This window comes from Oryzias latipes, chromosome 21 (assembly GCF_053564925.1).
Source record: "Oryzias latipes strain Hd-rR chromosome 21, Olatipes_Hd-rR_3.1".
NCBI classification, from domain to species: domain Eukaryota; kingdom Metazoa; phylum Chordata; class Actinopteri; order Beloniformes; family Adrianichthyidae; genus Oryzias; species Oryzias latipes.
Window position 1 is genome coordinate 27,394,164 of NC_136257.1, and position 121,540 is coordinate 27,515,703.

Genomic DNA, 121,540 nt, shown 5'->3' on the forward strand with positions numbered 1-121,540 from the left:
CCAACTCCCAATGGTAAAGTGCCTAGGATAGCACAAGGGTTAACCAAGGTTTTCCTCCTTAGTGCGTGACATGACAACATGTTGCCTTGGTTTCCCAATACAATGTTTTGTAATCAACTTTTAAAAAACTATTTAATGTGTATTAACATATGGACTTTAGCTAGGTTGTCCAAAACAGTCATTTCTTATCTAATGTCTAGCGTTTAAGAAAGTGTGAAGGCCTACTGTGCCTGTATGAACTCCAGATGCTGCTACATTTAGGCAGATTCGTTTGTTGATTAATAAAGAAGACATGCCACTTTCAACATTTACCTAATAATGGTTATTTTAGCAGGTTTTAGCTGTTGCACTGAGAGGAAGGAAGATATTGCAACATTTCCTGAGTTTTGACTGACATTCAACTTTAGTTTAGGGAGTTTACAAAAAAGGGGGTTCTGGAAATATGGATAGTTCACACATTCAAAGAGGAAAAGGAGAGGAATTTATAAGTAATATTTTTGCAAACAATACTATCGTAAATATTAAAATGTTTTTCATTTATTTTTAAATTTGAAATTAACCCACAACGTGGATTTGTTATACTGACATGCTGATTTAAAAAACAACTAGTGTAAACCCAATGTTTGTTATGTTGCTTCCTCTTTCCCATGTCTCACTCTAATGCCCCAGCACTGAGGAAGTGCTTTTAAGTTTGACAGTTCTGCAGAACAAGTGCCTCATTTAACCCCCAAAATATAAAATGATTCCTGAAAAATAAAAGTCTGGAATGGAATTGTATTCTGTTAGGACAAATCAAAGTACTGAGACGGCCCTTTTAAAAATTTTAAATGATCTCAGAAATACTTATGACTCGCAGAAACTTTCTGTTCTAGTGCTGCTAGATCTTTGATACGGTGGATCACCAGATTTTACTTGACAGACTTAGGAGTCGGGTCGGCCTCTCAGGAACCCCTCTTAACTGGTTTCACTCCTATCTCACAGATCGCCATTTTTTTGTAAGTATGGATACTCGGTCCTCAGGAGTCCATGAAATAAGTTGTGGCGTTCCCCAGGGTTCAATCTTGGGTCCAATACTTTTTAACATGTACATGATGCCTCTTGGGGATGTCATCAAGACTTTCACAGCTATGCTGATGATACACAGCTTTACATTGCCGTGTCTCCTGATGACCTTGAACCTGTCAGCACTCTTTTAAACTGCATTTTAGATATAAAGTTGTGGATGGCAGAAAACTTCTTACAGCTCAACCAGGACAAAACTGAAGTTTTAATCATTGGTCCTGAAGACAAGAGAGAGATTATTTTACCCAAACTTAGGAATTTTAAATCTTCTCAATGTGTGAGAAACCTGGGCGTTCTTTTTGACTCTGAGCTGAATTTTATTCCTCACATCAGAAACATTGTGAAAACAGGATTTTATCATCTTAAAAACATTGCCAGAGTCCGCCCCTTCCTCTCTCTTGCCAGCACAGAAGTGCTGATGCATGCTTTTATTTTTAGTCGTTTAGATTATTGTAATGCCCTGCTCTCTGGTTTACCCAAAAAGTCAATCTCAAATCTGCAACTATTACAGAACTCTGCGGCACGAGTTCTGATGAGGACCAGAGGGCGGGAACACATTACACCTATTTTAAAGTCGCTGCATTGGCTCCCTGTGCATTTCAGGATTGATTTTAAAGTTCTTTTAATGGTTTACAAATGTTTTTATGGTCTTGGGCCTTCTTATTTAAATGATATTATTTTAAAATACGAACCCTCGCGGACCCTGAGGTCCTCTGGCACTGGACTCTTGGTTGTCCCTAAGGTAGACCAAAACAGACGGTGAGGCTTCGTTCTGCCATTACGGCCCTCGCCTGTCGAACGGCTTGCCGGAGGACCTCAGGGCTGCAGAGACTGTAGAGGTTTTTAAGAAGAGGCTCAAGACCCACCTTTTCAGTCTGGCTTTTACATGACTTTGATCATTTCCTATGTCTTTTTTTTTATCTATCTATTTATTAATTTATTTATTTATTTACGTATTTATTCATTTATTTATTTGTAAGGACTATTATTATCTCTGTTTCTAATATGCTATTCTTTTTATTGTTATTTTACCAATGATACGTAGGTTATGTTTTAATCAGTTTACGTATTTTATTTTTGCATTACTAAATGTGTTTAATCTTATTTTATTTTTTATCTTTTTTCTATTTTTAGTGTTGTTATTTTATGATCATTTTTATTCTGATGTTTTTAACTCCAGTGTTTCCTCTTGGGGATCCATTTTTCTGGGGCACCACCAGCCTGACCTGTAGGGGGTGCTATTGCTGCGGTGCCTGTTTTGGTTGGGCGGGCTGGGGTCCCGCTCTGTGGTCTAATAGCCATGGAGTGGGCCCTGGGCTGCTCTGAGCTGGGCGGGCGCTGTGGTGGTGACCCCTGTGGTCCGGCTGGGCCTTGGAATAAATGGATCCCAATCATATTGTTTCCTCACAGCAGAACCAGGCCAGACCTTTTTTTAGCTGCAGTTCTTTGTTTTTGTTCAGGGTTCTACTGGGGGAACTGGGTGGGTGGGGTGTGGGTGTGGGTGGCGTGGGGGGTGCTGAGGGAGGGGTCCCATCTTTGTGTGATTGTCCTTTGTTTGCTGTTTTTAACAATTTCCGGGGTTTTTTTGACTGTTTTATCTGCTTTTATGTTAAGCGCTTTGTGTTTTTAACTGAAATGAAAGGCGCTATATAAATAAATAAAGTTTGAGTTTTGAGTTTGAGATGAAGCTGAAACTGAGAGGAGCAGGGGGACAAAAAGTCAAAAACACTATTAAAACTATGAAGTAATTCCACAAATCTCATTAAAACACCACATTCAACTCCTTTTTTTTACTACATTCAACACCTTTAGGAAAGATTCAGTAAAATAAACGTGAAACACAGATGGGCGGAGAAAACGAGGCCACGCGGACACAAGAATCGTTCAACGGCTGGAAGCTGGGCGCATCTTTGGCATGAAAATTGTAAATTGTTTCTTTCCCTACTCTGTTAAACTCTGTGCTGGACTGATTTTTTATTTTATTTTATTAACTATAATCATAACAAACTCTCGCAGACACAACCACACAAAAACGTGTACATATGTAAAAGTATAGAAATCTTCATCATAAATTAAATTTTAAGGCAATTAACAATCTGGAAATCTTTTTCCCACTTTTTAATGAATCTGATGTTTTCCCCAAATCAGGAGGATGTTCACTAATTTTTTTGTCTCTTTTGACAACTTACCGTTATAAAACAAAATATCTTCTTCTGTGAATCATAAGAAGTTTTTTTTTTTTTTTTTTTTTACTAAGCCAGTTATGAAAATCTTGCCAGAATCTTTGGATCACTGGACATTAAAAAAGGTGTCTGGTTGTTTCTGGGGCTGTATGACAGAATCACAGGGATCAGCCTCAAAGCCAAATCTACTCCTCAACGTCTCTGCCGATGAGTAATAATTGTTTATAATTTTTAACTGCATTTCTTTAATCTAAGGAACCACTTTTATGAATTTCCATAGTTGAGCCCCCAATGTAACAGGTCCCTTAGTTATTTTATATTTACCTTTTCTGTTAAAGTAGAGATATAATTGACCTTTAAAGGATTTGTTTAGATACTTATTATCACATTTTTTCCCCGATTAGTTTTATTTCTCCTATTACTCAATTTGGTAGTTTAATTTGAACATTGGAAGACAATGTTGTATTTTTTATTAAATGTATTAAAGCAATTGGAATTGATCTGCAGGTTTTCTGAAATTCCTTGGTTGAACATTCAATATCTTATTTCCTTTTGAAGCTGCGTAATTGAAGAATTTCTCCATTCAAATCAAGAATTTCACTTACAAAAATAATCTTGTGGTCAAATATGGAAGCGATTATGTAGCATAAATAAAAAGCAAAGTCAAAACCAGAAATGCTTTTTCATTTTGAAAATGAAGCTGCATTTTTTGACTCAAAAATATAATGAAAAAGCAATCCACCAACTCGTTTGAAGATGTTTTTTGGAATATGAAACCACACTGAGTCAGGATTAATGAAAAAGTCTTTTAACCAATTATTCTGATTTAGCCAATGAGTTATATAAATTGTTGGATTTAGCATCCACAGTGACAGAAATGTAAAAGGGAAAATCTGATAATATTTAAAAATAAAATATTTTCAAAATAAAAGCTTGGTTAGACTAATAAAACCACAGGGAACTAAAAACCGCCAAATTGACGCGAACCCCGCCCAAAGCAAATTTTCTCCCCAAAATCAAAATCAAATCCACCAAATTGGGCGGAAAACAGCAGAATCTGGTAACACTGCTGGTAGATGCGCTTCCTTGTTTGGCTCCTCTCTGACACAGTGGCCATTGAGAGATTTTAAATAATTCAAATTACCCTTCCTCGTTATATGAAAATATATTTTGCAGAATTACAGCACGGCAGAAGCTAAAATGATCATAATCCTGTCCCTCACAAAGTGAAAGAAGTGACCTTTAAATTATTGAATGATTTTTACCCTTCCAATCATGTTTTCCATACTCTCTTTAACCGGTAGAGTGGTTTTTTGTCTTTAGTGGAAATTATGTAGAAACTGTGGAACATCTTTTCTTTGAATATTTGCATGTAAAATAGTTTTGGTCTTCCTTTCATATTTGGCTGGAAAAAAATCATCATAAACCCTGTGAATTGGAAATACCATTAAAATTCGATTACAATTAATTGATAAAAATCTGGACTTTCTGATTAATGTACTGATTGTGATTTCAAAGTATATTATACATAATTGTAAATTCTTAAAGGTTAAACCTCACATTTATGGATTACTTAACCTTCTCAAACTATTACCTAAATCTTTACATTACATGAATCACAGGAATGCCCAGACAATGATTGCATAATTTATTTGGTCTATTTAAACTTTGTAATAGTCTCTTTTTTAAGTTGTGTATTTCTTTTCATATTTGTTTTTGTCTACCTTTATCTCATCATTGACACTGATGTCATTGACAGACATGCTGTGATTGTTTGTTAAATACTTGCTTCAATTAAAAAAAACTAAGGCTCAGATTACAACCCATTTCCAAATGGAAAAAAGACACAGTGGCTGTATCGGTCACGTGACTTTTCCTGGATAGATACGCGCACCGACACTGGGTTTCACTTTCTATTCTCCACAGGTGAGTCGACGCGTCTGTGTTGCGGGACCAACCATCAGCATCTGTTTCATTGGAAACATGGCAGCGCAGGCTAGTGGCGGGGTTCCGTTGAGCACGGTCAGTTTCACTTTCTTTGGCTGATTAAAATATGAATTAAAACGTTTACTTCATAATGAAAAAAGGTCGATTTTACATTTGCGGTTGATAAAAAAAATCATAAACACTGCGGTGTTGGTGGTGTTTATCACCATCTAAATAACCCATTAATGTTTAGGATGTTGTTAACTACCCACAAACTAAAATGTTGTAAATTCGAGTTCTGATAATGCAGTTGCACATGAAAACGGCTGGTTACAATTTGGTTAATGCAAATAAATCTAGGCTGTGTTGGCCAGTCTTTACATAGTGTGTGTGTGTGTGGGGGGGGGGGGGGGGGGGGGTAATCCAGAAAGCAAGATTAACCTACCCTGACTTTAACTCTGAACTCTCATACTGGTGTCCGCCTGAACCTGCTTACTCTGTACAACACTTACGTACAACTGTAATTAAATTATTAAGAAAAAAATAAATTAACATAAATGGCTCATTATCTTTTCAAATGGTAGTTTTGCTTTCGATTTTCTTTTTAAATCCAAACATTGTGATGTTTTTTTATTTGTTGTTTAGAACCTCATAAAATTATTCTTCTGAATCCTTCATGCTGTAAAATACATGCTAGTTGACACTTGGGAATATCTTTAGAGTAACAGATCTTGTGTGTTTTCCTGGAACTTTGCTTTGCATTTAAAGACCCACCATGTCATGATAATCTTTTGATCTTTTGTAAAGCAGTTACAAACACACGTGAGAAAAATCACACATCTGTCTAGGAAAATTTTATATTTAACAGATTTTATCATTATGTTTTTCAAAGATACTGTCTCTCATTTGGAGTTAAAGTTTAACATCAAGTCAAACTAACTTGTTGTTGTTGCAGCTTGCACCCAAGTATCTCCACACCAACTCTACCAGCCACACCTGGCCCTTCGGCGCCATCGCTGAGCTCATAGGTGAGTCATCATCATCAAGTGTATTACCATGTAATCTATTATGGAAATCTAAATAGTAAGAAAAAAAAAGTAGGTGAATGTTTTTGTGATCGTTGCTAATCCCACTTTCCCAGACAATGCCTATGATCCAGATGTCAGCGCCAAACAGTTCTGGATCGATAAAACTATGATTAAAGAAAAACTGTGCCTCACCTTTATGGATAATGGAAATGGACTGGACCATGAAACTATGCATAAAATGCTCAGGTACAGATTATAATATGTTGTAGTTTTTTTAAAGTTATAGAAAATGAGTTCTGTCTTTAAACTTCTCTTTCCATTTCTGAAATGTAAAACAATATTCTTTCCTTCTTTACTTTTGTTTGAAATGCACACCACAGAGACAGATATTTAATTTCATTGCACAAGTACCAAAAACATATATATATTTTGTTCTTATTTTAGTTTTGGATACAGTGACAAGACTGCAAAAAAAGGACACGTGCCCATTGGGATGTATGGAAACGGCTTTAAGTCTGGATCTATGCGTCTGGGAAAAGACGCCATTGTCTTTTCCAGGTCAAAGAGTGGAATGTGTATTGGGATGCTTTCCCAGACCTACCTGGAATTGATTGGTGCCGATCAAATTCAAGTACCGATTGTTTGCATCACAGAGAGGAATTTGAGCAGCTATATCCTTTTTAACTGACAATCTTTCATTTATTCGTTCATCCTATCTGGACGATTGGCGGTTAACCTGTTCTGTGTAACCTGTTTGACTGTTCTGTTTGTCTGAGCTTTGAATTGATCACACATTGTTTTTCTATTTGTTCCAACATGTTCTTTGCCGTTTTCCTTCACTGTCTTCACTTTCGGTTAGAGAGGAGCACAGAGCCAGTCTTCAGGATATTCTGTGCTATTCTCTTTTCAAAACACGAGACGAACTGCTCGCTGAACTGGACGCCATCACCTCTTCCTTCTCACAAACAGGCACACGAATCATCATTTGGAATCTGCGCAGGTCTGTCTGTTAATGTCATTTGGTGTTTTTAATAGTCTTGATATACGGTTGCATCAATACCTCACAGCGAGGAGGTGCTGGTTCAAATCCCGGCAGGGTCCTCTTTGAGTGGAGTTTGCATGTTCTGCAAGAGATTACTCCGGGGACTCCTGCCTCTTTTTACAACCAAAGGTTTATTAGTGGCTCTAAATTTTCCACTTTGAAGTGAAAGCGGCTGGTCTCATAAAGTCGCTCAGTTTTAACAAAAATACCAGCTAAAGCTCCTCTTTAGCGGTGTGGCTTTCTACAGAATCTGGTATCAGACCGTGGAAAAAGTGTACAAAACTATGAAGCTCAGAGACGCTAGTCTTTCTGCGTTCGGCGGCTGTTCGCACTACATCTCCCATGATGCATTGGGTTAAAGTGACAGCATCTCAGCGCACAATAAGTCATCCTTGTTAAACGTCTTGAAACCACAACGAACACACATCAAACAGTTTTTAAATCTTCTAACTTAACTTTTATTGCATCTTTTAGAAAAAAACAGCTGCAGCTTCCAGCTTTTCTGCCACAATTATCATAAAAATGCATGTGAGATTGCAGAGGGGCTGTAGATCAATACAGACAATGAGTTTCTCCTTGTGTTTAAGTTTTGGATACTGGTGTGCCGCGGTATTTTTGTCAAGGTAAAAATGTGCCATGGCTCAAAAAAAGGTTGAAAAACACTGTGCTAAAAACCTGCCCCTCCCACCCACGAAAACGAGCGGGTTCTCACGTGCTGACATAGATAAGTGAGGAACCACCCTCTCCAGGAAGAGTCTGCACTGCCAGTACCGCCTCCAGACTAACACACACACACTTTCTTCACAAAGCCAGCAGTAATTGATAAAAACGCTTTTTGTTTGGATGTTGTTGTTTTTTGTGAGCAAAACTCCAACTCTGGTTGACGTCATGAAATTGGCGACACCCACAAGGAGTGAAAGCCGATGCCTCAGAGATCGAGTCATTTTATTTATTAGGTTGAAAAAGAACTCATTAAAATAACTGATATTTAATTTAAAAAAAATTATTTTGTGTACCAAAGGTGAAATATGATAATATACTTGGATATTGTTTGCTATAAAAGGCTAAAGAATGGCATGGTCTAGTCCAGGGGTGCTCATTACGTCGATTGCGATCGACCGGTCGATCTTCAAGGACATAAGGGTAGATTGCAGGCCAGCAAAGATAAATAAATAAATAAAAATGTACTCCTTAAAAATCCACCAGCCAATCAAAATCCTCACCGAGAAGTACAGGACTTGATTGACATGCAGAATGGCCAATCGGACATCCTCTGATACATACGTCACTGCAGACGCATGTTTAAATACACTGAGCGCAAATTCTGTCTGCCATCAGAAAGTCTCTTCTGCCCCGCGGCACGTCAAGTCCCCGGCAGAAGACCACTCCGGACAACCGGAGTGTTTATTGAAGCCGCCCCGTGTTTCTCTTCCTGCAATCAGCTCTGCAGTTCTCGCCCGATAAATACGTGCTCATTTAGGAAGCTGTTTTTGTCCGTGGCACGCGCTTCATACGGAGCCAGCAGCGCTTTGAAATGCCATGCTCCCGGCATTGAATGGTTTACAACAGAACATGACATATGATGGTCACTGCTTTCTGTCTTAAAACGTCTCATCTGTTAATACAGAAGTATCTCTGTGTAATCTCACTGTGTAGTTTTTAATCATCAGTACATAAAATAATGTTCAATTTTCAAATAAACATGTAACTAATAAATATAACTAACAAACATTTACTAATAGTATTATTAGTAATATCTAATATATATATATGTATATATGTATATATATATACAGCGGGGAAAATAAGTATTGAACACGTCAACATTTCTCTCAAAAAACATATTTCTAATCGAGCTATTGACATATGAAATATTCACCATATGTCGGCATCAACCCAAGTAATGCACACATTGAAAGAAATCCAAACATTTATGTCCATAAATAAAGTTATGTGTAATAAAGTGAAATGGCACAGGGTATAAGTATTGAACACATGAAGAAAAGGAGGGGTAAAAAGGTCTGGCAAGCCAAGAAAGCAGCTGGAGTTTGTCAGTATTCAGAAGGTTAACCTGCCCCCTATTAGTGCAAAGTAATATCAGCTGTTATAGTCCTGATTAATGCCTTTTAAAAAAAAGGTTTCTCACCAGCAAGGTGTTAGACAAGAAGCATTGCATGATGGGTAAAAGCAAAGAGCTGTCCAAAGACCTACGCAACCTTATTGTTGCAAAACACACTGAAGGCATTGGTTACAGGCGCATTTCTAAACTTCTGAAAGTTCCAGTGAGTACCATTGGGGTAAAAGGTAAATGGCGTATACTTACTTCTACCTTCTTACGAAGGCCCAAAGCACTTTACAGTCACAGTCCCATTCACCCATGCACACACACATTCACACACTGGCGCCAACCTCCCACCAGAGGCAAGGTGGAGTTCAGGTCTTGCCCAAGGACACTTCCACACATGGGCATGAAGGCGGGAATCGAACCTGCAATCTTATGATCATGGGTCGACCACCCTACCGCTGCACCATGGCCGCCCACACACACGGGCCATCATCCGGAAGTGGAAAGAACACGGCATTACCATAAACCTGCCACTGCCTCTGCCTCCTTAAATTTAGTGAATAAAACGTGTTTGACACGTAAACATATGCAAACATCTGCAGTAGGGATTCAAAGGTTCAATTTCCCCACAATTGGGTTGAAAGGTGTAAAGTGCAGTCCGGTTTTAAACCAAGAATTGTGGCATACCAAATACTTTCAAAACATAAATGTCTGGTAGCTCGTTATTCTTCCTGATGTGTTTTTTTAACAGAACGGATACAGATGTCCCAGAGTTTGACTTTGAGACGGATCGCTATGACATCCGAATTCCCTCTGAGGTCTATGAGGCAATCGGTGACCCTTCAAAAGTTTCAGACAGGATGACATCCCATATTCCTGAGACTGTTTACTCTCTACGGGTGAGAAGCAGAACACGTCCCCAGCTTTTGTTTAGTATAGAAGTTTGTCTTGGTTGTCTCGGTAGTGCTGTAGTTTGAGTTTGTCTGACTGGACGATGTGCATGAATGAACAAATTGCTCGTCTGCATTGATTAAAGTTACTGTGTTTATTGTGTGCAGGCATATTGCAGCATTCTGTACCTAAAACCTCGGATGCAGGTGGTGTTACGAAGTAAGACGGTCAAAACGGTGCTAATTGCTAAAAGCCTGGCCTGCATGAGAAAGGACTTTTACAAGCCCGTCTTCATGGTATCCTTGCATGGAGGTATCACTGCTGTACTTTTGTAAGTTTATTTTCCTGCTTTAGATGTTGTTTCCTTAAATGTTATTCTAGAACAAACGGATTCCCATACATTTTGGTTTCAACACCAAATCAAAAGATCAGTACGGTGTCATGATGTATCACAAAAATAGGCTGATCAAAGCTTATGAGCGTGTGGGCTGCCAGCTCAAGGTGAGTAGCGTCCACAAAAGACTTTTAACTCAGTATGACCCTCAGGGTTTGTAATGTTAGGATGTGCTGCATTTAACAGGCCAACAACATGGGTGTTGGCGTCATTGGGATCATAGAGTGCAACTTCCTGGATCCAACACACAACAAACAGAGCTTCATTGAGTCTGATAAGTACAGGTATGAACAGAAAATGTGGATTCACAGTTTGAATTGTGTTTTGAATTGTGTTCTTCTTTTCTGAATCAGAATCATGTTTATTGTCCTATGCAAAACTTACACTGATATACGAAATGTCGTTCCAGTACAACCTGAACAATAGTGATGGGTAGATGAGGCCTCGTGAATCGTTTCGACACATTGCCCAAACTGTCTTGATACTGTGTCGATACTGTGTCACTTAATACTGCCTCCTGCTGGACCAAAAATATCACTGCAGGCAACCCAGTTTTGAGAAATTCTGCTGATATACTTATTACATTTAATCTAAACACAATATTTGTCAACATAGTTCCTCGTTCCCATCTCTCGCACTAATGCCCCAGCATTGAGGAAGTGATTTTAAATTTCACAGTTCTGCAGAACAAATGCTACATTTAACCTCCAAAATATAAGATGATTTATTTCAAATAAGAGTCCGTTTGAAATGGATTTGTATTCTGTTGGATCAAGCGGAAACCAAGAGGAACGGGGGCCAAAAAGCCAAAAACACTATTAAAACTATTGAATAATTCTACGAACCTCATTAAACAACACATCCAACATAGGGGTGTTAGAAAAATCGTTTCGGCAATATATCGCGATAGTTCATTTGGCGATACTTGTATCGATTCACAATGCTGCTAGGACGATATTTATTTAATTATTTCTGAGCGTCCTTCAGTGTCTGACTCTTGTTTTCCACTTCCCCTCTGACCGCTATTTGGCAGTAGAGCACACGACGCATCTTTGAGCAGCAATACACCACACAAGACAACAGGAAGACAGTAGCTAGAGGCAGTTTGTTCTGTTGTTATGAGACATAAACTTCTTAGTTTTTACTTGGGATGAGCACTGAACTGAAACTCTGTGCCACGTTGTTGCCAGCAACATATGAACATGCGGATTGAGGTGCTTTTTAGCGGCTCAGATAAGAACGAGTGAAGCACTGCAGCTTCACGGTGGCTAATAGTCTAATGCACTTAGCATCAGCTAAAATTCTATTGGCAAAGTGGGCCAAAGTTCTGCAGAACCTCCAAGCAATGGATTCTAGTTTAGCGACCAGATCGATCAGAGTGATGTGTACAACGCTCTCAAAAAAAAGGGCAGCATTGTGGCGATGACCATTACTGGTTTACTTCCGTTTGTGTGAGAAAGCCTGGCTGCAGCTGCAGTGCAGGCCGTGATGTAAACAAAACATTTTTGACACATTAAGCGTCTCCTTCATCCTGTCATGCTGCTGCATCATCATCACACTTTATTGTTTCTTCAAAGAGTTAGCCCCCCCCCCCCCCCCCCCCCCCACTTCATTTTTTAAGGACCTGTTTTACGCTCTTTTTGAAAGTATTGGAGAAGCTACATTAAGCAATATTGAAAATAAACAGCACTTCATTTCCTTCATCACACTTTAAGATCTTTATTGGTTATGGCACATTCATTCCTTTTTTTTCTTATACTCAAATATATTTTGTTGTGGAAATCAGACAATGTTGACTGACTCCTACCTTTCTATACTATATCGGATAAACAAGATGGCGCCGTGAACGGACGCCTGTTGCCAAAGCTCCTGTAATCATGTTTGTAACATGTTGTAATCTTTTTTTTTTCTTTTTCCTTATTCTTCTCGCCCCAAAGCCGCTGTGTGAGCTGGCGGTCTGAGCTCTGCTCGGAGAAATAGTTCTACCGGGAGACACGGTTCTCCTGAGTCCGGCAGCTCGCTAACCCAGAGCGGCAGGACGTATTGCAGTTTGAAGCGTCCCACATGTAACAAAGCATCCTCCGCTCTCCTCAACTCAAAACTATAAGTCCGGCTGCTCTGCTCAGAGACACAGTCCGCTTGGTCCACCGGTAGCCGAGCCCGAACCGCACAGAGTCCGGACGTCAGAAGGCACTCCTCCCCGGCACCCCCCTCGCGAGCTCAGGGAGAGGCGAGGAGCCCACGGGGCGAGGGCAGAGCGCAGAGGAGTCCGCGCTTCGCACCGTGCATCCGCGGAGCAGCCGGTCGGTCCTGTTTGAGCTCAAAGCTTTCTCTGAAGCACCAAACCATCTATGCATGACATAAACCAGAGCAGTAGTGACACACGATCGGAATAACTGTTTACATGAACAACGGTCGGATCAAAAATCGGCATAACCCACCTATCTTGATCGGAAAGAAGTTTTGATCCTAACGAGTCTGACCGGGGCAGAATATTCCAAACGGCGTGTTTACATGACGCATTTTTCTTCCAATCAGGCATTCTTTCCGATTACTTTTGTCCATGTAAACGCAGCTAGTGGCTGCAAACATTGATGGAGAGGAGGTCACTGAACAAGCTCTTACCCATCATGGACAACCCGGCCGACCCTGTTCTGGACAAACAGTGGAGCTGCTTCTCTAGGATGCTCAGACAGCTCAGCTCCAAAACTGTCCGACACCGGAAATCCTTCCTACCAAATACGACAACACTTTACAGGGTAGCAGATAACTTTTGCACATTTTTGCACATCTTTGCTGGTGCTGTCTGTAAATAGCTCTTTAAATTATACAACCTTATGTGTTTACATTCATGTTAACATCTTTTGTTTTTTATATTCTATTTTCTCTTATGTCTGCTATACTTCTTTTACCGCTACGGTAACAAACAAATTTCCCACGTGTGGGATCAATAAAATATTTCTGATTCTGATTTTAAGTTATGAAAATAAAAGCTATTGGCAAAGCAGATTATCAAAATAAAAGCACTATGAATTTGCCTGGGTAAAAGCAAGTTATATATGAGATACAGTTGCATATGTACCGTATCGCCAGATTCCTGCCAATACATAACCCTAAATTAACACCTTATGTAAAGATTCGGTAAAAAAATTTAAATAAAAAAAGCCAAACACAGGTGGGCGAGGAAAACAGGGGCGCACGAGTTCGAGAATTTTTCAACAGCTGGAAGCTGGGCGCGCAACCGAGGCATCAAAAATGTTTTTTTCCTTCTACTCTGTTAAACTCACCGCTAGACTGATTTAGCGCACAAGTGACAGAAAAATAGCTTAAAGACTCATGATAAAACTAACTAAAACCCACCAAATTGACGCGGAAACTGACCAAATCAAATTTTCTCCGCAAAATCTACATCAAACCCACCCATTTGAGTGGAAGTATAATGTGGCAACACTGCTGGTAGACGCGCCTTCTTGTTTGGCTCCTCTGTGACACACAGACACAGTGGCTATATCTGTCACATGACCTCTCCTAAAGTGAATCTACTTTAGGAGCTCGACATGCAAGCTGACGCGTCGGTGTTGCTGGACCCATCACTACTGAACATCAGAGATACAACAGAAATACACACATACAGTTCAAAGTTGACTGAGGCACAGTCACGTTAGGTGCACCTTTTGTATTTACTCTTTATTAAACATTCCTGTAAGTTTAACCAGATTTACTTCTCTAAACAGAAGAACCACGAACAATTTAGCAATAAAACTTGATGAATACTGGAAGGAGATGCAGCACAGGAGGAAAAAAGAAAACCCAAACAACTCCATACCGGTGGAGGACACCATGTAGGTATAATCTGCTCTGACTGGCACCTTGTAATCATGGAAAGTAGTTGAACCAAACTGACTCTTCAGGAAGCGACCGGACCAGAACTGGGTGCAGTGTGATGGCTGCCTGAAGTGGCGCAGAGTCCCAGATGGGATTGATTGCAAGAAGCTGCCGGATGAATGGTTCTGCCGGATGAACCCGGACCCTCAGTTCAGGTAAAATGATGTTAGTCTTCTTGATTTTGGTTTGATACTTTGGAAATATTGAAAGTCTTACTTTTGGCCACTTGCTCCTAATTGAATTAGTTGTGTATAGTTAAGAAAACGCTCTTCAAAAAAAGGTCTCATGTTGAGTGACAACCAGGCTACATGGAGAAGATGCAAGAACTTTTCTTGACCTTAAGAAAAACAGCAACTCCCATTAATTAAGCTCCAGCTGACCCACGGCGAAGCACGGCTGTCATGCTGACCCAGCCGTCGCCCAGCGGGATCCTCGGTTCTCCTTCCTCCGCGGAGCTCGGCGGCTGGCTGCTGAGCGCTGGCATAGACCCAGCCGTCCCCCAGCACCTGGGTCCGCTCCAGCCGCGGGGAATGTGTTGATCTAATATATTTTTTCAAATGTTAACGCATATGATTTATAAAAAAGGTGCTCAATAGCCCTGGACCTATTGTCCTGCTACAACAAAGATGATTTTCCTGCCAACAGACCGTCAGCAGCCGTCTCGCTGCATGTCTGCATTTAAAGCACGAAGAGAACGTTTCTCATTAAAATGCAGAATAAAACAGAAACATTTTTCTTTAGAAATGCATTTGTAGTTCACTCTGTGTTAATATAAAACTTTTGTCACAATTGAACGTTTATCAGAAGAGTTATTGAAGCAGGAAGTCCGAATCTGTGAAGATCATTCTAACTTTACAAAGTCCTCTGAATCCTGCACTCTGGTTTTAGTTTTGACACAAGTGAATGTGTCAGAATTCAGAGCGCAGTTGTAGCGCACTTGTGATTTGCGCCAGCAGATTCGAGCACACGCAGAAGCACATTTGAGAAGTTGTAATCACAGATTTGAAGTCTTAACTCTAAATGAACACATGCAAATGGGAATTTGTTTGTTCACAGCAGAAGATTTTTACACACAGATGCAGATTTTTGGTGTGCAAGTTCTCACATTCTATATTACAAGTTCTCAGATCAAATCAACAAGTGCGTTCTTTTTGGAGCATATTTACCTTTATAACTGTGATTTGGACAGCAGAGAGCTTGTTCAGGAAATCAAGAACTTGCCTAACTTGCCATCAATGACTCTAAGTCTCCTTGAGCTCATCATTTCCATGTCTGATAAGGATCTATCAGAAATCTATTCTAACTTTTGGACTGCTCTCAGGATTGGACTCACCTTGCCAGTCACTGTGGCTCAAGCAGAGAGGAGCTTTTCAAAACTCAAGTTGACCAAGTCATACCTAAGGTCACCAATGTCTCAGGAGTGACTCGCTAACCTTGCCGTTGTTAGTATCAATCATTCAGTGGGGGAGCAGATTTTATGGGATGACGAGTTTGCATCAAGGAAGGCTAGAAAGGTTAGGTTTTAGTTAGTGTTTTCTGTTCTTAATGCAATGGTGCTGGGGTTGGACTCTCTACCACTCTGGAGTTGCTCATGGTGAAAGGCAGCAGGCTGGTGTGGGCTTACTTATGAGCCCCAATCTCAGCCGCCAAGTGTTGGAGTTCATCTCAGTGGACAAGAGGGTCATGTCCCCCGCCTCCGGTGGTTTCGGCTTACGGTCCAAACAGCAGTTTGAAGTAACCAGCCTTCTTGGCGTTTCTGGAAGGTGTACTGGAAAGTGCCCCAACAGGGGTCTCCATTGTCCTCCTGGGGGACTTCAATGCCCACATGGGCAATGACAGTGGCACCTTGAGGGGCGTGATTGCTGATCTGATCTCTGATCTGAACCCAAGTGGTGTTTTGTTATTGGATTTCTGTGCTTGTCATAGTTCCTCCATAACGAACACCATGTTCGAGAACAAGGGTGTCCATCAATACACCTGGCATCAGGACAACCTAGGCAGGAGGTCAAGGATCGACTTTGTAGTTGTTTCAGGTGACCGTCAGCCTTGTGTCCGGGAATGGATGAAGTCCGCCCTGAGTACCTCAAGTCTCTGGATGCTGTGGGAGTGTCTTGGCTGACACGTCTCTACAGCATCTCGTGGCAGTCGGGAAAAGTACCACTGGATTGGCAAACAGGGGTGGTGGATCCTCTCTTTAAGAAGAGGTACCGGAGGTTGTGTTCCAACTACCCCAGATCCAGGAACAACAGTGCGTTTTCCATCCTGGTCGTGGAACAGTGGACCAGCTCTAGGGTGCTGGAGGGTTTGTGGGAGCTTGCTCATCCAGTCCATATGTGTTTTGTGGATTTGGAGAAGGAGTTTGACAGCGTCCCCGTATCCTGTGGAGGGTGCTCTGGGAGTATGGGGTCCAGGGAGCCTTACTGAGGGCTGTCCGGTCTCTGTATGACTGGAGCAAGAGCTTGGTTTGCATTGCCGGTAGTAAGTCAGACCTGTTCCCAGTTCACGTTGGACTCTGGCAGGGCTGCCCTTTATCACCAGTTCTGTTCATAGTTTTCATGGACAGAATTTGCAGCAAGGGGCCGGAGGGGGGCTGGTTTGGGGACCACAGGATTTCCTCTCTGCTCTTTGCAGATGATGTTGTCCTGTTGGGTTCATTGAGCCAGGACCTCCAGCGTGCATTGGGGCGGTGTGCTGTCGAATGTGAAACGGCTAGAATGAGGGTCAGCACCGCTAAATCTGAGGCCATGGTTCAGGTTTGGTAGTGACGGATGGATGGCGTTCAGTTGAATTCACAGAAGTGTCATTGTTTGAAAATTGATGATGGAGTCTTTGACATATCAAAATACATCTGTGAAGGAAAAAGCCTGGAGCGAGATTTGTTATATTTGAACAATTTCAACATTTCACACAAAGCCTCTTGCAAATGTGAGTACATGGGCTAGTATCAGTTAGCAACAGGCCAGTGTGAACACTATATGTTAAAAGTGCATTCAAGAACCTGCGTTCAACGGGTTCTTGAATGGACCACACATGCTCATTGTGGACGTAGTATTAATGTTTCTCCTTTTTGCTCCTTCAGGAGCTGCAACGTAGAGGAGGAGCCAGAAGACTCAGATGATGAACAACCATCATATCGCAAAACCTACAAAGAACAGTGAGATCGGTTTCATTTTCAGGAGGGAAATATAAAAAAAATACTTGCATGAATTTTTAAACAACTTAATTTACTACAGGGAGAGGGAGGACAAGATGAAAAAAGAGAAAATACAACAGGTACACCATCTGCTACTGTGAAGCAGTTTTATTTAATTCTGTTATTTAAATGTTTTACTGCTAAAGTTAATATTCAATTCTTTAAATATTTTGAAATGTTTTCTGTTGTAAGGCTCGACAAATTCTTGAACAGCAGGAGAAGGAGCGTTTTGCTGCGATCGCGGCACAAAACAGCGCTCTCAAAAAGCAACATGACAAGCTGAGACGACAGCTGCGTCAAATGGTACATCTGCTTCATTGCTGAAACGCGACCTTTGCATATGCTTTGAATGTACGGTCACAAAAGATGCTTAGATCCGGTGGAAACAAGAACCATTGGCTGCAAAGTTCGACTGGGGTGAGTGTTGCCAGACAGCAGAGGGTAGAGGCGTGGAAGAGTTTAGCAGAGGTGGCTTTTGTGGTGATGGAGACACTGTCAAATGAGGTTAAACAGGACCATGATGTTTGCAGATGACACTGTGATCTTTAGTGGGAACAGGTGGAGGAACATCTAGAGGTGGAGCTTTGGGAAGGAGAAGAATGAAGGTCAGCTCCAGCAAGACAGCGTATTTGTGTGTAAAGGAACGCATCTCAAGTGGAATAATGAGGTTACAAGGAGCAGAGAGGCAGAAGGTGGAGAACTTTAAGTTCTTAAACTCAACAGATTATGGAAAAGAGGTGAAGAGTCGTTTGTAAAGTGATTGACAAGTGTCGGCAAGAATGAGAAGAAAAGCATAGAAGACTGGTGAAAGCAGCAATGTAGTTGGTGATTTAGAGACAGGAGGCTGAGCTGGAGGTGGCAGAGCTGTTAATGTTTAGGTTCTCTTTGGGATTGACAAGGATGGATACGAACAGGAATAATAGGATTTTATAAATTGAAAACGTTCAGGCTTTTAGTCGATTTCTATGGAAATGTTCTTCATCTTAAAATGCAATCTCACAGCATGCATAGAGTAAAGCTACATACCAGTAAATGTTTTACAGTTGTTTTTTGTGATTTATAACCAAGAATCATATTTAAAACTGTTATTTGAAAGGGATGCCAATAATAAGTGAAATAATATAGAAAAATAATATTGAAGAAAAATGAAAAAAAGAAAACCCTGAAAATAATTTCTGTCCAGGCTGCGGTCCAGCTTGGGATGCAACCATTTACTTTCCCAATGATTCGGTTCACAGTTTTTTTTCAGTCGATACGGTATATGATCTGTGTATTGCAAAGCAACAACATTCACTCATTCATTCAACTTAAAAAAACGTTTTTTCCCTTTGGGTTCAGGGGGCTCCTGGAGCCTATCCCGGCCACTCGTGGGCGAAGGCAGGGTACACTCTGGACAAGTCGCTAGTCTGTCGCAGGACCATAATCACACACCCATTCACACCTAGGGGCAATTTAGAGTAACCAATTAACCTTTGAAGCATGTTTTTGGACAGTGGGAGGAAGCCGGAGTCACCGGAGAGAACCCACGCAGGCACGGGGAGAACATGCAAACTCCACACAGAAAGGTCCCCCGTTGATATTCTGTTTCAGGTCCCGGGGGGCCTTCTTGCTGTGAGGCAAGACCGTTAACCATTGGGTGCAGCCAAAGCAAAAACAAAATATAAAATGTGTGTCGTGTGACACACATTTTGTGACGTGTGACGTAATAAAACAATAAATCCTTCTTAAATTTAGCAAAACGCCTGTTTAATACGTTCAATGTAAAGAGACTGGATTGCAGTATGGATGCAATAATTCACTTTCCCTTTGATTCGGTTCATTGCTGTAACATACAGTTCCGTTTTTGATCCAGAATTGAGTCATCCCCAAATCCAACAGGGTTTTTGTTTTTCAGAACACGCTAGAATTAATTCAGAATGTATCACAGAAATATGTTGGTTGGATTTACGGCTTACATCGATGACCAAACGTGTTTAAGATGATCAATAGTTCACAGGGACTCTGTCTCTTGTGCAGTCTCCTTCTACCTCCTCAAACGTGGGCAGCAGCTCCCTCCAGGAAGGTACTGTGAGGGCTGTGACCCCTCCCCTCAGAACTACTACTATTTCACAAGCGGGTAAGGAAAGCGCTCCTTGTTCAATCCTTTGATTTTTAAATAGTTTGAAATATTTTTTTTTCTTTGAGCAGCGATGAGTCCTTCCATGAACAACGGACTTCCAGTGGTTACTGTTGTGTCTTTGGTGTCTGCCAACCCCCCTGCTCTGTGAGTGACTCCTACACTGCAAAAAAAGAAAAGTTGGTAGAACTTAAAATTGTAAGGCAACAAACTTCGGTAAAATTTTGAGTTAAGGACCGAAACTCAATATTTTAAGTTTTGTGTTTTGGTTGTTTTCAAACTCATTTATCTAAGTTCTTCTAATTCAGTTGTAAGTTGTATGAACTCAAAAGTTCAAGTTGGATTAACTTTGAATCGTAATTTTGAGCAACTCAGATTTAAGTTACAGTGACCTAAAATGTCACGTCATCCTAGTTCTGAATCTTAATTTTTCACAACTCATGCTTAAATGTACAAACTTAATTTTTTAGGCTGTAACAACCGTAAATTCCGATTATTGATGGCTTCTCCAAAGGTTGAAATAACTTAAATTTGAGTTTTGAGAGCACCTCTGTTTTTGACTTTGAATACAGCTTCATAATTACACATAGTTTTTACCCTGCCACATTTCCATATTTCTTTATACAACCTAGATCTTTTCAAGATCATTCGGGCACAGGTGAGTAGTTACTGCTCACCTGCATGTGTGCAGTGGGACAAATATTTAAATTTGTCCATACCCTATGACTACAACAACATGAGGGTCACTTCTCTTCATAGCTCTCTAACTCAAGGTGTGGGAATCAACACTTCCCATGAGTCTTAGTTGCCATGGGCGGGGCTAAGGCCCGGTTCACCAAAGCATTGTTTACAAAATGGCTGAAGCCCTGGGGGTGTTCCAGAAAGAAGGTTATAGTTACAACGGTAAGTTTGTGGCTAAGGACGTTGATAACCTAAGCTTTCAGTTCCAGTGTTTCAGGATATGCCAAGTTGCCATAGCAACTCATGCTCTGAACATAACCTGGTCTGGAGCAGGTTTAGTTGAAGGTTAGTTTGTTTACAGAGAGGTGAAGCAGCATGGTGTGTCCATTTGAAGATGATTTAGTGGATGAAGAAGCTCAGATAATACTTTTTCCACCATGAGAGGGTGATAAAACCACATATGGATGTTGGAAAGATAAACTTTTTTACTTTGATCTAACGTAATTATTTGCTTCAGTTAAGATAAATATATTTTTTTGTGTAGTCATCTTAAAAATAACATGTAGTTATCAGACAGTTATTTTACTTTCATTCAAATTAATTCAATTAAGTAGGTGTAACTTTGATGCTGCTGTTAGATCGGCACCGCAAGGAATTGTGGGATACAACGTACTTTATGTACTTGCTAATACTTATGTCATTAAATAAGAGTTAAAACTTCTGCAGACACTTCTTAACAAACCACTCAATCAGTGGACATTGCCAACTCCAAAAGTTGGCATTCCCGCATTTCACAATTAAAAAAGATAAGTTCACAGAACTTTATCACACTGTAATGAAATACAACTTAGATATATAAGTACAGACAACTCAATAAATAATGTTGAACTGTACGACTACCTTAACTTGCTGAACTGACTTAAATTGTTGAATTGATTAGTAGAACTTAGATTATATAGTTATTACAACATAAAAGATTTTGTTAAGTCAAAAAATTTAAGTTGGATTTATTACAGTGTAAGACTGAAGTGTTGATTATGCAGAATATATCTGGATTCCATCTACTGTTTTTGCCCTGTTGGTGCCAATATTTTGTCCTCTTTTAGAATTTTAAAATCCAGTTTTATGCAGTTATATCAATAGATTTTTTTCCTTTTCTTTTTTGCTCACCTTTCTTGCGTTCGAATTTTCTCACTACTCACTACTTAGAGCAATATATAGTGTGCTCGCCATTTTTTTAGGCTGTTCAAATCTACAATTCTAACATTTAATGCCCTGATAGTTTCCCAGAAGTCTCTGCAACAAAACTATTTTCCATTGATGGTCACTAGATTGGCAAATCTAAAAATACACCAAAATGCATTGCGTTTGGATGATTTACTGTTTGAAATTAATGTATTTAAATGTATTTTTTATAAATCATTTAACTTTCAGGATACAGTGGATTTGTAGTCTTCATAAAAGGTTCATATTTATTATTTTTTTTACATCTGCAAATGGATGAGCTGAGCGTAATTCTACGTTCACACCGACTGTAACTGACTTATTAAATTTGTGTCTGCTGCCTCTTTTTCGATGCTCCTCAAATTTGCTGCTCAATACTTCTGTTACTGCAGGGGTTTTGGGAAGCACCCAGGTGCAGAGAGGAGGAGCCAGAAGGTTCCAGGAACACAGGTCTTTAAGAACTGATGAGTCCAAAAATACTAAACAAAATCACTGCAGCAGGCAGGCAAACTTGAAACTCGAAAACACTTTAAGGACAGAGGAACTCGGGAGCATCAAACAACATCAAAACTATGGATCAGCACAGGAGGAAGGGAAAGACAGGATTTAAATACATACAGAACAGACGAGACACAGGTGGAAACAATGAGAGCCGATGGGGACTAAAAGTACAACACGAAACAACAGCAAAACAGAAAGCCTATCAAAATTAAACAGGAACTGAACTCAAAACTATGACAGAAACAAAAGAGAACCAGAACACAAAAGCAAGGAAACTAAAACTGTGACAACTTCTCCAAAAAATTATTTATAAACCTGAGGCTCCAGTTGCAAGTGGGAGGAGCTACTATTATGTTTAAGCATTGACTGTATATCTCATTTCCAATGCCCAGAAGACACAGATGATGTTGAGAGTTCAGGTTTATTTATTTTAAAAAGAGCTTTTTCAAAAGTATTGATACGCACATTTCCATGTCTGAGTTCATGAGGTCATTTAAAGTCTTTTTTTTCACCTTCTACTCCAAGAGCTGCATCTGAATGACGTCACTTTCAGCAGAGCTTCTGTGTCTCTGTAACCCGGTTTGGTAACTTGCTGCCCCAAGGACAGAAAAAATAAAAACAAAAATCATAATCTCTCAATGCAAATTAAAAAAATTATCATGAAGACCCACTCCAAACATCTTCTGATCTATTTTAAAGATCAGTGGCAGGACGGAGAGCATATCTATGTTTGCCATGAATGACATATGACGTGAATAATTAATTCATTCACATAAATTAATTATTGCGTAGGAACAAGATATTGTTTTGTGGGAACGAGATATTATTTCGTTCGCACAACTAAATTATTGCGTGGTGGGAACTAGGGACCGGTATCGTTAAGGCTTTAACGGTACTACTACTCTTATTGGTACTGCTTATCGATCCGGTATTCTAACAAAACTTTTATCGATACTTTTTGTGGATGAAAAATAAATAAATAAATAACAAATTAAGAACAAAGTGTTTTATTTCCTCGTTATGCAACAACATTGTTTTCTTTTAACAAAACAATTTACTTTATACATGATAATGTAACAATACAAACCTGGTGGGCGTGTGGATGTGCTAGACCAGGGGTCGGCAAACTGGACCTCTCAAAGAAAAATTTTGATCAGTTTCCCACTGAGATGAAAGCAGAGAGGGAGCCGCAACACTAGGTGTGTTAGAAAAAGGTTTTTGCCGATATCTAGTGATAGTTCATTTGGCCATACTTGTATTGATTCGAAATGCTGTCAGGATATTTATTTCCTAATTTATTTTAATTATTTTTATTCTTTATGAGCGTGATGTTTCCTTTGATCTTTTGTCCATTTTCCACAACCTTGAACAGACATTTCCATCTGTCAAACACCCAGAGTTAAGATGAATGAGATGATGGAAACAAATTCACTTTGATGCAGAGTCCTTTTTATTTTTTGTTTTATTTAAATCCAGTAAACCCAATAAATTATATTAATTTTTTGAATGATAACTATTTTTTATTAGTAAGCAGCTGTTAGTTTGTCTGGAATCATAAGCGGTGAGTCTAAGCCCCGCCCCCGCCTCTCTACCTGTTCGTTGTTTCCCCCACATGGAACCCACCCTCCAGTGTGTTCAACATACGGTCATCATAGGAGCACGGTGACAAGATAGTAGGGGCGCCCTGACACAAATTTAATTCATTTTACGCAGAAATGGGTGGTCTTAGTCCAGGGGGATAAAAGGATTATTTGGGGGGGGGGGGGGGGGGGGGGGCGCTCATGTGTCCCTACGATATCGCCACTGACTGTCTTTGTAGAAGAACTTTACATCCCATAACAGACTCTGTAGACACACCCACTCCGTGCGTTCACGCTGCTCTCTTCCTCCTGCTTACTCGCTCTACCTGACAGTGTTAAAGGCACCATGACAATCTGAGAGCATGATAGTTATTTTACAAAACCCCAGAGAACCGCAGCACAAGGAGGAAAGAGCCGCATTTTGGAGCGTTTAGCTCTTTCCGCCATCGTATATCTTTGGTAGCGTTGTGTCCACGTCCTTGTCGGGTCTGTGCGCACGCCGCGTACTGTCTGAACAACAGCCCCGCCCTCCGTGCACACAAATAGCCAGACAGACCCCTCCTCTTCAGCTAAAATAGCTAAATTAATATAATCATTAATTAACGGAAAATTGACTGAACTGGTGAGTTCAATATGGCAGATAGCGTTATTTTGTGGGACACACAAAAAAAAGCGACTTCTCCAGTACCGATATCAGAACCGTTGAGATCAGATCTTAACGATACTGCGGTCTTGAAGAATGTTGCCCCAGGGCTCGTTCAATACCGGGGCTCCGTACCCATCCCTAGAGGGAACGAGATATTCTTTTGTGGGAACAAAATATTTATTGTTTTACCGATGTCATTTCATGGGCTCAGTACACCTCGATATCAATAAAGAAATACGCAATTTGAAGCTTAATCTTCTGAACATTTCCCCTCATCATGAAAGAAATGTTACAAGAACATGTTAAATACACCCAAACCACCATTTTCATTAGAGTAGGAATTTACATTTTATGAGGAGAACGATCAGGTTCTCCTCCATGTTTGTTTTGGACAAAATAACGAATATATTAGCATATATTTAATATTTTAATATCACATAAAAGTCACACCTGAGTATGTGGCATCCCTGGCAAAAACATGCAAAAAAAACAACAAACATCACTTTACTCCAAAAAATACGGTATATAGTCTTTTAAGGTTTGGGCAGTGATTGACTTTGTCTGCTTCTTTTTTAACGATGATCCTAAGTTTGTTGTTTTTGCTTTTCAACAGAAAAAGAACACAGCCTTCTCCTCTAAGTACACCAAAAAGGCCCAGAGTGAATCTCCCACACAGGATCTCTGGAACATTGGCAGAAAGGGACACACGCTCTCCATCTGTGCCCCCTCATATGGAGGATTTAGACGACACCACCACCATTAACTACATTTCCATTTTGGAGTCTAGTAGCACTCCAATGCCAGCAAAGCCTGTTGATGATGTAACCAAAGTGCAAAAGGAGCAGACAGAAGAGGGCGTAAATGGTGTCAGCATGCTGTTGGATTGCACTGACGACGCTGCCGTGGAGTCCCCCTCGGAAAAAAACACTGCAGAAACGGGACGTCCCACAGTCACCGTCAGTGGGACGGAGGAGAGCCAAAGTCTAGCTGAAGGGAATCAAACTGTTGAATCAAACAGAGAGACACATGTTGAGAAGAGTACTACTGAGGTACAGAAGCAGCAGGATGATCTGTTGGAGCTTCTCCAAGACGCCATCCAGGAGAGAGACGGCTTCAAAGAGGAGCTGCAGAAAGTCACCTGCCAGCTGCAGGAAATGCAAAAAAAACTGTCTGAGGCGAGCCAGAAGACGAGCTCCAAGCAGTCATTCCAGGCGGAGAAAAGTGAAGAAAGGGACTACAAGGCTTTGTTTGAGAGGGTCAAGCAGAAAGTGCAGGATCTGATGAAAGATAAACAGGCTTTAATAGCAGCTGCAAGAAGAGAAACTAAGCTTAGTGCTGAAGAAAAAGACATTGATGAGATTTCACTTCAAGTTGGATGTTTGGTGCAGGAGCTGGATAAAAGAAACCAGGAGCTGGACGAGCTCCGTTTACAGGTGGGTAACTCAGTTTCTAATGTTCACATGTCTTGATAAAACATTTCTTACTTGAACACTAACATAGACTGACTCTGAAAGGCTGCAGTTGTTTTAGTATCAATTGATTGTAAAACTAAAGGGTGGGATGAGGGTCAGAACCATCAAGTCCAAGCCCGTGGAACTTGATCAGAGGAAGGTAGTTTGTCTTCTCCAGGTGGGTAGAGAACTCCCGCCCCTGGTGGAAGAGTTTAAGTATCTCGGGTTCGTGAGAGAGGGAAGATCGGAGCGTGATATTGACCGGTGGATTGGAGCTGCGTCTGCTGTTATGCCGTCACTGCACCAGTTCGTTGTGGTGAATAGAGAGCTGAGCCAGTTGGCGTCTAGCTGCCAGGGCTTGGAAAACGTTAAAACCATAAGTGTCACAGTGATGAATAAAAAGCAAATGAAATGTAAACGATAATATTATTGATTTAAGCAGCTCATTTCGTATTTTGGTTTCATCAACATGCTCTAAACCTGTTACTGTTCTCCATTGGTGTTCACCATCAGCTCAACAGCCTGGAAGAGGAAAGATTAAGGCTGGCTGCTGAGTGTGCAGAGAAACCAGGAGGATCAGCAGAACCTGATGAAGCCAGGAGGAGGTTTGTCTGTTGATAAATCATTCTACTATATTGAGAGTTAAATGACTAACAATCACCTCTAAAACTGTTTTTTGTTTTGTCCCTTTAGTTTGATTGAACTGCGTCAAAACGTCGGGCGGCTTCTTGTCTCCTCCATGCCGGCTCTTGAATTGGATCAAGTGAATTATGAATGTAACGTCATCGATGAAATCCTGGAGCAATACCTGTCCGGCATAGATTCCAACTGATGCCCCCCCCAAAATAAAGACATATTTTACAGATGAAAAAGGTGGAACGCTCATCATGATGGTCCTGCATAAACCTGGACTGATGAAAATGTCCCTTTCAATCACAAAAACAATCCTTTGGGTCTGGGAAGAACTTTCTTAAAAACGCTTGTAAAGCCATTTCTTTCTTTTCAGTGTTAATACTGTCTGTTATTTTTCACTCATTTCAAACCCTGTTTAATGTTTTCTTTTTTATACTCAAGCAAAAAAAATACAAATAAAAGAACTGCATATGTTTTTAAACTGTTTTATTACATTTATTGTTATTATATATTTGCTTTGCTTCTCACTCCTATATAGATCATGAGATGAATTCTTGTGTGACCATCTATGGTAGTATGGATGCTCGAACTGTTTTGTTGTAAGAGTTTTCTTTCCCGGAAGCAAATTCAGACACAGTGACATTTCACACGCAGGAGTGCGACACCAGCTTTAAACTGTTGTTTTTAAGATGCTGTGTAGACGTTTTTTTCTCTTTTGCAGCTGTGTGATTTTCTGCTCTTTTCAATCCTTTAGAGCTGCCAAAGAAATTGTAATCTATGGGCCGCCCTAAATTCAATAAATGCGGAAGGCAGACATTTGGGAACTCAGAGCTGATTTGGAGATTTGCATGAGTAAATGTTCTGTCTGTCTCTCCTCAAGAAAGGCATCTAGTGAGTCTGTGTCCTTCCTTTCTTCATGCATATATTTGGGAAATGTTGGTTTATCTCTAAATTCAACAATATGAAAAACCCAATAATTGAAACATTATTTGCAAAAGCTATTTTTTTGTGATTAATATACACACAAGTACTGGTACACACATACAGTGCACAGCATAAATGAGTACACTCCACTACATTTATCAGAAAACCTTTACTGTCCCTTCAAAATCAAGATTTTCTGTGAAATACTAGGCTACAAAATACACCTACAAAGGTGCGCCATTGATTGCAAACAAAATATGTTCATTTGTGCACACAAGTGATTTTTCTAGCAAATTAATTTAAGCCCATGTGGCAAAAAGGAGTACACCCCAGTCCTAGTCTTAGGAGGAAAGCCGAACTTAAGACCACAACATTCTAATTAACAGGCATTCAACCACAAGTGAGTTTAGTGATTCATTTAAGAGGTGTCCAGCACACAGATGACTAGAAAAGGGCATTTCTTAACAAAGAAAAGCCCCTCCCATTTCATGCTGTCAGTAATGGCTCTCCATGGAAAAGAAATGTCACAAAATCGGAGAAGGGAAATCATTTCTTTGCAGAAAAAAGGTGAGGGGTACAAGAAGTTTAGCTAAGCTTTACATGTCAGTCAAAACACTATCACAAAAGTAATCCAAAAATTTAAGAAAGATGGAAGTGCAACCATCTAACAGAGACATTCATGGGAGCTAACAATGAGTTTTATTGCTAGAGGAGACAAGCCCGCTTGGAAAGCCTGGCGGACAGTGGCGGACTGCGACGCCATCTTGGTGAGGTCGTCGGCGCCCACATGACAATGCTTTCTATATGCCTTTGGTGGCATCTAAGTATCATTTGTGTATATATATATATATATATATATATATAATTTATAAATATAAACATAATATGTTGTTATTAAACATCACCACAGGAGCGTCTTCTGATGAGAAGGAAAAAATCACCACGCAAGTTCACTTGAGTGACCGTTTCCCGTGACGCTATACGTCTAAGGGGCCGTTCGAATGGCTGAAAGCGAGCACGCCTGCTTTACTGATGAGTTTGATTGACAGATTCATTAGCCAATGTTAACATTAGTTGACCTGCAGTGTGAAGAGAGTCGCAATATTCACTGCAGAGAAATCTCTCACAAATGTGGGGAGTGGGAGCGGGTTTGTGAATGCACATTCTAAAATTCGCACAATCTGTGAGTTCAAATTACAAGTGTACCTAAAAATCATGTTTGTGAAGCATCTGTTGTGCATTTCTGAAAAATGTATTGTGTATTTCTGAAAAATATATTGTGATTTTGTGAAACACAGCATGCACATTTGTGAGAAACACTTATTGTGCATGTGTGAAACAGAACGTGTGGATTTCCAAATTTTATAATGCACGTTTGAGTAAAATTACAGTTGTGAATCAGAGCGTGTGTATTTGTAAAACAAGTTGTGTGCATTTCTGATTATTGAGACTGAATTAATTATATAGTGTGGACTTCAGGGTGTGTGTGAATCCCCATGTTTCTACAAAATGATTTAACTCTTTTGATCCGTAGCATGGTCCGTTGTCATTGTCACTTATGACAATCTCTGGAATGCCGTGTCTTCCCATTGCTGCTTTGAGTGTACAACTGTAAAGTCTTTCTAGCTCAAAATACCTGCTTAGGTAGTCCACTATGACAATGTAGTCTCTTGAGTTCCACCTAAACAGGTCAGTCCCTAGCACTTGCCATGGTCTTTGAGGAATAGCATGTGATAGTAAAGGTTCTCTGGACACATGGATTAACTGATAACATTTTTACATTCAGTGTTTTTCATGTTCCTTTCTTACGACGGAGTTTTAGGGCCACGGTGAGGAAAAAAAATTCTGGCCAACATGACGAGATTAAAGTCGTCATGTCGACTTTAATCTCGTCATGACGAGAAAAAACTCGACACAAAGTTTCGAGAAAAAACTCGTCGTGTCGACATAAAAGTTGAAATAAATGTGACCGAACGCCCTCTTACATTTGTTAACCCAAATGGAGACTGGATTTGATAGGTTAAAAACATATAATTTATTAAAAACTTGACACAGATTCCATAAAAGAGAAAGTTAAAATGGACTCAGACAGTTGGACCGCACTCCAACACTGCATGAGGGCGGCTGCCTCCAAGATCGCCTCAGCCCCACTGCACTGGCGGGTAGCCACAAACACCACCAAGGGAGATACCTGATCCAACTCCCACCAGGAGTACCTGCTCAGGGTCCAAATACACACAAAAACACACCACAACCCAAACAGTGATTAAAAGAAAATACAAAACAGAAGAGGTGCACCTGAGCAGGTCACCACTAATTTATGGGCTGAAAACAGGGGGGTCCCCCTTACACAATACCATATATGGCACCCACCAGCTACCATAAGGATAAAAGGAGGAGGCAGCTACCCTCAGCCAGGTCCAGACACCAAGATACTAAAAATGAGCACAACAGTTTAAAAAAAAATGGATAAAAGCAAGGGTGTCAAGCTTGATTAAAACATTAAAAACAATGACTAAAAACACTAAGCAAAACAGCAGTGGCAACTCTGCTGGAAAAAGAAAAATAAGTTAGTTCTCCCCTGGGACAAACACATGCTTTACAAACCCTTATATTACCTCTCATGCCCCAGGGTCAGAACTCATGCCACCACCTGTTAATATAAATAGAATTTAAAATGTTGCAAACTCAAATGCTAAAAACTTTAGTAAAAGGACTCAAATGATTAAAAGCTTTAGTAAAAACGGTCCACATGTCAAGCTCACCTACCAAGGCCAAACCAGGAAACCAGCATCTAGATTGAACTCCCACTGCTGCTATTTATCAGCCTTGTGAGCCAATCACAGCTCAACAGACAGGTGCTGGCCATGAATGCTAAACTATGGAACACCATGAGGGACAAACCACCACCCACAGCTCTGTCTGTCACATTTTACCCCCCCTTTTTTTTGTATCCGTGCCCCACGGATACAAAAACAAAAAAACAAATCTACCTACTCAACACCATGGTCGAAAATAGGCAGTAATGCAACCCTCTAGCTCAGCTACCTGGGAGTTCGTAGCCCCATCTGCCTGATTTAACACTGATGCTGGGAGGTGATGCAGGTTTCTATGTCGTCCTGCTGTGGCGCGTGTAGACCTCCTCGGACCTTCTGCATCAGACCCAGGGGGTAACACAGGAGCTTGGAAAGGTTCTGTAGCAGGGACGCACTCTTCCTGAGGTGTAACATTGTCCACAAGGTCACCTTGAAGGAGGGTTTGTGCATAGAATGGTTCAGGTTGGCCACCTCTGGGGTCAAGCATGACCCATGCACCCTGGTCATCCTCCTCACCACCCGACTGCATTCCGGTTACCTGAGGCACTTCCTGCATGTGAGGCAGCTCTGAGGCCCGATCCACATTGGCTGCCTTCATCATGGTTCGGTGGACTTGACGAATCCTACCCAGATCTTGAACGGGTGCAACTGAGTATACAACTCCATCTGGTTTAGGGGCCTGTATTACCTTATGTAAAACAGGACTCCAGGCATCTTGAATCCTGGTGCGACCGCGCATGGTGCAGTTTTTCAGGTACACTAGCTGCCCCTCTGCCAATGGATCACAGAGGGTTTGGCGGTCATGCCGGTCTTTGCGTTTTAGGGCAGCTGCCTGTAGACGTTCCCTGGCGCCATGGAAGGCCACTGCAAGGCGGCGCTGATGTTCTCGCACCCAGTCAGTCACTTGCCCCCGTTCTGGCTCTTCAATCCTGCCCAGAAGGAAATCGACCGGCAGTTGAGGTTCTTGGCCAAACATCAAGTAGTACGGTGACTCACTTGTTGACTGATGAGTAGTGGTATTGTAACAGAACACCAATTGAGGCAGGTATTCTGGCCAGTGTCTTTTCCTCTCTGCTGGCAGTGACCGCAACAGGTCATGCATTGTCCGATTGAACCGCTCACACTGCCCATTTCCCTGGGGGTGGTATGGTGTAGTCCGGGATTTCTGCACTCCGTACAGGTTACACAGCTGACCGACAACAGCATTTTCAAAGCTGCGTCCTTGGTCGGAGTGGAGGCGAGCGGGAACACCAAAACGGAAGAACCACTCCCGAACAAGGGCGCTGGCCACCGTTGCGGCTTTCTGGTCTCTGGTAGGCACCGCCTGTGTGAATTTAGAAAACACATCCGTCATTATCAAGACATGCTCTCTCCCGTCAGTAGCTGGCTCCAGAAGGGTAAAGTCCACTGCTAATATTTGGTTTGGGCGGGAAGCCAACAAATGCCCCATGGGTGCACTGAGTTTGGGCTGAGAGGTCTTTGCCAGGATACATCGTGTACAGTCTTTGCACCATTGTTTAACGTCATCGCTCATTCCTGGCCAATAACATCTCTGCCTTACTAGCTCAGTGGTACGTTCAATCCCCTGGTGGCCATGGTCATCGTGCAGCTGCTGCAGGACTTCTTCTTTGAGGCACATAGGCAACAGCAGTTGTAGGATCTCCTCCCCTCCATCTGGCCGCTGTACCTTTCGAAAGATCAAACCATCCTTACTTGTGACCTTGTCCCACTGCCGTAACAGTACTCGAACCGGTCCTGACAGTTTGTCCCGAGCACTGGAACTTGGGGCTTTCTGTGCCTTCCAGAAGTGAAGAAAGGCACCAATAGTGGGGTCTGCTTCCTGTAACAATTTGAGATCATTTAGAGTATATGAGGGAAAAGCAGAGACGGCATACTGGGTAAACTGCGGTTCCTGTCGAACAGCTTGATGTATAGCAACCGGGATGGCTACTCCTTCCAACATTGACTCAGTGTTCATCCTTGTCATTGCTGTGGGTGGCTGCCTGGACAATGCATCTGCATTTGTATTAGCCCGCCCTGGTCGATATCTTACATCATAGTTGAATGCCGACAGCTCGGCCACCCAACGATGCTCAGTTGCCCCCAGCTTGGCTGTCTCCAAATGACTTAATGGATTGTTATCAGTCCACACGGTGCAATGTTGGCCCCACAAATACTCCCGAAACTTTTCAGTCATAGCCCACTTCATTCCGAGAAACTCTAGTTTCATGGAACTATAGTTTTTCTCTGCTGGGCTGAGGCTTCGACTGGCATAGGCGATGGGTCTAACCCTGCCATCCTGCTCTTGAGACAAAACTGCTCCAAGGCCTGCATGGCTTGCATCCACTTCCAAAATAAACGGGAGGTTAAAATTGGCAAATGCCAGAGTGGGTGAACTCACCAGTCTCCTCCTAAGCTCATTGAAAGCTGCCTCACATGCATTGCTCCAGTGGCTCTCCAGGGGTGGTTCTTTTCCTTTTCTGCCTGCCAATTCAGCAACCAGGCGATGTAATGGCGCAGCCAGCTTTGAAAACCCCTCCACGAACCGCCTGTAATAACTGGCAAATCCAAGGAAGGACCGAAGCTCAGAGACAGTTGTGGGGTGTGGCCAATTGGCCACAGCTGATACCTTGGATGGGTCCGTAGATACCCCTTCACGGGAGACCAGATGGCCAAGGTAATTGACCTCCTTCCTGAAAAAGCAACACTTTTCCAGCTTAACTTTTAGTCCTTCTCTGTGCAGTCGACCCAGCACCCGATCCAGACGATTTAGGTGGTCCTCTACACTGGAAGAGAACACAATAATATCATCCAGATATAGTAGGAGGGATTGACAATGTTCTGCCCCAAACATCCTCTCCATCAACCGCTGAAAAGTAGCTGGTGCGTTGCACAAACCAAAGGGCATCCGGTTGAACTCAAATAGCCCAAATGGTGTGCAGAAAGCAGTCTTCGGGCGATCTCTCTCATTCACCGACACTTGGTTATAGCCGCTAGCCAGGTCGAGCGTGGAAAACCATTTGGCCCCACAAAGGGCATCCAAAGACTCCTCAATGCGGGGAAGAGGGAAGGCATCTTTCCTAGTCTTGCGGTTAAGCTGCCGGTAATCGACGCACATTCGGAGGGAACCATCCTTTCGCACCAGGACAATAGGAGAGGCATAGGGGCTACTACTTTCCCTGATAACCTGACTATCCAACAGCTGTCTCAAGTGGGCCTTCACCGCCTCATAATCAGAGGGGGGCAACCGCCTATACCGCTGTCTAACAGGCTTGTCATCGAGCAGAGGGATTTCATGTGAAATCAGGTTAGTACAGCCAAGATCACTTTCAGACGCAGAGAAAACTGACTCATGCCTCAACAGAAATGTCCTCACTTGTTCCTGTTCGGTCTCCGATAGCTCAGACAGATCAATGTTCTGTAACTGTTGGCCAACACTACTAACGTGACCCTCGTGGACCTTGATAGAGGCTGTAACCCCAGACTCCTCTGGAATCTCACAAATCCCTGAAGGGAGCCCTTGAACTGTGGCTTGGACCAGATTACCCACAATGCTGCGGGGGTACAGTTTTGTCTGCGTGAGTGCTACATTCACAACTGGAATGAAGGCTGTGCCATTCTCTACACGGACCAAACAAGGTGAAACCAAAAGGCCATCCGGTAACGGCTACTAGCTGGCTCCAGCAGAACAGACGAGACATTGCCAAAGTGTGGTGCGCAAGTGGCCGCTACCAACTTAACTGTACCTCCCGGTATTAGAATAGGTCTGCGGCCTCTGACCTTGGCCAGGCCTGTTCTGACTGGATGACGCCGGGATTGATGACAATACTGTAGTGCCTGTTGCCATGGAGGTGAAGCATGCACTAGGGGTGGGAGATCAAACAAAGAAGGCCCATGCTGACCAAATAGCACATCATAGCACTGATTGATTACATTCATCCCTAAAACACCAGGCACCGCAGGACGAGGCTGGCCCGGGGGATCTTTGACCACTAGCCACCCTCGTTGAGGAATTACTTTTCCCAGCACCTCAACCGTGAACTCTGCGTAACCTGTGTAGGGAATGTCCAAACCATTGGCCGCACGTAGGTGCAACCAATGACAGTGCTGAAGGTCATCTTTAAAATGCTCCAAGAAAAAGCTCTCCACCATTGTAGACACCATTGAACCGGTGTCTAACAGACAGTTCACAATTACCCCTCCCACTCTAACAGCTACCTTAGGGCACTGTGCAACAAGGGAGGTCAAGTTAGGGTCAACTGAATTCTCACTGTTAGAGCCAGTAAGGTCCCCTTCCAACGTGTGGCTCAGCATGCTGGAGGGAACTAGTTTCCCACAACCTGGGAATTAAGACCACTATCCCCCTGTTGGGGGGATAGGGTAGAAGGGCTCCGAGTGCGAACGCGTTCATTATCACATTCTTTTGCATAATGACCCACTTGCTGGCATCGCCTACAAATGATGGCTGCACGGTTTGGCCGAGTTTGCCGCGGTGCTCTCTGTAATGTAGCCATAGCATCAGTCAGCTTATTAATCTGCTCCTGTTGCTTTAAGATTAGAGCACGCAACTCCACCAGTTCAGGGCCAATGACACCAACTGAGGGAGGGGGGGCGCCAGGCTTCACATTTGAACCTTGCATAGCACAAATAGAAGGGACTGGATAAATGCCACCACGACGATCCTCCCCTGGTCTACCTTCACGTTCCCACTGAATTGCTGTAGTCCGTGCCTCCCACATAGACATTTGCGGGGTTATACGCACCAGCCTTTTTAACTCCCTACGAAGGTCTGGGTCCAGGACATGTTCAATAAACTGGTCGCGCAAGAGTTTGTCTGATTGAGGCACAGACTCAGGGGAGGTCTGCTTAATCTTGTCCATGACTGAGAGCAGGGCATGAGAATACTCTTGGAGGGATTCACCCTCCTGTTGTGTTCTGGAGAAAAATTTCTCTTGCAAGGCTACATAAGAACTTGAACACCCATACAGCTCCTTCAGAATATTGATAATCTTTTCTGGGTCTTCCCTCTCACATCTCGGCCTATATCGTATCTCCTCTTTAGCCTCACCCTCTAAATGGTCAAAGATGAAAAACGCTTTATCAAGAGCACCTAGGCGTCTAGCACGTACACAAGCTTCAACTTCCTCCACCCAGTCATCGATACCCACCCCCACACGCCCTCGGAACACTGGACACTTTCGCTCCCTGGGGAGGTACATCAATCTGTCCAACAAAGCCGGGCTTGGTGGGTCCACAAAGTCTCTGGGATTAGCCGGGCCGGCTGAAGCTTGCTGCTGTAGCAGCCGATCATTGGCCTCCTGAAGCTGGCGAACCTGGTCTCGTAACTGCTCCACTTCATCTGCCATCGCTGAGATGGAGTCTCTCTGAAGCGCTGGGCTGGCAATGTAGCACCCTCGTTATTCAAGTCCCACGGTGTGCCCACTGCTGTTTTGCTTTTAAAAACAAACTAAAAAGACATTTAAAAAAACAAAAATCCAGATCCAAGTCTTAAATTCAGTAGAGGAATCCGATCCTGCCGACAACGCCACTTTGTGACCGAACGCCCTCTTACATTTGTTAACCCAAATGGAGACTGGATTTGATAGGTTAAAAACATATAATTTATTAAAAACTTGACACAGATTCCATAAAAGAGAAAAATAAAATGGACTCAGACAGTTGGACCGCACTCCAACACTGCATGAGGGCGGCTGCCTCCAAGATCGCCTCAGCCCCACTGCACTGGCGGGTAGCCACAAACACCACCAAGGGAGATACCTGATCCAACTCCCACCAGGAGTACCTGCTCAGGGTCCAAATACACACAAAAACACACCACAACCCAAACAGTGATTAAAAGAAAATACAAAACAGAAGAGGTGCACCTGAGCAGGTCACCACTAATTTATGGGCTGAAAACAGGGGGGTCCCCCTTACACAATACCATATATGGCACCCACCAGCTACCATAAGGATAAAAGGAGGAGGCAGCTACCCTCAGCCAGGTCCAGACACCAAGATACTAAAAATGAGCACAACAGTTTAAAAAAATGGATAAAAGCAAGGGTGTCAAGCTTGATTAAAACATTAAAAACAATGACTAAAAACACTAAGCAAAACAGCAGTGGCAACTCTGCTGGAAAAAGAAAAATAAGTTAGTTCTCCCCTGGGACAAACACATGCTTTACAAACCCTTATATTACCTCTCATGCCCCAGGGTCAGAACTCATGCCACCACCTGTTAATATAAATAGAATTTAAAATGTTGCAAACTCAAATGCTAAAAACTTTAGTAAAAGGACTCAAATGATTAAAAGCTTTAGTAAAAACGGTCCACATGTCAAGCTCACCTACCAAGGCCAAACCAGGAAACCAGCATCTAGATTGAACTCCCACTGCTGCTATTTATCAGCCTTGTGAGCCAATCACAGCTCAACAGACAGGTGCTGGCCATGAATGCTAAACTATGGAACACCATGAGGGACAAACCACCACCCACAGCTCTGTCTGTCACATAAAGTTTCGAGATTAAAGTCGCAATGTTGCGCGCGAGCAGTGAAGCTGAGTCTTTCAGGAGTATTCAGTGTTATGGCTGTTAGTGAGCTAGTGGCTTTGTATTTAAGAGTTTACGACAGAGTTTTATGGCCACCAAAAAAAAGAAATTTTATTAGGAGATAAAAACTCGTAAATTTACGGGAAAAAAAGTCATAGATTAACAAGGAGAAAACCCCGAAGTTGTCTGTTTATCGGAGCCTAGCTTGAAGATGAAAGATGTAGAGCCTTTTGTGAAGCTTTATTTTCGGATTATAGGTTTAAAACAAAGAGATGCTGAACCTTTTGGCGACTCAAAATCAGATTATTGTTAGTGGAGCCGTCTTTCCGGGTATTTGTAAAATAAGGAGCTCAGAGAAACGTTTGGGTGTAGTGGATCGCTGCAGCCTTTATTCTCCTTTTCATTCACATAACCTGAAGTTCATCTGTCACATTACGTCACGAATCTGTCATCCGATCACCAATGCGGAAGTAAACAGTGTTACATACGCCCCCTCCTGCAGATGAAGCGACCCGTTTGATCATTAAAAAACAAAGATGAATGAAAATAGTCTGTTATATTAGCATTACAACGTTGAAAAAGGCAAAAAGTGCTTCTCCTCCTCAGACGGAAGCATCACACAAACATAGAGATCTTGTCTTTGGTGGAGGAAGAAAGGATTCAAGCAAACAGCTGCAGGGACACCCGATGCCGGCTTCATCATCGGGCTGCAGAGTATGGAGGCAGAGATCCTGCAAACCAACCATCAATAAATAAAACTTTAATAACTTGTAAATCAAACAAATGAGCTTCCAGACATTTGGAACGTTATCAATAAACATTCAGCTCACCTGTTCAACTAAGTTTAGTCGGTCTAATCTGCTTCTGCACGGCGTTCACCTGCTGCTCTGCATTATCACTTCCACAATAATCTCGTAAATTTACGAGTTTTTTTCTCTCGCGCGCAACATTGCGACTTTAATCTCGAAACTTTATTTCGACTTTTATCTCGACAAGACGAGTTTTTTCTCGAAACTTTGTGTCGAGTTTTTTATCGTCATGACGAGATTAAAGTCGACATGACGACTTTAATCTCGCCACGTTGGCCAGAATTTTTTTTCCTCACCGTGGCCCTAAAACTCCGTCGTACTTTCTTGAACGAATGTGGGTCACAGAGACACAGAATTTACTGCTGAAAGGGGCTTTTGCCGGCATACGGAGAGCATATCTGTGTGACTGTGAATCACTTATGACGTGAATAATTATTGCGTTCGCACGAGTTAATCATTTCGAGGGAACGCAATAGTATCTTGTGGGAACATTACAAACTTAACATGAATGTGTTTTTCAATAACAGAAACAAAGAAACAGTTGTGGATTTTACTTTATAATAATAATAATAATAATAAGCTTTATTTGTATAGCACCTTTCAAGATATAGAATCACAAAGTGCTTTACAGTAAACATAAAGGCAAGAAACACACGATGTAAAACACATATAGAAATAAGACATGGGCTTCTTCATGCATTCAATCGAATGTTACGTTTGCATTCAGCATTTATTCACCTGTCAAACACATTTATTAGATGAAGTAATGCATCTGGGAAAAGTCTGTGTGTGCTTAACAACTGCATCAAGAAGATACAGTTTTCATGTCAGGGAAGGTCTGTCCACATCTATCTTTATCTCATCATTGATACTGATGTCATTGACAGACATGTCGTGATTGTTTGTTAAATAATTGCTTCAATAAAAATAATAAATAAATAAATAAGGCTCAGAATACAAACCATTACCAAATTGAAAAGAAGAGAAAAATACCCTGTGGCTGTATCGGTCACGTGAACTTTCCTGGATAGATACGCGCACTGACACTAGGTTTCACTTTCTTCTAATCTCTAGTAAGGTGAGTCGACGCGTCCGTGTTGCAGAACCATCAGCATCTGTTTCATTGGAAACATGGCAGCGCAGGCTGGTGGCGGGGTTCCGTTGAGCACGGTAAGTTTCACTTTCTTTGGCTGGTTACAATGATTTAAAACGTTTACTTTTAAAATATAAAAAAATCGAGTTTGCATTTGTGGTTAATAAAATCACAAACACTGCGGTGTTGGTGGTGTTTATCACCATTGAAATAACCCATAATGTTTTAGGATGTTGTATGTATACCCAAAAACTAAAACGTTGTAAATTCGAATTCGGATTATAAAATGTATTTTAACATGAAAACGTCTGTTTACAATTTGGTTAATCAAAAGTCTTTAGTCAGGGTTGTATTTTTATTTTTTCATTTTTAACGTTTTTTTCCAGGAATATAAAAACTCACCGTTAGAGTGAACTGACAGGAGTTTCCTGATTTTATGACGTCACTACTGACACAAACAACAACTGTCTAATTAAATTATTAAGTATAAAATTAAATTAACATAAATGGTTCATTGTCTTTTCAAATGGTATTTTTGGTTCTGTTTTTTCTTTTTAAATCCAAACATTGTGATGTTTTTTTATTTGTTGTTTTGAACCTCATAAAATTATTTTTCTAAATCCTTCATGCTGTAAAATACATGCTAGTTGACACTTGGAAATATCTTTAGAATGAAATATCTTGTGTGTTTTCCTGGAACTTTGCTTTGCATTTAAAGACCCACCATGTCATGACAATCTTTTGATCTGTTGTAAAGCAGTTACAAACACATGTGAGAAAAATCACACATCTGTCTAGAAAAATATTATATTTAACAAATTTTCTCATTATGTTTGTCTCTCATTTGGAATTAAAGTTTAACATCAAGTCAAACTAACTGGTTTTTGTTGCAGCTTGCACCAAAGTATCTCCACACCAACTCTACCAGCCACACCTGGTCCTTCAGCGCCATCGCTGGGCTCATCGGTGAGTCATCATCATGAAGTGTATTACCATGTAACTTATTACGTGATTATTTAAATAGTAAGTAAGAAGAAGGTTGACATGTTTGTGATCGTTGCTAATCCCACTTTCCCAGACAATGCCTATGATCCAGATGTCAGCGCCAAACAGTTCTGGATCGATAAAACTATGATTAAAGAAAAACTGTGCCTCACCTTTATGGATAATGGAAATGGACTGGACCATGAAACTATGCATAAAATGCTCAGGTACAGATTATATTGTGTTGTAGTTTTTTAAAGTTATAGAAAATGGGTTCTTTCTTTAAACTTCTCTTTACATTTCTGAAATGTTAAACAATATTCTTTCCTTCTTTACTTTTGTTTGAAATGCACACCACAGAAACTGATTCTTAATTTCATTGCAAAAGTGACAATAACATATATACTTTCTTATTTTAGTTTTGGATACAGTGACAAGACTGCCATAAAGGGACACGTGCCCATTGGGATGTATGGAAACGGCTTTAAGTCTGGATCTATGCGTCTGGGAAAAGACGCCATTGTCTTTTCCAAGTCAGAGAGTGGAATGTGTATTGGGATGCTTTCCCAGACCTACCTGGAATTGATTGGTGCCAATCAAATTCAAGTACCGATTGTTTGCATCACAGAGAGGAATTTGATCAGCTATATCCTTTTTAACTGACAATCTTTCATTTATTCGTTCATCCTATCTGGACGATTGGCGGTTAACATGTTCTGTGTAACCTGTTTGACTGTTCTGTTTGTCTGAGCTTTGAATTGATCACACATTGTTTTTCTGTTTGTTCCAACATGTTCTTTGCCTTTTTCCTTCACTGTCTTCACTTTCAGTTAGAGAGGAGCACAGAGCCAGTCTTCAGGATATTCTGTGCTATTCTCTTTTCAAAACACGGGAGGAACTGCTCGCTGAACTGGACGCCATCACCTCTTCCTTCTCACAAACAGGCACACGAATCATCATTTGGAATCTGCGCAGGTCTGTCTGTTAATGTCATTTGGTGTTTTTAATAGTCTTGATATGCGGTTGCATCAATACCTCACAGTGAGGAGGTGCTGGTTCAAATCCCAGCAGGGTCCTCTTTGAGTGGAGTTTGCATGTTCTGCAAGTGATTACTCCGCATGACTCCTGCCTCTTTTTACAACCAAATGTTTATTAGTGGCTCTAAATTTTCCTCTTTGAAGTGAAAGCATCTGTAGCTCTGAGTTCGAGCCATGAGATGATTTGGCTTGGCGATCCGCATGACCCTGCAATGACAGCAGGAAATAAAGATGAATGGACTAAGAGGACGCATTCTGGAAAACTGCATCTCCAAGAGACAATTAGACCCATGGTGGCATGTATGTTGCCAAATAAAGGCATCCTTCCTGGTGCTGTGGCACGGTGATGATCACTGCACAGAGTTTGTTCCCAGAGGCAGCAAATTTACAGTTTAGTGTTGCCACACTGTGAGATCTACTGACTGACCTCTGTGGTGTGAATCTTAGTTGGTTTTCAAAACTTTAGTGTGAAAGTTTGATGACCATTGTACTAAAAAAAAGGTATAATCAACTAATAGGTATGCAATGATTCACTTTTCCCACAATTTGGCTCAAACCTCAATTTTTGTATCATGGTTTTGTTTCGGTTCAATAAATGATTTGTGTATAAAAAAACAGCGACGAAAAACTGTCAACTATCAGTTGACTGATACTAAGCCTGGTGTAACGTAATACAGTGTTCTCTTGTTTATCTTGGGAGTTATTAGACAAAACCCAAAATAGCTAAAATCTGCAAAGTAGGATCACAGAGGTTTTGAGAAGTAAAACTCCTCGCTACATACTATACATTTTTCTCAGGCAGACATGAACATTTTCATACTTTCTTTTTGTTAAAACTCTCAATCAATCAAACTTTCGTAGAAAATACACCAGCTAAAGATCTGATAGTGATCAAAGACTTGGTCTGAATGCTTTCTGTACAAGAGACAGTGTATATAGGAGAATAATTGACAAGGTCAACAGCCGATCAGGATGCTGAACACAAGGCACTTAGAGGGCATGTAACATGCAGAATTAAATTTTTGGATGGAGCTTTCGTGTATTTCGTCATAAGTGAGGAACCGCCCCTTCCAGGAAGAGTCTGCGCTGCCAGCCCCACCCCCAGGCTAACACACGCACGCACGCACGCACACACACACACACACACACACACACACACACACACACACACACACACACACACACAGTAAACCCACTGAGCTAGTGGTGATCGGCGAAAATGCTTTCATTTTATATGCACAATATGGACACCTATAATTGTAAAAGTTTGGATGATGTTTTTTTTTTGTGGGAGAAACGCAGACACACTGCTGGGGCCGACTATAGGTTGACGTCATGAAATGGGTGGCATCCACGACAAAGTGAAAGGTGGTGCCTAAGAGATCGAGTCATCTTGCTTCCGGATTGAAGAAAAGCTCAGGGAATTAACTAAATTTGACTTGTTTTTTAAAAAGATCTTTTGTGTACCAAAGGTAAAATATGATTATTTACTTGGATATTGTTTTCTATAAAAAGGCTTAAGCATAGCATGGTCTTAAATTGGTCAGTGCATCTAAAATTGCACTGAAAAAAATCAGTGACAACATAAAAGGTAACCTGGAATATAGTCCGAAACAACAGTAAATCAAATAGTAAATCCTTCTGTAATTTAGCAAAGCAAACATGTTTGACACTTAAACATCTGCAGTAGGGATTCAACGACTCACTTTCCCCACAATTGGGTTCAAAGGTGTAACGTACAGTTTGGTTTTCAACCAAGAATTGTGGCATCCCAAATGCTTTTGAAACATAAATGTCTGGTAGCTCATTATTCTTTCTGATGTGTTTTTTTAACAGAACGGCTACAGATGCTACAGAGTTTGACTTTGAGACGGATCGCTATGACATCCGAATTCCCTCTGAGGTCTATGAGGCAATCGGTGACCCTTCAAAAGTTTCGGACAGGATGACATCCCATATTCCTGAGACTGTTTACTCTCTACGGGTGAGAAGCAGAACATTTCCCCAGCTTTTGTTTAGTTGACATGTTTGTCTGTATGATTGTTTCGGTAACGCTGTAGTTTGAGTTTGTCTGACTGGACGATGTGCATGAATGAATATCTTGTCTGTATTGATTAAAGTTACTGTGTTTATTGTGTGCAGGCATATTGCAGCATTCTATACCTAAAACCTCGGATGCAGGTGGTGTTACGAAGTAAGACGGTCAAAACGGTGCTAATTGCTAAAAGCCTGGCCTGCATGAGAAAGGACTTTTACAAACCCATCTTCCTGGTATCCTTGCATGGAAGTATCACTGCTGTACTTTTGTAAAAGTTTCTTTTCCTGCTTTATATGTTGTTTCCTTAAATGTTGTTCTAGAACAAACGTGTTCCCATACATTTTGGTTTCAACACCAAATCAAAAGATCAGTACGGTGTCATGATGTATCACAAAAATAGGCTGATCAAAGCTTATGAGCGTGTGGGCTGCCAGCTCAAGGTGAGTAGCGTCCACAAAAGACTTTTAACTCAGCATGACCTTCAGGGTTTGTAATGTTAGCATGTGCTGCATTTTACAGGCCAACAACATGGGTGTTGGCGTCATTGGGATCATAGAGTGCAACTTCCTGGATCCAACACACAACAAGCAGAGTTTCATTGAGTCTGATAAGTACAGGTATGAACAGAAAATGTGGATTCACCGTTTGAATTGTGTTCTGATTCACAGTTCGTCCTTATTAAACATTTCTGTAAGTTTAACCAGAATTTCTTCTCTAAACAGAAAAACCATGAACAATTTAGGAATAAAACTTGAAGAATACTGGAAGGAGACGCAGTACAGGATGAAACAGGAAGACCCAACCAACTCCATACAGGTGGAGGACACCATGTAGGTATAATCTGCTCTGACTGGCACCTTGTAATCATGGGAAGTAGTTGAACCAAACTGACTTTTCAGGAAGCAACCGGACCAGAACTGGATTCAGTGTAATGGCTGCCTGAAGTGGCGCAGACTCCCAGATGGGATTGATTGCAGCAAGCTGCCAACTGAATGGTTCTGCCGGATGAACCCGGACCCTCAGTTCAGGTAAAATGTTAGTTTTCTTGATTTTAGTTTGATGCTTTGAATCATTAAAAGTCTAACTTTTGTCCACTTGCTCCTAATTGAATTAGTTGTGTATATTCAATAACTCGTTCTTCAGAAAAAGGTCTAATGATGAGTGACAATCTATGGAAGCGATTCTGTAGCATAATTAAAAATAAAAGTCAAAACCAGAAATGCTTTTTCATTTTCAAAATGAAGCTGCATTTTTTGATTCAAAATTAAATTGAAAAATCAATCCTTCAAAATGCTTTTTCCTTTTCTACTTCAACACTGCATATTCTGTCACTTAATTAAAATGATAAAGAAAAAAGTAGTTGAGATTTCCTTATCAAAAAGATATCTGGTGAATGTGTAGCAAAATTAATTTATAAATGTCTAATTTGACAATTAAAATGCTTTTTAATTTTCAAAATGTAACTGCATCAAATGACTCAAAATTAAAATAAAAAATCAATACTTCAAAATTAATTTCATTTCTACTTAAAAAACGCTTATTCTGTGTTATAATTAAAACGAAAATGCAAAAAAGATTTCTTGGTGGCCCTAAAACTCCGTTGTAGAGCAGCCAGCAGGCGAAGCAATTTTTAATCGTCTTTTTAATGCTGCAGCCCGTGCAAGACAGGAGCTAGTGATAATGACGTTTGAGATATCTTTAACTTTCATTCTGCCTATGCAAAACAGAATTACAGATATCTGCAATTGTCATTTAAGATGTGTGACGAGTTGAATGTTGTTTTCAATGACGTCATTGCAGACATCTGTAATTCAGTTTTGCCTAGTCAAAACTGCATTATAGATATCTCTCTCGGTTGTCTTGAATTACAATTCCAACTATTCAAAATGTAATTACGACTAATCAGATAAACGTTGGTGATATCTACAATGTTAATTCCGGATAGTCAAACTTAACTTTTAAATGTTAAAATGACTTGCGATAGCCGGTGTCCGATAAATGCATTTAGACATTAAAGAAAAACACAATTAGAAACAATAGACCACAACAAGAATCAAGTTTCTCATGCACAAGGGAGAAGAAAACCAGTGTGACAGAAGTCAACCACCACGCTGCTCTTCTCAAAGGTTCTGCTTCTCCCTGTGCTCCTTCTATTAAGAACACAAGAAGGAGGTAACAATTTCAAGACAAAGAGAAAAAGTTCATTACGGGGTGTCGTATAATGACCTAAGTTCAGTTCTAAGTTCTAAGTTCAGACAGTATTCCTTATCAGCTCAGGACAGTGTGTCGTAAAACCCCCTCATCCTTGCTGGGATGAGAAGCATATAAACAAACAAACAACTGTTTTATAAGGTAAAAAGGTCAATCTGAGTTAACATTTAAACAAATACCTTTAACCAATTACATTTTCAACAATGATAATAATAAAACAATTTCCTTCACAGCCGGACACACGGAGAAAGCACAATGTCATCGCCCCGCCTCCTCGGTGGAAATGCTTTTTCGAGTTGAATATTGCGACAATGTTCGCAAGGTGGATGTTAAAATGTAAATGCAATCACCTCTTTGCATTTTCATTTTAATTATGACGCAGGATAAGCGGTTTTTAAGTATAAAATGAAAAAGCATTTTGAAGGATTATTTTTCATTTTAATTTTGAGTCATATGATGCAGTTACATTTTGAAAATTAAAAAGTATTTCTGTTAATCCATTTTATTTTGTCAAATTAGACATCTCTAAATTTTGCTACACATTTACCAGAGAACCTTTTGAAAATGAAATGTCAAATACTATTTTTATGATCATTTTAATTAAGTGACAGAATAAGCGTTGTTGAAGTAGAAAATGAAAAAGCATTTTGAAGGATTGCTTTTTCATTTTAATTTTGAGTCAAAAATGCAGCTTCACTTTGAAAATGAAAAAGCATTTCTGCTTTTGACTTACATATTTAATTATGCTACAGAATCGCTTCCATAACAACCAGGCTACATGGAGAAGATAAAAAATCTTCTCTTGACCTTAAGAAAAACAGTAACGGCCATTAATTAAAAAAAAGTTTTAGCCAACCAGCTTACTTCCTAGCCCATTAAACTAGGATTGTCAACCTCAAAGACCTCAATGGCCAGCCTCCTGCTGGTTTTCCAAAAATCCTGCCTTAACTGCCATTGATTATCTGGATAAGGTGTGTTTAGCCAATAGGAAGCTTCAATGTTGGGTTGGTTGGAAAAAATGTTGAACGCTGGCCCTGGCCTGGAATCTGACACCCAAAACCTTGTAAACATTTCAAAGGCAGTTTAACCCTTTAACACTGGAGATCTGGTTACATGTGGTAACTAATCTCTATCCCTCCAGTTCGCTGTGGACATCATGATGATGACCCAGTAAATTGAAATGTTTGAGAGCTCTCCTTATATATAAGGTCTGGTTTGCATATCGGGATCTAAGAGGTCCACTTAATTTGGTCCAGAACAAGTCCTGAACTTTGCGTTTGGTCTTTACTCAGACTGCCTTTCAATTGGACATTTCTGTTTCGAACCTGTTACGTCCTTCTTCAGGGAGGAGGGAGAAAATATGTAACATAAAGAAAAAATGAACAACCGGGCGGGGTTAAAGTTGGCCACGCAGTCGTTTATTCGGTGACATGCATAAAAACCAAGAAAACTAAAGGAAACTAACCAACAAAACACCAAAGGTGGAATAAATGATGGTATAACTTAAACTCTCAGGCTTTATAGCAAGATAACTACGACAGAAATGCAAAACACAGAATTACTCAAAATGCAAACAAAGACTACAAGGTTAAATTTACTAAAAGGACAAAACCAGAATCAAACAGACAAAATAAAGGCTGATGGTTATTCCAGTTTAAGCTGATCCCCGGCTAAATCTGTTATCAGCACGGCTAATGTTGTTAGCACGTATGTATTAACCTAATCCTAACCCTTCTTCAGTGTCAGTTCGGCCAAAAAAAGCACTGGCCGCTTTAAAAATCTATAAGCGAACGTGCACTTAGTAATAATCCAAACAATAAAAGCCCGTTTGGAAGATCATCTCTCTGTGTTGGTCGGAGCTTGGTTTGTTCACATCAGGACTTCTCTTCCTCTATGGATTTATCAGACATATCACTGTCGTACATGTCATCGGACCAACGTACAGCCAATCAAATAATGGTCAAATAGTGGAGGATTCTCAAATATATACCAAACCAGAGAGCTCAATACAACTGGCTGAGAGATCCATTTAACACAGCAGCACCGGCTGATTTGAGCTATTCTGAGGAGGATCAGTTCAGTGAAATCACGTCAGACTCCACCCTGAGGATGAGGTTTACTGCACAGACACTCCCTGAATTCTGCTGGGTGTGGAGGGGGAGCATCTTTGAAAACAAAGAACAGAGCTAGGCTCAATAATGAGCATGACTTAAGTTAAGAGTTGCAGTAACAAACCTGCAACCTCATTTTGAAAAGATGTGTAGCACAAAGCAGGCACATTGCAGCCATTACACAACTTTTGTTTCTTTTTTGCACATAGTTTCAATATTATTGTTCTTACAAAGTTAATGATGCTTTATTTAATTTTTCTTTTGTCTCTAGCTGCAACTCCTCCAAAGGGGGAAACAAAAGAAAAAGTTTAAGGACCACTGACTTAATGTATTTAGCACAGTGTTTTTCAACCTTTTTTGTGCAAAGGTACACTTTATCCTTGGAAAAAAAAAACAACGGCATACCAGCATCCAAAAATTGAAAACTGAGGAAATCTATAGTCTATATTGATGTACAGTCCGTCCACCATCTCATGTTATATTTTTGTGATAATTGTGGCAGAAAAAGCTGGAAGTTGCAGATGTTTTTTCTAAAAGATGTAATAAAAGTTAAGTTAATTTTTCATAATAATTTTCAACTAAATTATGTGACAATTTACCCTGGTAGTTGTTTTTCCCTCCAGTTTATTAACATGTAATTTTATGTAACCTCACAAAAACTAAATATATTCTTTCTAAATAGTGATTTATTTTTTTTACATTTTTTTTCAATGTTGGTGCAAAGGCAACTATAATTTTTGAATTATTATATGATCACAATATGTTTGATAAATTCTACACAAAAAGAACAACATTCTATCTGTTTATTGCAGCTACATAAAAAGTGAACATGTTGAAATGTTATTAGTTTTTCTTTCTAAAAATATCCTATTTCTTTTTAGGTGAATAAATTGTTTAAATTGAATTTAATTGCGTCTGTTGGCCACTTCACCTTAATCCTGTTTTTAAATGTTGTTATTACTTCTACTAAAGTTTATCTTTTCCTTTATCAAAAGTGACTGAAGTCTGAAAGGGAATTTGTCCTTCAATCCAGACATTATTAGAAAAGTGTTTCAGTTAGAACAATGACTTGGACCAAACTCTGGGATGTTTGGCTGTTAATAAACACCAACCCTGAAGGAGAACTAAACTGTTGACCTCTGATTTCATCAAGAAAATTTAAAAACTGTTTGATGTGTGTTCGTTGTGGTTTCAAGACGTTTAACAGGGAGGACTCATTGTAGCGCAGAGATGCTGTCACTGTAACCCAATGCATCATGGGAGAGTAGTGCGAAAACTGACGCTGATGCCAGACAGACTCACTTCTCGGATCTTCATTGCTTCATTGCATACTTTATGAGCCAAGTCAGAACAAGGAAGCGAGGTGGTAACCACTTCTGATTGGTCAGACTGATGACGTATGATTAGGCAGAAGAAGCATTTTTAACTTTTATGTTAATTTTCACAGCATCTTATTTTAAAATCTCGTGTGTCCAAATAAAAAAAATTACTCATGAAAAATGCTATTTTCTCTTCATATTTCAACATTTATTCATGAAAACAAAACAATAGTTCAGATACAAATCTTAATGGTAATGAAACCCATTTAAACAGAACTGATACAAAGTCCAAAGTCCATATCTGCCACCAGAAACCATCAATACGAGACAGAGACACCTCACTGGTTAGAATCTAAATCAATCAGCAGTTTGATGGCAGCTATGTCACGCTAAACTAGAACTTATGAGAGCAAATTCAAAGATGGGGTAAAAGCAAGATGACACACAACGCATGTGAAAACATTTGTGTTGCAAACACATAAATATTTTTTGAAACCACAAAAAAAAAAAAATAATGACCGGCTGCGGTGGTCATTTTGGTCCAGTTATTTGCTGCAGGGACAAAGCCTATTCAGACTGAGGAAACTCAGAGTGAACCGGAGCTCAGTCTAATGTGAAAACAACCTGTACCATCTCAAAAGATGGGTCAGAGAATGGTTCCTGGTCCCAGACCAGGGTTGGCTTGGGTGTATTCAGACTGGACATTTGGTCTGGATTGTCGGGGGAAACAAACTGGTTCACTTTAAGCGAAGCAAATGTGTCCTGTTTTAAGTGTTCCTCACTCAAATCATTACATAAAACACTTTTTGGGGGGTGGGGGGGTATTAGAGGTTAAACCTTCAAATTTTACCCCATAATACTGAGTCAATTTCCCGCGTTTGGGAACCACTTAGTTGAGACCAACCAAATGGTTCCTCATTTGTGGAGAACCAATGTGGAGAACAAATGTCACACACTCAGGTGGGTGACGACTAATGGGACTTTAACCTAAAAAAATGTCACATGACCACAGTACATGTTGACATTAAAACATTTCAGGTTGTGTCAAATGGATAAGTTGACCAATTAGTTAATTGTTGTTCTTAAAGTGTTGTCCTGGTATTCTTTGGACAATCTTTACATAGATGAACTGTTTTCTGTACTTTACAATATTCACAATCACTGATAACATATATTTCACTCTAAATGTTCTGTTAAGACCTGTATACCTAAAACTTAGGAAAATCATCCACTTTCCTCTAATTACAAGGATAAAAAGGATCTTTTCTATGAAAATCTAGGTTGTGCTCATAGTCAGTCCTTGGTGAATCACCAATCAGATGTTCAATCATCTGCTTAAACCCTTGAGTTTTCAGTTCTGTGCTATGAAGTCTTCAGGTTTGTTATTAAATTGGCCAGAGGGAAGGAAATGTGATCATTTCAGAGCAGCTGGTGGTTTGTGCTTTTCAGTCTGGAAAAGGTCACGAAACCATTTGTTGAGATATTGTTCTCAAGTGAAGAAAATTGAAGATTTTTGACAGTTTTTTCCAAAGAATCCTAGAACTGAGACCTGTTGGACTCCGTAGCTAACTCAAGTGCAATGAGAGGACCGTCAATTTACATTACAAAACTGGTACCTGTCGTATGAATAGGATTCAAACCATTGGAGGGCACATCCTCTGATCTCTATGTCATGATCTAATCTTTGGAGTAAAATACTGTGGTCGATAGTGTCAAAGGCTGCACTGAGGTCTAACAGGACCAGAATAGAGAGTAGTCCCTTTTGAGGCCAGTAATAAGTCATTAGAGACTCTGACTAGTGTAGTTTCAGTGATGTGGTGAGGTCTGAAATAGGGGTGTAAGAAAAAATCGATTTGGCAATATATCGCAATACGTCATTTGGCAATACTTGTATCGATTCAAAATGCTGCCAGATCGATATTTATTTAATTATTTCTGAGCGTCCTGTCTGACTCTTGTTGTCCACTTCACCCTCCGACCGCTAGTTGGCAGCAGAGCACACGGAGCCTCTTTGAGCAGCTCTCTCTCTCTCTACTCTGCACAGGAAAACAGGCAGACTGCAGCAAGAGGCAGCTTTTTTTCTGTTGTCAAGAGACATGAACTATTTAGTTTTTTACTTGGAATGGATACCAAACAAAAACTCTGAGCCATGTTGCTGCCAGTAAGATATGAAAACGTGGATTGCAGTGCTTTTTAGCGGCTCAGATAAATAAGATAGACAATGAAGCACAGCAGCAGCTTATAAGCTAATGCGCTTAGCTAACATGCTAGCAAAGCGGGCTAAAGTTCTGCAGAACCTCAAAGCAATGGATTCTAGTTTAGGGACCTGATGGATCAGAGGGATGTGTACAATGCTCTGAAAAAGGCTGACATTGTGGGGATCAGCGCTACCAGTTTACTTCCGCGTGTGAGAAGCGTGGCCGCAAAGGTGCAACAGAGCAGATATGTGAACAATATGTGTGTCCCCCACCCTTTATTTTTAAAGCACCACTCAGGCTCCTGAACTGTTTAAAAGCACTAGAGAAGTTACATTAATGCTGAAAATAAACAGCATTTTATTTCCCCAATAGAAACTTATTGGTTAAGGCTCATTCATTCTTTGTTTTTTCTTACACTTAAAAAAAAATATATATATATATTTTAAATCAGACAATGTTGATTGTTCCCTTTCTATTATTTAACTTACCAAAATAAAAGCACTATGAATTTGCTTTGGTAAACGCAACTTATATATGAGATACAATTGCAGTGCTCAACATTGTGATCATTAAACCGAATTTGACCATTTTATTACAGTGGAAGACATTAAAATTCAGGTTGAGTTTTTTCAAAGTCATATTTAAAAAAACACAAAACATTTTTCGGTAGGGCGCGTATCGGGATACGTATCGTATCGCCAGACTCTTGCCAATACACACCCCTAGTCTGAACCCTAAATGAAAATCTTCATAATGGCTATTGTCCTGTAGGTGGCGATAAAGCTGCTTAACTAAAACTCTTTCTAGGAGTTTTGAAATAAAGGGGTGATTTGAAAGAGGTCTATGGTTGGCAGATTGCCAGGATCTAAACTTTGTTTTTTCAGCAGAGGTTTTACAACTGCATATTTAAAAGACTGTGGCACCTGTTTCTAGAGAGGTACTTATATATAGTTAATATTAATTTATTTATTATGGTGAAGTGTCTTTAAAAGACAGTGGGGATTCGGGTTGGGCGATGTCCCTTAAATTGGCCGTTGACGATGTTTGCTGTCAACCATCGGGATGGACGATGATATCGTCGTGGGGGGGGGGCTATTTTTAATTTTTCTGTCTTATATAATTGCTATTCATTATTTTACTTTATTACCTTATTTATTTTATTTCCCAAATAATGACTCATCCGCGATGTTTCAGTATAAACTGAGGGAAGTGACTTTAACAAAAAAAAGTAACAAACAAAATAGAAAAGAAGTGGTCCGCTCCCGCACTTAACTAGTCAAGTGGACTGGCGGAGCGCGGATTTACAGCTTTGTGTTTGAGGGGAAGGGGGGGGGGTGCTTTGTTACATGAGCGGTATGTGTGGGAGATTTAGGACTGCGATCCGTCCCGCAGCTCTAGGGGAACTAGAGAAGCTACCAAACTCAGAACCGGGTCTAAAAGTGTGTGTCTGAGCACAGCTCGGATCGTCAGCGCACACACACAGCGGCGGTGTGAGCTTCAAAGCAGAAATGTCGCTCAGTCCTTAGAAAACGTTCAAACAATCACGTGGATTGTGTTTCGAGTCGCGTCCCGACAAAATAAAGGCTGATGTTATTCCCACATGTTTACGTGCAGCCAGGATGCAGATAGCAGCACCACCCAAAGCTAATGTTGTTAGCCCGTGTTAGCATACTGCTAATTGTGGCTTCTTTCCGGCTCCGCTCTTCAACAGAAAAAGCGCTGGCCACACGGATTAAAATTAAAACAGGCGAACAGGTGATTCATAATAATCGTAACATTATTAAAAGCACGTTTAGAAGATCGTCTCGTATATTACGAAGCTGACATGTCAATGTATATAGCCGCTCGGCGGAAGTCATATCCTCAGTCATTCCGGTTTTTCAAACCCTACTGTGCATGAGCGAATGATTTAGTCCGACCGAAAGTGTGAACGTTTGTTATATTCTGAAAACATTTTTCTGGGACCATGTACACGGTTGGATTCTAATCCGACCATTGATCCGATCAAGATATTTTGCACATGTAACCGCGGCTTAAGGTGTCTACTCGCAGCGTGGCATCATGATGGTGTCTCTCCATCGGGATGTCAGTCACCCATCACGATGGACGATGGTATCGTCCATCGGCACAACCCTAGTGGGGATTGGGTCTAAGAGCCAAGTTGAGGTTTTGGCGGACGTAATAACTGATGTTCATATATCAGAATACATCTGTGAAAGAAAAAGTCTGGAGCCAGATTTGTGAGATTTGAACCATTTCGCACAAAACCTCTTCCAACTGTGAGTACATGGGCTAGTATCAGTTAGCAACAGTCCAGTGTGAACACTATATGTTAAAAGTGCATTCAAGAACCTGCGTTCAGCGCGTTCCTGAATGCACCACACACGCTCGTTGTGTACGTAGCAATAATGTTTCTCCTTTTTGCTCCTACAGGAGCTGCCACGCAGAGGAGGAGCCAGAAGCCTCAGATGATGAACAACCATCATATCGCAAAACCTACAAAGAACAGTGAGATGGGTTTCATTTTCAGGAAGGAAATATGAAAAAATACTTGCATGAATTTTGAATGATTTTTGAATGAACAACTTAATTTATTACAGGGAGAGGGAGGACAAGATGAAAAAAGAGAAAATACAGCAGGTACATCATCTGCTACTGTGAAGCAGTTTTATTTAATTCTGTCATTTAAATGTTTTACTGCTAAAATTAATATTCAATTCTTTAAATATTTTGAAATGTTTTCTTCTGTAAGGCTCGACAAATTCTTGAACAGCAGGAGAAAAAACGTTTTGCTGCGATCGCGGCACAAAACAAAGCTCTCAAAAAGCAACATGACAAGCTGAGACGACAGCTGCATGAAATGGTACATCTGCTTCATTGCTGAAATGCGACTTCTGCATGTGGTTTCAATGTACAGTTATATAGGATAATTAGATCTGGTGGAAACAAGAACCATTGGCTGCAAAGTTTGGGGTGAGTGTAGCAAGACAACAGAGGGTGGAGGTATGGAAGAGTTTAGCAGAGGTGGCTTCTTGTTTGCTGTGGTGATGGAGAGACTAACAAATGAGGTTAAACAGGACAATGATGTTTGCAGATGACACTGTGATCTGTTGTGGGAGCAGGGGGAGGAAATCTAGAGAGGTGAAGCTTTGGGAAGAAGAAGAAATAAGGTCAGCTGCAAGAAGACAGCGTATCTGTGTGTAAAGGAACGCATCTTAAGTGGAATAATGAGGAGCAGAGAGGTAGATGGTGGAGAACTTTAAGTTTGGCAAGAATGAGAAGAAAAGCATAGAAGACTGGTGAGAGCGGCAATGTAGTTGGTGATTTAGAGATAGGAAGCTTAGCTGGAGGCAGCAGAGCTGAAGATGTTGAGGTTCTCTTTGAGAATGACGAGGATGGATAAGATCAGGAATGAATCCATCAGAGAAACGGGTCGTGTTTAATGTTTTGAAGATAAATGCAGGGAAGCAGACTGAGATGTTTGGACACGTTCAGAGAAAGAGCACGATGATGTTGGTAAAAGGATGCAGAGGTTGATCAATCAATCAATTTATTATTTGTATAGCACTTTTTAAGCAGAAGCAACCAAAGTGCTTCTGCTTAAAAAGTTAAAATCACATAAAATCAGAGACAATATGATACAATATGATACAATAAAGAATGAATAAAAGCAATAAAACAATAAAACAGTAAAAGAATAAAATTAACAAGCTGACCCACTAAATCCGCTCATTGGAGTTAAAAGCCTGACTAAAAAGATGAGTTTTTAAAAGTGACTTAAAATCACCGACGGTTCTGGCTGACCTCACAGGGAAGGGGAGAGCATTCCAGAGTTTAGGACCTGCAACTGAAAAGGCTCTGTCTCCCCGAGTCACAAGCCGAGTCCTGGGAACCATTAAAAGCATTTGATCTTCAGATCTTAGGACTCAACATGGACGGTACACATGTAACAGCTCAGAAAGATACAGTGGTGCCAGACCATTCAAACATTTAAAAACCAAAAGTAAAATCTTAAAAGTGATCCTAAAAGACACAGGCAGCCAGTGAAGAGAGCATAAAAGTGGAGTGATATGCTCACACCGTCTGGTCCCCGTTAGCAGATGGGCCGCCGAATTCTGAACCAGCTGGAGACGGCGGAGCAGAGAATGGTCAATACCACTGTAGAGAGAGTTACAGTAGTCCAGTCTGGAGAGGATTAAAGCATGAATCACTTGTTCCACAGCATGAGGAGGTAGATATGGCTTAACTTTGCTTATTAGCCTCAAGTGATAAAAACTAGACTGGACAACTGCACAGGTTGATGCTAAGAGACCCAGAAGAAGACCAAGGACGAGGATTATGGATGTAGTGATGGACGTTAGGGTAGTTGGTGTGAGTGAGGAGAAGACAGAGGGGAGGATTCTCTGGCGCCCCCTAAAGGAAGCCAAGAACAAAGAAGTCACAGAAAACCACAGTTATGTTATAGTCAATTCCAGGTTTGAACTTTTTATAGAAAGAAATTAGTTCTTGTCATTTTTCTCGCAACCTTTTTTTCTGTGCACGTACTTCTATAAAAGCCTTCTATTATTGAATGTAAGTCATGAAAGAGTTTAGACATTTAAAGCAAAAAAAGAAGTTTCAGAGTAAATAAAGGAAAATAAAGCTTTGGTTTTTACAAATATGGTGTACGTAGCAAGGGAGAGGGAACAATTTGCCCAGGTGAATTTCTCTAGCAGTCACATTTATTAAAAAAATGTTCATAAAATTTAGTCTACAATAACTAAAATTCTTGTTTTAACCTTTTGTTTTGCAGCTTAGGATTTCACCTACCTCTAAAGCAGTGCTTCTCAATTATTTTTGCCAGGCCCCCCCTAGGAAAAAGAAACACTTTTGCGCCCCCCCCCCCCCCCCCCACACACACACACATACACACACTCACACACGCGGTGACAATATATTAGGTTAGTATCTATGAAAATTTTGTAAGTATACCAAAAATGGTATCTTTTCACATTTACAAAAGAAATAATCAATATAAACCCACTTTCAACAAATATTATATCTTATCTTTATTTTGCCACAGAAACCCTGTTCTAGTCTAAAACAGAAAAGAAGCTTAAAGTGCTTGAAATTAAAAAATCTGTCAGTCCTTATTTAAACTAGAAGCATTTTGACCAACTGAACCGTTTGATGCTGAGAAAAATAATTCAATCAATAAATAATATTAAATGTAAATTCATCTGAAACTTTATTACAGCTGTTACAAACTCTGTGATATAACAGATAATAGGAAATCAATAGTGGAGCAGATTTTTTTTCCAAGCACTGCCACCTCTCCCCGTAAAAATTGCACGTATTACCTGTGCCTAAAACCGCTACTACTGCTCACCAACCCCCCCTGGCATCGCATCTCCCGCGCCCTGCACGCCCCACTATTTGAGAAGCACTGCTCTAGAGTAAAAAATATATTTTTTATGTCCAATAATAATTAATAATCAATGATTATGTCCAATAATAGGATTTTATAAATTGAAAAGAACATAAAAAAAATGTGCTTAAAACAGTTTCTATCGATTTGTATGGAAATGTTCTTCATCTTAAAATGTAATCTCACAGCATGCATAATGGAAAGCTACATAAATATTAAAGATCTGGTTTTGTGATTTAAAACCAAGAATCATATTTAAAACTGTTGTCATTCGAGGTTATGGCAATATTAAATGAAATAGTAAAGAAAAATAACAATAAAATAATAGGAAAGAAAAAAATAACAAAGGAAAACCCTGTAAATGTTTCTCTCCAGGCTGAGGTACAGCTTGAGATGACACACAGGTGTGGATGTACAGGCTGGCAGCTCTCAGATGCATCTCTTTGGTTGGGTTTACTGCTTACATTTATGACCAAACATGTTTAAGATAATCAATAGTTCACAGGGACTCTGTCTCTTGTGCAGTCTCCTTCTACCTCCTCAAACGTGGGCAGCAGCTCCCTCCTGGAAGGTGCTGTGAGGGCTGTGACCCCTCCCCTCAGAACTGCTACTATTTCACAAGCGGGTAAGGAAAGCGATCCTCGTTCAATCCTTTTTTATTTTAAATAATTTTAATTTTTTTTTCTTTGTGCAGCGGTGAGTCCTTCCATGAACGACGGACTTCCAGTGGTCACTGTTGTGTCTTTGGTGTCTCCCAACCTCCCTGCTCTGTGAGTGACTCTTTTCCCTCTGATGTGATCATGCAGAACATATCTGGATTCCATCTACTGTTTTTGCCCTGTTGGTGCCAGTATTTTGTCCTCCTCTGGGATTATGAAATCCAGTTTTATGCAGTTATATCCATAGATTATTTTTTCTTTTTTGCTCAGACCCTTGTTGCATCCGAATTTTTTCACCACTCACTACTTAGAGCACTAAACATGGGGCTCCTAATTTTTTCTGGAAAAAAAACAATTGTCCATCAATGCTCACTAGATTGGCAAATATAGACCACAATGCATTGCGTTTGGATTATTTACTATTTGAAAATAAAAAATTTTTTATAAATCATTTAACTTTCAATCATCAGGATACAGCGTATTTGTCGTCTTAAAATGTTCATATTTACCCATCATTAAATGGGTGACCTTAAGCTCAACGTAATTCTGCGTTCACACCAAATGTAATTGACAAACTTGTGTCTGCTGCCTGTTTTCCGATGCTCTTCATATTCGCTGCTCAATACTTCTCCATAAATGTGTTCATAAACCTGATGCTCCAGTTGCGAGTGGGAGGAGCTACTGTCAAGTTTTTAGCCTCATTGCTACATTTACTTTATATCTTATTTCCAATACCCAGAAGACCCAGATGATGTTGAGAGTTCAGGTTTATTTATTTTAAAGAACTCTTCAAAAGTATTGATAAGCACATCTGTCACACATGTCTGAGCTCATGAGGCCCTTTCATGAGGAATTTTTTTTCCCCCAGCGAGGTTCTCTATCTACTGCAGGAGCTGCATCTGAATGACGTCACTTTCAGCAGAACTTCGATGTTTCTGTATCGAATTACATAAATGCCAAAAATAGAAAGGGCGTAAAGACAACTAAGCGGGCGTATTTAGAAACTGAGTGAGTGAAACTTACAACTGTGATGGCGCAATTCTAACCAAGCGACCCCGTATTTTACAACTGAACGGCTGAAATCCTAACTGAGCAGTGATCCCGCTCGGTCAGTTCTCTTTTGCGCCCTCACCTGGATTTACGCTCAGTGTTAAGGGGGCGTTTTTGTCACTTGGGGGCGGTATTCAGGGGTGTGTTTGTCACTTAGGGGCAGGAACATTTCTGGTTGATCTGATTGGCTGAAATTTGCATGTCAAGCAGCGGGGCGGGACTTTCATTTTGGGGCTTTAATAGAAAAGGAACGGTGGCTGTAACGTGGAGTAAAAGCATTAAAAGGGTAACAAATGCAGTGAATTTCACATGAGAAAAACTTACACCACAAATAAACCAGCTGCACTTTCTTACCTTAGTTTTGGGTCGTTGGTTAATGTTTTAATCCACGTTACATCCGCGTTTTTTTTCTATGATTGCCTCTAACAGGGGGGGGGGGGGGGGGGGGCACAAACAAGTTTGACACAAAGAGCTGACATCTCTAACTGTGAAAGTCAAAGAGCCACAACACACACTGACCTGCCAGACAAACACACAATTAAAGCCATATTATGTGCCATAACCCCCTCCTATCATTACAACAGCGCCGTTTCAGTTTTGAGTGTTTTTTTCTGTGTTTAACGTTAACACACATACCGGTGAAACGTGCACGCTGGTGTGTGTTTAAAAAAGGCAGCGAGCGCAAAACTGAGTTGGTTGTGATTTATTTTTTCAGTCATCATTCAGCATTTATAATCCATCAAAGTCCTCATCTTCTGTATCTGGAACAGCTGGACTACATCTCTATCAAACACGCCAGCTTCCCTTTCCTCATCATCAGAGTCCGTCTCTTTGCTATGCGGCTCCAAAGAACAGTGACAGCAGACACCTCAGGCCAAGTTTAAGTCCTGCAGTCCCAAAGTGTGGCGTAACTCGCCCGTTGCTGCGTCCCGGTAAGAGGGCAGGATGGACGAACTACCCCTGGCTGCAGCCTGCAGAATGGGTCATCATAGTGGAATGCTTTGATTGCAGAGGAATGTGAACACGCTGTGGAATGTTAGCCCCGCCCATGCTGAGGCCGTCTTCTTCTTTGGTGGTTTTACAAGTTTCCATGTGCAATATTGCCACCTACGGGTTTTTAAGGAGTTTTTCCTTACTGTGAAGGGGGGGTCTAAGGGCAGGAATATCAGTTTAGCTTAGTCTTTTTTGTTAAAGTTTAGTATTATCCTAATGCATTCTTTGTATTCATGATCCCTTTTTCATTGTATGTGCTAAAATAAAATAAAAATATTTAATTGAATTAGGGAATTTCTACCATGATTCCTGCCTTCTTATGCCTTTTACAAGTTTCCATGTGCATGCATTAGGGAGTTAATAAATTCTGTCTGGCCTCACAGACTCAAAAAAATAACTCATTGGATGAACTCAATTTAATTGTTTTGTCAGGATTTACATCCAATAAATATGAGTAACCCCACCTCAAAGAAAATTCTTCCATGTAACGAAATATAATCGAGTTAGTCGAACTAAATTTTATCAAGAAAGGCAAAGGAAAAAAAAACAAGCATCAGCGGTCTAATGCTAGATTCGAACTCAGAACCTCTGAGTTACTAACCCGCTAACTAAGCCACTGAGCTATCACCCGGTGATGAAGCAAGGCCGCCGGTATAATTAAATAGATTCCTTAATTCTATAAATGGGGCTCTTCGTGTATCGTCTTATTGAGAGAAGCCGAGTTGAAACGATTTCATGCCACAGTTTCGTTTTTTACGTGGAAAAAACGAACTAAAGTTTTCACTTTTGAAAAGTCGAAGGATTTGAAGGACTAATAGTCATACAGGCATTACATTAGACGAAGGAGTTGAACATTTTAATAGTTCAATGGTTAAAATAGGTGAAAAATTGTAGCCGTGAGACGACAAAAAGAATAAAGAGAAACAGGAAAACAGCATTCAACAGCATGCCCCTTACTTGAACTCAATTATTTTGGATTACTGGAGTTATAGGGGAAACTATTAATACATTTTGTGTTAGGTCAATTAAATGTAGATACAATCTTTTAAAATAAATATTTTTAAATAAAACAAACAGAATTTTATTGTGTTACATGAAAGAGGGGCTTGAATCATTTTTTTGAGTGATACATAAAAAAAATTGCACCATTCAAATTTTCCTCCCCTCTGTTCTCTTCCTTCCTCAAACAATTCACAATGACACAAAATGTGCTCCACTGATTCTTCCCCTTTCCTGCAATCACAACTGCTGTGACAAAGGTGAATCAAATGCACGGGCTCAGCGTGGGCGGGGTTAACATTCCACAGCAGACGGGCTTAATGTGGGCGGGGTTAACATTCCACAGCGTGTTCACATTCCTCTGCGTTCAAAGCATTCCACTATGTTGACCCATTCTGCAGGCTGCAGCCAGGGCTTACTCGGATGGACAGCTTTTCCCGGTCATCTGCTGGAAGTAGCAGCGCTCAGCCTCGAGTCGATCTTCTTACGCAGGCCTTTCCTTTTCCGCGGAAACTCAGCTGCTGCTGCGTCTTCTTGTCTTGTCGGAGTTGGTTTTCCAGCGTTCCCACTTGTGAACCATGGATTCATTATTTTGATTTCTCTGGCAGCTGAGGTTCGATAAGTTAGAAAGATCTTGAATCTTCACAGATTCAGACTTCCTGCTTCAATATCTCCTCTGATCAACGTTCAAATGTGTCAGCAAGTATCCCAATCCTTTTGTATTAACACAGAGAGTGAACCACAAATGCATTTCTGAAGAAAAAAGATCGTTTTTTTGCCTTTTAATCAGAATTGTTTGCTTTAAGCTGTGAATACAGACATGCAGCAGCCGGCTGCCAAGGGACCGTCAACAAAGTGCAACCTCTATGAACTGTGAAACACCACTGTGTAAAAATCAATAATCTTACAAAAAAATCATAAAATTATCATAAAGCATATTATTGTTACAATACATATTTTGTAGGAAAGTCCATCTTAATTTTATCTTGTTGCATATACTTTTTCAAATTTTAATAGAAATGAATCATGACTAAAGTTATCAGTAACTTGACACGACCTTATTGTCATACTAAAACAAAGACTGTCAATAGTTCACTTTGTTTATTTATAGGAATTTTTCATATTTACAAATGGATCAGATGTGGTCAAAAATCCTCAATAGCTCTGAAGGTGCCAGATTTTTTTTTTGCATAATCTTTGTTGCAGTAGGACAATGAGGTCATGATTAGTCAGTACAGGAGGTTTGGTGACAGAAGCTTTAGTATCTTCAGAGCTATTGAGCATTTATGTTATGATTCATATCTCTATTAAATTTTAAGAACTATAAGAAATAAAATAGAGGTTGACTTTCTAACAAAATTTAGTATAATAAATCATAATGTAGCATGACTATGCTGACGAGTCTTCATTACCAGTTCATATAAATATAGACATTTATTCGCTTTTTAAAAGTTCACTGATTTTTACAGAATGCTGTTTCACAGAGGTTGCACTTTATTGACGGTCCCTTGGCAGCCGGTTCGCTGCTCTGTTTGCATTCACAGCTTAAAACGAACAATTCTGATTAAAAGGCAATAAAAACGAACTTTTTTCTTCAGAAATGCATTTGTGGTTCACTCTCTGTGTTAATACAAAATGAGTGAGATACTTGCTGACACATTTGAACGTTTATCAGAAGAGTTATTGAAGCAGGAAGTCCGAATCTGTGAAGATCTAATTTAACCGAACCACAGCTGCTCTATTCCCGTGTTCCTCCGCGTAGCTGATAGCTGCAGTTTAAACTATGCCTCATAATCGTGTCTCTTTGCATTTCCAGGGTTTCCAAAACGAAGTTGTTCTGCATTATTCACATATCTGCTCCTTTGTACTATGGGGGGGGGGGGGGGGTGTCTTCTTTCACGTCCTCTCCTCTCTCCGTACTGTCATCATGCTGCTGTTCTCTCCTAGATCCTCTTTACCGAAGTCACACAATAACACATTAGGGCCGCTCTGTACATTTTGGAGAAAATGTAAGACTTTCACCTTATGGTTGTGAAAGTACTGAATATAGAAAATATGATAAAAGGCAGAGAGCGACATGCAGCTTAAGAGCCGCCTGTTAACCCCTCCCCCCCCCCCCCCCCCCCCCGCACTGAAAAATGAAGGTCCCGCCCCTCTGCCTCGCCGATAGGCCATGCAAATTTCAGCCAATCAGATCAACCAGAAAGGTTCCTGCCCCAAAAGTGACAAAAACGCCCCCTTAACACTGAGCGTAAATCCACATGAGCGCGCAAAAAGGAATTGACCGCGCAAGATCGCTGCTCAGTTAGAATTGCGCCTGCGCGGTTTTAAGGTTCACTCACTCAGTTCCTAAATACGCCCGCTTAGTTGTCTTTACGCCCTTTCAGTTAATGGCAGAAACGTAATTCCATATTTCTGTAACCCAGTTTGATGACTTGCTGTCCCGCAGTAGTCAGAGGAAGGAGAAAAAAAACAATAATCATAATGTTTAAATGCAAATAAAAAAATATCATGAGATTCCAGCTCAGACAAGGAAAACAAAGACATGGATCTATATGTCTGCAAGTTGATGCATCAGAATGGAGCAGAGCAGGAAGCTTGTGTTTGTACATAAAAACTACAAGTTTTTTTCAGCTGCATTTTTTTTGTCTGCTCCTGATTTACCGCGATCTCAATAAATACTCAGAAGCGCAATTTTACGCCAGATTTTCTTAAAATACCCCCTCCCCCAGTAGGCACAGCCCTTGCATGTGGTCTCTATTTGTCCACCAGCGAAATATCAAGAGATCAGAATTGTTGGTACTGTTGGTCTTTAGTAAATCTCCTTTGTAACATCAAAACACGCTGTTCTGCTACTGCCGTATTGTTTGATTTTCACATCCATCTGTCTCAGAGGTAGACCAATGACATAGTGGTTGTCCTTTAGCTCGACTGATTCTGAAACCAGCTCTACAAAGCGATGATCTTCCCTAAACCATCCAAGCTCCTCATCTTGACCAACAAACGTGATTTCATTTTGTCTTTCCAACACTGATAGTAATTGTTTACTTTCACCAGCTGATTATAGGTGTTTGATGTGTTGGTTGACGATGAGACTGATTCATATTTTGAACTCTACCTTGCTGAGTCTTTGAGTCCATCTGATCTGCAGCTGTGTTTTGAGTCTAAGCATCCACTTGTTTTACTTTAGTACTGACGACCGGATGTGAATGAGACTGCCGAACTCAAACACTATTGTGAGATTGTTGTCCATTAACTCTTGGCTCAAATGATTTCGAATAAGGATTTCATGTTTGTGTTTTCCTTTGTTCTCTTTCAAAATAAAAATGTGTTCCATCAGATCCGTTATGTGAAGCAGCTTTTGCTTAACTGAGCTCTGCTGGTAAACCTTTACTTTAGCCACTGATGCTGCTATCTCAGTCTCGAAATTCCGTTCTTTCCTTTTCCTGAGCTGTTCCTCTTGCATGCTAAAACATGCTTTTGTTTTAATATTTTCTGTCTTGCCATTAATGCAGCAATGTCTGCTTCTGCTTCAACGCATACTGAAGATGCTGAGGATAGAGATGATCTACTCCTACTTGACTGACTTTTTATTTGATCTTCTGCTGCCAATGTTGGTAACTTTGTTACTTGGCTTCACATCATCTACAATTACATCATCGCTGTTATTTGAGCCATGAGAAATTTATGATCCGGAGGCTTTTTTTGACTAGTGAAGGTTCAACACATGACTCAGACTGTTGTGGATGAGAGGTTTCTCCTGGCGTGGGAGCTTTAGGGTCACATGACTGGCCATATACATTTCAAAGCCAACTTCCAACTTCAGCTAGAAATGCGGCATTAAATCTATATATGCTTGAAAACTACTTATTTTGCAGTGTTTGTTCATCTAATGGAAGTAGTTGAATGACAGATTCATGAAGCTGATGCACATCTTTCATTAATGTCTTTAAGTTATCAGAGTGAGACTGAACAATCTTTACATTTTCTTGAGTTTGCATAAATTCTTTGAGGTTTCTTATTATAGTTTTAATTTCATTAACCTTTCTTTGACGTTCTTTCTGTAGCTTTTCACTCTTGCTTTTCAGAGCTTTAATTGTGAGCTTTGACTTTCATCTTTATTTTTAACACCACAGTTTGATCTAGAATCGTTTGGCTCTAATTTATTGTTTAAACGTCAGGATGAGTTATCATTACTGTCCGTCTTCAGGCGCATACATCTGTTGTGTGTGCTTCCATACCTCAAGTCCAATGATTTTATTAGTGAACGCCATATCAATCTGTTGATGAATGAACGTAGTAGGCCACTGCGCTCCAATAGCACCTGTCATGTCCAGCAGTTTCCAATTTCAGAAGTGATCAAATAAACTTTAAGTCATCCAGGCTAATAATTGCACTGATCGATGTCTCTGAGAGTCATAATTTGTTGACTTAATTGTTGCAGCTAAACAGCGTTGAGGGCCGGCATGGGCTAAACTCCGGCTTCTCTGTCAGACGGGTGTTCCAATAAAACTCCAAACTTCTGCCAGCTATGAAGTATTTATTTCATTCCTCTGCAGGTTTCAAACCCATACAATCCAAACAAAGAATAAATGGAATACTCCAGCAGTGACAAACGTCCAGTTCCATGCAAATAACTCAGTCAACAAATTATATGACCACAAGTTCATCCCACTCCCTGATCCATTGATTTACGCCACGAGTGAGTCAGTGAGCACCTTTCAACCTTTGTGCCACACACGCCCACAGCAACACACCTACCACTTGACTGATGACGCTGTGCTTCACCTGTGCAACTTCCATTATGGCTCCTACAAACACCAAAACCACCATTTTCATTAGAATGGGACTTTAAAGTTTATGAGGAGAACGATCAGATTCTCTCTCTTATTCTGTGTTGCTGTCAGTAGCAACTATGACGCATACCTGTAGAGCCCTATAGCGGTTGTTAATGGCAAAATTCCCTATATTCTAGCATATATCTAATATTTAAAAATAACATACAAGTCACACCTGAGTATTTCGCTGGCCCTGGCCAAATCATGCAAAAAAAAAAAAACTTGTACTACAAAAAATACAGTATATAGTCTTTTAAGGGTTTGGGAGTGGAAAGGGATTTTGAACATGGCCAAAAACTTTGTCTGCTTCTTTTTTAACAAGGATCTTAAGTTTGTTTTTGTTTTTTCAACAGAAAAAGAGCACAGCCTTCTCCTCTGAGTACACCAAAAAGGCCCAAAGTGAATCTCCCACACAGGATCTCTGGAACATTGGCAGAAAGGGACACACGCTCCCCCTCTGTGCCCCCTCATATGGAGGATTCAGATGACGACATTTCCATTTTGGAGGCTTGTAGCACGCCAAAGCCAGCAAAGCCTGTTGATGATGTAAGCAGAGTGAAAAAAGAGCAGACAGAAGAGGGCGTAAATGGTGTCAGCATGCTGTTGGATTGTACTGACGACGCTGCCGTGGACCCCCCCTCTGAAAAAACCACTGCAGAAACGGGACGTCCCACAGTCAGTGCCACCACCCAGACAGAGGTGTTCAATGTAAAGCTGGAGAAGGAGAGCCAAAGTCTAAAAGAAGGGAATCGAACTGTAGAGCCGGGCACATTTAGCACAAATGCCACACAGAGCTTGAATGCCCAAAGTCTGAAGACGACTGAGATCAAGCAAGAGAAGAACAGTCAGGGTGAGGAGAACATGCAGAACGGAGAGACACATGTGGAAAAGAGTACTACTGAGAAGCAGCAGGATGATCTGTTGGAGCTTCTCCAAGACGCCATCCAGGAGAGAGACGGCTTCAAAGAGGAGCTGCAGAAAGTCACCTGCCAGCTGCAGGAAATGCAAAAAAAACTGTCTGAGGCGAGCCAGAAGACGAGCTCCAAGCAGTCATTCCAGGCGGAGAAAAGTGAGGAAAGAGACTACAAGGCTCTGTTTGAGAGGGTCAAACAGGAGGAGGTTTGTCTGTTGATGAATCTTTCTACCATATTGAGAGTTTAATGACTGTAACAATCCCTCGAAATCAGGATGTATAACTGTTTTTTTTTTCATCCCTTTAGTTTGATTGAACTGCGTCAAAACGTCGGGCGGCGTCTTGTCTCCTCCATGCCGGCTCTTGAATTGGATCAAGTGAATTATGAATGTAACGTCATCGATGAAATCCTGGAGCAATACCTGTCCAGCTTAGATTCCAACTGATGCTTCCCCTCCCTCAAAATAAAGATATTTTTTTACAGATGAAAAAGGTGGAACGCTCATCATGAAGGTCCTGCATAAACCTGGACTGATGAAAATGTCCCTTTCAATCACAAAAACAATATTTTGTTTATGGAAAGAACTTTCTTAAAAACGCTTGTAAAGCAATTTCTTTTTTTTTGTGTGTGTTCATACTATCTTTACTTAATGTTCCTAAAAGAACATTAAGTTTCATCTGAGAACCAAATACATGACTGTCTATATATATTATCTTTTCTTTTTTACTCATTTTGAACCCTTTTTATTTTTTTATTTTTATACTCAAGCAAAAAAACTCCAGATAGAAGAACTGCATATGAAAAACCCAATAATTAAACATTATTTGCAAAAGCTATTTTGTTGTGATTGATATACACACAAGTACTGGTACACACATACAGTGGTCAGCATAAATGAGTACACTCCACTATATTTATCAGAAAACCTTTAGTGTCCCTTTAGAATTAATGTTTTCTGTGAAATACTGTACTACAAAACACACTTATAAAGGTGGGCCATTAATTTCAAACAAAGCAGTGATTTTCCTAACAAATTAATTCAAGCCTGTGTTGCAAAAATGAGTACACCCCAGTCCTAGTTAAGGCAAAAACCCAAACTTAAGACCACAACATTCTGATGAACAGGCATTTAACCACAGGTGAGTTAAATGATTCATTAAAGAGGTGTCCAGCACACAGGTGGGAACTGTGTGTTAAACTAAACATCCCTGCGCTTTTACCCTACTTTGCGGTAAGGACAAACCTTTAAAAAAAACAGATCCCAGAAAAAAAAAGAAGAAACCTCAGGGCTGCCCACATGAAGGAGGGATCCTCCCCCATGACAGACAGGCGATGTACCAGAACTCATAGAGAAGAATTAGCTTATCTAACTCTATAACTACATGTTTAAAACGCCCACTAACGGAGGGGAGTGGAAAAGAGGGACAATGCATGAATTGCACTGCACCAAAATAAAGGCATGGATAACCAGATGATAAATGACCAAGAAGAGAGGAGTGAAGGAGTGAATGTGGGGTGAAGGTGATTGAATGGGTCAGTATGTGTCCTGATCCTAACCCAATCGAACACCTGTGGGGAATTCTGAATTTGAGCGTCACTAAAAGATTATTTTTGAAGAACGGAAAATGATAGATGTTGCAAGATGTGACCAACTTGTTCATTCCATGCCTAGAAGACTCGGTGCTGACCTTCAAAATCACGGAGCTCATACAAAATACTAGATGCAGTAGTTTTTGTTGCAGGGTGTATTTACTTTTGTTTCAACCAATTTAAGTAAAACTGAAGATGATGTGTTCTAAGTTAGATCATTAACCGTGATTTCATGTTATGGAGTTAAACATGTTTTCAATAAAACTCAACCTTGTGGAAAGTTTGGAAATTCTTCTTTTGTTCATTGAGTTACTGATTAAATTAGTACTTTTTAAAGGGGGTGTACTCATTTATGCTGAGCACTGTATAGCGAGTCACAAAACATTGATTCAACAAAGTGCGCTTGCGTACTGACAACCTCTGTAGGAGCTAAAAGCCTAGAAACTGTTTAGCAAATTCTAGCACTTTGAGCTACTGAGATGTGTGACGCCAGACCTGCTTCCATTTCCCTGTACGATGAAGAAAAGTCTTTCACTCCCATCAACTTGGCAATTAATTTGATTCTTATTTGCATTACTGAGAACTGATTTGACTTCTTTTACCTCATTTCCCGCACCAGCGTTCAAAAACCTTTTCTCCATCTGGCTGATGCACATCTGTCTGAGGTCAAATAGTCAATCTCAATTCATAATAGACAGCAAAAAATGGCAACAGCGACACCCACAGGACATATTACTCAATAGAGCTACAAGAACGTCAGGGATGGTAGACTCCTCGCAAGTACAATCAGGATCTGATGAAGAGTTTACATGTTTTATAAACGACTTAAGTGTTTTTATTTTCAACATGTTACAACAATGTCTCTGACATTCATGTCGCAGCAGTGACATCATCAACAAGAGACGGCGTAGTCAGTGAACAAACTGCAAGACTATTTCAGTCATTATATGAAAAAGAAAAATGGCTTACAATTAATTGGTTTTGTCAAGAAATATAAACTTAACCCCTTGCAAAAAGTATGTTCTTTTGATTTTTTTCCAACATTTATGTATACTATTGTATTTAGTATTTAACATGTTATGTTTTATGTGAGCTTTAAATGTTACGTCAGGTAATTGTGATTGTTATTCTATGTATTGTTGTTGCTGTTTTTATTGCTGTTCTTTAATATAACTCAGTTGTAAATCAAGTTTTTTGTATATTAAATAATAATAAATAATGATTATAATAATGATACAATACTAATGCAATGACATCACTTTTGGGGGTATTTCGGGCTAAAATGAAAAAAATGTTGCTTTATGACAGCAAAAGAAATTCAGATAAAAAAAGAAAATTTTGTATTTTGATTTAGTTTAAACGGCGCTACATTTCACTGCCAGTTACTTCAGATCAGAGTTAGCTAACTTGCTTTTGTTTCATTTTTCTTTTATAATTAACCTTTTCTTTGACAGACGTGTCATTGTTTTGTTTTTTTTTAACCCTTGTGCTATCCTATGACCCCACCCTTACATTGACGTGTTCTCCCTACCATGACAAAGGTGGATAAAGGTGGAAAGATTTCATGTAATAAATGGATACCAGTGAAGATCACAAATCAGTGAAGAAAAAAGGTAGAGCGCACTGTCTAGTGGGTCTAGATGACCCAACTCCCTATGTTAAAGTGCCTAGGATAGCACAAGGGTTACACCTGATGAGTGTTTTTTTTAAACTATTTTCCACCACACTTGGGTCTGAATTAGTCTGCGGCTCGTCTGTGCTCCTGTACCTGATCGTGTGCCATGTCTCTGCTTCTGCACCTACACTTGGTCGTGGATCCTGCCTCTGCCTCGTCTCGCGCCACCAGCCGTCCCCTCTCTCATCTGGATGAAGCCTGTCTGCTGGACTATTTAAACACGTAGTTAAAGAGTTAGATAAACTAATCCTTCATTAGGATTTCTGGTACATCACCTGTCTGTCCTGGGGGAGGATCCCTCCTTCATGTGGGCAGCCCTGAGGTTTCTTCTATTTTTTCTGGGATCCATTTTTTTTCTTCTTCAAATTTGTCCTTACCACAAAGGAGGGTCAAAAGGCAGGGGTGTTTAGTTTAGTTTAGTTTAGTTTAGTTTAGTTTAGTTTAGTTTAGTTTAGTTTAGTTTAGTTTAGTTTAGTTTAGTTTAGTTTAGTTTCGTTTAGTTAAGTTTAGTTTAGTTTAGTTTAGTTTGGTTTAGATTGGTTTAGTTTGGTTGAGTTTAATTTTAGAATGTGCCTTTTGAATTCTATGACTTTATATTTTCTTATGATTCATATTCATTATACAATTACTGTTATGAAGCCCATTGAGATGACTATTGCTGTAATATTGGGATATATAAATAAATTGAATTGAATTCAATTGAAACAATTTTTCAAAGCAGCATTAGGTTTTTCCAGGCCAATAAAGGGCTGCATGGTGGTTTAGTGGTTAGCTCTCTTACCAAAAAGGAAGAAGGTCTTGGTGCGATTTGCGGTTGTCTCTTTTTTTTGCTTGGCGTTTGCTTGTTCTCCTCATGTATGCATGATACTTCAGCTGGCTCTCCCTGTCCGAAAACATACTTCATAGGTCAATGATTTATTCTGAATTGTATGTGCGTGTTGCCCAGCAACCGGGTGGCAACCTGGCAGGAATGTGCACCGACTTTGCTCAACAGTAGCTGGGATTCTGACAGGGATGAATGTAGAAGGTGGATGGACCATCAATATGCAGACATACATGTGATATTCTCATCTAATCACTGGAAGCAAATCTTGAGCCGAGACCCTTGTCTTTTTCGGACACCCCCCTTAAGCAGGTTTTCCTCCTCAGTACGTGACATGACAACATGTTGCCTTGGTTTCCCAATACAATGTTTTGTAATCAACTTTAAAAAAACTATTTAATGTGTTTTAACATATGGACTTTACTGTGTTTGTTTGAACTCAAGATGGTGCTACACCTCTTGTTAGGCAAATTCGTTTTTGATTAAAAAAAAAACATGCCACTTTCAATATTTACATAATAATGTTTTTTGTTGGCAAGCTTTAGCTGTTGCACTAAGAGGAAGTAAGATATTGCTACATTTCCTGAGTTTTGAGTCTTGTTCACTTGACTGATATTCAACTTGATTTCAGGGAGTATACAAAAAAGGGGGTTAGGACATCTGGATAGTTCACACACTCAAAGAGGAAAAGAAGAGTAATTTAAAAGTAATATTTTAGAAAACAATACTATCATAAATATGAAAATTTATTTCATTTATTTCAAATTTGAAAAAGCAGTTGAGGTTTTTATTGTTCAGAAAACAGACTTTTTTCTTTTTTTTACTGAATCCAGGCTTTTATGCTGAAAAGAGGAAAACCGGAAGAGACCCGCTAACAAGATGTTTAAATTGTACAGTTAGCCAATGATTTAGATTTTTTTTTTTTAAAACCCTGTTTTTTAATTATGTGGGGGGGTGTTCAATAATATGAGGTTCAAAAATATGAGTCGTTTGCTTTAATGAAAAATAAACATATTGTTTTTTGCTTCAAGAGGAAGTCGCTTAGGCTCCGCCCACCACAATCTGTTTCATTGGAAAAATGGCAGCGCAGGCTAGTGGCGGGGTTCCGTTGAGCACGGTAAGTTTCACTTTCTATGGCTGATTAAAATTATTTAAAACGTTTACTTTCAAAATGAAAAAGTCGAGTTTGCATTTGCGATTAAGAATAATCAAAAACACTGCCGTTTTGGTGGTGTTTATCACCGTCTAATAACCCATTAGTTAGGATGTTGTGTTGTTAGCCACCCATGATTTACAACATTGTTCAAGTTCTGATCGTTAATTTGAACATGACAACGGCTGGTTACGTTTGTTTTTTACAAATAAATCTATGCTGTGTTGCCCAGTCTTTACAAAGTCAGGGTTGTATTTTTATCTTTTAATTTTTAATGGTTCTAATCTTTCCAGGAATATAAAATCACCTACTCAACTTGACTGGAGTTTTCTAATTTTATGACGTCACTACTGACATAAACGACAACTGTCTAAAAAGTAACTTAGTTATCATACACTTGATAAAATAAAATGAACATAAATGTTTCATTACCCTTTCGTACCCCATTTGTGCTTTTGGTTTTTTGTTTTTTAAATCCAAGCATCCAAGCAGTTTATTTGTTGTTTTGAACCTCCATAAGGATTTTTCTGAATCCTTCATGCTGTAAAATGCATGCTAGGGAGTAAGCCTTCACTTCATTCCCATCATCCCTTTGCACCCACGCTCTTCCTGAAGCTCACAGACCCTTAAAACCTCAAGCTAACATTAGATGCAACAAAAATGTCGATAAATATCGGACCTGTTCTCTTTTTATTTATATAGTCCAATATCACAACACAGTTGTCTTAACAGGGTTCACACCAGTTATTATATTGTACAGAAACATAAAATCAGTCATAATACAAAAGCTGATTGCTAAACTAAGCTAAACAGACTAAGCTAAAGTGGGCATTTCCTCCTTCTCGGTAAGGAAAAACTCCTGAAAAAAAAATATAGCGGGGGGGAAGAAACCTAAGGGATGTCAACATGAAGGAGGGACCCTTTCCCAGGACGGACAGACGATGTACCAGGACTGTTAAAGAAGAATTGGCTTATGTATCTATACGACTACATGTTTTAATAGTGTAGCAGATGGTTTTCACCCAGATGGAACTGGGGGGCAGCTGGGGGTGGGAGACGAGCCAGAGGCAGGCTCCACGGCCAAGGACAGGGGCAGGAGCACAGATGAGCCAACGGGAATCTGGACTCCCTGTCATTCCCCCGGAGGGGAGCGGGAAAGAGGGACAACGCATGAATCACACTGCACCGAACCGAAGCATGGAGAACTAAATGATAGATAAATGATGAAGAATAAAGGAAAGTAGAAGTAGATGAGAATAGAAGACAGAACCCAGGTGCACCATACTTTCCCCCTCTAACTTTTAGCAGCTTTCTATCAACTAAAGTTTATTAAAAATGGAAATAAAACATGTTGAATTACTGTATGTAAGTTGCATGCACTATGGCACATTTAGAAGATGGCAATAATAATAGCAATAATAAAAATCAACATTTTTAGAATATCAATATTAATATAATCTCAATCTAAGCCCACGTAAACCACGCAGGGGGAATGGGCCGCTCTGTTCCCTCTTCAGAGAAATGTGTGTATTGGTTGTAATGAAAACTGTAAGTATTCCCCCAAACCTCATGACACTAGGTGAGGTAGGTGAAGCAATAAGTTAAATATTATCTGATTGCTCACTAGCCTGTCCAAAGAAGAATGTTTTTAGCCTAACTCTGAATGTAGAAACCGTGTCGGCCTCTTTACATGAGCTGGAAGTTTATTCCATAATATTAATTTTTTTAAATATCTCCTCCATTATTAAAAAACTAAATAAATGCAACAAGAACATGTTAAAAACACAATTGGGTAATTATTTGATCTTGTCTGTAAGGTTCAGGATCTGTTGATGCAGATTTAGCAAATCTCTGGTTTCGTCCTTCAATTCAGAAAAATTAATCTTGTTTATTTGATTTTGAAATATTGTAGTTCACCTACAATATCAATACTTTTAAATGTGTGTGTGTGCATTCTGTCACGTTATATTTTTGTCCCAAAAAATATGTCCAGTCTACTTATGACCTTGGATGTTCTGAAACTGTTTACATTATTTTTAGCCAAAACTCAAAAGCTAATTTTTCCCACTGCTTTTGTTTAAAATACTGCACTCCTAGTGTTTTATTTCATTTAGGTTTTGCTGTTTGCTGTTAAAGCTTTAATGTCCCAGTAAATGCTTTAGAATGATCTGTAACTGTAAAAGCTCCTTTTTAAAATAACCTTCACAAACAAAGCTTCTCTGCCTTATTCTTGATGTCATTGTTGGTCACTGTGTCTTTTGTAATATAATTCCTCACTGGTAAACCCTACACTCCTTTAATTGTGTGTTATCTGTATGTTTACCTGCATTTACAAACACACGTGAGAAAAATCACACATCAGTCTAGCAAAATATTATATCTGACAGATTTTCTCATTATGTTTGTCTCTCATTTGGAGTTAAAGTTTAACATCAAGTCAAACTAACTTGTTTTGTGGCAGCTTTCACCCAAGTATCTCCACACCAACTCTACCAGCCACACCTGGCCCTTCAGCGCCATCGCTGAGCTCATCGGTGAGTCATCATCATAGTGTATTACCATGTAACCTATTATGTAAATCTAAATAGTAAGAAAAAAGAAGGTTGACATGTTTGTGATCGTTGATAATCCCACTTTCCCAGACAATGCCTATGATCCAGATGTCAGCGCCAAACAGTTCTGGATCGATAAAACTATGATTAAAGAAAAACTGTGCCTCACCTTTATGGATAATGGAAATGGACTGGACCATGAAACTATGCATAAAATGCTCAGGTACATATTATATTTGTGTTTTAGTTTTTTTTTTTTTTTAAGTTATGAAAAATGAGTTCTGTCTTTAAACTTCTCTTTATATTTCTGAAATCTTAAACAATATTCTTTCCTTCTTTACTTTTGTTTGAAATGCACACCACAGAAACTGATTCTTAATTTCATTGCAAAAGTAACAAAAACATATATATATATTTTGTTCTTATTTTAGTTTTGGATACAGTGACAAGACTGCAATAAAAGGACACGTGCCCATTGGGATGTATGGAAACGGCTTTAAGTCTGGATCGATGCGTCTGGGAAAAGACGCCATTGTCTTTTCCAGGTCAAAGAGTGGAATGTGTATTGGGATGCTTTCCCAGACCTACCTGGAAAAGATTGGTGCCAATCAAATTCAAGTACCTATTGTTTGCATCACAGAGAGGAACTTGAGCAGCTATATCCTTTTTAACTGACAATCTTTCATTTATTCGTTCATCCTATCTGGACGATTGGCGGTTAACCTGTTCTGTGTAACCTGTTTGACTGTTCTGTTTGTCTGAGCTTTGAATTGATCACACATTGTTTTTCTGTTTGTTCCAACATGTTCTTTGCCGTTTTCCTTCACTGTCTTCACTTTCGGTTAGAGAGGAGCACAGAGCCAGTCTTCAGGATATTCTGCGCTATTCTCTTTTCCAAAAACAGGGGGAACTGCTCGCTGAACTGGACGCCATCACCTCTTCCTTCTCACAAACAGGAACACGAATCATCATTTGGAATCTGCGCAGGTCTGTCTGTTTTACATTTGGTCATCCGCCAATCGGCATGCAGAACACAATGAGCTTAAAGAGCTTATAACATGCAAAATTAACTTTTTGAACTTTAAGTGTATCATAATAATTTCTCATGAAAAGCAACCCCAAAGCGGTATTTTGATCCGTTCACGCATTTCTGAGTATTCCTCTAAAAATCTGGAGTCTGAGCACCAGCCCCTCCCACCCACGAAAACGAGCGGGTTCTCACGAGCTGACATAGATAAGTGAGGACCCGCCCCTTCCAGGAAGAGTCTACGCTGCCAGTACCGCCCCCCAAGCTAACACACACACAAACATTCTTCACGAAGCTAGCAGTTGTTTGCTAAAACGTTTTCATTTTATTTGCACAATATGGACATCCATCATTGTAAAAGTTCGGATGTTTGTTTTCGTGGGTGAAACGCAGACAGACTGCTGAGGCGACTCTAGGTTGACGTTATGAAATGAGCGGCACCCACAAGGAGTGAAAGGCGGAGCCTCAGAGATCGAGTCGTCTTGCTTCTGGATTGGAGAAGAAAAAAGCCTCTTGAATTGCACTGAAAAGAAAATCAGCAACACTACATAAGGTGAACTGGAAAAAAGCGCGGAACAACTGTACATCAAATAATGAATCCTTCTTAAATTTAGCGAATCAAACATGTTTGACACTTAAACATATGCAAACATCTGCAGTAGGGATTCAAAGGTTCAATTTCCCCACAATTTGTTTCAAAGGTGTAACGTACAGTTGGTTTTCAACCAAGAATTGTGGCATCCCAAATACTTTCAGAACATAAATGTTTGGTAGCTCATTATTCTTTCTGGTGTTTTTTAACAGAACGGCTACAGATGCTACAGAGTTTGACTTTGAGACGGATCGCTATGACATCCGAATTCCCTCTGAGGTCTATGAGGCAATCGGTGACCCTTCAAAAGTTTCAGACAGGATGACATCCCATATTCCTGAGACTGTTTACTCTCTACGGGTGAGAAGCAGAACACGTCCCCAGCTTTTGTTTAGTTGAGAAGTTTGTCTTTATGATTGTCTCTGTAACGAGTTTGTCTGACTGGACGATGTGCATGAATGAACAAATTGCTCGTCTGCATTGATTAAAGTTACTGTGTTTATTGTGTGCAGGCATATTGCAGCATTCTGTACTTAAAACCTCGGATGCAGGTGGTGTTACGAAGTAAGACGGTGAAAACGGTGCTAATTGCTAAAAGCCTGGCCTGCATGAGAAAGGACTTTTACAAGCCCGTCTTCCTGGTATCCTTGCATGGAGGTATCACTGCTGTACTTTTGTAAGTTTATTTTCCTGCTTTAGATGTTGTTTCCTTAAATGTTGTTCTAGAACAAACGTGTTCCCATACATTTTGGTTTCAACACCAAATCAAAAGATCAGTACGGTGTCATGATGTATCACAAAAATAGGCTGATCAAAGCTTATGAGCGTGTGGGCTGCCAGCTCAAGGTGAGTAGCGTCCACAAAAGACTTTTAACTCAGCATGACCTTCAGGGTTTGTAATGTTAGCATGTGCTGCATTTTACAGGCCAACAACATGGGTGTTGGCGTCATTGGGATCATAGAGTGCAACTTCCTGGATCCAACACACAACAAGCAGAGCTTCATTGAGTCTGACAAGTACAGGTATGAACAGAAAATGTGGATTCACCGTTTGAATTGTGTTCTGATTTACAGTTCCTCTTTATTAAACATTTCTGTAAGTTTGACCAGCTTTACTTCTTTAAACAGAAAAACCATGAACAATTTAGGAATAAAACTTGAAGAATACTGGAAGGAGACGCAGTACAGGATGAAACAGGAAGACCCAACCAACTCCATACCGGTGGAGGACACCATGTAGGTATAATCTGCTCTGACTGGCACCTTGTAATCATGGGAAGTAGTTGAACCAAATTGACTCTTCAGGAAGCGACCGGACCAGAACTGGGTGCAGTGTGATGGCTGCCTGAAGTGGCGCAGACTCCCAGATGGGATTGATTGCAGCAAGCTGCCGACTGAATGGTTCTGCCGGATGAACCCGGACCCTCAGTTCAGGTAAAATGATGTTAGTCTTCTTGATTTTGGTTTGATGCTTTGCAATTGTTGAAGGCTTAACTATTGTTCTCTTGATCTTAATTGAATTAGGAACCAAATGTGTCCGGTCTGAATACACCCTTGCATGTTCCTAACAGCAGCCACCACACAACCGTCACTCAAATCATTGCAGAAAACATCTTTAGTGGGGGGCTTATTAAGGGGTTAAACCCCCAAATCCAACACCTTAAATACTGAGTGTCAAGTTCCTGCGCTTGGGAACCATTTAGTTCAGACCAACCAAATGGTTCCCTTTTGTGGAGAACCAATGTGGAGAATAAATGTCACACACCCAGGTGGGTGACCACCAATAGGACTTTAACCTAAAAAACATGTCAAATGACCATAGTACATATTGACAATAAAACATTTAAGGTTGTATCAAATAGATCAATTAGTTAGTTGTTCTTCTTGAAGCGTTACCATAGCTTAGTGATTATTTTGTCAACCTATACATAGATGAACTGTTTTGTGCACTTTATAATATTCACAATCACTGAGAACACATATATATATATATATATATATATATATATAATGTTCTGTTAAGACCTGTATACCTAAACCAAAGGAAAATCATCCACTTTCCTCTAAATACAAGGATAAAAACGATCTTTTCTAAGATTGTGCTTATAGTCGCTCCTTGGTGAATCACCTGTCAAATGTTCAATCATCTGCTTAAACTCTTCAGTTTTCAGTTCTGTGCTCTGAAGTCTTCAGGTTTGTTATTAAATTGGCCAGAGGGAAGGAAATGTGATCATTTCAGAGCAGCTGGTGGTTCTGCTCTTCAGTCTGGAAAAGGTCATGAAACCATTTGTTGAGATATTGTTCTCAAGTGAAGAAAATTGAAGATTTTTGCCACTTTTTCCAAAAAATGAACGTGATTGAGTCTGGAGTTAAATACCCACATCAGATTTTAGAGATCCTAATAGATTATGTTCAATACTTTACAGGCCAATTCTAATGCAGTTCAGCAGTATGCTCATAAGAGGGAGACTGTACATAATATTGTGTCATCTTTTTCTTTTAGTTATGATGGAGTTGGACTTGGATTGCATTTATCTAATATTAGGACTCGCTATGAACAGATCATCTTTAGCCTCCAAACTGAATTTGTCCATAAGTGGCAAGGACAGCATGATTCTTTTTAGATGTTTTAATCTGGGTGAAAGTAAGGGACTTGGAGACTTCTAGATGCAAATCTATCTAGAGAAGAAACTAATCTAGAGGGGTTTAGACTTAGCAGTCATCCTGCCAACAAAGTTGTGGATAAAACCAACACTCTTACTGATTTGTGTTGGATTTCTAGCTTAGTACAAACCTGAAGAAATGTGAAACGATGTTGACATGTTTGCTGTCGTGTTTTCACACGTTTGGTGCTACTTTCACCGGGCAATGCACTTTGGTGCGACCACTTCCAATGAAATATTTATGTAAACGCACATGAATGCGTGTTTCAAGCTTCCACATTCAAAACTCTTTAAGACCGATTTTGGGCTCTACATTCAAAAGACGTAGCTATTGAAAGTGTGGCAAAAGTTAAACCAGTTGAACTTTGACCAATCGTGGACTCAGATTTGGTAGTGACGGATGGATGGCATCCCCTTGAATTCACTGAAGAGCCATCGTTTGAAAATTGATGATGGAGGAGAAATGAATAAAAGCAGCTTGTGCCGGGCCAGAATTATATGACACTAAGTCTTTAATATATTAAAATACATCTGTAAAAGAAAGAGTCTGGAGCCAGATTTGTGAGATTTAAACAATTTCAACATTTCACACAAAGCCTCTTCCAACTGTGAGTACATGGGCTAGTATCAGCTAGCAACAGACCAGTGTTAAGACCTGCGTTCAGTGGGTTCCTGAATGCACCACACATGCTCATCGTGTACGTAGTATTAATGTTTCTCCTTTTTGCTCCTACAGGAGCTGCAACGCAGAGGAGGAGCCAGAAGACTCAGATGATGAACAACCATCATATCGCAAAACCTACAAGCTACAGTGAGATCGGTTTCATTTTCAGGAGATAAAAAAATACTTGCATGAATTTTTAAACAACTTAATTTATTACAGGGAGAGGGAGGACAAGATGAAAAAAGAGAAAATACAGCAGGTACACCATCTGCTACTGTGAAGCAGTTTTATTTAACCCTGTTATTTAAATGTTTTACTGCTAAAGTTAATATTCAATTCTCTTAAGATTTTTTAAATGTCTTTTTGTTGTACGGCTCAACCAATTCTTGAACGGCAGCAGAAGGAACGTTTTGCTGCAATAGCTGCACAAAACAACGCTCTCAAAAAGCAACATGACAAGCTGAGACGACAGCTGCATCAAATGGTACAACTGCGTTATTGCTGAAATGTGATTTCTGCATGTGCCTTCAATGTACGGTTATATAAGATAATTAGGTCTGGGGGAAACAAGGATCAGTGGCTGCTAAGTCATGGCTGGGGGGGTGGAGGTGTGGAAGAGTTTAGCAGAGGTGGCTTCTTGTTTGCTATGGTGATGGAAAGACTAACAGATGAGGTTAAACAGGACCATGATATTTGCAGATGACACTGATCTGTAGTGGGAACAGGTGGGGGAACATCTAGAGAGGTGGGGCTTTGGGAAAGAGAAGAATGAAGGTCAGCTGCAGCAAGACAGCGTATCTGTGGGTAAAGGAAAGCAACTTAAGTGGAATAATGAGGTTACAGGGAGGAGAGATGAAGAAGGTGGAGGACTTTAAGTTCTTAAGGTCAACAGAGCATGGAAGAGGTGAAGAGGCATTTGTAAACTGGTTGACAAGAGTCAGCAAGAATGAGAAGAAAAGAAAACAACCAAGCTGTTGGTGCTTTAGAGACAGGAGGCTGAGCTGGAAGCTGAAGAGCTGAAGATGTTGGGGTTCTCTTTGGGAATGATGAGGATGGATACGATCAGGAATGAATCCGTCAGAGAAACAGGTCGTGTTTAATGTTTTGAAGATAAATGCAGGGAAGCAGACTGAGATGTTTAGACACGTTCAGAGAAAGAACACGATGATGTTGGTAAAAGGATGCAGAGGTTGAAGCTACCAGGAAAGACCAAGAGACCCAGAAGAAGACCAAGGAGGAGGAGGATTATGGATGTAGTGATGGATGTGAGAGTGTTTGGTGTGAGTGAGAAAAAGACAGAGGGAAGATTCTCTGGCGCCCCCTAAAGGGAGCCAAGAACAAAGACGAGAACCACATTTATGTTGTAGTCAATTCCAGGTTTGAACTTTTTATAGAAAGATATTTTATTTCTTGTCATTTTTCTCTTAACCTTTTTTTCTGTGCACGTACTTCTATAAAATCCTTCTATTATTGAAAGTAAGTCATAAGAATTTAGACATTTAAGGAAAAAAAAAGTTTCAGAGTAAATAAAGGAAAGCATTAAGTTTTATAATAATGGTGTATGTAGCAAGGGAGACAGAGCAGTTTGCACAGGTGAATTCCTGTAGCAGTCACGTTTATTCAAAAAATGTTCATTAAATTTAGTCTACAATCACTGAAATACTTCTTCCAAATTTTTGTTTTGCAGCTTAGGATTTCACCTACCTCTAAAGTGAAAAATTAAAATTGTGTTTTCAAATCTGAAACAGTAATAAACCTGTGAATCAGAGGATTCAGTGTTTGCCAGTAGTTATATGGAAACCTCATACTGTTAACATGACATGTTTAACTATTCCAATTAACAATTACAAACGTTGGAGTTTTATAATGAAGAAACCAGATTTAAGACGTCTTGGTCTCGGTCCAATAATAGGATTTTATAAATTGAAAAGATCATTAGAAAAACGGTCTCTTAAAACACAGTTTCAATCCATTTCTATGGAAATGTTCTTCATTTTAAAATTTAATCTCACAGCAGGCATAAAGTAAATCTAGATAAATGTTTCAGAGCTGGTTTTGTGATTTAAAACCAAGAATCATATTTAAAACTGTTATTTGAAAGGGATGGCAATAATAAATGAAATAATATAGAAAAATAATAGTGAAGAAAAAAATAATAAAGGAAAACCCTGAAAGTATTTTCTGTCCAGGCTGCGGTCCAGCTTGTGCTGCAACAATTTACTTTCCCCACGATTTGGTTCACACCTGGATTTTTTTCTTTTCGGGTCACCGTTTTGTTTCAGTTGGTACGATATATGATTTGTGTATTACAAAGCAACGAGAAGAAAAAAAAAATCTAGGAAATTTTTTTCCTGTTATTTGCCAAAAAGCAATTAATAAGGAAGAAAAACTTTTTATTTGGCTGAAAATGATCCTGGTGTAATGTAATAAAACAATAAATAAATGAAATGAATCCTTCTTAAATTCAGCAAAACCCATGTTTGACACTTTCAGCGTCAAGATACTAGCATGCAGTATGGATCCAATAGTTCACTTTCCCCTCGATTTGGTTCATTGCTGTAACATACGCTTCAGTTTCTGATCCGGAGTTGAGTCATCCCCAAATCCAACAGGGTTTTGTTTCAGAAAACACTAGAAGGAAATCAGAATGGATCAGAGGAATATGTTGGAGTTCAGTTCTTACTAGGTTTTGTATGAAAATGGACACACCTGTAACATACAGGCTGGCAGCTCTCAGATGCATCTCTTTGGTTGGGTTTACTGCTTACATTGATGACCAAACATGTTTAAGATGATCAATAGTTCACAGGGACTCTGTCTCTTGTGCAGTCTCCTTCCAGCCCCTCAAACGTGGGCAGCAGCTCCCTCCTGGAAGGTGCTGTGAGGGCTGTGACCCCTCCCCTCAGAACTGCTACTATTTCACAAGCGGGTAAGGAAAAGTCTCCTTGTTCAATCCTTTGATTTTAAATAATTTGAATTAAAAATTCTTTTATTTGTGCAGCGGTGAGTCCTTCCATGAACGACGGACTTCCAGTGATTTCTGGCGTGTGCTCGCTGTCTGCCCACCTCCCTGCTCTGTGAGTGACTCTTTAGACTGAGGTGTTGATTATGCAGAATATTTCTGCATTCCATCTACTGTTTTTGCCCTGTTGGTGCCAATATTTTGTCCTCCTTTAGGATTTTAAAATCCAGTTTTATGCAGTTATATCCATAGATTATTTTTTCTTTTTTGCTCAGACCCTTGTTGCAAAAATACAGTATATAATCTTTTAAGGGTTTGGGAGTGGAAAGGGATTTTGAACATGGCCAAAAACTTTGTCTGCTTCTTTTTTAACAAGGATCTTAAGTTTGTTTTTGTTTTTTCAACAGAAAAAGAGCACAGCCTTCTCCTCTGAGTACACCAAAAAGGCCCAGAGTGAATCTCCCACACAGGATCTCTGGAACATTGGCAGAAAGGGACACACACTCCCCCTCTGTGCCCCCTCATATGGAGGATTCAGACGACGACACCGATGACGACATTTCCATTTTAGAGTCTTGTAGCACGCCAAAGCCAGCAAAGCCTGTTTATGATGTAAGCAGAGTGAAAAAGGAGCAGACAGAAGAGGGCGTAAATGGTGTCAGCATGCTGTTGGATTGTACTGACGACGCTGCCGTGGACCCCCCCTCTGACAAAACCACTGCAGAAACGGGACGTCCCACAGTCAGTGCCACCACCCAGACAGAGGTGTTCAACGTGAAGCTGGAGAAGGAGAGCCAAAGTCTAAAAGAAGAGAATCGAGCTGTAGAGCTGGGGGCATTTAGCATAAATGCCACACAGAGCTTGAATGCCCAAAGTCTGAAGACGACTGAGATCAAGCAAGAGAAGAACAGTCAAGGTGAGGAGAACATGCAGAACGGAGAGACGCATGTTGAGAAGAGTACTACTGAGAAGCAGCAGGATGATCTGTTGGAGCTTCTCCAAGACGCCATCCAGGAGAGAGACGGCTTCAAAGAGGAGCTGCAGAAAGTCACCTGCCAGCTGCAGGAAATGCAAAAAAAACTGTCTGAGGCGAGCCAGAAGACGAGCTCCAAGCAGTCATTCCAGGCGGAGAAAAGTCAGGAAAGGGACTACAAGTCTCTGTTTGAGAGGGTCAAGCAGAAAATGCAGGATTTGATGAAAGATAAACAGGCTTTAATAGCAGCTGCTGGAAGAGAAACTAAGCTTAGTGCTGAAGAAAAAGACATTGATGAGATTTCACTTCAAGTTGGATGTTTGGTGCAGGAGCTGGATAAAAGAAACCAGGAGCTGGACGAGCTCCGTTTACAGGTGGGTAACTCAGTTTCTAATGTTCACGTGTCCTGATAAAACATTTCTAACTTGAACACTAACATAGACTGACTCTGAAAGGCTGCAGTTTTAGTATCAATTGATTGTAAAACTAGAACTAGAGCCCATGACACTAGATCAGAGGAAGGTGGTTTTTCCCTGCGACTCTTTCCTGGTTGAGCAGAAGCGAGCGAGCGGGCTGGCGGGCCCGTCTGGCTATTACAAGTTACATCTGCGCCTCAAGCCCTGGACTCTGAGACTTTATTGGCTTCACAAGTCCAGAACTGAATAAATGTGTGCAATTACAAAAATCCAGTTTGGACACACCAGCATAAACGCCCCTTTAAAGAAAGCCTCCTAAGATCTGACATTTTGTGACCCTTTAAAAAACAACTTCAATATTGCTCTTCTGGGAATCACTCCAGTGTCTTTATCTCGCTAACTTGGTTTAAATTTTATTCATTAAATGAGGGAATCAAATGAAATTATTGATTTATGCAGCTAATTTTGGTTTTTGGTTTCATTGACCTCCCCTCAACCTCTGACTCTTCTCTACCGGTGTTCACCATCAGCTCGACACCCTAGAAGAGGACAGATTAAGCCTGGCAGCTGAGTGTGAAGAGCTGAGATGCAAAATACAGCAACAAGCTGACGGCACAAGAAACCTTCATTTTCCTGCTTCACATGCAGAGAAACCAGGAGGATCAGCAGAACCTGATGAGGCCAGGAGGAGGTTTGTCTGTTGATAAATCATTCTTCTATATTGAGAGTTAAATGACTAACAATCACCTCTAAAACTATTTTTTTCCCCGTCCAATTTAGTTTGATTGAACTGCGTCAAAACGTCGGGCGGCTTCTTGTCTCCTCCATGCCGGCTCTTGAATTGGATCAAGTGAATTATGAATGTAACGTCATCGATGAAATCCTGGAGCAATACCTGTCCAGCTTAGATTCCAACTGATGTTCCCCCCCCACCCAAAATAAAGACATATTTTACAGATGAAAAAGGTGGAACGCTCATCATGAAGGTCCTGCATAAACCTGGACTGATGAAAATGTCCCTTTCAATCACAAAAACGATCTTTTGTGTCCGGGAAGAACTTTCTTAAAAACGCTTGTGCAGATAAAACAACAGCTTTGTGGAAATTAAGTTGTTAATTTAAAAATGTGCGTTCTGAGCTGTTAATTCCTTTGTTTGAAATCACAGTAAATTATGTTTTATGGCTGAAAAGCTTAATTTGCTTTTATTCATCTCAGCATCTGAGTGCAGCTATTCTATTCTAGTGTTTAAGACATTGAGTTTTTCTGTCTTCGGTTGAAATTGTTCGTTGGTAACAGAAATAGTCAGTTTTGATCTAAATAATCCAACTTTTTGAACAGTTTCAGTAGCATTAAGCTCTGGTTCTCCAGGTTCACCTGATTAGTGGAAGACACAAAGGATGTGAAAGCATTGCACTTTGTCACAAAGATGTGAGACAGGACTTTTTTCTAAACATGTTTTCACTGTTCCTCTTCTTTTTTATGTTCCTTTTGTTTTATTAATTATATTTTGTATACAATTTTCAATGTCATATTAAATTAAGTTGCTCTAAACCAAGTTGACCATATTGAAGAATAATAACCCCATACTGCACATAGCTATTTATTTCTTTTTCAGTGTCAACACTGCTTTTTTCACTCATTTTTAAACTCTGTTTAATGTTTTCCTTTTTTTTTATACTCAAGCAAAAAAAAGCGCTGATCAAAGAACTGCATATGAAAATATAAATAATTAAAACAGTATTTGCAAAATTAATTTTGTTGTGTTTAAAATACACACAAGAACTGTTACACACATTCATACATATATATATATATATACACACTTCCTTATTATCCAGTGAGCGGCAGTTTTGTGGGTGGAAATGCCTTGTTGACGTCAGAGGAGAACGGCCAGACTGGTTCCAGCTGGCATAAAGGCAACAGTAACTCAAAAAAACCACTGGTTACAACTGAGGTCTGCAGAAGAGCATCTCTGAACACAACACGGCCAGCCTCGAGTCAGAAGGGCCACAGCAGCTGAATACCGCACCGGGTGTCACTTCTGACCGGACAATAGAAGATCCTCTCTCCAGATGACCTCCCAGTCTCCTTGATCATTTTACGTGTAGATGTTCAGTCATCTGGGAATTCCTCCTGATCTTCGAGCTCGTCCTTAAAAATCATAAGCACTTTCCCTTTTACAACTTCCACCACTTATCTGTCTTCTTCATCTTCGTCACCTCTAGAGTCATCCTCACACCACCATCTAAGCCGTCTACGCTATACTCTCCACTGCTCCATATAAAAAGGACACTCCCTGGTTTCAGGAGGAGTCATGTGGTAATTTAGGTGCATTTCTATCTCTAGAGTGTGAAATTGGGTTTAATATCAAACACTCTTTACTAAAAAAGTTAGAAACAAAAAAATTGAAAAGGTTAAATTATTTAAACTTACTAATAAATGTGAGTGCTTCTCCCTCCATTGCTAAATGTCACAGTTTTCCCTGCTGCACAGGAGCAGTCATTCTCCCCAAATTTTACCGCTCAGCTCTTTGACACCTGGACTATTCCTAAAACATTCGTGCAGTTCTCTGTGTGTCCATTATAGTCCTTGTGTTGCTCTCCTTTTTCTGCAAAAATCTGTCCACTGCTCTCATTTCAGTTCTCTTAGCAAAGTCCATCATTCTGCATTCCTAAATGCCAAACATTTGTTTTTCTGTTTGAACTTTGGCACATTACAAAACATGGCTAAAATAGACATGATTTAAACAGAATTTCGGAGTAATTACAATCAGAGGAAACAAGAAATGAATAAAATAATAAAAACAACTACTAATTAATTTGATAAAAAAGACAAATGAGAAGAAAAGGGAAAACAAATCATACGTTTCTTTCAAAATAAAGGTAAAATGTTCCTTTTTTTGGCCCCTTAAGCAGTTTCAGTGATTTTAAATATATTCTGAATTCAATATATTTTGAATATACTAAAATTGATGGGAAGTTTTGCATATATTTATATTTACATATATTAAATTTGGCAAGACATAGAATCATGTTTTTGCAGATTTCTCCTATTTTGATTTTAATAATGAAACAAAAGATGATACTGTCTAATGTTTTAATATAAAATGTTTTCATATATATTTATGAAATTACATCAAACAAGACAAAACAAACAGGATATGGAAAGAAAAAGACTTTCAATCATAAACATTAAAATGCTCAGTATATCATATAACAGAATATTTCCGAGGCGGTTTACTTTGCTTTAATGACTTCTTTTTATATTTATTTTAATGTACAACGTATATTACAATTTAAAATTTGAACATCCGGGTCCACCCATTTGAGTACTTCCGTCTTTTGCCCCGCCCATCCCTTACAATCACTTCCTTGACCGGAAGTTTTGAATGAATTGTACGCGGGAAAGTCTCTCAGGCAGCTTCTTTCATACACCCGTGCAGGTAAAAGACTAACTCGGTCAAATCTTTGTTATTGTCCAAAAATAAAATGATACAACTTTTTAGCATGTGTTTCGTTTACCTTAAAAGCTAACAGCAGGTCATAAAATAATATTTTTTTGACGTGACGTCTGTCTACTTTAGACACCCAAGGCAGGAGGAACCGCTAAAGTTTAAGCTAACCGTTGTAGCTTTTGGCTAAAGTGACAAAAACAAACACATATATTCCTTTCCTGTCCCCTTAATTTGTCCTATTTGCAGTTGTAACTATTTCATGTGTTATTAATAAGATTTTTTTAAGAAAAAAAAACTTTTTTGTCCTCAAAGGTCTGTTTGCCTCTGAAAGTGCGAGAAAAAAAATGAAAGTGGTAACGTGTGAAATAGCCTGGCACAACAAAGAGCCTGTCTACAGTTTGGACTTTCAGCACAGCACGGATGGACGCATACACCGCCTGGCCACAGCTGGAGTGGACACCACCGTCAGGGTGAGTGGAGGAGAAGCCCCAGGATGGTTTGGATGTAACATTAAGATGCAAGAAAATATGGATATTAATGTACAAGTCTGTTTAGGGGACACCTTTCTGTTACAAACCTCTGAAATGTTTCTGATGCAAACAATTCCACGGCTTTAAACCCCACAGACCTCACAGAGAACAGAGTAAACGCTCCTTTAGTGCCGTGTATTTGATCAGACCTTGACATAACCTGATGTTTCTGCAGCTCTGGCGGGCGGACATGGGTCCGGACGGGAAGGCCGTGGTGGACTTCCTGTCAAACCTGGCTAGACACACAAAAGCTGTCAATGTGGTTCGTTTCAGCCCCAATGGAGATCTCCTCGCTTCTGGAGGAGATGGTATGAATATTATGTAGTTTATTATTTCAAACATGTTATAGTTTAACAGTAGATAAATGGATACACTCGCTGATAACTATAGGCAGTCATCCAAAAGAGTCTCTGTTTGACAGAACTTAAAAAAAGATAAACATGTTTGAAAGGGAGATGAGCAGAAGCTGTAGGTTATTTAAACCTACTCTCTTATACTAATTCAACTTTGATAACAAAAATATGATAATGAACTGTTTGTTTTGTTTGTTATGCAGATGCTGCAATTCTTTTATGGAAGCTGAACGACACGAAGGAGCCAGAGCAAGCTCCCGTGTTCCAAGAGGATGAAGATGCTCTGCTCAACAAGGAGAGCTGGTCTGTGGTCAAAACACTGAGGTACACATGCAGAGAAGTTTGACTCTTTATTTATATTTGGTTGAATCTGTTTGTTTTTAGCACCAAATGTTTAAAGTCCCCCTCGGATCATATTTTGATCTATTTTAAAAGCAATCCCAGTGGTCTTTTAATTATGATGATGCTGTTTTTAGCCAAACACCCGGCATTTTCTAGGACATAGTTTCTGCAGAGTGGCAGGACTGTTGGTGTGGAACAACCCACCTCTTCTTTCCATCACCCATAATTGAGAGCTCACAGTTTACACGCTTTGCCGCTAACTTGCAGCCCCACACACCCCCAGCCTAACATGAGCGGTGGAACAAAATTGGCGAGTAATATTTGCGCTACCCAGCTGTACAGTTTTGAGTCAGATTCCAGCTCAAACGACTTATTTTGTGGGGGGCAAAAAGTGATCTAAACCGAAAAAATAAGAATAAAGTACCAAAAACTGATTGAATATTTATTTATTTTGTAAATGACCATGATATAGACGGGATAATGGCCTTCGAAGTGTGCATTATCAACAGTAACGCACCGCACGAAAGCAACTGTTTGACGTGAAGTTCAGGCTTCCACGGCGTGCGTTCGTTTTTGCTTCTAAGGCACTTTTCGTCTTCCATTATAACTGTTACACAATCAATGCAATGACCGTCATTAATGCTTAAGGGAAAAAAAGGTCTCAGTTAGACTAAACCAAAAATACACATGTTTGAAAAGTAGATGGGCAGACGCCAATGCTGACTGAATATTACCCCTTTATCTATTTTTCATAGTACTTTTAAAGCACATGAACACAGTCAAATACTAAATAGATAGAATGTATTCACAAAAATCTTTTCAGATTTTTGGTTTCTCTGGCTATATTAAGTCTTGCACAAAATTTGACAGAAGTTAAGCGTTTGCACCAACAACCCGTGTCCTACTGTGGCCTCTTTGTGCCACAAACTGACGTCATGTCTTCTTCAAAAAATGAAGTAGAGACTGTAAATGCTATCCCAACCCCACATTTCTTGTTCCCATAAATGAATTTTCTTTTGTTCCCAGGGGTCACATAGAGGATGTGTACGACGTCTGCTGGACGAGGAATGGGAACTTCATGGTGTCGGGGTCTGTCGACAACACAGCTATCATGTGGGACGTCAGTAAAGGTTTGTTTCTGCGCGTTTCACACATGATTACATTTCTGTTCAATTACAGTACCTGCTTTTCTTTTCTTTAGGACAGAAGTTGTGTATCCTAAATGATCACAAGAGCTATGTGCAGGGTGTGACCTGGGATCCTCTGGGACAGTATGTCGCCACTCTCAGCTGCGACAGGTGAACGTCTGGATTCAACCTCAGGAAAATATCCGCTGTCAGTAGGATGTGATCAGGCTGAAGATGTTTTTTGTTTTCTTTCAGGGTCTTGCGTGTCTACAGCACCCACACTAAGAAAAAGGCCGTCACTGTCAGTAAAATGAGCTCAGGACAGCCGGCAGAGGGGGGCGAGGTCAGTCGCATTTTAGCCTCTGATGTTCTTAATTTGGTATTTTGAGTCCAAAACTAAATTTAAGTAAGAAACAAAATGAAATGAAACAACACGACTGTGTTCTCTGTCCCTTTTGTGCCTGTGAAGTCACTGGGTTGTCATTATTCAGGCAAAGCAGTACAGAATGTTCCAAGACGACAGCATGAGGTCCTTCTTTCGCCGTCTTTCCTTCACGCCAGACGGCTCGTTTCTTATTACACCAGGTAAACCCACTCGGAGGACGAAAATTCTGTTTTGGTGTTTTTTAACATGTTCTTGTGGCATTTTTCTGATATTGGAGGGCAAATGCTAAGAAAATGAAGCAGAAAATAAAACTTCTGACTATTTCTTAATCAATTTTTTGTGAATCTGGAGCAGGCTCAAAAATGCAGCTGGGAAAAATGGTGTTTGTCATGTATAAAATGCGTTGGACAGGTCCATCTTTGCTCGCCATTTTTTTGCACCAATAATGTTAGGTTGGGAGTGTGATGGGCTGTACGCTAGAGGGGGAGAGTGTAAACAAAGGGATGATGGGAAATGAGCGCAGCCTTACTCCCCGTCACAACTCAGAGGTGAATTTGTAATGAACTCCAGCCGCTCTGCAGAAACTATGTCCTAGAAAATGACAGGTTTTCTGATTTGGGCTAACAAGAGGATAATCAAAAGACCACAGGGAACGCTTTTACAGTAGATCAAAATGTTGGAGAGGGTCTTTAAACTTGAAAAGTTTCATTTTTTTTACTCCATAAAAGTATTGTTTCTGGATTTTTTTATTTTTTGCAGCTGGATGTGTGGAAGTTGGAGAAAACATCATTAACACCACCTACATCTTTTCCAGAAAAAGTCTGAAAAGGTGAAGTCTTGTGTCTTTTTATTTTGTTTTTTTTTTGTCTTTCAATCTTAACCTTGACATAGAATTGATATATTCTGACTCATGGATATATATATATTCCCTGCTTGTCCTGTTTAGGCCCGTTGCCCACTTGCCGTGTCCATCTAAAGCTACGCTGGCCGTGCGCTGCTGCCCCGTTTACTTTGAGCTCAGAACCAAAAAGGGAGAAGGCAAGGACAGATGGAAGAAACATTGATAACAGAGCAAATATTTGCTTTTATTTTTGGTTAAAATATTCCTCACTAAATGCCTCCTTTCTTCTGCAGATGGATCTATCCAGGATCTTCCTAATTTATTCAAGCTTCCCTACCGGATGGTGTTTGCCGTGGCCTCGGAGGACTCCATCTTCCTGTACGACACGCAGCAGAGCCTTCCGTTCGGCCTGGTGTCAAACATCCACTACCACACACTCAGTGACCTGTCATGGTAAACAACTTCTTTATGTCCATTTTTAATCATTCTAACCGTTTTCAGAGCCAGAAATCCGAGCGGGATGATGCTAACCCCCCCCCCCCCTCAGTGTCCTGGTGTGTCTGTCTCCATCATGCAACTTTTTTCACTTCCAGTTTCAGATCCTGCTGTCATTTCTTTGGGGAGACTCGGCTTTTAAACAAAAATTCTGGTTTTCTGTTATAAATCCAATAAATTATTCAGTTTTCTTCAAAAAAACAAACAAATCTATAAATGCAGAAGAGTGCAGCTTCTTGTTCTGAAACACTTGTTGTCATGTCGTCATCCTAGAGTCGCCCACGAACACAAACAATAAACTTTTGCAAAGATGGATGTGCATACTCTTTAAAGTTTAAGCTGATCATCGCTAGCTCTGCAGAGAAAATGGGTGTGTGTGTTAGTCTGGGGGCGGGGCTGGCTGCGCAGACTCTTCCTGGAAGGGGCGGTTCCCCCATGTCAATAGGTATGAGCATCCCAGTCAGTCTCAGGGATTGGGAGGGTCTGGTTTTTAGAGGAATACTCAGAAATGTGTGAACAGATCAAAATACCACTTTGGGGTTGTTTTTCGTGAGGAATGAACATTATAATACACTTCAAAACTCAAAACGTTGATTCTGCATGATGTTCCTTCAATCCATGGTGTGACATTGTGTGAAAAACTGATCCGTAAACTGATCTGTTAAAATTTAGCATCACTAAAACAATCGTCCTGACACAAAACTTCACAACTTCTTTTTTGTTTTTACCATTTTAGTTATTTTTATGCAGAAAACATTCAATTAATGTGAGAAACTGATATTTTTTCATGGCAGTCTGCTTTTATAAATCCTATAAAGATGCTCAATTATTTTTTATTGTCTGTGTTTTTATCATGTTTTACTGAGAAGCACTTTGTGATTTTTATCTTAATAGGTGCTATACAAATAGAGTTTATTAAGTTTATTATTATTTACTTTTTGTTTGGTCCTGTCTGACCCCTCCAGGTCTGCTGATGGTTCCTTCCTGGCCGTGTCCTCCACAGACGGTTACTGCTCCTTCCTGTCATTCTCTCCTGGGGAGCTGGGTACTCCCCTCAAAGAGCCCCCCACCTTAGAGGACTTTGTCCCAAACAGTAGTGAGAAGAAAGGGAAGAAACCCGCAGCACCCAAGAACTCCCCGCCTTCATCCCAGCCCGCAAATTCCTCCCCTAAAGTGAGCAAAGACGCCCCCTCCTCGACTCCCTCGGAGGAGAAGAAGGCCACGCCGAAGGGCGTGTTGAAGCCGCAGCCGCGCAGGATCACCCTCAACACGCTGGAGGGGTGGGGCAAACGCAGCCCCCCCAAAGCTCCCGCTGCACCGGGACAGCAGACGCCCAAATCTCCCTCTACTCCCCAAAACTCCCCCGCAAACAAGCCACAGATAACGCCCCTCAACCCCTCCACCCCAAAGGTGCCCAACAGTGCTGCACCCACCACCCCGAAAGTTACCCCGAAGGGACCGACACCCAGGTGAAGGCGCCGCTTCTTTTTCCAAAACCTACACGGTTCTTTGCTTTTTTACATTTTCACCAACAGTGCATTCATCTGCAAATTCACACGTCTGAAACCAACGGCAGAAAACATTCCCTGCCCTGGTTTTTGTTTTTTAGCACATTTTATTCTGTAAAATTGAGATATAACAAAATTAAGCTTTACAATGAAAAAAACAAAACAATTTTGGAATAAAACACAAAAGAGAGAAACTGCAGAAGATCCATAAAGTCCAGAACCTCAGGATCTTCTGACCTCATGTGGAGGTTTAGATGTTCTGCAAAAGGAGAGCAGAGGACGAACAAACACCTCAGCCTGGACTTTAGTTTTTAAACTCATTTTGACTATCAAAGAATGACAAAATGTCCCGTAAATAAGAGCTTTTCCCGCTTTATTTTAAGAAATTATTACTTTTTTAATATCTTATAGTAGTTCACAGTTTACAACATTTTTCTTTCAGCCGAAAGAAAAATAAAATAAATGAAATTAAAAGACGTCTTGAAGTATAAGAAAAATGCTATCTAATAGTAATTTAAAATTAACATTTCATAGAAATTTAATAACTGTTTAAAATGAGAAAAAAACAAAATATAATTTTAAAAGTTTTGGAGTTTAAAACTATAAAAAATACAGAATGTTTAAACATAAAACTATTTCCAATAAGGGTTCTCATTTTTCTCTTTTAATTTGCGACAGCAGTGTGTAAAATGCACAGGTACTAACTAAAGACACAGATACAAATAAGATGCTCTTGATGACTTATTTTGTGTGTTAAAATTGTTGTTGAAAGTGTGGCTAAATATTTGTATTCATATAGAAATCCTTAAATGTGTTTTTTTTCCTGCCTCCAGTGAGTTAAGCAGCTAATCTGATGCTTTTCATAGAAATAGTTAAGAGAAGAATAAGTTATATGCTAAACTGTGCATCTAAAAGCCATTTAATGTAGCTTTAAATGAGATATCAGGGGGTTGTGGTGTTTTGGGGGGGGGGGGTCACGTACTCCGCTCCGTTAGTGCAAACAAAGCCTGTCTGCTTTGAGGGGTCCGTTGGACCCCCCACTGCCAGCCCGAGCGCCACAATGGCTGTGCATGCTTTTGTCTTTAAAACCAGAGAAATGATGGCAGCAAAGCGGTTCATGTTTGACTGTGTGAACTCTTTGTTTACAGGAGAGTTTCTCTGACTCCGGTTGCGCCGCGATCTCCAAGTGTGGCTTCACTTTTTCAGGCTCCTTCCTCCACAGAAAAGGCTAAACATGGTTGGTTCTGATCGTTTCTGAACATTTGATTGGAATGGAATGTGTCTTTTTAAGTTATCCTCAAACATGTAATTGTAGTTTCTGTTAAATAAGACCAGATACTCTACTATGTATTAATTCTCATAAGTAATAAATGTATTGGTTATTTTTACACTGCAAATATAACTTTATTGACTCACGTTGGGCTCTGAATTACGTAAATGCGTCAGATGATCACCGTCAGAATGGATCTGGTCGTGTGATTTCAGCGTTTAGATGCTGGTGTGTTTAAGGACCCACTCTGATGGAAATGCTTTTGTTTTTTACGTGTTCTGGTAGCATTTTTCTCTAATCATGGGGGACATGTATAAAGAAAATTATGCTTAAAATTGCATTTCTCTGTATTTTTAAGTCAAATTGTTGTGAAGCAGGAGCACATGAACAAATGTTCAGAAAAAAATACACTAGGCGGGCTTCAAGCTCCAATGGGGAGAGGGGCGGTATTGCTCTCAGCCCGCAACTCGGATGCAAATTTCCAATAAACGTTGCCGCTCTGCCAAAACGATATCCATGCTTTTGGCTAAAAACGGCATAATCATAACTGAAAGACCTCTGGACAGATCAAAAGAGGATTGCTGTGGGACTTTAAGGTCTCTGCATGTGTTTGTGTTTGATCGTTTTGCACACATCACTGCGTCACACATCAACACTGCACAGAAACTGTTTTCTGACATTTTCCTGTCCCTCAACAGAGCGGCCCTCCCCGCCCACCGATCCGGTGTGCCAGCCCCCAGAATCCAAAAGGCCTAAAACCGCCGACGCTCCGGAAAAAGAAAAGGACGCCGCCGTCGGCAAAGATTAACTTGCAGAAGCATCATTTGTGTTACAAGTTGTTATTTTTGTCTTTTGTCCTCCTGTGTATTATTTTTGACTGTCATTAAAGCTGACGTGCTCCTAAAAGTGTCAAGAAAAAGGGAAGATGAACCTGAACGTTAGAGCAAAAGAAGACGAGCACTTGAATGTTTGACATCAGAGGCTGATATTTGAGAGAAATCCTCCAGGTAACGAGTGTTTAACTGTTTATAAGCTTTCTAATAAAGTCTGTTTCTCTCATAGCTCTTGTGGAATTTGTTTGACCCTAAATGTTAAAGGAGCTTTATTCTGGAAATACTATTAGCTCCTAACGTTGCATAAATCAAACACAATTTAAATAAATATGTTTACATATAACTCAGTTAAAATACCAACAAAAATAAACACATTGATTGGTATTAATCAATAAATAAGCAAGACTTTTTTTTATGAATGTGTGACTCACGATCTTAAAGACTCGCTCTGATCATCTTTTGATCTATGTTGAAAGTGTTCTTTATGATTATGGCATTTTTAGTATTCATTCATTAGTGTAGATTCATTAGTAAAGGTTTTTAGGACATAGTTTCTGCAGAGCAGCAGGACTTCTGTAAAATTTCACCTCTGAGTTGCGGGCGGGACCGTTGGTGCAGAGCAACCCCGCCCCCTTCGCTGAGCTGAACAGGGAGGTCGTGACCTGCCCAGTGTATCATTTTCTACGACACAAACTTAGAAAAACTTTTTTTCTATTTAAATGTCCAAAAATAATGCCACAAGAATACAAACCAAGGATTTTAATGGGATTGGGTTTTAAAGGCTGGTGGAGCCACTCTTGTCAGGATTAATCACGCTGACTTTTTCTGTCAAATGTTCTCCATCTTTTTCTGACACTGCTGCAGTGGTGTGAGGTCTGTGTGTTTGAGGTTCTCTGAAGATGCTGCAATTATTTTTCTCTGGTTTGGACCTTGACTCTTTGCATCACATTGATTTGTTTTTCTCTCGTAGATTTGCTGCTGCTGTTCTTGGGGGTGGTTTTCCTGCTCTCTGACCCAGATTCAGTCAGGCTTTAACCCTTGTGCTATCTTAGATGACCCCACCCTTACATTGAAGTGTTCTCCCTACCATGACAAAGGTGGATAAACGTGAAAAGATTTCATGTAATCCATGGACACCAGTGAAGATCACAAATCATTGAAGAAAAAAGGTTCAGCGCACTGTCTAGTGGGTCTAGATGACCCAACTCCCAACGTTAAAGTGCCTAGGATAGCACAAGGGTTACGCATGTCGGGGGTTTGACAAACATCTTGCCGTTCCAACTGGTACATTTCTCAAAGTCTGGTTAAAAATCTGCTTTGTTTAATAACTTTTTGACCTGTTTTTTCTGGCATCATTTCCAAAATGAACATTAACATTAAAATCCATCTGATTATTAGCATTTTGCAGCTGTTTATCCCCTTTACTTTGTTTTTTCAGTAGTTTAGAGAAAAAAAAATGTTGCATTATTATCAGGTTAATCCAGGTTTGAAAAATCCTATTTTTTTTCCTTAAAAGTCTTGAGTTGCTCACGTCAGCAGCAGTCAGGCAGTGGTTGAATCTTATTATCAGTTTGTCTCAAAGCAAAATCCAAATTCAGATGTGTTCAGATTATGACGTTCCACTGATCCGTGTTGCTCTTTATGATCCAAGCTGGGTTTTTTTTTCAGTATTCAAACCTTTTACATAAAATTATCTTTCAAATGTGTGAACGGTTAAGCCGGGGTTTTTTGCAAAAGAGGGACAGATTTGGTGAGGTGGAAATGTGTGAGGGTCAACCATTCTTTGAACCATTTTAGCATTTTAAAGTTCAATTTAATGCACATTTTATTGCGATGGCATACTTTTTATTTCTTCCTATAGAGCAAATGCATGGAAATAATTTTCTTTACCAAAATTACTGTCAATTTTTAGTACGTCTTGTCTGTTCGTGTCTCTTTATGGTGAATAATAAATTGTTATTTAGTCAACCACAATCAAGAATTTGTACGCAAATTGTGTTGGAGGCCGCATGTTAATGATTTCATGACAAGAGGCTGCGGGCCTTTGGAAATGTGAACGCAGGCCGCATTTGGTCCGTGGGCCGGACTTTGGACAAGCCTGGGTTAAGCCAACCAAGACAGAAGTCTCCAAACAATATAAAATCTATTCTTTAACATGTTCTGTCAGGTCAGTTCTGTCTTTTATTTTATTTGATTGCATTTTACGTTATAAGCTATTCATAAATGTAGGCTACCTTCACCCAAGAGCAGCAGGGATAGGCTCCAGCGACCACATGTCTCCAAAAAGGGGATACAGCCGCTTAAAAAAATGAATGGATGGGCTTTAATACTATTTGGACAGAGCTCCAGATCTGACACAAAATAGCAGCATTTTGTTTTTTTTAGCTTATTTTGCATCATAATGCCTTTTTGTACTTGTAAAATTGAATTAATATTGGTAAATATTTGCATAAAGCATAAATTTAAGCCTTACCTATTGGCTCTTGTTTGGCTTCAACGTTTGTTTTGGTTTTTTCACCCCCCCCCCCCCCCCACACACACACACGCTTATTTCAATTGTTGGTTTTCCAGTCATCATTATCTACACACAGAACAACAAAAGCAAGAGGGCAAACAAAATACCCAATAACAGGGCTGTTTTTTTTGGTTTGTTTGTTTTTTGCTAATAAAAACCTTTAAGCGTAGAAATCCTCTGTAAGTTTAAGTTAGCTTCCACATATTGGGATCCTTTTTGCCATTTTTGTTGAAATGTATCCTTTCGAGTTTAGTCGAAAAAAGGCAAATTTCCTTCATAGTTATGCTGATGACACCCAGTTATATGTGGCTCTGTTTCTTGATGACCTTCGAAGATGTGATTTAGATTGCAAATGTTGATGGGAGAGATTATGTAATAATTATGATAATACAAGAAAATCTACATTTTTAGCACATCAATATTAACACAATGTAGTATTTAACTAAGCAGGGGGAATGGACAGCCCCAGCCTGGTTTATGAAAAAACCTTCCCTCTGTGGAAAAATGTGGACAATGAATGAAATAAAAACTACAATGATCCCCCCAAACTTCATTACAGTTGGTGAGGTTGGTGGAGCAACAAGTTAAATGTTTTCTGATTACTAGCTAGCCTGGCAATAAGCCTGTCCAAAGAAGAATGTTTTAAGCCTAACTTTGAATGTAGAAACTGTGTCGGCCTCTCTCACATAAACTGGGAGCTTGTTCCATAAGACAGGGTTCTTATTCGTTTGTGTTCTTTAACTACTTTTCCCCTCATGTTTAGTGTAAAGGAAGCACCGTAATTGAGTCAACAGTCCTTTGGTTATACTCAGTCAGCTTCATGTCACCAAAAATTGTTTTTTATTGCTATGTTTGTGCTTTTAATCTCTATTTCTTTCCATCATGCTTCATATAATGGTAGACACGGCCAGGCAGCTGTGCTGCATAAAAATATTCTTGAAGGTTTAGTAATGCCAACTTTGGGTGTGAAATAATTAAGGGTGGAAAACTTTATCCTAGGCTTTTTTTCCATTCCAAATGAATCTGGATATGTTTAAATCCCATAAATTAAACTTGTGCTGTGGTATTCCTATTGCCTGGAAAATATATAGAAATTGTGGGGGTTCATTCATTTTAATGAATTTTACTCTAGAACTGCGATCTAAGGGGTTAATTGTCCATTTTAGCAGATTTTCTTTTTTAACTTATTTTTTTTTAACTGTTAAGACGGAGAGTATTTTAGCGTAAAAATTTGGGTTTTATCAATATAATTTCAAATCCTGAATAAAGCCTAAAAAATTTCAGAAAGTCCTGGTTACAATATTTTTGACGTCATAATCTATCATAAGAAATTCTATCTTTAGTCTGTTTTGGGGGGAATTTATTTGACAGTCTTTGCAGAACTGTAATTTTATTGACCTCAAGCTGTTATTAAACTAATCCACTGTTGGGCACTTTGTCTTTTTGAAACTTCCATTCATCCCTAAACCATAACTTTTTCTTGAAATGATTCCTTCTGCTTATAAATCAGCTGTTACAAAGGCTCCCCTCCTTCTCTTACAAAGCATAATCTGAACAATATTGGGATGCGTTCTTATTTTTTTATTTCCTTAGCCTCTCTTCCCCTGTAACCTCTAGCTGCTCCCTTCAAGGGTCACCACAGCTCATCTGTCTCCATCTAACCCTCAGCCACCATCATGTCCTCCTTCATCATCAAATCACTGTTCTTCCTTTGAACGTGTCCAAACCATCTCAATCTGCTTCCCTACATTTATCTCCAAATCATCTAACATCAGCTGTTCCACAGACGTATTTAGTCCTGATCCCATCCATTTGTTTCATCAGGCTAAAAGATTCCTGAGAAATAATTCAATTATCTTAACAGATTAGATTTGACTTTAATTTAATCATTTCAAACCCTGAACTTTACCCTTTGGCTTCAAACTACTGATAATGAGTGCAGGTCTGTCAAGTGTGTTCCACAAAACGGTTTTCAAACTCTATATTTAGCTCTGAGCAAGAACAACGTGTTCCTCAGCTCTCTGTGTCATCAGTCCATCCAAAACGGAGTTGATTTATAATCCAATTTGATGGTTTTGTGAAAAGTCCAGTTTACAACTAACAGCAGGGAATAATAGAACAAAGAAATCAAGTCAAAAACTAACGTTATGTCTAATTCAACTCTAAGTCGAAAGGGGAAAAATCTTAAAACTCTGTTTAAAAAAAAGGCTACAAGTGGCCAATGTATTGCTGTTTTTTTAAGGAGTTTGCTTTAACAGAAAGATACCGTTGAGAAAACTTGGTTAAAGAGCAGACAAACGTGAAGAAAAGGAGCTGGATGATGCAATAACACATCACTGCCTGAAATGTAAGCTTTCAAAAATCTTTTGATGGAGAAAAAGGGTTTACTGTCATATTTTAAAAGAAGTCAAGTATAATGAAATATTTCAATTTGATAAATAACAGGAAAATTTGAAATATAGTGGTTGGAATGCATACAGTCGCATACGCATACAGTCTAAATCTAAGTGGATTATCAAAACAAAAAAAGAATCCTATTGTTTGTAAAAGTACACACATTAAATTTGAAAGTTTTTGGGAGTCAAACAGACAGTGGAATTCTTTAAATTTGTAAAAATATATTTTACAATTTTCTAAATTAGAATCTTAAAGATTAGAACTTTTATTCCCAGTACACTACTGTTATTTCCTTTAGGCACAATCCCCTCAAATTTATTGGAAAAAAATAATAATTAAAAAATATATATAAATATATATATATTTGGTTAAATTTGTGTAATGTTATTTCCTATACAATTAATTCTATTGAACAAAATTTAAACGTTTCAAATCTAGCTTAATTCATTTTTTTAAAAGGCATTTGAGTATTTTTTTTAAATATACAAATGTAATGCTTGCATTTCGTCAAGTTACATTTTTTTTGTTTACAAACCTCAGAAAGATAGTATTTTGTTAACATTTTGAAATATAGCTGGACAAATGTTTACAACAGTAGCTTTATTGATTTAAGAAAAAAATCAAATGTAACTGGTTTAACTTGTATACTTGCATCGTGACCGGACACCCTACCTTGCTGTCAAACGACGAGAAGTGACGTGATTGACAGCTTTTCTAACCAATCAGAAGTCACGCAAGCCGAGGATCTTTAAAGCTTCTGCTAATAGCCTTTGTGTGAAGGCGGGGAGCTGTTGGTTCGGCTAGTTTGCTGGTTAGCAACAAACAGAAGGTTACGAGTTTAAAAATGTGGATTTTTTGACCACTAAACTGGCTTTGCGGGAACGATAGGGGAGCTAACTATGTCGGGTTGCCTAACTGGAGCTTGTTGACTTGTTCTGGAGTGGAACTCAAGGCGATTTGGGACGTTTCGGTGCGTTCAGGGTGACAGCCTCGCTTTTCGGGTCGTTAAGTGGCGATGCTTAGCTGATAGCTGCGTCATCATGTTGCTTCCGACTCGAGTTAACGAAAAGAAATCCCAAGTGAACGCCAGAGGTGAGGCTGCCCGCCGTCATCCCGCTGCGGAGGCCACTGCCGACCTTTGAACTCCATGGAAGACGGACTGTCGGCGAGTGGTTGGCGGTGAACGGTGTTTACGTGGACGTTGTTTTGACTTTACATCACTTGGCTCCGGATAGTTGGCGCAATTGTTCCTCCGGCTCTAATTAACCACACTAGTTGGACGGACTGTCAAAGGTTATTATGGAGGCGAAAAATAACTGGAAAAGGTCGACATTTTTGTTCCAAGCAGGGGTGTTGCTCACTGAGAGACGTTGAGATGTTTGTCATGCTTGTTTTAAAGTGAGAAGTGATGCTCTCATGACTGCTACGATAGAAACCGGGCTGCTGATTCCTATCTGGCTTTCTTGATTTTGGTCCGAACTTGCTTTTCGATATCGTTAAATAAATAGCACTGAATTATTTTGATTAGATTTAACTTAAGGGAGGCGTTTTGGAGGTTTTGTTTGGGCTGCTGTCACTACTACACCCACGTGGACTTTACTTCCAGTCGGTGAGTTAAACTTTGAGCCTCCGACTGGGGTTCAGGAGCGACCAAAAGGGTGTTTTTATTTTATTTTATTTTATTTTATTTCTTCTACGGGACCTAAAACCGGTTGAAATGTCCGGTGACTGTACCCACATGAACGCTCACTTCCCCGCCGCAGAGGTCTTTAGTCTGTCCAAAGCCGGTCCGGATGGAGACAGCGTTGTCATGGAGCCCGTGGGGAGCTCGAGTGGGCTTGGATCCCCCGCGCGGTTGTCGGCCAACTTTGAGGTGATCGACGGGGTTCTGTACCGCAAGAAGCTGGAGAAGGGCTTCATAAACTACCGGGAGGTTCTGGGTGATGACCGCAGACACGAGGCCATCTCCACCTTCCACCAGCGGCGGCCGGGCCAGCGGCACCTCTCCCTGGAAGAAACCTACAAATGTGTGGCAGACAACTACTGGTGGGAGGGTAAGTGGCTGTACAGTGTCGTCATGTGTTTTAGGCCCAGAGCTATAGGTTTTTAAATCAATCCAACTAGTCAAAATCGAATTATTGACACATTTTGATTGATGCTTGACGCCCCAGGACTCCAGATGATTCTGATCTTATTTTAGAAATGCAGTATAAAACTCCAAAAATAACCATTTTGGTGACCCATGAGATAACCTCAGGCCAATAAACAAGCTTAAACAAATACAAAAATGCCACAGAAAACCTTTAATCTTTTTTCAAGGCCTTCCTATTCATTTTTTCATCTTCTAAACCCGTTTTTCTCCCTTTTCGGGGTCACGGGGCTGCTGGAGCCTATCCTGGCCACTTGTGGGCGAAGGAAGGGGGACATCCTTGACAGGTCGTCAGTCGGGCAACAAATCGCACGCACATTCACACATAAGGACAATTTAGATTAACCAACAAACCTATGAAGCGTGTTTTCGGACGGGGGGAGGACGCCGGAGTCCCCGGAGAAAACCCACACATGCACGTGGAGAACATGCAAACTACACACAGAACGGCCCCCCATTGGTGTGCTGGTTCAGGTCCCCCAGCCGGCTTTACGTCTGACGGTTGCTTCCGCCAAGTGTGTTCATTTCTGATCAATCAGAATTTGTCTGCCTTTAACCCCCACATAAACGTCACTGTTGTTTTCTATCATTTAACAAGAAATCTTTAAAGTGTTTCTGTCCTTACAGTTCCATCCATTTACTGACTACAGTTCCAGTAAATGGATGAAGACACAGCAACACCCAAATAAAATTGGAACAACTAGAAAACACACACAGTCCTGTAATATAAACTGACAACAGTTTTCCAACCGAAACCTTTTTATCCTTAGTGGAAAAGCAGAAAAACTTCCACACCTTTGGTGGACATTTTTTCAGAACCCTCCCGAAAAGACTTCTCTGCCATCCTAGAAAGACTATTATGACGTCACACAAAGTTGTTTTCTCAGAACTTTTTTCTGTAAACGGCATTGAATCGTCGATGTCGGACATCACAAATTTTTTTTCAGGAACAGATTCCAAATTTCAGAGTATTCAGATACTCATCACTTAAGTACAGGATAGTGATTACTTTGACCGTTTATTCTGTGTTTAACCTTTTATGTAATGTTACCATGCAGCTCTATACTCATTTTGTTGTCATGTTCGTCCAACAGGAATGTACTTCCAGATCAGAGACTTTGTCCTCTGCTGTCCGCGGTGTCAGAGTCAGCACAGGAAGAAACTAGAGGTAAGACATTCGCTCCCAACTGGCAGCCAGCATTGTTCCGAGCCCGTCATCAGATTCTTCGCTCCCTTGGGTCTAATTTTTATTTCTTCTCACTTTTCTCAAACATGGACTTTCTTGTGTGTGTGAATCCCTGCAATGACGGCTCTCTGTGGTTTCCTTTCAGCAGCTGAAGGGCAGGAGATGTGTGACAAAGATGATCGCGAGCCATGGCACTGATGTGCTGAGCAAGCTGAGGAGTCAGCGGGAGGCGGGGCTTTTCTGTGACATCACCCTGCGGACTAACGGACGCTCCTTCTCAGCTCACAGGGCCGTTCTGGCGGCCGTCAGTGACCACTTTCAGGAAATATTCACAGAAATGGATTCGAGCAATAAAGCAGACATTGATCTCACTGGTAAGCCCTCCCAGAAAAATCCTATTGTGATTTTCTAAATTATTTTTTTAAAAGATATCCTTTTATTTTTTGCTTTGAGCGGATGTGAATGAACCAACATAAACAGGGAGAGTTTAACAGCTTTGAGTGCGCTCACCATGGTCAAAAAGAGGAAAGCATAATAAGCAAAGCTTTAAATCACCATGGTAACGGTTAAATAACCGCACAGCCTCTATTGTGTTTTAGCAGAGGTAACAAAAGTACAAGCGAGTTTATTTTAAAAAAAATAAAACAAAATCAAAGAAAAGTGATGATCACTTCTTTTGCCAGGTATTTTAAATGTTACATAATGTTTGAGTCATTTTTTGTATCCAAACCTGAAATATGTTTTAGGTCTTTAATGGGCTCTAACATGATAACTAGATATGTAGTTGACATTAAATAAAGTTAAAATGATGTCTTAAAAAATGCAGATATGTGTGCTATATGATAATAGAACTGTTTTGACAGTTTATTGTTATTTAGGTGTTATTTTTATTATTATTATTTTAGTTTTTGCAGCTTTTACTCCTAGTTTGAGTTGTTTACCTTCTTCTTTTACAACTGATGTATATTATCTGCAAACAATCACTTCCTGTTCTGGCCAGTTTTTGTTGTCGCATCATTTTTTAAAAATGAGAAGCCTTCAGTCAATGTTTCAAGTTTGGACATTTTTATATAGAAAGAGTTTAAAATGCACGTTAATGTATGTCCAGAGAAGTTAAGGTTTTAAAGCCTATCATATATAATGAGTGCAGCTTTGATCTAGTCTCTGTCCACATTCTTTAATGTGATTTTGTACTAGTAACAAAAAAAAACAAGAAACAAATTTACACGTTTTCACTTTAGTACCTAGATCCTTACAGCTTATTTATAGCTGACTGTAAAGTGTTTCTTTTTATGCATAAAACAATAGTATTTCAACAAGTTTGAGGGCAACATTTCACGTGGGGAGATATTAAATTTACCCTGACAACATGTTAAAGAGGTATTTCTAAAATTCAGTGATTCTTTCTTTGTATTCGTTGTCAGGAAGGGCCGCCTGTTTGTTCCCAAATTAACCCATAATTAAGATGTTTCTTTTCATAAATAATAGCTTTGTAAATGAATGTTATTAGATGATGCGGTGTTCCCTCGTTTATCGCAGGAGTTGCATTCTAAAAATACCCGTCGTTGGATGAAATCTGCTCAGTAATCTTTATTTTTTACAATTCCAGATGCTGTAAGTCCTCACTGCACACTTTTCTCACACAGACATGGATATTTTCAAACGTTTCTCCTCTTTAAACTCTCAAAGTTCAAATCTTCTTAAAAATAAATAAATCCAGTGTTATAAAATGAAAACAGAGATCTCATCGCGATCAACGATTTCTGTAAATTTGGTCAGATAATCACATTCTGTACTGGAGACGTGGCATAGAGGAGGTCGATTGACAGGACTACAGCCAATCAAGACACAAAATAAAATAAAAAAGGAATGCAAAACTGTCCAAAAAATAATCGGCAAAATAGCAGGTGAACCACAAAAATAGAAGGAAGACTCGATGTCGTTTCTGCTTGTTTTTGTTCACACAAGCCTCCTCTTTAAACTGCTGCATGTTGGATCTTCCTGTCTAATTTGTCCCCCAGGTTTTAACGAGGACGGTCTTCTGTCCCTGCTGGACTTCTCCTACTCCTCCACTCTGTCCGTTCGTCAGGAGGACTTGCCGGAAGTGTGCGCCATGGCTCGCCACCTGGGCATGTGGCCCGCAGTGGAGGCCTGCTGCGCCCTCCTTAAAGAGCAGGAACGGCAGCTCCACCCAGGCAAAGCCTTCATCTCTGCTTTGGGACTGGACAACATGAACGACAGCCTCCGCCTAACGCTGGACGAGTCGTTACATGAAAGTCCCAAACGCAGTCTGCGTAGAATGCCAAAAACTGACGGCCACAATGGCTTTCCTCAGAGTCCCGTGCACAGGATGAAGCTCATGGACTTTAAATCTCCCTCCTCCAAAAAGGCTGCTATACCCCGTCACGCCTCCTCCCAGTCACACAGTTACTCCCCCATATCCCCGTCAAACACCCGTCTTCTCCGCTCCTCTCCCGGAGCTTCAAAGCAGGTTCAGAAACTTTTCCCCGTCCCAGAGACCCCCCGGAAGAAGAGAAAACCTCACTCCATCACTCAGCTGTCACGCACGTCCAGGCTCAGACCCAACACTGCCTGTAGTCCTGTGAGGGTTAAGCAGGAAGGGGAGGAGGTTGGAGAGGATGAGGAGGATTATGCAAGAGCACAGGAGAAGTACAAACTCATGAACGTGCTGGGGCTGCAGCGGACCGCCCTCCTCCCCAGACCAGAGGACCTGATTGGCTGGAGACAAAAGAAACGACTGCGGAAGTTGAAGGCCAACAACTATTCACTAACCAAGAGGCGGAAGCCCCGATTGTCCTCCCCAGTGCTGTCATACAGTGACATACCTTTGTCAATTCCACTCTGCAACCCAGTTAACACCAGACTCCTTAAAAAGTCTGTCAAGTCCAAGCCTGTGGGCTCCGTGGAGCAGATAGCTGCCAAGAGGAGGAAGAGTGTCCAGCCTCGTGTTCCTCCCTCAGACAGGAGCATGAGGAGTAAAGGGGTGTTGCCAGACCTGTTCCAGCGACCCTCCTTTGGGGGGAGGGAGCTCAGACAGTCGGTGAGGAAGGGCGATGGTGGCCGCTCTCGGGCCCAGCAGCCTCTCCGTCGAAAAGCCAAGCAGCCCCCGGTGAGAAACACCATCAGGATCAAAACGGAGCCAGCCGAGTGCTCCGTCTCAAGCCTTAGGCCCTCGCCACAGCACCACGGAGGATACACGCCTCTCAGATCCTCGCCGAAGACCCGGGCCAAGACTGCGGCAGCGAGAGAAACCGTTAAAACTCTGCGTTATAACAGCAGCCGAATGGTGACAAAAAGCAGACGAGGCTCCGCAAAAGACACGGGCAAGATGAAGGTCAAGTCCAGGGAGAAGGCGGGAATCCAGAGCCCCAAGGGCACCGTGGGGGTGGAAACAAAAATCAAGGACGCTGAAGTGAACGGGCTCCAGTTTTCTGAGCATTTGCCTCAGCCGTCCTTTTACAGCCACCCCATGTACAAAGCCATTAAAGAGGAGCCGGCAGAGCCGGTGCCAGTTGCCGGGCCGTTCCCCGATCCTCCTTCCCCGGACTTGGGCAAACGCCAGAGCAAGCCCCCCATCAAACTGCTGGACTCCGGCTTTCTGTTCAGCTTCTGCCGGCCAACGGGGGGGCCCATGTCGGCGCTGAAGAAAGAGGAGGAGAGTGTGGACATTTGCTTAACGCGCTCAGTGTCGCAAGTTGGGGAGAAATTCAAGGCAGAGGAGTCTCCCTACAGGAATCTAAGAGCCAGGAGGAGGCCTGTCCTGCCTGTGGTGAAGAGGGAGAGGGAGGAGAGGACGCTGACCCAAAGCCAGGCCCGAAGACACGCATCCAAATCTCCAAAGACCACCTTAAATCTGGCCCACTGTTCCAGGTCACAGGCTGCACGGACAATGACAAAGGTACACAGTGGCTCATTATAGAGCGTAGTCTAGATCCCTGTGATCTGCAACGTAAATATTTGAGGTTTTTGTTGATCAAATATCTTCTCTCAACCATAATTATCTCTCCAGCAGCCGTCTCGGCTCACAGATGTGGGTGGCCGGAGCTGCTCCGTGCTGGATTCCGTTCGTCGAGCTCGCCTAAAGCAGCTTCGGGGGCCTCGCAGTCAAGCCCCCAAAGCTCCAAAGACGGCCCACGCCTGTCTGCAGTGCTCGGCTGACTACAAAGACTGTGTGGCTCTAATTATGCATCGCCTCAGGCACATCGAAGGGAAGCACTGGCCGTGTCCGGTAAGCGCCGCCTGGCTTGACTGTAGGAACTGGAAGCGCTTGACTGTTGCGGGTGGAACCGCTGTCCAGCTGAGGCGCGGCCAGGGATGGCGCCGGCGACTCTTACAGTCCCAACTTAGGCTTTGTAAATTCGTTCATCCTCGCAGAAAGTCCTGCTTTGAGTTTAAAAACAAGACCAAGAGAAATTAGTCACAAGCTGGTTTTTATGACCCACAGGCGCTACTCGCCTTCACCTTCACCGCCTGCTTCTGACCCGCCCTCAGTGGCTGAGTGGCGGCTAAATGCCCCTCCCTCTCCCCTTCTGCCTTGGCTGCCCTGATCAGAGCCGCATGAGACGAATTTACGAAAAAGAGACTTTTTCCAACACGGTGGCTTCTGCATTGGTTTATTTCAACCATTTAAGGTTTTGGTCGCCTGGCGGTGACGAACTGGTCTATATCATTTTAGAAGAATCTCTAAAAGTTTAGATTACCATGGCAACTAAGGTTTTTGTTAACTAAGCCCAAAATTCCTTTTGGACCATTTATTGTTCAGCCTCCATGAAGAAACATTTAGAACAGCAGAAGACTAAAGGGACCCAAAACAAACGCTGATGATAAATACATTTTATGTCTTTACATCTAAAAGAACTGAGCTTTTCTAGCTGTAAATTTTCGTCTCACTGTTTCTTCAGGAAAATCTACAAAAATATTTCATGTTTTTTTTTCTTTTTTTAAACACAAGTGAAGCAATAAGATAAATTAATAATATTTAAAATGTTATATTAATATTATGCTGTCAATCATCCGTCCTCTTGCATTGCAATTCTCAGGTTTCATCAGTGTTGATAAAGACTTTCGCCTTGATTTTTAATGTATTAGTATGTATGTAGACATCGTTACATTTTATATATACTTTTCTTTTAGTATTTTCTAAATACTTTTCTTTGACTATAAAAGAATCAAATCAAACTATTTCAGTGCTTTAACTTTTGGCATTTCTCATTGGGAAGACATTGGATTTTTGTAGATTTCTAATAGTTTTAAACCCATTAGCCGCCGCCAATGATGACCCATGTTTTTATTTAAAATATAACATTCAGTCAAAGCGACTCATGACTCACAAATCGGCACTAAGCTAAAGAAGAGAGCAGCAGAAATGAGGTTTTTTTTCTGACGGCGATGCGCCGACAGTCTGGCTCATCCTCCGTCTCGTCTCCTCCGCAGCTCTGCAGCAAGACGTTCTTCCGACTGAGAAACGTCCGTAATCACATCCGCACCCACAAACCCAAGCTGTATAAATGCCGCAGCTGCATCGCTGCCGGTTCTTGAGGCGGCTGCCGGAGGACGGATGCAGAGGTAGGTGAAAGCTGAGCCTCACCAGCCTCTCTGGTGGAGCGGATGTGTGATGTGAAGCTGCTAACGGGGTTTGATGGAGGATTTTAGTCTGGTGTTTTATTTGTCTGTTTGTTTCTCAGTCGTACATCATGGGGGTGTCCTGATCAGGTTTTTTTTTGGCCCCCGTCTGATTCAGTGTCATTAGAATTTTAGAATCTACCAATACAGAGTTCAGATCCGATTAAAAGATGAACAAATGTAATAAACAGATCCAGAACAGATTCAGCTTCTTTCATTATTTAACACCTAAGCAGATCACTTTTGTGAAGCAGCATAAACAATCAAGCAAAAACAGAACAACTATTTTAAATAACTAGTAAAATTAGGTGCTGATTAGTCATGTAAGAAAGTTTAGTTGGTGATTTTTTTTCCTTATTTCTTGACCATTTTTAATCTGACGTGATTCATATCCATTAAAAACTAAAACTGACTTTTTCCCAAAATCGTTGGATTGTTATGAGTAGTTATTTTTTCACTTTGTAGACTTCTCCTTTGGCAGCCATCTTTGCATTTAATTTTAACACACAAAAAACAATATTTATTTTTCAAAGGCTGTTGTTATTTGTATGTGTTTACGTGCAGCCAGAACCAAAAGTGATGTAAATGTATGTTTGCCACAGGAACGCATGGCTGCATCGGCTGCATCGGCTGCACATGTTTAAGTGCGTCTAACGCTGTATGTCGTTTAAAATTCAACTTAAAGTCCCATTATCTGTTATGCGCCCAGGTGTGTGAAATGTCTTCTCCACATGTGATCCGTCCCCTGGAGGGGCGGTGAGTAGCAGAAACAGCCGCACTCGGGAACCATTTGGTGGTTTAACCCTAACCGTGACCCGTAACCCTAACCCGTCCTCTGGGTCCGTGCAGACAACACTTTCTTATTTAAATGTCTTTGAATCTCACTGTTTAATGCTACGGTCACAAATACAGCTGCCGCCGTGTGATGGGGAGGCGTCCGCACGATCTTCAAGTTCTGATGCCACTGCATGATTTTTTTTTTTTGCAAATCGTTGACGTAGTCATGAATGTAGGAGGCGACCGACAGTCGGGCTGGAATGGCACCATTAGGAATGTTGGCGGCCACAGGGTGGTGGCAGCCGGATTGCCGGCCGGCAGCAGGTCTCGTTGGATGATGTGTGAACGTCTCCTGATAGCAGCCGCTACTGGCTGCCAGCCGCCCGGTAGCCTGGAGGGGGGATTAAAAAAAAAAGCGGGTCATTCTGCACCACTGGTCATTCCCAACTCTGATTTTGAGCATGCCTTATGATTTACAGTCTATAAATCTCCCCTCATGTAGGAGTAGTGCTGCAACTCTACGATTTCTAACAATCGGACCGTGGCAGTGAGATTGCAGCATGGTGGCATTCTGATGGGGGCTGGAGGGGGGCGTTTTAATGGGGCCTTGGAGACCCTCCTATCAGTCTATTATGACGCTGCTGCATTCCTGCCACCCGCCTGCCGCTGGACTGCCACCGCTCAACCTCAAATGTGCCCGGGCGACCACTGACCGATGTCAAAAAGTCGTCTGGTCGCCGTAAAGTTTGAACGTTTTCTGAAAACCTCCGCAGCGTGGAGTGGAACACGCGCCTGCCGCCACACGGCCACCCGCCAAATTTACTGAAAAACGTGCATTTAGGTCACTGCGCTGTGGCATTTGGGGAAATGCGACCTATAGTCTGCTTTAAGTCAAACCAATAAAGATACTTGCTGTCAGTTTTAAACATTTTTCTAAAAAGTTCTTGAAGTCTTTAGAATAAGAATAAAACACATATTTGATGCCTGGTTGGGATGCAGCATCTGATTTTGGTGGAGTCTGCAACGACACGATCGGGCCTCAATCTCTGACCACGTTATCGGTTCGGGACATCCCCAGTCTTTGACCGGTTCGACTTTTTTGCGTTAACGGCCCTATTTGTCTCCCAGGATGAAGGCCGCTGGCGTCTCGCCGCCAGAGAAAAGCCTGAAGGACCAGGACGGATCTGCAGCTTCTCCGAATCCTCCCACGCGAAGCACAGCGGTCTGTGGGGAGGCGGCTCTCCTCTCCGTCCCGATAAATGAAACGTCTGGGGTTTCATTTGATTTTCTAAGTTAAATACCGAACCAAAATTGCTGTCCCTGTTTGCTTTTCAATAAATAACAACAGGTGAAACTTGAACATTTACACTCAGGGGCGGGGAATGCGACGCCACAGCATAGAAAGATTTTAACGTCACACTTGTGTACAAAATAAAGTGTAAAGCGATTGTTACAGCTGTCCCCGCTATCCATGGTTACCTTTATTTTTCTATGTATAGACGATTGTCGAGTGCACTTATTGTAGCTTGGTGTAAACCTAAGAGGCGGTGATGAAACTGAAGGTTTTGGGGAGGGGGTCGGACGGTGAAATACTTGAAGTGATGCAAGCGCTGGAGCCTTTCCTCTGAGTGTCTCAGTCAGTCTTTGTCCTTCGGTGTGTTAACCTCTAAGCAACTCGTCCTTTTGTATTGGTCTTACTACTCTCAGCCAGTCCAGGAGTCGGGGTTTAAACGTCACGGGGAGGGGGGCAGGATGGCGACACCACTGCATGCACATTTTACAGATCATTTCTAGGCCACTGATTTTCTAAGGCTGGCTGTTTTAAAAAGGGAAACGTTTGGTTTTAATGTGAATTTCTTAAAGTTATTGACTGCAGATGTTTTCCTTAACACCTTTGCTCTACTTAAAAAGTTCTACTGAGTAAATGCAATGTGCACATACAGAGATGTTTATGTATCATGAATTGATTTTAGAAATAAATGAGCTGTCTCTTGCTATCTGTTGAAAAGAAATAAATACATTTTGCCTTTTATGTTTGGGTATTTTTCATTACAGTTCACCAATTATAGGAAATGTTTACTGCATATAAATAAAGTTTAATTCTAACAGTCTTGCAACTAAATTCTTGTTTTAAAAAAAACCTTTTTACTATGAAAATTAGTGGATGAATTAATTATTTTTAAAGCATTCATAAGTTATATTAGGTCCAAGTGATTCAGAGAGGGCAGCCTTAATGCTAGTTTCTATGTTTATCCCATGGAGGGAAATATAAAAAAATAACAGAAAAGTTTCTTCTCAAAGATAGAAAAAAAAAAAGTCAACATCCATCATAGACTTTTTAAAAGAAAGCTATGGTTTGTGTCAGTACAGTTGATTTTCCTTTTATAAGAGAGGTTTTTAAAAGTTGCTGTGAGGCAACATTTATTTAAGAAGCTTGTTTCATAGATGGATGTCACAAAAAAGCCCAAAAAATAACGTTTTTTACTTAATGCATATTAAAAAATGATCAAAAAGAAAAATTTGTTACCGGTAAAGATTTTGCAAAAGGTTTTGTTAAGCCACAATGTCACACTTCCCCCTTTAGAAACACAAAAATACTTTTTGATATTCAAAAAGTTCCGTTAAAAAAAAGAAGTTAAAAGTTAGTTAAGATACTTTTTGATATTCTTTTTTCTACTGTTTTGTCCCTTTTTGGGGTCACAGGGCTGCTGGAGCCTATCCTGTCCCCTTGTGGGCGAAGGCAGGGGACATCCTGGACCGTTCGCCAGTCTGTCGCAGGGTCACAATCACACCTAGGGACAGTTTAGAGTTGCCAATTAATCTGAAGCATGTTTTGGGACGGTGGGAGGAAGCCGGAGAGAACCCACGCATGCACGGGGAGAACACGCAAACTCCACACAGAAATAAACTTTGTTTCATAAAAAAAAAATAAACACAAAGAGAAAATAGCCTTAAAAATCTGAAATAGGTTTTACCTTTAGACAGAGGTTTACACAACTTCCTTTCAAAATAAAAGACAAGGTGTCACGTAGGAACTTGTCAATGTAGAAAACATAGTGAAACACTCAGGTGATGGGTAGTGTGATGCCAGCAGTAATTAAAAAACATTTACATTCATCTCAGCCAAAAAAACGTCAATTTAACTAACAATTAGCATTATGGGTAGCCAGGAGTCTAGCATAGTGATACATGTTTCATTCTTCAACTGTTTGTGAATGAGTGGAATCAAGTTTGAGTTAGTTTACTTTAATTTTGACATTACAAACACTTTTTAAAATTCACAACTTTTTATCGTTTATTCAACCAAAGAGCCACACGTGACTCCAGAGCTGCAGATTGCAGACTACGTTTATTTATTTTTTTATACTTGTGTCAGTGATTTTAATAAGAATAAGAAGCAAAAAATGTAAAATTTTGATTAATCTGCAGGTGTTGAGCATCTGTTGAAAACTTTGGATCCCTCCTATGTTTAGAAGATTCGGACAGAAAAATTTCTTTATTCTGCAAAGATGTGATGGAGGCGGGGCTTTTAGGGACAATCCTTCTGGAGGCGAAGCCCATGACAAAACAGTAGAATGTTTTGTATGGCTTCCCTTTCCACTTCCATTCTGTATTCTCCAAATCATTTGGGATACTGTTGAATTTGTTGTCTTCTCCTTTCAGCTCTCAGGCTGCAGTCCAGGAGGAAGCTGCAGCTTTTCAGCAGCTCCCTGATCCTCAAACTGCTCTGCATTTGGAAAAGAGAGAGACGTTTTCAGCAGATGTCTCACGGTAATGAGTGCGCTCATTAGGAAAGGCAAACAAAGGAAGTCGGGGCGGCTTTAATCATTCCAGAGGTACAGTCTGGAAAATGCTCCAAATGTTTACATCCATATAGAATGGGCTCTCAAGTTGGAAATCTGATAGATGAGTTAAAATGGAAAAGCTTTTCAGAAAAACAGAAAAAGAGCAACCAAGCATCACTGAGTTTCATTAACAGACCGATGAAAGGATTCCTGTTGTGTTTCCATGAATGAAATATGACAAACAGAAGTAGCTAAGTGAAACCTTTTGTGCATTTAGGCACAGTTCATTTAGAATAGTTGCCATTCAGAAGCATAGAATATTTTTTTTGTTTCATTAAATAGCTAGAAAATATGTTGAGACAAAAACATTATTGTAATAAGAACTTTATTTTTTTAGTTTGAACAGATTTTTTGGAGATTCAGAAGCATAGAATATTTTTTTTGTTTCATTAAATAGCTAGAAAATATGTTGAGACAAAAACATTATTGTAATAAGAACTTTATTTTTTTAGTTTGAACAGATTTTTTGGAGGACTTTCACTATATTCAGGACATCTTAAATAAACAGAGGACTGACTATCATTTGAGATGAGACTACCTTTTTTAATCCTTATGGGGTCCAGATGACCCGATCCTTACATTGACGTGTTCTCCCTACCATGACAAAGGTGGATAAAGGTGGAAAGATTTCATGTAATCCATGGACACCAGTGAAAATCACAAATCATTGAAGAAAAAAGGTTCAGTGCACTGTCTAGTGGGTCTAGATGACCCCACTCCCAATGTTAGAGTGCCTAGGATAGCACAAGGGTTAACCAAGGTTTTTAGTGCTTTTCATGACTCGTTTTGGAAACTATTTACAACGTCTAGAAAAAGCAAGCATAGGCTTGGCAAAAAAGAAAAGAAATCTTGTAAATCAGTGTACTAAAAAGTTTTTTTGATGCTGACAGAAAAAAATGTCCCAACATTTTCTTGGAAAGAACATTTTTTGGTTAAAAAATCAGAATACTGTCAGGGCTCCGCGAGGGTTCATAGCTGACTTCAAGATCAGATAAATAAGAAGGCGCAAGACCATCAACACATTTAAAAACTGCTAAAAGTATCTTAAAGTCAGTCCTGAAGCTTTAGTCCATTGAAGTTTATTTCTACTGAAAAGCAAAGTTTTTTGTTGTTGTATTGCCATCATAATTGGAAAATTTGCCCTCTGCTTTTCACCCACAACCAGTGTATAGTTAAGCATTTCTGTTGGTTGTTCATCCTTAAAAGCATATTTTAAGAATCGTTTAATGATTTATTAACATTGAGACATCCTGTGATTCCAACTGTTGTTGCTCATCCCCGTACTAAGCAGGGAGAAGCGATCAAACTTGATGTAAGCATTCATATACTTTGTTTTCTCACACTTTTAAAGAAAAGAGACAAAGTCTTTCTTTTTCAGAAAAATGATGCAATAAACAACAAAAAAATGACTTTGCGTTTTATGGTTCTGGATAACTTTTAATGTTACTGATCATAAAATCCAAATCAGTCGCCTGGAAATGCTGATTACCCCACAAGGGTAACCTGGAGAAATCGCATTCAAGACACATCAAAATATGTTGCGGCGTTCCACAAGGCAGCTGCCTAAACCCCCTATTATTCCTGCCTTACAGATAAATGCTGCTGAATGAATACACCTTGATAGAGCAGAAAGGAGGTGTTGTGGCAGCAAAACAAGCTGATGAGCAAAAACTTTACATAAAAAACCAAAAACCTCTTCAGTCTAGAAGAAACACATAAAGTTTTCCATTTTAAAGGCTCTGAAAAGGACTCCTGAAAACATTAGTGTACTTTTTACTGCCCTGTCAAAACAACAGACATCAAATGATGCCAGAACACAAATTGGCTTTGAGATAAATGTAACATTTCTTGTTGCATACATTGCTGTCAGATTTACCTTACACAATAATTATCTGCTGCTGGTCTATCAAAGGCTCCAGCTCTGACTAAAAGGACAGAAGGGTCACTTTTCCTTCTATCATGTAAGTGATGAAACTCCGAACCTTGAGATAAATGGCCAGATTGTTAAATATTTAAACAGATTAACCCTAACCCAAATGAACACAAATCATGATTATTTTTGCATTTGTTGCATCCATCCATCCATTAACCCTATCTATCCCTTTGAGGGTTATGGAGCCACCTGCACAGATCAACAGTCTGTTACAAGGCTTGTTGCATCAGATTTTGCACATTTCCCGATCATCTTTTTAGTTTAATAGCATTTGTAAACGTTTGTATTCGTTTCAATAATCGTTTCCATTTGGGTTTATTGTCACGTTTTTGTTCAAAATGACCGCTTTTTTTTTCTTTCTTTCTGCATTTCCATTTAATTTTTTTCTTTTTTCAGGCAGGCGTTTACTTACCTTTACCCAAAGTTGACACTAGATGGCAGCCTGCACCAGAAAAAGCACATTGCTGAAAAATAACAATGAGCCTTCAATGCAAAATGGTTCCAGTATATTAACCTCCTGAAGACACTTTCAGTGCTCCTTATTATTTGTGTGGATCATCATCTCACATTTGTCGTTTGGTATTCAGTGCATCATGTGAATAATGTCAGGGCTGTTTGTGAAACGTCTTTAGAAACGTGGATATCAGAAGAGGTCGGGTTGCAGCTCAGCGTTTGCATGTTTATCTGTGCTTGTGCGTGATGGAGGAGACGCTTCGCTGCAGTTTGGATTCATTACCCGAAAGAGGGGCTGGAAAACGCGGGGCTGTAATTCCACCAGTGTCGGTGTCTGCTGGAGCTTATTATAGAGCGGGAGTGGAGTGCCTTCACGCTGCAGCTTTATCCGGGGGTGGAGAGATGGGGGGGGGGGGGGGGGGGGCATGGGTGTACTTTTTCAGACTCGGGAGCAGCAAGCGGGGGCTGTCTTTGGGTTACCCGAGCGGTGGCTCCACACGCGGCCTTCTGCGAGTTTAGGGAGCCGTGGAGAGAGCACGCCCAGGAACAGCTGACAATTTATGCGAGAGGGGCCCCCACATTCTCAGAGAGACGGGGGGGGGGGGGGGGTGAGGGGGTAAAGGCGAGACGGGGAGAAGAAAGGAAGAAGGGAGGGTGGATGAGGAGGGTGGGGGCAAAGAGGGAGGGAAAGGAGGCAGTCTTGTTTGTAGCTTGTCAGCAATTGCCTGAGACAAGCTTCCCTCCATGTGTGAACGCTGCTTGGCAGGAATGCTCGGACCGTACCAAGTGGAGCCAGAGGTGGGGGTGGGAGGAGCTCGTCCACACCGAGGAGGAGAAAGGCAGTGTGTGGCTGAAGTAATCCTTCACCTCTTTGAAGTTCCATCTCTGTGTGCGTGCGTGTGAAAAGAGGGGGGGTGGAGGGGGGGGCTGTGCTTGTATGAATATGCACTCCCTCCCCAGCAGTGACAAAAGAGAATAACCCCCCTTTTTTAATCTCAAACATGCTCAAAAAGAGCCTCCCCCCATCTTTTAAAGTGTATGATCTCATTTGTTTACCAACAATCTGTGTTCTGTCCGCCCCCCCCCCCCCCCGCACCATCAAACGTGCATTTCTCTCCTGTTGCTTTTCCTCCAGCCGTTTAAACATTAAATCAATACCATGCGTAAAATGGCACAATTTACGCACGTTTGTTGCGCACAAGCAGGCGTTTTCTAACAATAACAAAGACAAATAAATTAAAAAAGACCCCCCCCCCCAGAAGTTTGCTTTCTCCCCTCCCCTCCCTTCTCCTTTTCAAGGCTTCCTCCTTATCTTTCTCCTCTCTCACCCCACCTCCTCCCGACGGTCTCCTCCTGCTCAGCTGCTGGCAGTCAGAGGATTTTTACTTCCACTCTTATTGTTTGTTCATGGAGATGCGGGGAAGTTTGTCAGCAGCAGCAGCAGGAGGAGGAGGAACAGAAGGAGCAGGCCTCCTCTGCGTGCAGCGCCAGCCCTCCTCATCCCTCCAACCCCGTCGCTCCTAATCTGTTTTCAGAAAAAATAAATATGCGCGAATCGGAATGCAATTTTAAACGAATTAGGCCGTGAATAATTTCCAAGATGTCAAAATGTATTGTGGGTGAAGGCGTTTATGTAATTGGAGCGCTTGGTTCACTGGTTTAAAAAAAAAATCTTTATTAGGACAGAGCTGGTGCTCACACCCACGCAGACACCTGAGTGATGTGGCTGTGCTGACCTCATTTACATGTCCTCCTAAGGAGGAAAAGAGGGACAAGTGGGAGAGAGGAGTTGTGCAATATATAGGGAGGAGAAGATGACAAGAAGAAGGGAGGAAATTAGGCTTTCAGGGAGGAGAAAAAAGATTGGGTGTAAAAAGGGATGAAAGAGAGGGAAAGTTGAAAGGTAAAAAGGGGGAGGAGAGATGAAGATGGCTGAGGAAGGCAGGGAGAGAGGGAGGGAGGGAGGAAGGCTGGCAGAGGAGGGAGGAGGAGGGTTGATCTCTGGGGTTTGAAGCACATTAGTATTCATGGGGAAGAGGAGGCCACAGACAGCAGAGAAGCAGAGAGGGACCAGACTGAGAGCAGCACACAAACATAAATAGAGTACACGCATGTCCCAGTGTGAACATGCGCTCATGCCTGGTGTTGAACATGATCTCACGTGCGGCAGCGGGGTCCAACCAGCCCCGACCATGACACCCCAATCGCCAGTGTGCACCTTGTTACAGACAATTGTGCTTCAACTCCACGCGTTCATGTGGACGCAGGCCTCTCAAGCATCCTCCCTGGAGATGGTTTAGCGGTTGAGGCCTCCAAAACCACCCTTGCCGGCTTCGGAAGCGCCTCTCCTGTGCAACCCCCCCTTTACTCTCGCCTGCTCCGTCAATAAAATCAGGAAGGTACCGGAGGGCGGCAGCTGACGTCTGCCAGCTTTGCTTTACGGTTTCAAACAACTGAGACCTCAACAGAGAGGAGCCGAAGGGGTGCAGGTGATTCATTTCAACGTGGGAGGGAAGGGCTGGGACGAGCTCTGAGGGAGGGGGTTGAGGCTGGAAGATGGGAAGAGTTCCTACGGAGCTGGAGGCCTCAAACACCTCTTATGGTGGCAGGAGAAGAGAGGGAAGAGTGGGAGAAGTGGTAACACTTGGGGTGTTCTATTCTTAGTTTCTCCTCTCCTCAGACTTTGGAGGCATGTGTGTGCGCCGACAAGCATGTGTGGGCGGGCAGGTGGTGTACAGCTGACAGTTGATTTGCTGTGACACCAGACACACTGGCTGCTTTGGACTCGCATGGCCTAGATTTCCTTGTCTCCTGCAAGCCCTTCTCGCAGATACTTAATGGCGCACACACTCATCTGTGTCGCCCCCTTTTCCCTTCTTTGCCCCCCTCAGACCTACATTTCATGTTCTGATTGGCAAGCAGGTGGTCTCTGCTGAATGTCTTTAAGGAGCGGTGAGGAAAAGCAGCAAGTCAGGGGACAAGAGGGAAAGGTGAGCGGGAGATGGGGGGGGGGCAAAAAAACGAGGAAAAGTGATTAAGTGTAAGATCGACAGAAAGAGATGGAGTGAGAGGAGAGACGAGAGCGAGATCATGTAAACAGACTGGAGCACTGCATAGAGATGGAGGAGGCTGTTGCCATGGCGGCAGAGGCTGCATCCTTTTGTTAAAGATGTCACTCAGGGGGAATCAGGGCTAATGAGGAAGGACTTTGCGCCTGCGTGTGAGCCTCTGCACGAGTCACCGTGCATCTGAGCAACATCTCAAGTGGGATGAAGATTTCACTTGAGGAATTTTTTTGTTTTTTTCAAAATACAGAAGGAAAGATTGGAGGAATTTGAGCCGAAGAGGGAGATAAAAAATTGGAGGGGGGGGGCCAAGTTGGCAAAGGGAAAAGTCACGGGTGAGAAACATTCATCCATCAATGAATGTGGAGACTGAACTCCATTGAGGACCTGCAGGAGAAGGACGTGTGTGGCTCTGAGCGGCGTGGGCGGCGTGTTCTTTCAGCTCTTCATCTTGCCGCAAATTAGCAAAGAATCAAAGGCAAACAGGTTTCATTTAATCCCACCCTTCCCTGTCTTCCCTTTCTGTCTCCCTCCTTCACTCTCTCAGCTCTCCATTCTCAGCAAACCTTGAACCTCCCACAGAGTGAATGCACACATCTGCCCGTGCTCTTCCTCTCTCCTCGCCGTTCCCCCTCTTCTGCCTCCTCTGAACAGACACACAATATTTGTTTCGCCTTCAGCGCCACCATCAAAGAGAGCGAAGGTCTTGCTTGCATCCTACTCACTCCCCCCCCCCCCATGCCCCCCTTCTTCGACCCCCCCCCCCCCAGCCTTTATAGACAGGGATAAATAATTTGATCTGGAAGGTTTTTGAAATTCCACCACTCTAAGAGGCGTGACGTTAATCTTTTATTATCTCCTCTCTCATTCTTCCACTCCCTTTCTTTCCCATTCCTTTTCCTCCTTATCTCCTCACCAGACCCTCCCACCCGCCTCCCTCCGCACACCCCCCACCCCCAGGCCCGTCCTTGCACTATTCTAATGATTCATATTTCACATCCACTGCCTTTTCATTTAGCCTGTCTACGCCGCTTCAGGGACAGCTACTCACGATCTTAATTGACTGAGGAGATAGAGGTGGCAGGGGGAGAGCCACTATCCACCCCGCCACCCCCCATATATAAACCTACACATGCAATATGAGACGACCGTGCACAGGCGGGGAGGCAGATTTGTTTTGTTGGGTCAACGGAGTGACGTAGGAGGCAGAAACGATGAGGTGAAAGGGATGCAAAGATGAGAAGAAGTCAAGGGACCCACTCCCTTCCTTTCTTACACCCCCCCCCCAACCCATCTTTCTGTCTGTCTCTAGCTGTCTTTGATCTGAGCCTCTGTCCCGCGCTGCATATTAAGATACCCGGGCCCCTGTTTGGTATTCTGAGGCGGGCACTGAGATGCCAGTCTCCATATCCTCCCCTCACTTCTCGGTGAAAGAGAGTAAAAAACCCCTCTGTCTCAAGATGCTTATCCCTCTAAATGGGTCTGAAATAGCTGGAGAACAGGGGTGGGGTGGGGGTGGGGGGTTGCTGGTGGTGGCATGGCGCAGGGGGAGAGGGGAAGTATCAGACACACCACAGGCGGGTGGCGGGAGAGAAAGAGGGGAAGAGAAGCAGAGTGATGGGGCTGATTTTAGCTGAGAGGATAATTAAACACTATTATCACAATGGGCCAGTAATACAGCCGGCTTGTGCGCAGAGAAGCCAGCCCTCCCATGTTTGCTCCGCTAAAAGGAGGGAGGAAGGAGGGAGAGTGCAGATTAATAGGCGGAGGAAGAGCAAAAGAAACAGCGACGAGGGGGTGAGGAGGAGACAGACGGCAAAACAGGCAAACAGAATTAGAAGGAGAGAATGAGTGGGAGAGTTTGTTGGAGGGTGAAGGCTTTGGGATTAGCATGACTCTCACTCCTTCTTCTGCCTCTCCCTCTTTCTATATGTATATGAATCTCTCTTTTTCTTCCTCTCCCTCTGCTTCCATAAGCCCTGGGGATGGCACAGCTTTAGTTAAACTGCTCTATTAAACGGCGCCTGCTGAGAAAATCAAATTATAACTTCCTTTAATCAGCGAGTATCAGTGGCCCACACAGGAGCAGTCGACTCTGACAGCACACACACTCCCAAACACACAGAAGGAGGCTGTGACTGGAGACCTGAGGGAGGCCGATATGAACCTGTCTCCCGTCTGCTCTGGTTCCCATGGCAACAAGATAGAGTGAGGGGGAATAAGGGCTGTGGAATGTCTGCATCTATCGTTTCCTCTCGGTAAGCATTCATACACAATGATAGCAGGGTGGGAGAGGATATATGACCGGTGAGTCGGGGCGTTCATCTGTTTCCGTGGCATTTCAGAGCAGAAACACGCACACACAGCCGCTGCCGTATACGTCTGCCATAGGCTACCTTGTGTGACCTGAGCAATGCCAAACAGTGATTTGCTTCAGCACGAGTCGGTGCTGATTCTTCTTCGCACAAGCATTTCCTGCTACCCCCGCTGTCTTCTAGTTGCCAAAACACATTTATTTCCTCATTAGTTGAAAGAATAGAACAAATCTGTTTCTTCAAAATCAAAATAACACATTTTGGAGGAGTCTGTGACATGTTTTGGTCCAAATATATATTAGTTGAGGTAAAAAGCAGCTGGTTGTGGGAAGTAATAGCATCAGTACATTTATTTTACAGAGATATTGGCCCTTTAAGTCAACTTTTGACACAAACTTTGAAGTATCAGTGGATCCATCATGATGGGAAGATGGCCACCTGAGGCACAGTTTAGTTTTGGTTTGGAACTGCACACCATCCATCCATCCATCCATCCATCCATCCATCCATCCATCCATCCATCCATCCATCCATCCATCCATCCATCCATCCATCCATAGATCCATAGAATATCTTTATTTCTACAGCACTTTTCACACACAGAATCACAAAGACAGCATAAAATCAAACCAAACACATGGAGCTAGTAAAATCCAATATTAACAAGGCCTGCTAAAGTCAAAATAACAGATAAAAACATAGTCAAACGAGGACTAAAATCAATTAAAAACTCTTCGGATGAGAACGTCTTGACCTGGGATTCTAAAAATACTCAACAGGGTCAATCTGTCGCAACGACAATAGAAGGGAGCTCCAAAGACGAGGAGCGAAAAGGAGAGATCTCCTCCAGTCTTAAAGCCAGTTTTTGGAATGCTTAATAGATGTTGGCTGGAAGACCTCGGGGACCGGGCCGAAGAGTACAGGGTTAAAAGGTCAGAGATTTACGCTGGGGTTTGACCATGCAAGGCTCTAAAAAACAAAAGTAAAACTTTAAAATCAATTCAGAATTTAGCAGGCACCCAAAGGAAAGCAGACAACAGAGGAGTGATGTGTGTCAGTTTACCGGCTCCGGTTAAAATCCTGCCTTCAGAGTTTCGGACTAGCTGTAATCGATTTAGGGACTGTTTCATAAAACTGGTAAAAAGACATTTGCATAAATCAAAATGAAAAGGAATTAAAGCACGAATAACATAACGGTTTCCAGGTCAGATTGAAATGAAATACTTTTTAATTTTACTGTGTTCTTCAGATAATAATCCGTTTTGTCTATATTTCCCAGGAACATAGACTTGCCATCCATCCATCCATCCATCCATCCATCCATCCATCCATCCATCCGTCCGTCCGTCCGTCCGTCCGTCCGTCCGTCCGTCCGTCCGTCCGTCCGTCCGTCCGTCCGTCCGTCCGTCCGTCCGTCCGTCCATCCATCCATCCATCCATCCATCCATCCAACCATCCATCCATCCATCCATCCATCCATCCATCCATCCATCCATCCATCCATCCATCCATCCATCCATTTTCAGAACCCACTGAATTTCTTTCAGGGTCACTGGGTTGCTGGAGCCTATCTGAGCTAC

General features: G+C 40.8%; 5 protein-coding genes and 1 long non-coding RNA gene across 12 annotated transcripts; 5 read left to right on the top strand and 1 right to left on the bottom strand.

The window, feature by feature from the left end:
- Positions 1-5,119: 5,119 nt before the first annotated feature.
- On the top strand, positions 5,120-27,388 carry LOC105356846 (MORC family CW-type zinc finger protein 3-like). Its single transcript, XM_023950535.2, has 19 exons — positions 5,120-5,267; positions 6,127-6,199; positions 6,313-6,445; positions 6,644-6,870; positions 7,049-7,199; positions 10,058-10,205; positions 10,365-10,493; positions 10,579-10,698; positions 10,778-10,875; positions 14,326-14,433; positions 14,503-14,631; positions 17,556-17,630; positions 17,710-17,749; positions 17,862-17,972; positions 19,686-19,785; positions 19,857-19,932; positions 25,031-25,850; positions 26,382-26,473; positions 26,562-27,388. Exons 1-19 carry the CDS (start codon positions 5,229-5,231, stop codon positions 26,698-26,700), a joined length of 2,808 nt encoding a protein of 935 aa, XP_023806303.1. The 5' UTR covers positions 5,120-5,228; the 3' UTR covers positions 26,701-27,388.
- Positions 27,389-35,905: 8,517 nt separating this feature from the next.
- LOC144988809 (uncharacterized) lies at positions 35,906-36,730 on the bottom strand. Of its 2 annotated transcripts, XR_013652837.1 has the most exons (4): positions 36,596-36,730; positions 36,445-36,479; positions 36,202-36,263; positions 35,906-36,044 (listed from the first exon to the last, which is right to left on the bottom strand). It is a non-coding gene; the product is annotated as an uncharacterized LOC144988809 (long non-coding RNA). The 2 variants fall into 2 exon arrangements; XR_013652838.1 differs by lacking the exon at positions 35,906-36,044 and having other exon boundaries at positions 36,176-36,374; positions 36,592-36,696.
- Positions 36,731-38,647: 1,917 nt separating this feature from the next.
- On the top strand, positions 38,648-65,945 carry LOC101172453 (MORC family CW-type zinc finger protein 3-like). Of its 2 annotated transcripts, XM_023951173.2 has the most exons (18): positions 38,648-38,773; positions 39,590-39,662; positions 39,775-39,907; positions 40,100-40,326; positions 40,505-40,655; positions 42,554-42,701; positions 42,860-42,988; positions 43,076-43,195; positions 43,275-43,372; positions 43,478-43,585; positions 43,655-43,783; positions 53,028-53,102; positions 53,195-53,234; positions 53,347-53,457; positions 56,527-56,626; positions 56,696-56,771; positions 64,894-65,659; positions 65,761-65,945. In XM_023951173.2, the coding sequence occupies exons 1-18, from the start codon at positions 38,735-38,737 to the stop codon at positions 65,767-65,769; spliced, it is 2,532 nt and encodes an 843-aa protein (XP_023806941.2). In that variant the 5' UTR covers positions 38,648-38,734; the 3' UTR covers positions 65,770-65,945. The 2 variants fall into 2 exon arrangements, with proteins under 2 accessions (XP_023806941.2, XP_078795908.1); XM_078939782.1 differs by lacking the exon at positions 53,347-53,457 and having other exon boundaries at positions 38,649-38,773.
- Positions 65,946-70,393: 4,448 nt separating this feature from the next.
- Positions 70,394-84,297, top strand: LOC101173526 (MORC family CW-type zinc finger protein 3). Of its 2 annotated transcripts, none has more exons than XM_023950534.2 (19): positions 70,394-70,659; positions 73,157-73,229; positions 73,338-73,470; positions 73,679-73,905; positions 74,084-74,234; positions 75,079-75,226; positions 75,379-75,507; positions 75,593-75,712; positions 75,792-75,889; positions 75,995-76,102; positions 76,172-76,300; positions 78,266-78,340; positions 78,413-78,452; positions 78,594-78,677; positions 81,023-81,122; positions 81,195-81,270; positions 81,563-82,502; positions 83,075-83,235; positions 83,325-84,297. In XM_023950534.2, the coding sequence occupies exons 1-19, from the start codon at positions 70,621-70,623 to the stop codon at positions 83,461-83,463; spliced, it is 2,970 nt and encodes a 989-aa protein (XP_023806302.1). In that variant the 5' UTR covers positions 70,394-70,620; the 3' UTR covers positions 83,464-84,297. The 2 variants fall into 2 exon arrangements, with proteins under 2 accessions (XP_023806302.1, XP_023806300.1); XM_023950532.2 differs by having other exon boundaries at positions 70,395-70,659; positions 78,591-78,677.
- Positions 84,298-85,872: 1,575 nt separating this feature from the next.
- Positions 85,873-93,910, top strand: chaf1b (chromatin assembly factor 1, subunit B). The gene is made up of 14 exons (XM_004081798.5): positions 85,873-85,986; positions 86,311-86,468; positions 86,704-86,836; positions 87,085-87,205; positions 88,250-88,353; positions 88,425-88,521; positions 88,606-88,693; positions 88,842-88,935; positions 89,495-89,564; positions 89,682-89,773; positions 89,870-90,029; positions 91,037-91,540; positions 92,728-92,816; positions 93,548-93,910. The coding sequence occupies exons 2-14, from the start codon at positions 86,343-86,345 to the stop codon at positions 93,655-93,657; spliced, it is 1,788 nt and encodes a 595-aa protein (XP_004081846.1). The 5' UTR covers positions 85,873-85,986; positions 86,311-86,342; the 3' UTR covers positions 93,658-93,910.
- A 3,463-nt stretch (positions 93,911-97,373) lies between these two features.
- On the top strand, positions 97,374-110,381 carry si:dkey-229b18.3 (uncharacterized). 4 transcript variants are annotated; one of them, XM_011489867.3, is made up of 7 exons: positions 97,374-100,648; positions 101,838-101,911; positions 102,075-102,303; positions 103,951-105,848; positions 105,960-106,178; positions 107,384-107,515; positions 109,478-110,381. In XM_011489867.3, the coding sequence occupies exons 1-6, from the start codon at positions 100,312-100,314 to the stop codon at positions 107,486-107,488; spliced, it is 2,862 nt and encodes a 953-aa protein (XP_011488169.1). In that variant the 5' UTR covers positions 97,374-100,311; the 3' UTR covers positions 107,489-107,515; positions 109,478-110,381. The 4 variants fall into 4 exon arrangements, with proteins under 4 accessions (XP_011488169.1, XP_011488171.1, XP_011488170.1 ...); XM_011489869.3 differs by having other exon boundaries at positions 105,963-106,178; XM_011489868.3 differs by having other exon boundaries at positions 102,078-102,303.
- Positions 110,382-121,540: the final 11,159 nt, after the last annotated feature.

Bases quoted from the DNA above. Each gene is read 5' to 3' on its own strand.
- si:dkey-229b18.3 (XM_011489867.3), top strand. From the start codon at position 100,312: ATGTCCGGTGACTGTACCCACATGAACGCTCACTTCCCCGCCGCAGAG. The intron at 101,912-102,074 runs GTAAGACATTCG...GTTTCCTTTCAG, and splicing joins AGCACAGGAAGAAACTAGAG to CAGCTGAAGGGCAGGAGATG. The intron at 102,304-103,950 runs GTAAGCCCTCCC...TTTGTCCCCCAG, and splicing joins AGCAGACATTGATCTCACTG to GTTTTAACGAGGACGGTCTT.
- chaf1b (XM_004081798.5), top strand. From the start codon at position 86,343: ATGAAAGTGGTAACGTGTGAAATAGCCTGGCACAACAAAGAGCCTGTC. The intron at 88,936-89,494 runs GTAAACCCACTC...TATTTTTTGCAG, and splicing joins CTCGTTTCTTATTACACCAG to CTGGATGTGTGGAAGTTGGA. The intron at 90,030-91,036 runs GTAAACAACTTC...TGACCCCTCCAG, and splicing joins ACACTCAGTGACCTGTCATG to GTCTGCTGATGGTTCCTTCC.
- LOC105356846 (XM_023950535.2), top strand. From the start codon at position 5,229: ATGGCAGCGCAGGCTAGTGGCGGGGTTCCGTTGAGCACG. The intron at 5,268-6,126 runs GTCAGTTTCACT...TTGTTGTTGCAG, and splicing joins GCGGGGTTCCGTTGAGCACG to CTTGCACCCAAGTATCTCCA. The intron at 6,446-6,643 runs GTACAGATTATA...TTCTTATTTTAG, and splicing joins ACTATGCATAAAATGCTCAG to TTTTGGATACAGTGACAAGA.
- LOC101173526 (XM_023950532.2), top strand. From the start codon at position 70,621: ATGGCAGCGCAGGCTAGTGGCGGGGTTCCGTTGAGCACG. The intron at 76,301-78,265 runs GTAAAATGATGT...TTGCTCCTACAG, and splicing joins AACCCGGACCCTCAGTTCAG to GAGCTGCAACGCAGAGGAGG. The intron at 78,453-78,590 runs GTACACCATCTG...CTTGAACGGCAG, and splicing joins AAAAAGAGAAAATACAGCAG to CAGAAGGAACGTTTTGCTGC.
- LOC101172453 (XM_023951173.2), top strand. From the start codon at position 38,735: ATGGCAGCGCAGGCTGGTGGCGGGGTTCCGTTGAGCACG. The intron at 38,774-39,589 runs GTAAGTTTCACT...TTTTTGTTGCAG, and splicing joins GCGGGGTTCCGTTGAGCACG to CTTGCACCAAAGTATCTCCA. The intron at 42,702-42,859 runs GTGAGAAGCAGA...TATTGTGTGCAG, and splicing joins AGACTGTTTACTCTCTACGG to GCATATTGCAGCATTCTATA.